Source organism: Ranitomeya variabilis, chromosome 4, assembly GCF_051348905.1.
Source record: "Ranitomeya variabilis isolate aRanVar5 chromosome 4, aRanVar5.hap1, whole genome shotgun sequence".
Taxonomy (NCBI): domain Eukaryota; kingdom Metazoa; phylum Chordata; class Amphibia; order Anura; family Dendrobatidae; genus Ranitomeya; species Ranitomeya variabilis.
The window spans coordinates 265670173-265792068 of NC_135235.1; the positions used below are offsets into that span (position 1 = coordinate 265670173).

Consider the following 121896-nt stretch of genomic DNA (forward strand, 5'->3'; position numbering starts at 1 on the left):
AACCTGGCTCTGGTCTTCAGTTCATGCCAGCTGTCAATGTTTCTGGTTTGGGATTCAGATTTCTCCTTGGATTTCTCTGATGGCCTGTCCATTTCAGCAAAAGATAAGTTTTTGCTAGTTCTTTGTTGTCCATTTGCTTTGGACTTTATTGCTCATGTTATGTTTCCTTTTGTCCAGCTTGTCATTATGATATATTCAGGCTAGCTGGAAGCTCTGGGGAAGCAGATTTGCCCTCCACACCGTGAGTCGGTGTGGAGATCATTTTTGTAAACTCTGCGTTGGATTTTTAGTTTTTAATACTGACCGCACAGTATCCTTTCCTATTATGTCTATTTAGATTAGTATTGGCCTCCTTTGCTAAAATCTGTTTTCATTTCTGTGTATGTTATTTCCCTCTCCATTCACAGTCAATATTTGTGGGGGGCTATGTTTCCTTTTGGGAATTTCTCTGAGGCAAGATAGCTTTCTGTTTCCATCTTTAGGGGTAGTTAGTTCTCAGGCTGTGACGAGGTGTCTAGGGAGAGACAGGAACACTCCACGGCTATTTCTAGTGTTGGTGTTAGGATTAGGAACTGCGGTCAGTAAAGATACCACCTCCTCAGAGCTTGTCCCATGTTGCTCTTTAACCACCAGGTCATATCAGTGTTGCTCCTTAACCACCAGGTCATAACAGTACAGCTGGCCCGCAATGTGTTGAATGCATCTCAAAAGAGGGAAAAAAAAGTTCTGAGCCATTTTTTTTTCTTTTCCTTTGCAGCCTGTTTTGTCTTTTTTTTTTCCCCTTAATCTCTGGGTGGTTCAGGATTCCGGTGCTGACATGGAGGTTCAGGGTCTGTCCTCGCGTGTGGATCACCTCGCTGCAAGGGTACAGAGTATCCAAGATTATGTTGTTCACACTCCGGTTTTAGAGCCTAGAATTCCTATTCCTGATTTGTTTTCTGGGGATAGATCTAAATTTTTGAACTTTAAAAATAACTGCAGATTGTTTTTTGCTCTGAGACCCCGTTCCTCTGGTGACCCCATTCAGCAGGTGAAGATTGTCATTTCTCTGCTGTGTGGAGACCCGCAGGACTGGGCATTCTCCCTTGAGCCAGGAAATCCTGCATTGCTCAATATAGACGCATTTTTTCAAGCGCTCGGATTGCTGTATGACGAACCTAATTCTGTGGATCAGGCAGAAAAAACCTTGCTGGCTCTGTGTCAGGGTCAGGAAGCGGCAGAAGTTTACTGCCAGAAATTTAGAAAGTGGTTTGTGCTCACAAAATGGAATGAGTATGCCCTGGCAGCAATTTTCAGAAAGGGTCTTTCTGAAGCCCTTAAAGATGTTATGGTGGGGTTCCCCACGCCTGCTGGTTGGAACGAATCAATGTCTTTGGCCATTCAGATTGATCGGCGCCTGCGCGAGCGCAAGGTGGTGGACCATATGGCGGTGTCCTCTGGGCAGAGTCCTGAGCCTATGCAATGTGATAGGATTTTGACTAGAGCGGAACGGCAGGAATTCAGACGTCAGAATGGGCTGTGTTTTTACTGTGGTGACTCTACTCATGCTATTTCTGATTGTCCTAAGCGTACTAAGAGGGTCGCTAGGTCTGTTACCATTAGTACTGTACAGCCTAAATTTCTCTTGTCTGTTACCCTGATTTGCTCATTGTCGTCCTTTTCTGTTATGGCATTTGTGGATTCAGGCGCTGCCCTGAACTTAATGGACTTGGAATTTGCCAAACGCTGTGGTTTTTCCTTGGAGCCTTTGCGGAGCCCTATTCCCTTGAGGGGGATTGATGCTACGCCATTGGCCAAGAATAAACCTCAGTACTGGACACAGTTGACCATGTACATGGCTCCAGCACATCAGGAAAATATTCGTTTTTTGGTGTTGCATAATTTGCACGATGTTGTTGTGCTGGGTTTTCCATGGTTACAGGTACATAATCCAGTGCTGGATTGGAAATCTATGTCTGTGACTAGTTGGGGTTGTCAAGGGATACATAGTGATGTTCCTTTGATGTCAATTTCCTCTTCCCCCTCTTCTGAAGTTCCTGAGTTTTTGTCAGATTTCCAGGATATATTTGATGAGCCCAAGTCCAGTTCCCTTCCTCCTCATAGGGACTGCGATTGTGCTATTAACTTGATTCCTGGCTGTAAGTTCCCTAAGGGTCGACTTTTCAATCTGTCTGTGCCAGAGCATGCCGCTATGCGGAGTTATGTAAAGGAGTCTTTGGAGAAGGGGCATATTCGCCCGTCTTCGTCACCGTTGGGAGCGGGGTTCTTTTTTGTTGCCAAGAAGGATGGCTCCTTGAGGCCCTGTATAGATTATCGCCTTCTCAATAAGATCACGGTCAAATTCCAGTACCCTTTACCTTTGCTTTCTGATTTGTTTGCTCGGATTAAGGGGGCTAGTTGGTTTACCAAGATTGACCTTCGAGGGGCGTATAATCTTGTTCGTATTAAACAGGGTGATGAATGGAAAACAGCATTTAATACGCCCGAAGGCCATTTTGAATACCTTGTGATGCCATTCGGGCTCTGTAATGCTCCATCTGTGTTTCAGTCCTTTATGCATGATATCTTCCGGAATTATCTGGATAAATTTATGATTGTATATTTGGATGATATTTTTTTTTTTTCCGATGATTGGGAGTCTCATGTGAAGCAGGTCAGGATGGTATTTCAGATCCTTCGTGCTAATGCGTTGTTTGTGAAGGGGTCTAAGTGCCTCTTTGGAGTTCAGAAGGTTTCGTTTTTGGGTTTCATTTTTTCTCCCTCGGCTATTGAGATGGACCCTGTTAAGGTCCAGGCCATTCATGATTGGACTCGACCCACATCTGTGAAGAGGCTTCAGAAATTTTTGGGCTTTGCTAATTTTTATCGCCGCTTCATTGCTAATTTTTCCAGTGTGGTTAAGCCTCTGACCGATTTGACGAAGAAAGGCGCTGATGTGATGAATTGGTCCTCTGCGGCTGATGAGGCCTTTCAGGAGCTTAACCCCTTCATGACCCAGCCTATTTTGGCCTTAATGACCTTGCCGTTTTTTGCAATTCTGACCAGTGTCCCTTTATGAGGTAATAACTCAGGAACGCTTTAACGGATCCTAGCGATTCTGAGATTGTTTTTTCGTGACATATTGGGCTTCATGTTAGTGGTAAATTTAGGTCGATAATTTCTGAGTTTATTTGTGAAAAAAACGGAAATTTGTGAAAAAAACGGAAATTTGGCAAAAATTTTGAAAATTTCGCAATTTTCACATTTTGAATTTTTATTCTGTTAAACCAGAGAGTTATGTGACACAAAATAGTTAATAAATAACATTTCCCACATGTCTACTTTACATCAGCACAATTTTGGAAACAAATTTTTTTTTTGCTAGGAAGTTATAAGGGTTAAAATTTGACCAGTGATTTCTCATTTTTACAACAAAATTTACAAAACCATTTTTTTTAGGGACCACCTCACATTTGAAGTCAGTTTGAGGGTTCTATATGGCTGAAAATACCCAAAAGTGACACCATTCTAAAAACTGCACCCCTCAAGGTGCTCAAAACCACATTCAAGAAGTTTATTAACCCTTCAGGTGTTTCACAGCAGCAGAAGCAACATGGAAGTAAAAAATGAACATTTAACTTTTTAGTCACAAAAATGATCTTTTAGCAACAATTTTTTATTTTCCCAAGGGTAAAAGGAGAAACTGGACCACGGACGTTGTTGTCCAATTTGTCCTGAGTACGCTGATACCTCATATGTGGGGGTAAACCACTGTTTGGGCGCACGGCAGGGCTCGGAAGGGAAGGAGCGCCATTTGACTTTTTCAATGAAAAATTGGCTCTACTCTTTAGCGGACACCATGTCACGTTTGGAGAGCCTCCGTGTGCCTAAACATTGGAGCTCCCCGACAAGTGACCCCATTTTGGAAACTAGACCCCCCAAGGAACTTATCTAGAACCATAGTGAGCACTTTAAACCCCCAGGTGCTTCACAAATTGATCCGTAAAAATGAAAAAGTACTTTTTTTTCACAAAAAAAATATTTTAGCCTCATTTTTTTCATTTTCACATGGGCAACAGGATAAAATGGATCCTAAATTTTGTTGGGCAATTTCTCCTGAGTACACCGATACCTCACATGTGGGGGTAAACCACTGTTTGGGCACATGGTAAGGCTCGGAAGGGAAGGAGCGCCATTTGACTTTTTGAATGAAAAATTATCTCCATCGTTAGCGGACACCATGTCGCGTTTGGAAAGCCCCTGTGTGCCTAAACATTGGAGCGCCTCCACAAGTGACCCCATTTTGGAAACTAGACCCCCCAAGGAACTTATCTAGAGGCATAGTGAGAACTTTAAACCCTCAGGTGCTTCACAAATTGATCCGCAAAAATGAAAAAGTACTTTTTTTCACACAAAATTTCTTTTAGCCTCAATTCTTTCATTTTCACATAGGCAACAGGATAAAATGGATCCTAAAATTTGTTGGGCAATTTCTCCTGAGTACGCCGATACCTCATATGTGGGGGTAAACCACTGTTTGGGTGCACGGCAAGGCTCGGAAGGGGAGGCGTGCCATTTGACTTTTTGAATGGAAAATTAGCTCCAATCGTTAGCGGACACCATGTCGCGTTTGGAGAGCTCCTGTGTGCCTAAACATTGGAGCTCCCCTACAAGTGACCCCATTTTGGAAACTAGACCCCCCAAGGAACTTATCTAGATGCATAGTGAGCACTTATAACCCCCAGGTGCTTCACAGAAGTTTATAACGCAGAGCCGTCAAAATAAAAAATAATTTTTCTTTCCTCAAAAATGATTTTTAGCCCAGAATTTTTTATTTTCCCAAGGGTAATAGGAGAAATTGGACCCCAAATGTTGTTGTCCAGTTTGTCCTGAGTACGATGATACCCCATATGTGGGGGTAAACCACTGTTTGGGCGCACCGCAGGGCTCGAAAGGGAAGGTACGCCAGTTGGCTTTTTGAATGGAAAATTAACTCCAATCATTAGCGGACACCATGTCGCGTTTGGAGAGCCCCTGTGTGCCTAAACATTTGAGCTCCCGCACAAGTGACCCCATTTTGGAAACTAGACCTCCCAAGGAACTAATCTAGATGTGTGGTGAGCACTTTGAACCCCCAAGTGCTTCACAGAAGTTTATAACGCAGAGCCATGAAAATAAAAAATAATTTTTCTTTTCTCAAAAATTATTTTTTAGCCCACAATTTTTTATTTTCCCAAGGGTAACAGGAGAAATTGGACCCCAAAAGTTGTTGTCCAGTTTCTCCTGAGTACGCTGATACCCCATATGTGGGGGTAAACCACTGTTTTGGCACACGTCGGGGTTTGGAAGGGAAGTAGTGACGTTTTGAAATGCAGACTTTGATGGAATGCTCTGCGGGCGTCAGGTTGCGTTTGCAGAGCCCCTGATGTGCCTAAACAGTAGGAACTCCCCACAAGTGACTCCATTTTGGAAACTAGACCCCCAAGGGAACTTATCTAGATGTGTGGTGAGCACTTTGAACCCCCAACTGCTTCACAGAAGTTTATAACGCAGAGCCGTGAAAATAATAAATGTGTTTCCTTTCCTCAAAAATATTTTTTTAGCCCAGAATTTTTTATTTTTGCAAGGGTAACAGGAGAAATTTGACCCAAAAAGTTGTTGTCCAGTTTCTCCTGAGTACGCTGATACCCCATATGTGGGGGTAAACCACTGTTTGGGCACATGCCGGGGCTCGGAAGGGAAGTAGTGACGTTTTGGAATGCAGACTTTGATGGAATGGTCTGCGGGCATCATGCTACGTTTGCAGAGCTCCTGATATGCCTAAACAGTAGAAACCCCCCAAAAGTGACCCCATTTTGGAAACTAGACCCCCCAAGGAACTTATCTAGATGTGTGGTGAGCACGTTCAACCCCCAAGAGCTTCACAGAAGTTTACAACGCAGAGCCGTGAAAATAAAAAATCATTTTTCTTTCCTCAAAAAAGATGTTTTAGCAAGCAATTTTTTATTTTCACAAGGGTAACAGGAGAAATTGGACCACAATATTTGTTGCCCAGTTTGTTGTGAGTACGCTGATACCCCATATGTGGGGGTAAACCACTGTTTGGGCACACGTCAGGGCTCGGAAGGGAAGTAGTGACATTTGAAATGCAGACTTTGATGGAATGGTCTGCGGGCGTCACATTGCATTTGCAGAGCCCCTGATGTGCCTAAACAGTAGAAACACCCCACAAGTGACCCCATTTTGGAAACTAGACCCCCCAAGGAACTTATCTAGATGTGTGATGAGCACGTTCAACCCCCAAGTGCTTCACAGAAGTTTACAACGCAGAGCCGTGAAAATAAAAAATCATTTTTCTTTCCTCAAAAAAGATGTTTTAGCAAGCAATTTTGTTATTTTCACAAGGGTAACAGGAGAAATTGGGCCCCAATATTTGTTGCCCAGTTTGTTGTGAGTACGCTGATACCCCATATGTGGGGGTAAACCACTGTTTGGGCGCACGTCAGGGCTCGGAAGGGAAGTAGTGACATTTGAAATGCAGACTTTGATGGAATGATCTGCGGGCATCACGTTGCATTTGCAGAGCCCCTGATGTGCCTAAATAGTAGAAACACCCCACAAGTGACCCCATTTTGGAAACTAGACCCCCGAAGGAACTTATCTAGATGTGTGGTGAGCACTTTCAACCCCCAAGTGCTTCACAGAAGTTAATAACGCAGAGCCGTGAAAATAAAAAATAATTGTTATTTCCTCAAAAATTATGTTTTAGTAAGTAATTTTTTATTTTTGCAAGGGTAACAGGAGAAATTGGACCCCAACAGTTGTTGCCCAGTTTGTCCTGAGTACGCTGGTACCTCAAATGTGGGGGTACACTACTGTTTGGGCGCACGTCGGGGCTTAGAAGGGAGGGAGCACCATTTGACTTTTTGAACGCAAGATTGGCTGGAATCAATGGTGGCGCCATGTTGCGTTTGGAGACCCCTGATGTGCCTAAACAGTGGAAATCCCTCAATTCTAACTTCAACACTAACCCCAACACACCCCTAATCCTAATCCCAACTGTAGCCATAACCCTAATCACAACCCTAACCCCAACACACCCCTAACCACAACCCTAACCCCAACACACCCGTAACCCTAATTCCAACCCTAACCCTAATCCTAACCCTAATCCCAACCCTAACCACAACTGTAACCCCAACACACCCCTAACCCTATCCGTAACCCTAACCACAAGCCTAATCTTAACCCTATTTCCAACCCTAGCCCTAATTCCAACCCTAACTCTAATTCCAACCCTAACCCTAAGGCTATGTGCCCACGTTGCGGATTCGTGTGAGATTTTTCCGCACGATTTTTGAAAAATCTGCAGGTAAAAGGCACTGCGTTTTACCTGCGGATTTACAGCGGATTTCCAGTGTTTTTTTGTGCGGATTTCACCTGCGGATACCTATTGAGGAACAGGTGTAAAACGCTGCGGAATCCGCACAAAGAATTGACATGCTGCGGAAAATACAACGCAGCGTTTCTGCACGGAATTTTCCGCACCATGGGCACAGCGGATTTGGTTTTCCATAGGTGTACATGGTACTGTAAACCTGATGGAAAACTGCTATGAATTCACAGCGGCCAATCCGCTGCGGATCCGCTGCGGATCCGCGGCCGATCCGCGGCCGATCCGCTGCGGATCCGCTGCGGATCCGCGGCCAAATCCGCACTGTGTGCACATGCCATAACCCTAACCCTACCCCTAGTTCTAGTTCTAACCCTAGTTCTAACCCTAACCCTAGTGGAAAAAAAATATATATATATTTTCTTTATTTTATTATTGTCCCTACCTATGGGGGTGATAAAGGGGGGGATTTATTTATTATTCTTTTATTTTGATCACTGTGATAGAACCTACCACAGCGATCAAAATGTACTTTGCCGGCCGGCAGATTCGGCGGGCGCACTGCGCATGCGCCCGCCATTTTGGAAGATGGCGGCGCCCAGGGAGAAGACGGACCGACTTCGGGAGGCTCGGTAAGTATGAGGGGGTGGTGGGGGGGTGGATCGGAGCACAGGGGGGGGGATCGGAGGACCGGGGGAGTGGACAGGAGCACGGGGGAGCGGACAGGAGCACGGGGGAGCGGACAGGGGGACGGAGGGGGGTACCGGACAGAACGGAGGACTGGAGAGGAGATCGGGGGCGGTGGGGGGGGGGCAGAACATGATTTCCAGCCATGGGAGATGCTATTGCAGCATCGGCCATGGCTGGATTGCAATATTTCACCATTTTCATAGGTGAAATATTGCAAATTGCTCTGATTGGCTGTTGCACTTTCAACAGCCAATCAGAGCGATCGTAGCCACGTGGGGGCAAAGCCACCCCCCCTGGGCTGAAGTACAACTCCCCCTCTCCCTGCAGATCAGGTAAAATAGGAGTTAACCCTTTCACCCGATCTGCAGGGATGCGATCATTCCATGACGCCACATAGGCGTCATGGGTCGGATTGGCACCGACTTTCATGACGCCTACGTGGCGTCAAAGGTCGGGAAGGGGTTAAACGTCGTTTTACCTCTGCCCCTGTGTTGCGTCAGCCAGATGTTTCTCTCCCTTTTCAGGTTGAGGTTGACGCTTCTGAGATTGGGGCAGGGGCCGTTTTGTCTCAGAGAAGTTCTGATGGCTCTTTGATGAAACCGTGTGCTTTCTTTTCCAGAAAGTTTTCGCCTGCTGAGCGTAATTATGATGTCGGCAATCGGGAGTTGTTAGCTATGAAGTGGGTATTTGAGGAGTGGCGACATTGGCTTGAGGGAGCCAAGCATCGCGTTGTGGTCTTGACCGATCATAAGAATCTGATTTACCTTGAGTCTGCCAAGCGGTTGAGTCCTAGACAGGCTCGATGGTCTCTGTTTTTCTCCCGTTTTGATTTTGTGGTCTCGTATCTTCCGGGATCTAAGAATGTGAAGGCTGATGCCCTTTCTAGGAGTTTTTTGCCTGATTCTCCGGGAGTCCTTGAGCCTACTGGTATTCTCAAGGAGGGGGTGATTCTTTCTGCCATCTCTCCTGATTTACGGCGGGTGCTTCGGGAGTTTCAGGCTGATAAACCTGACCGCTGTCCAGTGGGGAAACTGTTTGTTCCTGATAGATGGACTAGTAAGGTAATTTCTGAGGTTCATTGTTCAGTATTGGCTGGTCATCCTGGGATTTTTGGTACCAGAGATTTGGTTGCTAGGTCCTTTTGGTGTCCTTCCTTGTCGCGGGATGTGCGTTCTTTTGTGCAGTCCTGTGGGACTTGTGCCCGGGCCAAGCCTTGCTGTTCCCGTGCTAGTGGGTTGCTTTTGCCTTTGCCGGTCCCTGAGAGGCCCTGGACGCATATTTCCATGGATTTTATTTCTGATCTTCCTGTTTCCCAGAAGATGTCTGTCATCTGGGTGGTTTGTGACCGGTTTTCTAAGATGGTCCATTTTGTACCTTTGCCTAAGTTGCCTTCCTCCTCTGATTTGGTTCCATTATTTTTTCAGCATGTGGTTCGTTTGCATGGCATTCCGGAGAATATTGTGTCTGACAGAGGTTCCCAGTTTGTTTCTAGGTTTTGGCGGTCCTTTTGTGCTAGAATGGGCATTGATTTGTCTTTTTCTTCAGCATTTCATCCTCAGACAAATGGCCAAATGGAACGAACCAATCAGACCTTGGAAACCTATTTGAGATGCTTTGTGTCTGCTGATCAGGATGATTGGGTGACCTTCTTGCCTTTGGCCGAGTTTGCCCTTAATAATCGGGCTAGTTCGGCTACCTTGGTTTCGCCTTTCTTTTGTAACTTTGGTTTTCATCCCCGTTTTTCTTCAGGGCAGGTTGAGCCTTCTGACTGTCCTGGTGTGGATTCTGTGGTGGACAGGTTACAGCAGATTTGGACTCATGTGGTGGACAATTTAACGTTGTCTCAGGAAAAGGCTCAACGTTTTGCTAACCGTCGTCGGTGTGTTGGTCCCCGCCTTCGTGTTGGGGATTTGGTCTGGTTGTCTTCTCGTCATGTTCCTATGAAGGTTTCTTCCCCTAAGTTCAAGCCTCGCTTTATTGGTCCTTATAAGATTTCTGAAATTATCAATCCGGTGTCTTTTCGTTTGGCCCTTCCAGCTTCTTTTTCCATTCATAACGTTTTTCATAGATCTTTGTTGCGGAGATATGTGGTGCCCATGGTTCTCTCCGTTGATCCTCCTGCTCCGGTGTTGGTTGAGGGGGAGTTGGAATATGTGGTGGAAAAGATTTTGGATTCTCGTTTTTCGAGGCGGAAGCTTCAGTATCTGGTCAAGTGGAAGGGTTATGGCCAGGAGGATAATTCTTGGGTTGTTGCCTCCGATGTCCATGCTGCCGATTTGGTTCGTGCTTTTCACTTGGCTCGTCCTGATCGGCCTGGGGGCTCTGGTGAGGGTTCGGTGACCCCTCCTCAAGGGGGGGGTACTGTTGTGAATTTTGTCCTTGGGCTCCCTCCTGTGGTTGTGAATGGTACTTTTGTGAGTTCTGCCCTTGGGCTCCCTCTGGTGGTTTCGAGTGGAACTGCTGCTCCTTGAGTTTAGCTGTAGCAGCTGCTTTCACTGATCGTCTCTCCTGGCTTTGCTATTTAACCTGGCTCTGGTCTTCAGTTCATGCCAGCTGTCAATGTTTCTGGTTTGGGATTCAGATTTCTCCTTGGATTTCTCTGATGGCCTGTCCATTTCAGCAAAAGATAAGTTTTTGCTAGTTCTTTGTTGTCCATTTGCTTTGGACTTTATTGCTCATGTTATGTTTCCTTTTGTCCAGCTTGTCATTATGATATATTCAGGCTAGCTGGAAGCTCTGGGGAAGCAGATTTGCCCTCCACACCGTGAGTCGGTGTGGAGATCATTTTTGTAAACTCTGCGTGGATTTTTAGTTTTTAATACTGACCGCACAGTATCCTTTCCTATTCTGTCTATTTAGATTAGTATTGGCCTCCTTTGCTAAAATCTGTTTTCATTTCTGTGTATGTTATTTCCCTCTCCATTCACAGTCAATATTTGTGGGGGGCTATGTTTCCTTTTGGGAATTTCTCTGAGGCAAGATAGCTTTCTGTTTCCATCTTTAGGGGTAGTTAGTTCTCAGGCTGTGATGAGGTGTCTAGGGAGAGACAGGAACACTCCACGGCTATTTCTAGTGTTGGTGTTAGGATTAGGAACTGCGGTCAGTAAAGATACCACCTCCTCAGAGCTTGTCCCGTGTTGCTCTTTAACCACCAGGTCATATCATTGTTGCTCCTTAACCACCAGGTCATAACACTGACCTCACAAATGATCTTCTGGATGATGGAGAAAAAATTTCCACAGACACTTACAAAATCTTGTAGAAATCCTTTGCAGAAGAGTGGAAGCCATTACATCTGCAGATGGTCGACTCCATATTAATGTCTATGGATGTAGAATGGGAGGTTAGACCAAGCCTCAACAAAACCATCTCCAAAAGTGGACACTGTAAGCTCCTCTGAGAGCAAAACGGTCTCTAACCTTGGATTGGAACTGTTGTTAAAGCGAGATGTTATGATCACTTTTCACCGGAGACGTGGATCTTTTAATAACCTCTCTTTTAGAGCTAGGTTTCCGTGTGTGGACACAGTTGTTGACCAACTTCACTCTCTTCCCATCTGTTCCTCTCCAGCGGTTCCATCGCCAATATCTTTCTGCTTCCCATGGCCATTTGCTTCTAGGGGCCAAGATGACAGAAGTCTCTAGATGACGTCTGGCCAGGTCACCCATTGTAGAGGATCTCTGCCTGGTGTTTAAGATCCGGTCCCTTCCTGGCTCCTGTCCTGGTTGTCATTATTGACTTCTGGTCTTGATCCTGATCTTGGCCTGGTTTCTGACCACATATCTGTCTTGTTCGCTCCTGGTTTCTAATTTTGTCCATTACATTTAATCTTTCTTGATTTTGACCCATCCCAGCTTAGTCTTTGACCACACAATAGCACTTTCTGAGCTACCAATGTGAGATCATCCTGGTACCGTAACCCTGGTTCTTCTTGCTGCAAAGTCTATACCTCCATGTAGAAGTTAGGTGGTGAAAACCTTGGCATCCCGCCGCTGGGATCCCCACCGATCATGAGAATTGGGGTTGCGATCTCCCATTTTTCCTCGCACTGGTTGGGGTGGGATGGAAGGGCATGGTTGTGCATGACCGCTTCCTCTCCATTCAGGTGTCTGAGGACCATAACAGTGAACATGTCTATCAACACCTGCAGATACGTGTGGATTTTCCAGATTGACTTCTCAGAAGTGGTGGCAGGTGTATCAGACTAGGTTCAGACAGATGTATTTCATATTCCATATAGAGCCTTAAAGTGAGTTTCCTGACCCTCACAGGGTTTGCTCTGCTTTGTAAGTTTGCTTTCTGGGATACTTCTTGTGTGTGGGCAGCTCGTCTTCACTCTGCAGCATCTCCATCACCTCTACTGAAAAGATCTAATCAGAATATGGCACCTGCACGTGTTAAAATTAATTTTTTAGAAAAATCGACTGGGGATACTTAGGAAACCTTTGAAGGATGCAGGAGGACAACTATCAAAGAGTGGTGGAAATCTGGATGGGGGGACGGAAACCTTCTGCCAGGTTCCTTTTAACCCGGCATCATACTTCCAGGGCTTAATAAAGTAAAAGACTTTTAATTTAGAATAAAAATGTCTACATTTCACGTGTGGCTCGGAAGAATATTCAGCTTTCCGCACTGATACCGTCGGCACATACCTTCCATTTTACGCAATTAGGTGCAGTTTAAATGTACCATCCTTTATAGCATTTTGAGTGCTCTGTGTTAAATTGGACTGAAGATAATGCGCTTTTTCTGCTTAGATTCAGCTCCGCTGACGCCAGCAGCATATAATTACTACTGATTTCCTATCTCAACTGCCTATAAAAAAAACTCTGTGTGCAAAACTATTACCCACTGACGTATCTGTCTGCAGATAAATCAATGCCAGGTGTATCTGAAGAACACTCGGGAGGAAGAGAGCGGAAAGATGCCAAGCGGAGGTGACTGGGGGGCCGCAGAGTGCAGGAGGCATATATATATATATATATATATATATATATATATATATATATATATATATACAGTCATGACCAAAAGTGTTGGCACCCTTGAAATTGTTCCAGAGAATGAATTATTTATCCCCTAAAATTATTGCAATTCCACACGTTTTGTTATTCACACATTTATTTCCTTTGTGTGTATTGGAACAACACAAATAAGAGAGGAAAAAAGGCAAATTGGACATAATGTCACAAAAAAAAAAAATGGGCAGGACAAAATTGTTGGCACCCTCCACTTAATATTTGGTTGGACCCTTAGGAATAAATAACTGCAATCAATCGCTTCCTATAACCCTCCACAAGCTTCTTACACCTCTTGGCTGGAATTTTGGACCACTCTTCTTTTGTAAACTGCTCCAGGTCTCTCAAATTTCGCCTTCTCCCAACAGCAATTTTAAGATCTCTCCACGGGTGATCAATGGGATTTAGATCCGGTTTAATTGCTGCCACTTAAGAACTCTCCAGCGCTTTGTTGCTATCCATTTCAAGGGGCTTTATTAAGTATGTTTGGAGTCATTGTCCTGCTGGAAGACCTAGGATGCAAACCCAGCATTCTGATACTGGGCACTGCATTGTGACCCAAAATCCTTTGGCAATCTTCAGATTTCATAATGCGTTGCACACAGTCATGGCACCCAGTGCCAAAAACAGCAAAACAACCCCAAAATATCTGTGAACCTCCACCATATCTGACTGTAGGTACTGTGTTATTTTTTTTTGTAAGTTTTCAGTAAACAGTAGAATGATTTTCTTTACCAAAAATCTCTATCATGGTCTCACAAGACGCTTTCCCAGAAGGATTTTGGCTTACTCATGTAAAAATGTAGGAAGCTGCAGTCTAGCTTTTTTATGTCTCTGTGTCAGCAGTGGGGTCCTCCGGGGTCTTCTGCAATAGCGTTTGCACGGTGAGCCTGCAGAACAGCTTGAATTTCTTTGGAACTTGATTGGGACTGCTATTCTACCATTCAGACAATCCTGCGTTGCAACTTTTCATCAATTTTTCTCTGCTGTCCACATCCAGGGAGATTAGCTACAGTGCATTGGTTTTAAACTTCTTGATTATGTTGCGCACCGTGGACAAAGGAACATCAAGATCTCTGGAGATGGACTTGTAACCTTGATATTGTTGATATTTTTCAACAAGTTTAGATCTCAAGTCCTCAGACAGTTTTCTTCTCCTCTTTCTGTTCTCCATGCTTAGTGTGGCACACACAGACACACAATGCAAAGACTGAGTCAACTTCTCCCCTTTTTTTTAATCTGGTTTCAGGTGTGATTTTTATATTGTCCACACCTGTTACTTTCCACAGGTGAGCTTGAACGAGCATCACATGCTGGAAACAAAGCTGTTTAGCCACATTTTTGGAAAGGTGCCAACAATTTGGTTCCATTTTGGGGTTGTGTGTGAAATGATGTCCAAATTGCCTTTTTTTGTCTTTTTTTTTGTGTGTTGTTCCAGTACACACAAAGGAAATAAACATGCACATAACAAGATGTGTAATTGCAATAATTTTCTGGGAGAAATACTTTATTTTCTGGAACAATTTCAGGGGTGCCAAAACTTTCAGTCATGACTGTAATATATATGTATACACACACACACACACACACACACACACACACACACACACACACACACACACACACACACACACACACACACACACACACACACACGTGTCATGGCTTAAAGAAGCATGGAACTGAATAGGATCGAGTACATTCCATAGTGTGAAGGAAGTGCTGCTGAAGTGCTTGGCAGCAGACTGTTGTAAGCATGAGAAAAGTGTTGCCCATGTTAGCTTATTGCTGTATACCAGCTGTCTAATTTTTTCAGGTCTGTTACTTTATGAAGACACTTTTTGAAACCATAAAGCTCGCTACATCCTAGTAATTACAATCTCCATGAACTGTTGTTGGTCTCTATCTGCATGCATCTTGCTATCCCTGAGGGCTCCTTCAGACATCTGTGATCATCGGTCCAATCTTGGAACACAATGCACGGACTGACCCTGCGTGTTCCGACCCTGAGCGTGGCGGCTTCATACATTTCTATTAGGCGGTCACACTCTGTGACGAGAGACGTGTTGCAAGTCTGTGCATTGCGATCCGAGTTCAGGTCAGTGATCATGGACGTCTGAAGGAGCCCTAAGTGTGAAAACCACTCTGTCCAAAAAGGGCCAGTGTATCCATACTATTTAAAGGGACACAATACACCCCATGATCCTGCACACCCCTTACAAACAAACATTCGTCCTGCTCAAGACAAGACTGAAGTCTGTAGAAAAAAAAAGAGGGTGGAGAAACAGCGTGAGAGATTGTGCTGCTGCATTCTTATAAGTGTTGTATCTTACCTCAGTACTGGATTCACATCTACACTGCTCAGTACTGCTGTATAAAGTCCTCCATTCAGCTGGTGCTTCTGAACATGTGCTAGATAGAGAAAGGAGAGCAGGAATCCCTCATTTCTCTGTGTGTGCTGTGTATGGGAGATATCATAAAAGCTAGCCTACATCCACTAGCTCAGAGACAACTGAAAATCAGAGAGAGACCCTGCAAAGGGAAAACTGGTGAAAAATGCAAGACACAAGTCAAGTACTGACTAAAAATAGTTTTATTCCTCATGTACACATGACTGGTTATACTGAAAAGCCACCTAAATTTACAGGTACACTTTAAAGCAATGCGAACTACATGTCCCAGTAGGCAATCACAGCTGTCGGGGGGATGCTAGAAGCTGGAGACCACTGCTCTGACCAATATACTTCTGGAAATCCTGATAGAAATACACTGAAATCTGATCAGAAATCTCACGTACAAAGAAAACTGTAATAAAAAAAAAAAATACAGAAAGGTCCATTTGTAGTATTTATATTTCTTAGAAAATTGCCTGTAAATTCCCAGACGCTGGGAATCTACATAAACTGCACACAGCAATTTTCTGACTGTCTGTGGGTGTCCTAATGAATGGAGATAATCACAGAGACGTAGATGGTTTCCTCCATAAAATGATGCCGCGCTCATACAAAATTGCTAAAGATAAATCAATTAAAAAAAGAAAAAGGGAGATGGAAACTAGAGCTGTCCGTCACTCTGCCAGGAGAGGTTTCCTGGAAATGAGTCAGATATGTGCATTATATATATATATATATATATATATATATATATATATATATATATATATATTGTATCACATACAGTTTGTAAAATGAATTCAATTAGGCATGTTGTATAACAATAATAATTTGTATTTCTATATGTTGTATGTATTAATTAGTGGTAAATCTAATATGTCAATAACTATCATAAATCTCCGATGAAAAAAACTGAATTGTTCAAATACAATTATTACCCATAATGCAGTAGACCGGCATGACTTATTTGCATCGCGCCTGTAAAGCAACGTGTTCTTCCCTTTTCTCACAGATGATGTGAGGCACCATGTGGTAACTCAGGGTACTGCATGCATACATGATCACAGCATCAAGAAAGGAATTTTGACGGGTGCTGTATGCCCACCGATATTCTTCATATGTACGGACTACCATTCTGGAAATTCATATGAAGGAACCTTGTGCACTGCAGAAATTCTGTTGTAACTTGGCCAGATCTGTGCCTTGGCCACAATTCTGTCTCTGAGCTCCTTGACCAGTTCCTTTGACCTCATGATTCTCATTTGGTCTGACGTGCACTGTGAGCTGTGATGTCTTATATAGACAGGTGTGCGCCTTTCCAAATCAAGTCCTATCAGTTTATTTAAACACAGCTGGACTCCAATAAAGGAGTAGAACCATCTCAAGGAGGATCACAAGGAAGTGGACAGCACGTGACTTAAATATGAGTGTCTGAGCAAAGGGTCTGAATACTTATGACCATGGGATATTTCAGTTTTTCTTTTTTATTAAATTTGCAAAAATTGCTACATTTCTGTTTGGTTTTTTTCCAGTGACGATGGGGTGCAGAGTGTACATTAATGAGAAAAGAATGAACTGTTTTGAATTTACCAAATGGCTGCAATGAAACAAAGAGTGAAAAATTTAAAGGGGTCTGAATACTTTCTGTACCCACTGTATCTGGATTGGGGGCCATATATACCTAGATTGGGAGCCATATATACCAGGATCTGGATCATATATACCAGGATGGGGGCATATAGTACAGAATTAGGGGACACTACGCCTATAACAATGTCAGCAGCACATCCCCCCCCCAAACATTGCATCATGACCAAATTTTTTGCTTATTTTTTTTTTCTGTTTTCCTCCTCTTATGCCTAGGTGCGACAAAAAATCCGGCATCTATCTGTTCCAGGTGAATAGATAACGAGATGGCACCTCCTTTCACCGTTCTGATTCATGGTGGTGTACCAAGAGGACAGACGGAGTCCGCAGCGTTTCGCCCCCGTTCACACTCGGTGCTCTTACCGAGCGCGCTCGTCCATCGCTCCCAGCACCAGATGTCGTCCTGTCTCTGGATATATTTTCCTTACAAGTTCAGCAGTTTCTTTTTGCAGCTAATTGTTGTGTTGTTTCCTCCCTCGTCCGCTTCTCCATGGGAAACAATGTCGCTGGATAATTGTATAAGCGCAAGTGATCGTCCTCCTGACTGCAGAGCGATGTGTCCTAGTCGATCACGGGGGGTGCAGCGTCCTTGTCTCTTGGGGTCATGTAGAAGAATGTGGGCAAAGTTCAGACTTGTGGTGTCCACATCACAGTTGCACGGGTCTACAGGCCATTTGTGCAGAGTGGCGAAGTTCAGACTTGTGGTGTCCACATCACGGCCGCATGGGTCTACAGGCCATTTGTGCAGAGTGGCGAAGTTCAGACTTGTGGTGTCCACATCATCACAGCCGCACGGGTCTACAGGCCATTTGTGCAGAGTGGCGAAGTTCAGACTTGTGGTGTCCACATCACGGCTGCACGGGTCTACAGGCCATTTGTGCAGAGTGGCGAAGTTCAGACCTGTGGTGTCCACATCACGGCTGCACGGGTCTACAGGCCATTTGTGCAGAGTGGCGAAGTTCAGACTTGTGGTGTCCACATCACGGCCGCAAGGGTCTACAGGCCATTTGTGCAGAGTGGGGAAGTTCAGACTTGTGGTGTCCACATCACGGCCGCACGGGTCTACAGGCCATTTGTGCAGAGTGGCAAAGTTCAGACTTGTGGTGTCCACATCACAGCCGCACGGGTCTACAGGCCATTTGTGCAGAGTGGCGAAGTTCAGACTTGTGGTGTCCACATCACGGCTGCACGGGTCTACAGGCCATTTGTGCAGAGTGGCGAAGTTCAGACCTGTGGTGTCCACATCACGGCTGCACGGGTCTACAGGCCATTTGTGCAGAGTGGCGAAGTTCAGACTTGTGGTGTCCACATCACGGCCGCATGGGTCTACAGGCCATTTGTGCAGAGTGGCGAAGTTCAGACTTGTGGTGTCCACATCACGGCCGCATGGGTCTACAAGCCATTTGTGCTTTTGTGCAGAGAACCGAAGGACAAATCCCCACCCAGCGCCCAGGATAACCTCTCGCTCGGCAATCCACCAGACACACAGCCTGTTTGCAAACAGACTTCAGATGTGTGAGATTTTCCCCGGTCAGACGGCTAAGACAATTAGGCTTTCCTTCAGTATTAAATTGAACCCAATTCAGATTTGACAAAGCAACCAGTTCTTAGCAAAAGTGCAAAATGAGCAGAATGTGCAGCTGGTAATGGCTGACAATGACGGCCGGAATTAACTCTCCTCTCATCACAGTAGCTGGTGATTCATCCGCACATGTGGCTGCTCGGCTCCTTACTCTGCTGATAGCGAGATAATGTCTTCTTATCGGGAGATCCCAGAAATGAGCGGCCACATCTAACATCACCAGCACAACATCATGCCAAGGGAGAAGAGCCCGAACCAACAGGCTGCACTCCACACCCCAAGAATCTTCCTATAAGGAAAGCAACAAAACACTCGCTCATTGCCGCCCCCCTACAATGCAACGGCTATAACAACCACTCAGCCAACCAGAAACTTACTCTGCACTGATGAGGGGCAAGAACCCCCAAACAGCTGTCTATAGACAAAACATGCCAGAGCTGCACTCACTATTCTGCTGGTGCAGTCACTGTGCATAACACGTAATTGCAAGGGATAATGGGCACCAACTCTGTCTTTCGAGCTAGGGGAACCCTAGGCTACCCGTCCTCCGTGGTACCCCTGATGGTGGAGACGCCAGGATCTTATGTCTTGCTGTACTCCTATACAAACTCTTCTCTGTTCCCTCCCCCACCCAGGAGATAGAAATGTATATGATAACACAAACCAGACAGACAGGAGTTAACAGACAGGGATAAAAGAAAACTATAGTCATGCAAATACACTTACAAAGCAACCAAGTGGGAATCAGGGGACGAATAGGAGGGACAAACCAAATGGGAGAGGATAAGGATAGACATGCAAAGCAACTCCACACAGCAATCTCTTGAAAAAATCTCCAACTGCAACCCCAAACACTGAACTTTCTCCTTCAACTTCAAACCAGGAAAGTAAAACACTAAGGTGGAACAATATAAGGTCACCAACATAGTATTTAAACCCAGATAGGGTATATTCAGTACAGAAAAACTGGGACCAAGGGCAGGAACATATAGGACCACTGCCTAAATTAATCAACAACCAAAGGAAAAAGAAGCAGCATAAAGTCCAGATAAATATGTAAACAAACTTTATTAACAATTTATTACAGGTTTAAAATGAGCAGAGGGAAGTGGTCCCCGTGCTGTACTCAGCACGCACCTACAGAAACAGGGGGTATGTGCCTGTAGTATATATATGCCCACATTATAGCCAAGGCTAGTATAGCAGAAAATTAAAGTGACTGTGCATAGGATTCAAAGAAGCCTGCATTGGACACACAGGTCCATAAGATTAGCCGACAAGCATATTTCATACTAAGTATATAATACTATACATACCAGGTAATGTGGAAACAAGTCACGGCGTGGATTGGCACTTCACCCCTGTATCCCCCGACGCACGTTTCGGCTATCGCCTTGAGAAAGGCGATAGCCGAAACGTGCGTCGGGGGATACAGGGGTGAAGTGCCAATCCACGCCGTGACTTGTTTCCACATTACCTGGTATGTATAGTATTATATACTTAGTATGAAATATGCTTGTCGGCTAATCTTATGGACCTGTGTGTCCAATGCAGGCTTCTTTGAATCCTATGCACAGTCACTTTAATTTTCTGCTATACTAGCCTTGGCTATAATGTGGGCATATATATACTACAGGCACATACCCCCTGTTTCTGTAGGTGCGTGCTGAGTACAGCACGGGGACCACTTCCCTCTGCTCATTTTAACCCCTTCACCCCAAAGCCTGTTTTCACCTAAGTGACACGGCCAATTTTTACAATTCTGACCACTGTCACTTTATGAGGTCATAACTCTGAAACGCTTCAACGGATCCTGGTGATTCTGAGATTGTTTTCTCGTGACATATTGTACTTTATGATAGTGGTAAAACTTCTTCGATATGACTTGCATTTATTTGTGAAAAAAACAGAAATTTGTCGAAAATTATGAAAATTTAGCAATTTTCAAATTTTTCGTTTTTATGCCCTTAAATTAGAGAGTTATATCACATAATATAGTTAATAAACAACATTTCCCACATGTCTGCTTTACATCAGCACAATTTTGGAAACATAATTTTTTTTTGTTAGGGAGTTATAAGGGTTAAAAGTTGACCAGCGATTTCTCATTTTTGCAACAAAATTTGCAAAACCATTTTTTTTACGGACCACCTCACACTTGAAGTGACTTTGAGGGGTCTATATGACAGAAAATGTCCAAAAGTGACACCATTCTAAAAACTGCACCCCTCAAGGTACTCTAAACTACATTCAAAAAGTTTATTAACCCTTCAGGTGCTTCACAGGAATTTTTGGAATGTTTAAAAAAAAATTGAATATTTAACTTTTTTTTCACAAAATTTTTACTTCAGATCCAATTTGTTTTATTTTACCAAGGGTAACAGGAGAAATTGGACCAAAAAAGTCGTTGTACAATTTGTCCTGAGTACGCCGATACCCCACATGTTGGGGTAAACCATTGATTGGGCACATGGCAGAGCTCGGAAGGGAAGGAGCGCCATTTGACTTTTCAATGCAAGATTTGCTGGAATTGAGATCGGAGCCCATGTCGCGATTGGAGAGCCCCTGACGTGCCTAAACAGTGGAAACCCCCACAAGTGACACCATTTTGGAAAGTAGACCCTCTAAGGAACTAATCTAGATGTGTGGTGAGCACTTTGAACCTCCAAGTGCTTCACAGAAGTTTATAATGTAGAGCCGTAAAAAAAATTAATATTAATTTTCACAAAAAATGATCTTTTTGCCCCAAATTTTTTATTTTCCCAAGGGTAGCAGGATAAATTGGACCCCAAAAGTTGTTGTGCAATTTGTCCTGAGTACGCTGATACCCCATATGTGGGGGTAAACCACTGTTTGGGCGCATGGCAGAGCTCGGAAGGGAAGGAGCGCCATTTGACTTTTCAATGCAAAATTGGCTGGAATTGAGATCGGAACCCATGTCGTGTTTGGAGAGCCCCTGACGTGCCTAAACAGTGGAAACCCCCACAAGTGACACCATTTTGGAAAGAAGACCCCCTAAGGAACTTATCTAGATGTGTGGTGAGCACTTTGAACCTCCAAGTGCTTCACAGAAGTTTATAATGTAGAGCCGTAAAAAAAAATTAATATTAATTTTCACAAAAAATGATCTTTTTGCCCCAAATTTTTTATTTTCCCAAGGGTAGCAGGATAAATTGGATGCCAAAAGTTGTTGTGCAATTTGTCCTGAGTACGCTGATACTTCATATATGGGGATAAACCACTGTTTGGGCGCATGGCAGAGCTCGGAAGGGAAGGAGCGCCATTTGACTTTTCAATGCAAAATTGGCTGGAATTGAGATCGGAACCCATGTCGTGTTTGGAGAGCCCCTGACGTGCCTAAACAGTGGAAACCCCCACAAGTGACACCATTTTGGAAAGAAGACCCCCTAAGGAACTTATCTAGATGTGTGGTGAGCACTTTGAACCTCCAAGTGCTTCACAGAAGTTTATAATGTAGAGCCGTAAAAAAAAATTAATATTAATTTTCACAAAAAATGATCTTTTTGCCCCAAATTTTTTATTTTCCCAAGGGTAGCAGGATAAATTGGATGCCAAAAGTTGTTGTGCAATTTGTCCTGAGTACGCTGATACTTCATATATGGGGATAAACCACTGTTTGGGCGCATGGCAGAGCTCGGAAGGGAAGGAGCGCCATTTGACTTTTCAATGCAAAATTGGCTGGAATTGAGATCGGAACCCATGTCGTGTTTGGAGAGCCCCTGACGTGCCTAAACAGTGGAAACCCCCACAAGTGACACCATTTTGGAAAGAAGACCCCCTAAGGAACTTATTTAGATGTGTGGTGAGCACTTTTAACCCCCAGTTGTTTCACTAAAGTTTAGAATGTAGCGCTGTGAAAATCAAAAAATCATTTTTTCTTTCCACAAAATGATGTTTTAGCCCGCAATTTTTTTTCCCCCAAGGGTAACAGGAGAAATTGGACCACAAAAGTTATTGTCCAATTTGTCCTGAGTACGCTGATACCCCATACATTGGGGGGAACCACTGTTTGGGCGCACGGCAGAGCTCGGAAGGGAAGGAGCGCCGTTTGAAATGCAGACTTAGATGGATTGGTCTGCAGGTGTCATGTTGCATTTGCAGAGCCCCTGATGTACCTAAACAGTAGAAACCCCCCACAAGTGACCCCATATTGGAAACTAGACCCCCCACGGAACTTATCTAGATGTGTTGTGAGAACTTTGAACCAACAAGTGTTTCACTACAGTTTATCACGTAGAGCCATGAAAATAAAAAATTTTTTTTTTTCCACGAAAATTATATTTTAGCCCCCACATTTTTATTTTCCCAAGGGTAACAGGAGAAATTGGACAACAAAAGTTGTTGTCCAATTTGTCCTGAGTACGCTGATACTTCATATATGGGGATAAACCACTGTTTGGGCGCACGGCAGAGCTCGGAAGGGAAGGAGCGCCGTTTGAAATGCAGACTTAGATGGATTGGTCTGCAGGTGTCATGTTGCATTTGCAGAGCCCCTGATGTACCTAAACAGTAGAAACCCCCCACAAGTGACCCCATATTGGAAACTAGACCCCCCACGGAACTTATCTAGATGTGTTGTGAGAACTTTGAACCCCCAAGTGCTTCACTACAGTTTATAACGCAGAGCCGCGAAAATAAAAAATATATTTTTTTCCACGAAAATTATATTTTAGCCCCCATGTTTTTATTTTTCCAAGGATAAGGCTGGTTTCACACTTGCGTTTTTTTAAAAAACGCATGTGTGAAAAAACGCATGTAATCGCGGTAAAACGCATGCGTTTTTTTAGACGCATGCGTTTTTATAGAAAAACACAAGAAAACAAGAAAAAACCAAAAAACCCTAACCCTACCCCTAACCCTACCCCTAACCTGAAATACGTGGCACTGAAATACGTGGCACTGAAATACGTTTATATACGTATATAAGTGCCACGATATTTCAGTGGCCACGTATATAAGTGCCACGTATATAAGTGCCACGTATATAAGTGCCACGTATATAAGTGCCACGTATATAAGTGCCACGTATATAAGTGCCACGTATATAAGTGCCACGTATATAAGTGCCACGTATATAAGTGCCACGTATATAAGTGCCACGTATTTCATGTACATGCCACGATATTTAAGTGCCACGTATTTAAGTGCCACGTATTTAAGTGCCACGTATTTAAGTGCCACGTATTTAAGTGCCACGTATTTAAGTGCCACGTATTTAAGTGCCACGTATTTCACGTAAATGCCACGATATTTCAGTGCCACGTATTTCACTGAAATACCGTGGCACTTAAATACGTGGCACTGAAATATCGTGGCACTGAAATATCGTGGCACTGAAATATCGTGGCACTGAAATATCGTGGCACTGAAATATCGTGGCACTGAAATATCGTGGCACTGAAATACGTGGCACTGAAATACGTGGCACTGAAATACGTGGAACTGAAATACGTGGCACTATGACTGTCAGAAAATGTTCATTAAACGGTTAGGGATGAGTTTAGGGGTAGGGTTAGGGTTTGGATCCCTTTATCACCTTGATGGTGGTGGGTGACTTTTCAGTGTGTTCTGTTTTTTTTCTATAAAAACGCATGCGTTTTTAACGCAAACAAACGCGTTGAGATCGGACGCCATGTCGCGTTTGGAAAGCCCCTGATGTGCCTAAACAGTGAAAACTCCCCAATTCTAACTGAAACCCTAACCCCAACCCTAACCCTAGTCCTAACCCTAGCGCTACTTTCACACTAGCGTTTTTTTGCATACGTCGCAATGCGTCGTTTTGGCGAAAAAACGCATCCTGCAAAGTCATCTGCAGGATGCGTTTTTTCCCCATAGACTAACATTAGCGACGTATTGACACACGTCGCAAGCGTCGTGCGACGGTTGCGTCGTGTTGTGGCGGACAGCCGGCAGCAACAAACGTTACATGTAACTTTTTTTGTGCCGACGGTCCACCATTTCCGACCGCGCATGCGCGGCTGGAACTCCGCCCCCACCTCCCCGCACCTCACAATGGGGCAGCGGATGCGTGGAAAAACAGCATCCGCTGCCCCCGTTGTGCGGCGCTTGCACAGTATGCGTCGGTATGTCGGGCCGACGCAGCGCGACGGCCCCGTACCGACGCTAGTGTGAAAGTAGCCTAACGGGAAAATGGAAATAAATATATTTTTTAAAATTTTATTATTTTTCCTAACTAAGGGGGTGATGAAGGGGGATTTGATTTACTTATATAGCGTTTTTTGGGCGGATTTTTATGGTTGGCAGCCGTCACACACTAAAAGACGCTTTTTATTGCAAACAATAGTTTTTGCATCACCACATTTTGAGAGCTATAATTTTTCCATATTTTGGTCCACAGAGTCATGTGAGATCTTGTTTTTTGCGGGACGAGTTGACGTTTTTGCTGGTACCATTTTCGGGTACATGACATTTTTTGATCGCTTTTTATTCCGATTTTTGGGAGGCGGAATGAACAAAAACCAGCAATTCCTGAAATTCTTTTAGGGGGGGCGTTTATACCGTTCCGCGTTTGGTAAAAAGGATAAAGCAGTTTTATTCTTCGGGTCAGTACGATTACAGCGATACCTCATTTATATAATTTTTTTATGTTTTGGCGCTTTTACACAATAAAAACTATTTTATATAAAAAAATAATTGTTTTTGCATCGCTTTATTCTGAGAGCTATAACTTTTTTATTTTTCTGCTGATGATGCTGTATGGCGGCTTTTTTTTTGCGGGACAAGATGACGTTTTCAGCGGTACCATGGTTATTTATATCCGTCTTTTTGATCGCGTGTTATTCCACTTTTTGTTTGGCGGTATGAGAATAAAGCGTTGTTTTTTGCCTCGTTTTTTTTTTTTTTTTTTTTACGGTGTTCACTGAAGGGGTTAACTAGTGATATAGTTTTATAGGTGGGGTCGTTACGGACGCGGCGATACTAAATATGTGTACTTTTATTGTGTGGTGTTTTTTTTATTTAGATAAAGAAATGTATTTATGGGAATATATATATTTTTTTTTTCTTTATTTAGGAATTTTTTTTTTTTTTTTTTTTACACATGTGGAAAAGTTTTTTTTTTACTTTTTTACTTTGTCCCAGGAGGGGACATCACAGATCGGTGATCAGACCGTGTGCATAGCACTCGGTCTGATCACCGATGTGACAGGCACGTAACAGAGGCTTGCCGGCGCCTGCTATGAGGATTCTCAGCAGACGCCGGCAAGCAGGGTCATCTTATGACCCGGAAGGAGTCCCGCGGCCATCTTGGATCCGGGGACTCCTTCCAGGTCACCGGAGCAGCGCGATCTCATCGCGTTGCTCCGGTGAGAGAGCGCAGGGAGCCCCCGTCCCTGCGCGATCCCCCTCTATGCCGCTGTCACTATTGACAGCGGCATCAGAGGGGTTAAATGCCCGCGATCGGCGACAGCGCCGATCGTGGGCATTGCTGCGGGGTGTCAGCTGTCATATACAGCTGACACCCGCACCCGATCACCGCGGCGCTCAGCGTGAGACCGCGGTGATCGGGGCGCCGTACTAGTACTGCGGCTGGCACTAATGCAGTGCCGGCAGCGCCGTACTAGTACGGCGCATGTCACGAAGGGGTTAAACCTGTAATAAATTGTTAATAAAGTTTGTTTACATATTTATCTGGACTTTATGCTGCTTCTTTTTCCTTTGGTTGTTCAAACCAGGAAGTAGAACTATCACTGGCAATTGCTCAGTGCCATTGGCGAGAATATATCCCAAAGGGGAGCGGCCAACACAGAACAGCCGAGACAAGTAAGGATGGAGAGCTCCAGATCAACTGAAATAATTAACTCTTGCAGGGGATTGTGTAAACAGATGCCGCAAATCTTCTAGCTCCTCTCTTAGTATCCTCATGACAGTGCATATATATTACATTACTGATCTTGTGTTACATCCTGTATTATATTCCAGAGCTGCACTCACTATCCTGCTGGTGCAGTCGCTGTGTACATACATTACATTACTGATCCTGAGTTACATCCTGTATTATACTCCAGAGCTGCACTCACTATTCTGCTGGTGCAGTCGCTGTGTACATACATTACATTACTGATCCTGAGTTACATCCTGTATTATACCCCAGAGCTGCACTCACTATTCTGCTGGTGCAGTCACCGTGTACATACATTACATTACTGATACTGAGTTACATCCTGAATTATACCCCAGAGCTGCACTCACTATTCTGCTGGTGCAGTCACTGTGTACATACATTACATTACTGATCCTGAGTTACATTCTGTATTATACTTCAGAGCTGCGCTCACTATTCTGCTGGAGCAGTCACCGTGTACACACATTACTGATCCTGAGTTACATCCTGTATTATTCTCCAGAGCTGCACTCACTAGTCTGCTGGTGCAGTCACTGTGTAAATACATTACATTACTGATCCTGAGTTACATACTGTATTATACCCCAGAGCTGCACTCACTATTCTGCTGGTGCAGTCACTGTGTACATACGTTACATTACTGATCCTGAGTTACATCCTGTATTTTACCCCAGAGCTGCACTCACTATTCTGCTGGTGCAGTCACTGTGTACATACATGACATTACTGATCCTGAGTTACATCCTGTATTTTACCCCAGAGCTGCACTCACTATTCTGCTGGTGCAGTCACTGTGTACATACATTACATTACTGATCCTGAGTTACCTCCTGTATTATACTCCAGAGCTGCACCCACTATTCTGCTGGTGCAGTCACTGTGTACATACATTACATTACTGATCCTGAGTTACCTCCTGTATTATACTCCAGAGCTGCACCCACTATTCTGCTGGTGCAGTCACTGTGTACATACATTACATTACTGATCCTGAGTTACCTCCTGTGTTATACTCCAGAGCTGCACTCAATATTCTGCTGGTGCAGTCACTGTGTACATACATTACATTACTGATCCTGAGTTACCTCCTGTATTATACCCTAGAGCTGCACTCAGTATTCTGCTGGTGCAGTTGGATCGCCACCAAAGTAGGGCAATGGGGTACTCGGTACCAGGTCCTTCGGTTCGGGGGATGTCACGGTGGCCTGACCCGGTCCGTGGCCCTTTGAGGGGCGTCCAATTAAAGGTGAAGTTTGTATAGTGTTCATGACGCCACCTGTGGTACTCGGTCAGGGTGACCGACGCTGCTTAGGGGTCCGCTGGGGTGATGGAATGGCAGCTAGATGGTATACCTTCCCACAGGTGAAGTATGTCCCCAGGGCTTCCCAGGTGTGTAGGTGGTGATGGTGGACGATGTAAGGCGCAGTGAATAACAAGGACACAAAGGGTGCAGTCTCTTTACCTGTACTGAAGGCTTCAGCAGCCACAGTCCAGAGTACTGTTCACAGGGCAGGTAGATTCCGGCTGGTCTGAAGGCACATCCAGAGTTCCCTTATCTAGGTGGAAATCAGTAGCCTTCCTACTAGCGCCTGTGTGTTGTAGTACCTCCCTGCTGAGCACCACGGGATAGTCCTCACAACTCTTGTAATTGTTCTTGATGTTATTTCTTCCTCTCTGTCCCACAGATGGTATGGATAGAACAACCCGTATGACTGGGATAGCCTGGGGCTTGTTTGTAGGGACCCTAGAGACGCCCCGACCCCCACAATTTGCCTCCGTGTCTTCTTAGGTATTAAGGTCGGGCAGCCAACTTGGAATTGACTGTCCTGCCGGTCTCTGAAGTAAAGCGTAGAGTCTATTACTCCCTCGGTGTTCCGGCCACCGGCTACGCGCCTCAGAAGGAGGCTGCCGATCTCGGGGCAGAACTCCTTCCGGTGTTATCTCCTTGTGCTGTGACTTCGTTTCTCACTCTCCACAATACAATTCCTTTCTTGTCCTTTCTTAGGATGCTGCCGCTCGTGGGGCAGGCGCAGCTCCGTGTCTTTCTGTCTCGTGCTAGACCTCTGTCAGGATCCCACCCCTGACAGGGATCCTCTGTCTGCAGCTCAGATGTTCCTCCTTTTCCCCCTGTCTGCCTGACAGGAACTCTCTGGGTCAAGACCCCGGCAGCGTCTGACTAACTTTCTATCCAACCCACCAGTTTTACCTTAATGTGAGGAGTGCCCTAATATATAGGTGCAAGGCTCCCCCTGGTGGACTGGAGTGTGAAGTGTAGTGTGTGACTTGTGATACCTGGCAAGGTGAACTCCTTTAGTACCATCAGACATAATATCACTCCCCCTGGTGGAAGAGCGACATTACTGCAACGACCAGGACTCTGGGGCGCTGCACAGTCACTGTGTACATACATTACATTACTGATCCTGAGTTACCTCCTGTATTATACTCCAGAGCTGCACTCACTATTCTGCTGGTGCAGTCACTGTGTACATACATTACATTACTGATCCTGAGTTACATCCTGTATTATACTCCAGAGCTGCACTCACTATTCTGCTGGTGCAGTCACTGTGTACATACATTACTGATCCTGAGTTACATCCTGTATTATACCCCAGAGCTGCACTCACTATTCTGCTGGTGCAGTCACTGTGTAAATACATTACTGATCCTGAGTTACATCCTGTATTATACTCCAGAGCTGCACTCACTATTCTGCTGGTGCAGTCACTGTGTACATGCATATTTAGAATTGAGAGTCCTCAGTGGTTGATACCTTTTAATGGCTAACTGAAAAGATGGTAACAAATTGCAAGCTTTCGAGACTACTCAGGTCTCTGCATCAGGCAAAGACTAAAAGAAATTCTGAAGAATCACATATTTATGCACAACATAGCACAGAGAAAAAAAAAAAAACACATGGATAAGCCAGGTGACATGAAGCAGAATTACCATGAGTGATAAACAGTTATGTCCATAAATATTGGGCCAGTTCTTAGATAAGGAATGTTTTATTGTCCTCCGATTGGGGTTGGTTCTGTTGTGATGACCCCCCATGGTCTAAGGGGCAAGTTCCTTAGTTGATGTAAAGATGTTTAGAATTGAGAGTCCTCAGTAGTTGATACCTTTTAATGGCTAACTGAAAAGATGGTAACACATTGCAAGTTAGTTGATGTAAAAAGACATAAATCCATGCAGCACATTCATTCCTGCAGTGAGAGTGTCAAAGGTCGTCATCAGTTTATATTCCCAGACTCTTCTATCTCTCTTAGATTTGAAGCTACCTTTTAACACAAGCAATTTAATGTCCAATAAAATAAAACAATAAAATAGAGACATCCCTGTATCAGAAGCCAATCGACCATCCAACATACCTTAAATGGGACAGTTTCCATCCAAAACACATAAAAAACTCCATTGTCTACAGCCAAGCCATCGGATACAATCGTATATGTTCCAACCCAATGGACAGGGATGAACAACCTTGGTCGCCTCAGAAAGACCTTTTTGAATCAGGGCTACCATCCAAGAACAATTGAAAACCAGATTACAAGAGCCACCAGAATATCAAGGAATCACCTGCTACATTACAAAGCTAAAGAAGAAAATAACCGGGTACCTCTAGTAGTTACCTACAATCCAAATCTGGAGGTGCTAAGGGGAGCTGCACGGAAATTACAACCTTTACTACAAAAGATGCCCGATTACAATCCATTTTTCCAGACCCCCCACTACTGTGTTTTAAGCAGCCTCCAAATCTAAGAAGCATCATTGTCAAGAGCTCCCTGTCCTCTCCAACAGCTGCAGGAACCTTTCCTTGCAATCAGAAAAATGTAAAACCTGTCCATTTATAATGACCACGGACAAGATAAAGATCCCCAACTCACATCAGGACTACAAGATCCCAGGTACATTCAGCTGCGTCACTTCTAATGTGGTGTACTTAATAATATGTACTAAATGTCCCACTGGGGGTCTGTATATGGGGGAGAGACAGGGCAAAAACTGAGAACAAGAATGAATTCTCACCGCCATACAGTAAGAGAAAAAAGAATGGATCTACCTGTGGCAATACATTTTTGTCTCCCAAATCATAACATTATGGACATGAAATTACTTGTGTTAAAAGGTAACTTCAAAACTCAGAGAGACAGAAGAGTCTGGGAACATAAACTGATGACGACCTTTGACAGTCTTAGTGGTGGAATGAATGTGTCGCATGGATTTATGTCTTTTTACATCAACTAAGGAACTTGCCCTTTAGACCATGTGGGGTCATCACAACAGAACCAGACCCCAATCAGAGGACAATAAAACATTCCTTATCTAAGAACTGGTTCAGTATTTATGGACATAACTGTTTATCACTCATGGTAATTCTGCTTCATGCCACCTGTCTTATCCATGATTTTTTTATTTTTTCTCTGTGCTATGTTGTGCATAAATATGTGATTCTTCAGAATTTCTTTTAGTCTTTGCTTGATTAAGAGACCTGAGTAGTCTCGAAAGCTTGCAATTTGTTACCATCTTTTCAGTTAGCCATTAAAAGGTATCAACCACTGAGGACTCTCAATTCTAAATATTTTTCTATCTACTGGCTAACACGGTACCAAGATATATATCTTTCCTGTGTACATACATTACATTACTGATCCTGAGTTACATCCTGTATTATACTCCAGAGCTGCACTCACTACTCTGCTGGTGCAGTCACTGTGTACATACATTACATTACTGATCCTGAGTTACATCCTGTATTATACTCCAGAGCTGCACTCACTATTCTGCTGGTGCAGTCGCTGTGTACATACATTACATTACTGATCCTGAGTTACATCCTGTATTATACCCCAGAGCTGCACTCACTATTCTGCTGGTGCAGTCACCGTGTACATACATTACATTACTGATACTGAGTTACATCCTGAATTATACCCCAGAGCTGCACTCACTATTCTGCTGGTGCAGTCACCGTGTACATACATTACATTACTGATCTGGAGTTACATCCTGTATTATACGCCAGAGCTGCACTCACTATTCTGCTGGTGCAGTCACTGTGTACATACATTACATTACTGATCCTGAGTTACATCCTGTATTATACTCCAGAGCTGCACTCACTATTCTGCTGGTGCAGTCGCTGTGTACATACATTACTGATCCTGAGTCACCTCCTGTATTATACCCCAGAGCTGCACTCACTATTCTGCTGATGCAGTCACTGTGTACATACGTTACATTACTGATCCTGAGTTACCTCCTGTATTATACTCCAGAGCTGCACTCGCTATTCTGCTGGTGCAGTCACTGTGTACATACATTACATTACTGATCCTGAGTTACATCCTGTATTATACCCCAGAGCTGCACTCACTATTCTGCTGGTGCAGTCACCGTGTACATACATTACATTACTGATACTGAGTTACATCCTGTATTATACCCCAGAGCTGCACTCACTATTCTGCTGGTGCAGTCACTGTGTACATACATTACTTATTAATGAAAACTTTATTAAACATTTACATTGAGTTTTGACCATTTGGCTAATTAGATAACGTCATTAACCAGCAGCATGTATAAATCGTGCCGTGTGGACCCCGCAGATTGGCCGTCAGCCGTCCCCCAGCAGTGATTGGTGTGTTTCTGGGGTGAGTGCAGAATGAAGACACAGCTGTGGCTAATGACAGCGACAGCTGCGCCACCAGTAGCAGCTCCGCAGGGCGATGCACCAGCACTGAAGCCTTCATCCACCATCAGAAGCCTCGTGCGATTCTGGAGGCGGCTCAGATCCCAGGAAACGCTGATTATTAATTACCACGAGCTGCATGGAGGAAGTGATTCAGATTTGGTGCTGCTCATTATTGTCTGCACTAAGCTTTCTGCCAGTACTACATGTACTGCACTGCTCTCTGGCCGAATACTACCTGTATCATCATGTTCTGTACATGTGCTGCTCACCTGTACAATACGTACTGTCCTGCTGTCTCATGTATTATGTGTACTGTACTGACCTCTGTGTGTCCAATATGTCATGTACGATTCCTGTACTGTTCTCTACAGTATTCCATGTACAATATTATTCTCTTCCTGAACTATATGTAGTGTACTACTCTATCGGCACTACATGTACTGTGCTGTTCACACATTCACTATGTGCTCTGTACTGACCTGTACTAAATGTAGTGCACTACACTTCTGCAGTTTTGTACTGTACTGTATGTACAGTACTACTCACTTCCTGAACTAGGTCATGTACTACTATCAGCACTATATGTACTATCCTGTTCCTATACTACATGCATTGTACAGATCACTACTGTACTACAAGTACAGTACGATCTACCCGCACCACATGTAGTCCTGTTTTTTTTTTACCTGTACCATATCTAATGTTCTACTATTATATTTACTGTACTGGTCTCTACATGTATTATATGTAATGTGACTCTACCAGCACTAAATGCACTGTCCTGTTCTTTATACTTCAGTTACTGTACTGTACTGTTGTCTACTATACTGTCCTATATTGTATCTGTGCTATATTTATTGTCCACTTTTCTACCTGTACTATATGCACTGAACCACTCTACCTGTACTATACTGCTCTCTATCTGTACTATATGTACTGTACCACTCTACCTGCACAATATGTACTATACTACTCTCTATCTGTACTATACTGTACCACTCTACCTGCACTATATGCACTGTACCGCTCTCTACCTGCACTATATGTACTATACTGCTCTCTACCTGTACTATATGTACCGTACCACTCTATACCTGTACTAAATGTACTATATGTACTGTACCACTCTATACCTGTACTAAATGTACTATATGTACTGTACCACTCTTTACCTGTACTATATGTACTGTACCACTTTCTACCTGTACTATATTGCTCTCTACCTTTACTAAATGTACTGCACGTTTCTACCTCTACTAAATGTACTATACTGCTCTCTACCTGTACTATATGTACTGTACCACTCTCTACCTGTAGTTTATGTACTGTACTACTTTCTACCTGCACTATATGTACTATACTGCTCTCCACCTGGACTATATGTACCGTACCACTCTCTACTTGTACTAAATGTACTATACTGCTCTCTACCTGTACTATATGTACTGTACCGCTGTCTACCTGTACTATACTGCTCTCTACCTGTACTATATGTACTGTACCACTCTCTACCTGTACTAAATGTACTATACTGCTCTCTACCTGCAGTATGTACTGTACCACTCTCTACCTGTACTATATGTACTGTACCGCTGTCTACCTGTACTATACTGCTCTCTACCTGTACTATATGTACTGTACCACTCTCTACCTGTACTATATGTACTGTACCACTCTCTACCTGCACTATGTACTATACTGCTGTCTACCTGTACTATATGTACTGTACCACTCTCTACCTGTACTATATTGCTCTCTACCTTTATTAAATGTACTAAATGTACTATACTGCTCTCTACCTGTACTATATGTACTGTACCACTTTCTACCTGCACTATATGTACTATACTGCCCTCTACCTGGACTCTATGTACTGTACAACTCTCTACCTGTACTATATGTACTGTACCACTCTCTACCTGCACTATATGTACTACAGGTCCTTCTCAAAAAATTAGCATATAGTGTAAAATTTCATTATTTACCATAATGTAATGATTACAATTAAACTTTCATATATTATAGATTCATTATCCACCAACTGAAATTTGTCAGGTCTTTTATTGTTTTAATACTGATGATTTTGGCATACAACTCCTGATAACCCAAAAAACCTGTCTCAATAAATTAGCATATTTCACCCGTCCAATCAAATAAAAGTGTTTTTTTAATAACAAACAAAAAAACCATCAAATAATAATGTTCAGTTATGCACTCAATACTTGGTCGGGAATCCTTTGGCAGAAATGACTGCTTCAATGCGGCGTGGCATGAAGGCAATCAGCCTGTGACACTGCTGAGATGTTATGGAGGCCCAGGATGCTTCAATAGCGGCCTTAAGCTCATCCAGAGTGTTGGGTCTTGCGTCTCTCAACTTTCTCTTCACAATATCCCACAGATTCTCTATGGGGTTCAGGTCAGGAGAGTTGGCAGGCCAATTGAGCACAGTAATACCATGGTCAGTAAACCATTTACCAGTGGTTTTGGCACTGTGAGCAGGTGCCAGGTCGTGCTGAAAAATGAAATCTTCATCTCCATAAAGCATTTCAGCATTTCCCCAGGTCAAGCCACTTTTGAACCATAAACAGCGGCAGAAGCGCCTGACCTGGGCTACAGAGAAGCAGCACTGGACTGTTGCTAAGTGGTCCCAAGTACTTTTTTCTGATGAAAGCAAATTTTGCATGTCATTCGGAAATCAAGGTGCCAGAGTCTGGAGGAAGACTGGGGAGAAGGAAATGCCAAAATGCCTGAAGTCCAGTGTCAAGTACCCACAGTCAGTGATGGTGTGGGGTGTCATGTCAGCTGCTGGTGTTGGTCCACTGTGTTTCATCAAGGGCAGGGTCAATGCAGCTAGCTATCAGGAGATTTTGGAGCACTTCATGCTTCCATCGGCTGAAATGCTTTATGGAGATGAAGATTTCATTTTTCAGCACGACCTGGCACCTGCTCACAGTGCCAAAACCACTGGTAAATGGTTTACTGACCATGGTATTACTGTGCTCAATTGGCCTGCCAACTCTCCTGACCTGAACCCCATAGAGAATCTGTGGGATATTGTGAAGAGAAAGTTGAGAGACGCAAGACCCAACACTCTGGATGAGCTTAAGGCCGCTATTGAAGCATCCTGGGCCTCCATAACATCTCAGCAGTGTCACAGGCTGATTGCCTCCATGCCACGCCGCATTGAAGCAGTCATTTCTGCCAAAGGATTCCCGACCAAGTATTGAGGGCATAACTGAACATTATTATTTGATGTTTTTTTTGTTTGTTATTAAAAAACACTTTTATTTGATTGGACGGGTGAAATATGCTAATTTATTGAGACAGGTTTTTTGGGTTATCAGGAGTTGTATGCCAAAATCATCAGTATTAAAACAATAAAAGACCTGACAAATTTCAGTTGGTGGATAATGAATCTATAATATATGAAAGTTTAATTGTAATCATTACATTATGGTAAATAATGAAATTTTACACTATATGCTAATTTTTTGAGAAGGACCTGTATACTGCTCTCTACCAGACAATGCATCTTGATTTTTTGCACTCTAAGAGAGCAACGTACATAAGCGCCATCATCTGTACATACTCCAGCTTGCAATAATCCGTCACATGCATCGCAAACTGTTTTCAGCAGTGTCCGCTTTATATTAACCCAGATACAAAGCTGTCATTGTCGCCGGCTGCGATTCCAGGCCCAGAGTGTTGGCGCAGATGTCCTTGTCCAACCTTTTTTTTTCTCCAGCAAAGCCTGTGTAACCCTATTGTTGGAAGCGTATAATTTTGTTTCGCTGTCATTGTGCTCTAATTATTGAGCTGATGGCAGTCATTAGAGTCCAAACGAGGGAACAAACCGACAATGCGAGCGCCGAAATAAGATGGCGACGACAGGGGTGAGAGGAGTGCCGAGGTGTGAATCTAATTATTACACACGGTTTACACGGTTTCCCTGGATGACTGCACAACGGAGGCTTCCTACAACGCAGGGGTCGGAGACGACGCAGATAATTAACCGCATCAATCCTGGACGTGCTGGAAAGACACCATGCACATTCATACAAAGCGTCACTAGGCTGATTATCTTTTTGGGCTGTGCAAAATCAGACATGGCGGATCCTTCTCTTCCCCGACGTACGAGAGTGTTGGGAAACTTCCACACACATTAGACTGTCGGTGAAATTAGCGGGTACAGCCGACATTTATCTCATGGCTATTGGGGCCTTCAGTTTGCACCGTCTCATCAATTTCTCATATATTTAGACATTTTTGTTTGTTCTTCTATTACTCTCTTCTCCTCCTGCCCAATAGTACCAGTAAAGGAGCTGTTGGTCGGTCGTCACCTTCAAGACATTTTCTTCTAGAAGTCTAATGGAAAGCAGAGCGCAGGCACCGGGAATAATACTGTAGAGCAGGGGTGGGCAATGAATTTTCCCGAGGGGCCACCTGAGAGACCGTGACTGTTATTGGTTCGTCCTCTACAAGCTGAAAGTAATTCTGCTCAATATTAATAATTATTTTATTAATTGTAAGACTTAATATTTAGAATTCAGTATGCTGACAGCCCCCTATATACCGTATGAGCCCACACCCAGCACCATATATACTGAAAGAGCCCCCACGTAGCCTCCTATATACAGTGTGAGCCCCACATAGCCTCTAATGTACAGCATGTGCTCAACATAGCCTCATATACAGCAAGTACCCCACGTAGCTTTCAATGTACAGCACGTGCCCCACCTAGCCCCCTATATACAGTACGAGACACACATAGCCTCCTATATACAGTATGATCCCCACATAGCCTCCAATGTACAGCATGTGCTCAACATAGCCTCATATACAGCATGTACCCCACATAGCCACCAATGTACAGCATGTGCCCCACCTAGCCCCATATATACAGTATAAGCCCCCAGTCTCCAATGTACAGCATGTGCTTCACCTAGCCCCTATATACATTGAGCCCCACATAGCCTCCTATATACAGTATGAGCCCCCACATAGCCTCCAATGTACAGCATGTGCTCAACATAGCCTCTTATATACAGCATGTACCCAACGTAGCCACCAATGTACAGCATGTGTTCCACCTAGCCCCATATATACAGTATGAGCCCCCAGTCTCCAATGTACAGCATATGCTCAACGTAGCCTCCTATATACAGCATGAGATCCCTCTATATAGTATGAGTCTCACATCGCCTCCTATATACAGTATGAGCCCCCATATAGCCTCATACAGCATAAGCCCCCTATATACAGTATAGTATGGGCCCCACATAGCACCATACAGTATAATCCCACACATAACCTCTTACATACAGTATGATCCCCCACATAGCCTCCTATTGTAACGCTCGCGCCAAGACTGGTTGGCGCGGGTGCCTGGGGGTGTGGCCCCACTGGACCACAGACCGAACTTCCCTGGAAGGGGCGTAACCAAGTAGCTTCCTAGGTGTTCACTGGAGCCTCTGATGGTGAGGACTTGTGCAATAGGAAGCTACCAGGTACCACTCCAGGGTGGAGTCGGACTGTGGTTGCTGATCCCACCGGGGACAAGACACAGGCAGGCAGGCACGGTTGTGGCACTGGCTGACAGACGGGTTTGGCAGAGGCCCAGACGGGCGGACTGGCTTGACGGAGATACAGGCAGGCAGACGGGCGCGGCTGGCACTCAGGCAGACAGGCGGGCACGGCTGCCACTGGCAGACAGGAGATACTCTGGTAGGAACTGGTATTCAGATGGTTGTATGGAAACAGGTAAGAACCTGTTCAGACTGGAGAACATAAAGAAACAGGTAGAGACCCGTACGGCAAGTTGCAAAAGATAGAGCAAGAGTGGAAGCAAAGCAGAATCACAGGAGGCGGAGTAAGAGCAGGAGGTGGAGCTAAGAGTAGAGAAGGAGAAGGCAGAGCTATGAGCAGAGAAGGAGAAGGCAGAGCAAAAAGTAGAGAAGGCAGAGCAGAGAGTAGAGAAGGCAGAGTCAAGGACAGAGCCGCAGGAGGCGGAGCCAAGAGCGGAGACGCTGGAGGCGGAGCCAAGAGCGGAGACGCTGGAGGCGAAGCCACGAGCAGAGACGCTGGAGGCGGAGCCAAGAGCGGAGATGCTGAAGGCGGAGCCAAGAGCGGAGACGCTGGAGGCGGAACCAAGAGCGGAGATGCTGGAGGCGGAACCAAAAGCCAGAACCGCAGGAGGTAACACCAAGAGCAAAAGAGTGCAGAACCACAGGTTGTGGCGAGGAAAGCTGAGAAGCACAGAACCACAGGTTGTGGCAGAACAGAGCAGAGAGATGCAGAACCACTGATAGTGGCAAGCAGAGCAGAGAGATAAGGCGGAGGTACGCACAGCAGAGTGGGAAATGACTAATGACAAAGAAGGAACAGGAACGGACATAGACCAGAGTTCAGACAGGAACGGACACACAAACAGAACACAGATGAAGGCCTGCAGTATTGCAGCCCTGAGACAGGAAACAGACACGACCTGGCAGCTCAGTAGCAAATGCTAACTGAGGGGAATAGTTTGCTCAGGCATCCTCCAATGGGTGAGGATGCCTTAAGTATCAGAGGTCTCAAGGCTATTGGCCAGGAACACCCAAGGGAGGTGCACACAGTCTCAATAAGAATCCGGAGTGGCTGGTGCCGCCCCCCTATGGACACAGCCAGGAAGTGTACACAGAGCAAGCCGCCATGAAGCACATGGCATGGAGCCGGCAGCAGACAGATCTCACAGCATGGCACTGGGTGAGTGAGTTGATGTAACAGGCAGATGGGGAATGGAAGGCCATGCAGTGATGCCGGCAGGGTTGTTACACCTATATACAGTATGATCCCCCATATAGCCTCCTATATACAGTATGAGCCCCACACAGCCCCCTATATACATACAAATATCCCATACACATGAAAAAGACCCAACACATACTCCCGTTCCCGGCGCTGCCTCTGCGCTGACTCTCCGCAGTTCACAGCTGACGCAATGACATGACGTCATCGTGACTCTTGTCTCACAGGCTGATTGGTGGACGATGTGTCCAGAGGATGTGGACAGCAGGCGGTTCGCGGGTCAGGTACGATGCTGCCTGGGGGCCTCTGTTTTCACCACTTTGGCAGTTGAGGGCCAAACTGGAACAATCAGAGGGCTGGATGTGACCCGTAGGCTGCACTTTGCCCAGGTCTGCTGTAGAGAACTCCAGCATTTCCAGTCTTCCTGCATAGCAATCTGTCTATTGTAGTGCGAATGACAATCCAGTGAATAAGTAATTGTGAGACTAAAGGTACCTTCACACTAAACGATATCGCTAGCGATCCGTGACGATGCAGCGTCCTGGCTAGCTATATCGTTTAGTTTGACACGCAGCAGCGATCTGGATCCTGCTGTGATATCGCTGGTCGTTGAACAAAGTTCAGAACTTTATTTGGTCGTCAGACCGGCGTGTATCGTCGTGTTTGACACCAAAAGCAACGATACCAGCGATGTTTTACACTGGTAACCAGGGTAAACATCGGGTTACTAAGCGCAGGGCCGCACTTAGTAACCCGATGTTTACCCTGGTTACCAGTGTAAAATGTAAAAAAACAAACACTACATACTCACCTTCGCTGTCTGTGTGACAGCTCTCCAGCGATCAAACAGCGACGCTGCAGCGATCGGCATCGTTGTCGCTATCGCTGCAGCGTCGCTTAATGTGAAGGTACCTTAAGCTGCAATCCTCAGTAGTGGCTCCTAATAGTCATTGTGATGGAGAAAATGAAAGCTTGTTTGATTACAATTAGCAGTTTTGTCCGTGTTGACATTATTTATCAAGTCACTGTTTAAAATTAAAACCAGCAACAGACAAAACAATGCAAAATCTACGGGCCCGGCAGACAAACCTAGGCGGCATCTGGATTTTTAAGGAGACAGAGAAATGACCTCATGAAGCCTTCCAAAAAAAAAAACCTACTGAATCTTCAGAAGTCAAACAAACTGTTCAGTGCATCTGTAACTTGGCTCTTAGGAATCTGTGATCTGCACTTACCGTACTTTCTATTTAGACTTATTCTTGCAAATAAGCTGTGTCCTGGAAGGAGAGAAAACCTATAACGGGCACCGGCGAGATGGTAGCCACCTGGTAAGTCAATGTTCAAGCCTTAAAGAAGTCAATACATTGACTTACAGGAGAACCACCTACAAAGGTGGCACCAGTGAGATGGTAGCCACCTGCTAAGTCAATGTTCAAGCCTTTAAGAAGTCAATACACTAACTTACATGAGAACCACCTACAAAGGTGGCACCAGTGAGAAGGTAGCCACCTGCTAAGTCAATGTTCAAGCCTTTAAGAAGTCAATACGCTAACTTATAGGAGAACCACCTACAAAGGTGGCACCAGCGAGATGGTAGCCACCTGGTAAGTCAATGTTCAAGCCTTTAAGTCAATATGTTGACTTACAGAACCACCCACAAATGTGGCACCAACATGACATGCAACTGCAAAGTCAAGACTAGTCTGGTTGATTTTGACGTACCGCTACTAAATAAGTCAAGAGTATTTTTGGCAAAAAAAAAATCAGATCACACAGAATCGAAGTGCAACTTTATTAAAAAAAATACAGGAAAAGAGACAGACATGAGAAGAACGATTGACTGAACACCTTGATAATGTTTCTGGTCCTTCCGCCCAGTAGATAAGATGGTCATGAATGGGAAGAAACCTCAATGATCACGGTTGATAGTTGTGTTTTCCAAGCACCTTTGCACTTCAAGCAAATTTGCCCACTCACATTTTAAAGTTGATGAAAATGGACGATTTAGGAGGAATTTAAGAAAGACATAATTTTCGGTCTTAAAAAAATGTAATTGATACCCAACTGATTGTTCATACTGTAAAAAAAAATTCTACGAGTGAACGGTCGTTCGTTGCTCTTTCATTGCCATCTAATATGTATGGCTGCTTGGTGGATCAGGACTTAACAATATCAAGTAAAATGCGCAAGGCTTTGATGGAACAATCAACAGGCGTGTATAAAGTGTGTGGCCACCAGAAGAAGGCTGATTACCTGGTGAACGTTTGTTTCGCCAACGCAGCCACACATTTTATTCTATGTCCAACCAGACCATAAGTATTCGATGAAACCAGGAGAAAGATGAAGGTCCACCAAGGAACAAAGATCGTTCGTGGACCAAAGATCGTTCATAAGAATGGAAGAACTTTAATTCGATGAAAACATTCCAAATATCCGGATGGTGACGATCATCTAGAAAGATTGTTGTTACATTTCTTCCAAAATCATCCATTTTCATCAACTTTTGTCATGGCTGAATGGGTGACTCAAGTTTCCGAGATAAGATCAGGTTAGTAACTTGCCTTTTCTTCATCAGACCAGAATCTGGTTGTGTATGGCCGACGTACAGTATATTATACAGTATTAACAGAAATACAAGTCAAGAACACAAAGTCAGAATTCCAGTTCATTACACAGTGCAAACCAGTTGGGACTTAAAGGGTTTGTTCAGCGAAGACAAGTCAACACCTATGAACAGGATAGTTGATGATAACTTCTTGATCGTGAGGGTCCGATCACTGGGACCTGCACCGATCGGCAGAATGGGGAACTTTCACCCATGCTAGTGCGCATGCTCAACCGCTGCCCCACTCATTCCCTGCCGAGATACGCACTCGGTTTTTTGTTTTAGGAGGCTCAAAAGAGAATGTATGGAGATGAAGTTGGGCACCAGAAAGATTCGATTTGTAATTCAGCATGTCTGATCTTTCTGTCCTCCGACATCATCTATCGAGGAGTCGGAAGGTCCCCATACACGTACCCATTAGATGGTCAACTGCTTCCGCTGAAATCGACAGGTCTTTTATGATGAGTGCGAGAGTCTTGTTAGTGAGCCTACAGTGTATTGCATGAAAATCACTCCATTTTTGAGACCCAACCACATAAAATAATGTTATACTCATTTCTCACATCAATACATTTGCCATCATACTAAAAACAAAATGTAATAGATGGGTGATCAGTTTAGGTCTGATCTGTAGGAGTTGGGATGCTGATGGGCAACACTCACCGTCTGCATGAATAACAACCAATGTCTTCAGTCTTCATAAATCCCCATTTATTTTATTATTTTGGGATACTATAAGTCCAATCACCATTACACATCCTGGGAACAGTTCATGGAGTAGATCCTGGATCCGTGCAGATGCCGACCATCGATAAATATAGAGCAAAAGACGTTCATTCACAAAAATGTAAAAAAAAAAAAATCTGTAATTCAAATATGAGTGTTATTTTAACCCAACGTTTACATTTTTTTTGTTTTTTGTTTTTTTCAGCTCTCAAATTCTGATGCTCACAAAATAAATAATTGGGACTATTGCTACTACAGCCAAGAAATAATAAGAAATAATGAGTGGTTTCAATGGAGTAGTCCATTAATTGTGCACAACACAATAATGTGACAGAACAACTGTCGATTTTCACGTGGAAAAGGCTATTTTTTTACATATTAAATGTTGGAAAAAAAGTTGCACTAAGTTCCAGTCTGTAATCTTCCTTCCATTACTCAATTTCAGATCTCTTCATTAGCATTTGTCAATCTGCTCCTAGTTTCTGACTTTTTTTAATTTGCATTTGTGCCTGTCTGTAATACATCATGAATATAAGATTTGTGTGTTCACTAGCTCTCATGCACTAGCTCAGCACAGCTTCATTCCTCAAGATGATTTTCCACTGCTACATCTCAAAAAGCATCCAGAATTGTCCTCCCTATACACAGCCTGAATGATCACGTGTTAAGGTATGAAGTCGTCTTCACTAGCTCGCAGCACAACTTCATTCCTCAAGTGATTTTCCCTTCTACATCTTAAGAAGCAGCACACCGTCCTCCCTGACTACAGCCTGAGTGATCAGGTATGTTGCAGTCGTCACTAACTCTCAGCACAGCTTCATTCCTCAAGTGATTTCCCCCCTTCTACATCTCGAGAAGCATAATGCACTGTCCCCCCTAGCTACAGCCTGAGTGATTAGGTATGTTGGAGTCGTCACTAGCTCTCATGCACTAGCTCTCTGCACAGCTTCATTCCTCAAGTGATTTCCCCTTCTACATCTTAAGAAGCATAGCACATTGCCCCCCCCTAGCTACAGCCTGAGTGATTGGGTATGTTGCAGTCGGCACTAGCTCTCATGCACTAGCTTCCTGCACAGCTTCATTCCTCAAATGATTTCCCCTTCTACATCTCGAGAAGCAGCGCATTGTCCTCCCTAGTTGCAGAATGAGTGATTAGCTATGCTACAGTCGTCACTAGCTCTCATGCACTAGCTCTCAGCACAGCTTCATTCCTCATGATTTACCCTTCTACATCTCGAGAAGCATAGCGCATTGTCCTCCCTATCTGCAGCCTGAGTGATCTCCCACGCTAATAACTTGAATGCTTTGCCCCTTCCTGCTCTGCCATGTCCAACCTTCACCTTCCTGCTGCCATCTCTAAGGATGCAATCAGACTAACATTTTCAGTTAACGTATAAAAGAAGGGATGGGGGAGCAGAGGGAGCAGCCAGGACCAGGTACGGTGCAGAGATTTGGTTCGCAATTTTCAGAGGAGCTAGCTAGGTGAACAACGTGCACTCTACATAAGTGGAAATTGGCGATGCATCGGGTGGAATGTGCAAAAAATCTGCATCTTTTTCAATATTTCCCTTGCATGTACAAATTTTCTGCAACAGATCCACAGCGAGTCCACACTAAAATCAGCAGAAAATCCACAGACGTCAATTTCCACAAAGTTGGGATGAGATATGGTAAAACCAAATCCAGTTTAAGGACTAATCCACTTTTAGACGTTAAACACTGACGATACATTCTTCATAGAACTTGCACAGACCAAAAATACATAACGGTCTCCCATGGAAATGACCATGGTAAATGAGGATACCCCTAGGATGAGATGATCTAGAGTTTTCAGAGGCAGTGGGTGAGGATCTTCCAGACAAGGAGCAATCCCAACCCGAGAAGAGCTGTCCAAGCTCCACAGAAGATTGCAAGAACTCTTCAGATACACCACAAAAAAAAAAAGAATCCATGTCCAGGTAGATCTGAGAGCTTTCTTCCCACCCCCATGGACAGATGTCAGGCTTATATACACATGAGATGATGGACACAACATGAAATCTGTCCTTTATCATATGTACATATCTATCGAAGTCAGGAATGGTGACGGCCTTCACAAGTCTCGGTGAAGGTACCAAAATTCACACCTTTGTATAACTTTTTCGTACAGAACAGATTGTATAACCATTCTATACAATCAGGAACCACACGGCTCGAACATATTGACCAAACAGATCCACCATGAAAGGTCCCATGGCTGGAACAAGAGAACGTTAGGAGATCTCACAGTGCCACTGAGAATTTCCTTATCCCAAGTTCTTCTTCTTAATCTGCTTGGGCCGACGGGCCTTCAGAATGGTATAGTTGGAGTATGTCGTGTGCCAACTGGATACAAATGGCATGAAAAAGGCTCGAAGCAGCTTGGAAGACCTGAAAAAGGACGAGGAGAAGGTTAACGCAAACAGAACAAGAATACTCCAGGAGGCAAGCGGTGATGAAAAACGAAATATCAGCAAACAGTGGGGTTGAGAAAAAAAAGAACGGCTGTTCGCTGGATGCAGAAGTGAAGACCACCCTGGTGCAGCTGCCAAGGAGGAACGAACCAGAGCAGTCTTCACTTCTACATCCAGCGTTGAGCATGCCTGTTGTACCCCACTAGGCCCCTTGACATCATAGGGTCACATGAAAACCAGTCACTAGCCCTCGTAAGTGCAAGAGACACCCTGGAGGCCGGCCGCAAAAGTCCACCTTAATCCATCTGCCACGGTGGACCAGACAGAGCACCAGAACAGGGCAGCCTAAATCACAAAAAAAAAAAGCTTTAAGGCCAAATTATTCAAATTTTTACATGGCAGGTCAATGGCACACAACAAGGTACAGGTTGTGCTGAAATTCTATGTAATGGCCCCCTACAGAGCGGTGTCTGAAAGGGGGTTGGCTGAGCGCTCATTTTAATAACTAATTCAGACCCTTTTTCTTGTCACAGTTGTTATATAAGCAGAGAAGGGGACTGGCTGACAAAGTATAATGGATCGTGTGTGTGAAGGGGCCTGGCCGACTCATTTCAGTAGATGTAATCCAGCCCTCATCTGTCTTTTTTTTTTTTTTTATTATTTATGTATCATATTCCGTAACGCTTTTCAACTGTTGTCATCTCTGTCCCCATTGAGGCTCACAGTCTACATTCCCTATCAGTATGTATTTGGATTGTGGGAGGAAACCGGAGAACCGGGAGGAAACCCACGCAAACACCGGGAGAACATACAAACTCCTTGTAGACGTTGTCCTTGGAGGGATTTTAATTCAGGACCTCAATGCAACAATGCTAATCACTGAGCCACCGTGCTGCCCCACTTTAGATAGTAAAATGAAACAGCTAGCCATCCTGCCTTCATACACAGTGTGGAGACACAGCATTGCATCTTATTCAGACGACTATTTTTAGCAAGCCAGAAAGAAGAGACTGTCATCTATATGTTGACTTTTGAATTTAAGTGTTTCTTTCTGGTTGGTCAAGAAATCAGACTTATGCTTGTTTAAGCCTGTAATATTGACTTGTCAGTTGACATTTGATTTAACATTGTACTGTTATCTGTGATGACTAGTGATGTTTACTGATATGCTAATTATGCATTGTCTAGGCCAGATAGTTTGTTGACTTTTTAGAGGAGGAAAAACTATGCAAATAGATTTCCATTCTTCCCCTTTTATTTATGAATACTGGATGAAGGACAGTTTTTTTAATTGAAAAAGGAGGTTACATGCCTCTGGAGAGAGACAGAGCCAGAGATTTAGCCAAGACATCCAAACATCCAGGGACTCTATATAACTGCAGCCAAGACATCATGGCTCCACCACGAGGGACACAGATTTGACATTCTACAGAATGCCAGCTTAGGGAACTTCAGCCCTGGCTGGAAGAATACAGATCTGCTCCACTGACCATCGCTGAACCATGGATATAGTTGGAGAAAGCCAGGATTGGGACCTGCCTGCCTCCTGGCTCCATGGAAATGTTCAGAGAAGCCAGGTTGTGACCCTCCGGTCAACTGGCCCTCGTACCTGAATGGACTGTCATCTTCCTACGCTTGTTGTACGCTTGTCTCCTATCTGTATGCGTGACACAGGTGGGGTAGCCGACCTTGGGAGCTCTGACGTAATAGCTGCCATTATCCCAGTGAGTCAGCGGAAGGGTGAGACTTATGTGCACCATCTTGGGGTATTTTGCTGGGACTGTTATACGTGTTATGTGCCTGTTTTGTGGTTCAATAGAGCATTGCCACACTGTTTTACCCTTACCCTATGTTGTCTGAGTAGCGTTACGCCCATGTTAAAAGGGAAAGGGGGCGTTCGGTATGACGATCCCTGGTTCATGTGGTTTCCGCTAGCGGACCAGGGAGCCCGCCGACTCCCCGTGTCTCCACACACAGCTCTTGGCTTTTCATGGCACAGGAACCACTGCACTGTGCCGGCCAGCCCCCTGCTTTATGTATCAACAGTGACAGAAGAGGACTAACTTAGCTTTTGCAAACAGCAGTCGGCCAGCTCGCTTAATACACGGCTCCAATTATGTACCGATTCACAGTGTCAAACACAAACCAGTAGAGGACCTACCGTGCCTAGACATCTGTGCTTATCTGTTATGGCTTCCTCAAAAGGGTTGGCCAATAACCGGAAGAGGACCTGCCGGGCCTGGACATTGGAGGTCATCTGTTATGGCCTCCTCAAAGGGGTTTGCCACAAACCGGAAGAGGACCTGCCGGGCCTGGACATTGGAGGTCATTATCTGTTATGGTCTCTTCAAGGGGGTTGGCCACAAACCGGAAAATAGCTAGCCGTGCCCAGAGCTCAAGATCGACACAATCTTATAAATTAGAGAGTTGCATAATGTAAAGCTAAGTTTTACAGATGAGCCACCACGATGTTTCTTCATGCCAGAGACCTTGGACATTGTAGGGTAGATCATGATCACAAGCCAATTTTGCCGCATTTTTTTGTGCCTATGAGTAGCAGTAAAAAGTCATAAATCTTATATTATCCCGGTAATGCTCCATGAAACGCCTCCTACCATCCCCGCGATAAGGCGAAGAAAGACAGATATATCTCCGGTAATGTCTACAGCTCTGCCAAGGAGCCGGGATGGTTGGAGTAGTTGCGTCTCATGAGACCAATTACGCAAGAGAAGAGTGTGTCATAGCCGGGAGCAGAACCGTCCCCTCCATGATCTGCTGAAATCTGAGCTCTCGCCTTATCTGTAATGAAATGGTTCCTGACAATGAAGTGTCTGCTCGCTGTAATTAGGTGGCTGCTCTCTAATTCAATTACCATCTCCGAGTATCAGGAGCTCATCTCCAACCGTACAGGACCTGACGTCAATGGAGCGCTATGAAAACCCCCCCAGAGGATCAAGTCGGGCCGCTGTGCCTGCAGAATCGCCTCAGTCATTAACCTTTTCTACACTGCACAGCTTTGAGTCAACAGATGACATTTAAAGTCTCTTACCCCGGCTCTAATTGCATGAGAAAAGCAAAAAAAATGAATAAAAAAATAAGTGAATATGTAATAAACACAAAAAATGCAATAAAACGGGACCTTAAAGCTATATTTTGAAGACACTTTATATAAGGAGACTGCATAAATAGCAGTTCCCTAATGTGCAAACGAGAGGTATTTACACAACTGATTATGACAGAATACAGACATCGTTTATGGCAGTCTGTATTCTGTTGTGCTACAGATCGTTGGGGGTCTGACCACTGGGAACCCCAATGATCCTGAAAACAGATGCGGTGGAGGTCAAGCATACACAACACAGCTCCATTCATTCTCCATGGGGCTAGCAGAGAAAGTGACATATCTTAGGTCCTTTCTGCAGCCTCACTAAATTTCTGCAGTTGCAGTTTGTTCTCCATGGGTCAATTGGAGATACCAGGATTCCAATCTAAAATCTCATACACAAATGCTGAAACTGTGGTTTGTGAGCTTGATCTCCATGATGCTATCGGAGGTACCATAGTTCCCTTCTGCTGTCTCATACAATTTCTGGAGCTGTGGCCTGTGAGCTCGATCTCCAGGCTCAATTGGAAATACCTGGGGTCCCTACTGCAGTCACAAAAACAACTGCTGGAGCTGTGGTTTGTGAGCTCGATCTTCATGGGGCTATAGGAAATACATAGAGTCCCCTTCTGCAATCTCATACAATTTCTGGAGCTGCTGTTCATGAGCTCAATCTCCATGGGACTATTGGAGTTACGGTAACTCAGGTCACTTCTGCAGTCTCATACAATTTCTGGAGCTGTGGCCTGTGAGCTCGATCTCCATGGGTCAACTGGAGATACCTCGGGTCCCTACGGCAGTCTCATACACAACTGTTGGAGCTGTGGTTTGTGAACTCGATCTTCATGTGGCTATAGGAGATACATAGAGTCCCCTTCTGCAATCTCATACAATTTCTGGAGCTGCTGTTCATGAGCTCGATCTCCATGGGACTAATGGAGTTACGGTAACTCAGGTCACTTCTGTAGTCTTATACAAATTCTGAAGCTGTGGCCTGTGAGCTCGATCTTTAAGGGGCTATAAGAGATACATAGAGTCCCCTTCTGCAATCTCATACAGAAATGCTGGAACTGTGGTTTGTGAGCTCGATCTCCACGACTATCGGAGGCACGATAGGTCCCTTCTGCTGTCTCATACAATTTCTGGAGCTGCAGTTCGCGAGCTCAATCCCCATGGAGCTATCGGAGGTACCTCAGCTCACATCTGCAGTCTCAGATAATTCCTGGAGCTGTGGCCTGTGAGCTCGATCTCCAAGAGTCAACTGGAGATACCTGGGGTCCCTTCTGCAGTCTCACACACACAACTGTTGGAACTGTGGTTTGTGAGCTCTATCTCCATTGGGCTACAGGAGTTACCTCAGGTCACTTCTGCAGTCTCATGTAATTTCTGGAGCTGCAGTTTGTGAGCTCGATCTCCACTTCAATCATAACTTACAAACTTGGTATTGACCCTTTAATGAATGCTCCGCAGCTATATTTAAGGGTATATGCCACAAGACTGATCAGATTTACTGCCTCGGAATGGAGTGCGGAGACTGCGTAGTATCAGAGTCCCAGGATGGGATTTTTCCAGAATCTCATCCAAAACCAAAAACGGACCCGGATTTTAAATCTGCAGTAACTGATGGCTTTTTGTTGCCTTTTGACAATGCCGGAGAGGAGGATGAAATAGGCAACATTTCTTAGCCACCCAAAAATTAATGTACAATTTGGTAAGAATTTTGCTGCTGTGTAAAATTTGCAGTGCATCAGTCCCTAAAGTGGCGTAAAGTAATGCTTGGAAGAGGAGGTAACTTTTGGAAATTAATGCAAAATTCCAGCAACAGAGCAAAACTAGAGGTTAAATCTGTCAGATGTCAGGATGGCTTTTTTTTCTGCTGAGAGCAGCCTAGAGTAAGAGTTGTCTCCTCTATGGAACTAGTGTACGTAAGCAAGTGCGTCAGAAGGGATTAGGGAGCACAGCTGCCTGCAGAGGCCAGAGAACACAGCGGCATCGTGTGGTGCTGCAGCACAAAGCCTGGGAGGGAGCCCGACTGTGACAAGTGATTAATGAAGCATGGGCCGTCTGCAGACGTGTGTCTTATGGTTTAATGCTGAAGGGGCGATGAGTAACACACACCATATATATTAGTATACCGCTGACTGATGTCAATGTACAAAACCTCCAATGCCTGCGCGCTCTACTCGCCGATCAGAGAAAACCTTACTGACGGCATCAGAGCCGAACTGCATTATTAGGGCTTCCAAAGACGTCACCATACCGTATGGTAGGCGTGCGGTTTGGATGCCATATTATGGGTGCATTTTTTTATTTTTATTTTACATTGTACCGTCCCTCTATTGAGCCTCTTGGTAAATCAGGATTTTAAATAATCACAATTGGAGGTCACCATTACTTTTGTCAAAAAGGAATGAAGACAAAACACCAAAAGGACCCAAGACCCTCATATAGCAGTGGGCCGAGTGTTCTCTCTCCGGACTCCCAACCCCCCCCCCCCCCGATCATACACGTTCAAGCCTGAACACGTGTCCCAATGGGGAGAGCAGAGAGAACCGTGGTTAGACACTTCCAACTTCCCCAAAACTTCACTTTCCCAACCCCATCTGTTGGGAAGATGGTTGGCCCGTACAGGTAAGAAATGGGAGGATTCGGCCACCATTACTGTGCACTGCGGCCTTCATGTCCAATACATTACCTGGCGGTACAACAGAGGAACGATACTGTCATGATCCAGGCCGGGGTTTGTTTCTTGCTATTCTCTCTCCGGTATGGTCATGCGGGGTTAACCTTCTTTGCCTCGTTTTGGGATCTGTTTGGCTATTTCAGTCCACGGGTGCTTGCAGGTAGTGTCAGCTATAGTTCCTCTCCCAGCTCGAGCGACTGACCCCTTTACACCCTGTTTTGTCCTCTGCTCTTTAACTCCGTTCCCCTGCCGTCCCATTCCTGCTTCCCCACTCGTCTTGGTGTGTGTGCTCCCCGTGCTGTGACCTTGGTATCTGACCCAGGTTGTCTTCTGACCTGTTTTACTGTCTCACGACTCTGGCACCTCTGCTCCCGACTGGCTCCGACTTCTTTAGCTTGTATCTGACCACGTGTATTGCTGTTTCCTCCGGTACTGCGTTTCCTGTCCCTTCCTGACCCGGCTTGTCTGACCACTCTCTTGCCACCTAGTGGCACCTGCGCTGCCGCACAGTGGTGTTACGCTGTGAGTGCAAACTTCTTCCCTCGCCAGCACCCCCTGGTGAAGGTGGCACGATACTGCACTGAGGCAGCATTACAGATACAAGGCAGAGTTCTTAGAACATTTCATATTATGGGAATTGCAAGTGGCTGCAAACGCAGACTTGTCAGAGGAGCGGACAGATCCCTTTTAGAGGGCTGAAATGAGAAAGACAGGTCCTTTTTTTTCAGGGGGCTGTGTACGTGGCAGATGAGCTTCAGAGATGAGAATGCGACTAAGGTCCCAACACACAGACATGAAGGACTCCTGGTCTTCAGTTTCCAGGTATCACATGGTCAGAAGTAGCAGCATGGAGGAGATTATACAGCAGTACTGAGCACCGTGGCTGTTAATCCAGCATTGGCGTGAGAGAAAACACTGACTAGAAAGCAGCAGCACAGACTGTCTTTTTCTGTCCCTACTCTCATGTTGCCTCTGTCTCCAGTCTAATCCAACAATGCTCTAGCAGTTAATTTGTAGCAGGATGGATTAAAACTCTTACTATGAAATAACAGCACCATCTGCATTGTGTCACTCTGCCTTAATGCTTCTCCCCACAGACTTCAATGGACAGCTGTAATCTGACCTCTCAGTGATCTGGCAGACCGTCCTGTCAACACTGAAGATGGCCAAATCTAGTAACCCGGCCGGCTACAGACCAGCGCTTAAAAGTTCTAAAATAAAGAGCTTGTAATCACGGTGCTCCTTGACTAGGAGACCGGCCGCTGCTGACAGACTGCAGTGGTGACCAGTAACCAAGGTAATGAGTTGGACAATACAGAATTCTAAAATCATACGTTGCCTGTTTCTACAAGCACTTTTCAATTTTACTCATTTAACAATAAGATCTAATAAAGGGAATGTGTCATCAGAAAATAACATTCACGTGTTTAACACAATTTTTTTTCCATATCACAATATTTTGTAAATATTAGATATTATCAGCAATGAAGAAACACCCTATATTTTATGCGCATGTGCAAAGGTCAATGTACAGGAGGAGGAGGTGAGCTGTGACATCACCTATTGTGAATGGTGGATCCTGTGTTATCTACTGTATATAGAGGTTATCAGTCATTGTACAGGAGGAGGAGGTGAGCTGTGACATCACCTATTGTGAATGGTGGATCCTGTGTTATCTACTGTATATAGAGGTGTAATCAGTCATTGTACAGGAGGAGGAGGTGATCTGTGACATCACCTATTGTGGATGGTGGATCCTGTGTTATCTACTGTATATAGAGGTGTTATCCGTCATTATACAGGAGGAGGAGGTGAGCTGTGACATCACCTATTGTAAATGGTGGATCCTGTGTTATCTACTGTATATAGAGGTGTACAAGTATAATCCTGCCTCTGATAAGAAAACTGCTCAAAACTATTCCTGAGTGAAAAGGAAATGGGGAGTATAAAAGAGCCATATTGACTGGCAATCCAGATTATTAGAGGCCAGTACTGTATATATATAGGAGAGAGGAGCGGCCAACACTGAACAGCTGAGATCATCCAAGCAGGAAAGCTACAGAGACTCTAAACTGAACATATTAACCCCTGCATTGCCAACAGAAACCTGCACTGTTTAATATGAAGGTGAAGTGCTTCTAATCAGTGAAGGAGTAGGGGAATCAGACACTGTGGTCTTCTTCCCCCTCTATGACAACAAAACCCATGACAGAATGATGGAATAACGGTCCAGATCAGGACGGGTTATTATTTCTATACATTTCTGGGATTTGCATCCAAAATAAGCAGAAAAAAAACCCAAATAAAGGAATTATTGAACTTTTCTGGGTAGAAGCCGTTAAGTAGACTTGTGGCTACGAAAAATGTGAAGCAAAGTTGTCCTGGATTAATCTACGTTGGAGGGGTCTCCAGGGAGCGGCGTTGGTTCAATATCCAAGTGTTAAACTTTTGAGTTTATTGACAGTAATCCCTCAGCATCGAGCAGACACGATATAAGTCATCATCAAAGCGGAGCTAAAGTGCTCTTAATGACTCGGCCGCACCGCCGTGGGACGCACTTCAGACACTTTTTACGGCTCGATTTTCCCTGATAGCGGCTCTCGATGGCTGACTGAACTTGCCGGCCACGGGCAGACGTGTCTACTTGTTGGGGGGGGGGGGGGGGGGCGATGGCCTAAAGTTATCAGTGTGAGCAACAAAAGGCAATTGTAGGACGATTGGAGGTTTAATATAAAACATCGCCGTCACTGCACGCAGGATCTGTACTTGCAGCGCTAGGGGTCCTGGGTTGCAATCTGGGTGGGTTTCATCTATGGACTCCATGCAAACCAGATCCAGGAGGAAAGAATACTCACTCACTAGTGCCACCTAGAGGACACAGCGATGCAAGCCAAGTCACACACCCATCCAAGCGCCGCTGTTTTGGGGTACTTGCCCTTCACCACTGCACAGTGGGGTAAGACCAGCCAAATCCTAATATCCCCAGCCATGTTGCAGGCTCATTAAATAGTTACTGGTGACGAGATTTCACAATACAAACTGCATTCATTATATATCTCTCTCTTCTAAATCTGTTGGACCAGATAAGGCTGGTGTATTTACTTTGCAAATCCATATTAAAATGGCTTTGTGAAACATTCAAACCATCTCCGCCCACTGAACCTGAGTGACAGGTCCTCAGTGTCCCTCCTCCCTGCAATCTCGCACTGCTCGGAACAAGCTGCAGCTGTTTGGTAGGGTGGGCAAAGACTCAATACACATGGACTCTCGACCTCTCTCATCAGTCTTTAGTTGGGAGTCATAAAATGATTACCTTAATATCAGGCTGACACAGTCAACCCGATGTGGATTTTCAAGGTAAGTACATCAGCCTCATCAAGTTTAAACTAAATTTTCATGTGGTTTTACAGTTCCTTGGGGATTGCACATCGGATTACATGAAGTGAGGTATCATTTTTATTGTTGTGCTACTGATTTCTGTAGTAAAAGGGTCCCGATAGGTTCCTTTTAATACTAAAAAAACCAGCAGAAGTATCGTAGAAGTCACTTAATACAGCACCAGCTGGCACAGCTGTGCTCATTAACCGCAATCAATGTGAGCTAATCCCATTTTCACATATTAATATCTGCTGGTTTGTGTTTTGACCGGCCCGGCGCAGTCTACAGCACAATCCTATTAGCAGCGGTGTGTGCCCTGACAGTGCCAGCTGGGGAGGTGAGCACCAGGCTCGCTAATCACCTGCTACCTGGGGAAGCTTGCCAACTTCTCGTTACTGCTCGGCTCGCTGTTGACGATTAAGTTTCGGCTGAGCGTGCATGTACTGCAAGCTGCTGTCAATCAATGTGCCGCGCTCACTGTATAGTGAGGAGACTCACAGCTACCTGCGCTGCCTAATGACTGGAAGCGATTATTTTACATTATCAATTCACAGGTGAAATGTGTCTTCACTGAATATAGATTTTTCCCATTACTGAGATAGGAGATGACAGTTGGTGCTCATGAAGTTCTATGGAGAAGTGTAACTGTTATTCCTACCTCTAGCTCCTTCCCCTCCATTGAATTCTGAAAGAACCAACTATCATTTCCGATCTCATTAATGAAAAAAAAAAAGTATCTACACTGACTACAGATTTTACCTATGACATGAAAGATCAGTTCAGGAGGAAAAAAGGAAGTGGATTTCTCTGATAAGATCTATCACAATATTTCTTATTTTCATGAGTACTATTGATTTATATATATATAAAAAAAAAAAAAGAATTAGAACAACTAATAATCTTTAAAGCATACCTGTCATTTTGTAGCCTACATTTTTCCCTCTATAGGGTCTTTCGCCAAATTTCAGTTGTCTCTGAGCTAGTGGGTGGAGAATAGCTGCAATGATGTCTCATACATGGCACACACAGACCTGAGGGATTCCTGCTCTTGACTCTATGTAGCATGCTTTCAAAAGCAGCAGCATGGAGGACACTATACAGCAGTACTAAACAGTGTAGATGTGAATCAAACACTGGGATAATAAACACTAGAAAACAGCATCATGGATGACTATATACAGCAGTAAAAAGCAGTGTAGATGTGAATCAAACACTGGGATAAGAAACACTTACTAGAAAGCAGCAGCATGGGGGATATTATAAAGCAGTACTGAGTAGTGTAGATGTCAATCCAACACTGGGATAAGAAACATTTACTAGAAAGCAGAAGCATGGAGGACATTATACAGCAGTACTGAACAGTGTAGATGCGAAACCATCATTGAGATAAGAAACACTTACTAGAAAGCAGCAGCATGGATGACATTACACAACAGTACTAAACAGTGTAGATGTGAATCAAACACTGGGATAAGAAACACTAGAAAGCAGCAGCATGGAGGACATTATAAAGCAGTACTGAGCAGTGTAGATGTCAAGCCAACACTGGGATAAGAAACATTTACTAGAAAGCAGAAGCAGGGAGGACATTATACAGCAGTACGGAGCAGTGTAGATGTAAATCCAACACTTACTAAAAAGCAGCAGCATAGAGGACATTATATAGCAGTACTCAGGAGTGCATCATTATTATTATTATGCTTTGCTTATATAGCGCTATCTTATACCGCAGTGCTTTACAGACACTATCACTGTCCCCAATGGGGGCTCACAATCTAAATTCCCTGTCAGTATGTCTTTGGAGGTGAGATTTGAACTCAGGATCCCAGCGCTGCAAGGCTGCAGTGCTAACCACTGAGCCACCGTGCTGCACAATAGATGTGAATCCAACACTGAGATAAACACTTATTAGAAAGCGGCAGCATGGAGGATATTATAGAGCAGTACTGAGCAGTGTAGATGTGAATCCAACACTGAGATAAGAAAACACTTACTAGAAAGCGGCAACATGGAGGATATTATAGAGCAGTACTGAGCAGTGTAAATGTGAATCCAGCTCAGGGATAAGAAAATACTTACTAGAAAGCGGCAGCATGGAGGACATTATAGAGCAGTACTGATCAGTGTAGATGTGAATCCAACACTGGAAGAAAACACTTACTAGAAAGCGGCAGCATGGAGGATATTATAGAGCAGTATTGAGCAGTGTAGCTAATCCCTAGGTGTGTGCGTATATATATATATATATATATATATATATATATATATATATATATATATATATATATATATATATATATATAATCGTTGGCTCCTGCTGCATGTGATGCGATTTCATTACAGAGGGCTACACAAAGCTTCAAAATCATTAAATCCAGATACAAATGTACAAGTCATGGCTGCGCACAGTGGGGGCATCAAAATACATGGTTCAAATTGTTCTGGTCATAAACCTTTTTTTCCCCCTCTATTGTAGTAATGAAAGCCCTGGGCTGCAGCAAGGCAGAGAAGATGAATGAATCCGGCTAGTTAGCGCTGCACGCGGCCGTATGGATGGAGGCAGGGGGACTGATGGAATCCTCGCAGCCGCCCGCAGCCCAGCCTAAGAGGAGACGTTGGCTTTGACGTCAATGCTGTACGACTTAACCTGACAAATGGCAGCAGAACAATGCCCGTATGGCTGAGCCAAGATTTTTTTTCCATGAGCCCTTGGGACTAGAAAGCAAAAACCACAACCAACCCCAGCGTCTGATATCCGGAGGGAAACGCGGAGCCGACTAAGTGTTGGGACGCATGTCTGTAATGATAATGTCCTAACCTTGGGACTGTGACTCCCATCCTCCGCACCTGAGGGGCTGCTAATGACGCAAGTGAAGACAGAAAAAAAAAAAAGTGTATGATGGAGGGAGGAGGGGACGGGTTTGCTTTTAATGATGTCCTTAAGGGGGATAGATAGGGCTCGGGTGACAGTAAGGCATGATAACTCTCCTCGCCAGATAAGGTAAGGTGCCCTTAAAGGAGAGAACAGATTTGGGGACCACAGAAGCGTTCAGCCCTATAAATATCTTGTGTGATGCCACGATAAAACCCACACCGGGAGAAAGTCACTACTTGTCATTTTTCTGTAGCCGTATGAAGGATCGTTTTTCTTGCAGGATTAGTTGGAGACTTCATTGGCAGCATTGCAATAAAGGGATTAATACCATTATTAAAAGTTATCGCCAGATTGGAGACGTGCGCCACCGCGCCATTCATTCTCTATAGGACTGGCGGAGATGGCACTCGGCTTTGTGGTGCGTCGCTGGCAGGGTCTGACGTAGGCATACTAAGCTAACCCTCACACCCACTTTTTAGATAAGGGCCACATTGTAGTACGTGTGTTACGTGGTGGCCCTTTGCTAACCCTCACACCCACTTTTTAGATAAGCGCCACATTGTAGTACATGTGTTACGTGGTGGCCCTTTGCGAACCCTCACACCCACTTTTTAGATCAGCGCCACATTGTAGTACGTGTGTTGCACGGTGCCCCTTTGCTAACCCTCACACCCACTTTTTAGATCAGCGCCACATTGTAGTACATGTGTTGTGTGGTGCCCCATTGCTAACCCTCACACCCACTTTTTAGATAAGCGCCACATTGTAGTACGTGTGTTACGTGGTGGCCCTTTTGCTTTTTAGAATAGTGTCAGTGCTGGGGATAAAAAGAAAAAGTTGCAATCCTTTGAGCAGGTGCCACATGCGACAAATTTTGCAAATTTTTGACCATAAGAGCTAAAGTAAAGGGCCACGACTATTCTAGTGTTTGCTGCCTCTGGCATGGTGGCTGATCCCTGTCATTCTTACCTTGAAGCATCCAGGAAAGGCTTGTAAGCTATAACCGTCCATTCCTCCTTTGCGGAGTACCTTGGCTCCCGTGCCGTCTTAGTTGCCGTATCTAAATCAACCAAATAGTGACACTTGGCAATGTCCACCTACAAGAAAGCAAAGGGCGACATACATTACACCACAGTGAAAAATGACCAAATACTGAACAAGTGAACTTGGCCTGAAAGTGAGGTTTTAATTGGAGTAATCACTCAGGATCTGCAAAAAAAAAAATGCACCATGCACCCCAAGCGGCCATCGTCTGTACCCCAGAAGTACTTACTTTTCGCATTAAATTTTAGCAATGTTTTTAGTTTTTGATGACTTTGAAGGTGGATATTTATTACTTTGATGACAATTTATAAAAACATTAATAAGTAATATCGATTTAGACAAGGATGTTGTCCGGGCGTCATCCTAAATCCTCGGGAGCGGAGTAATCAGGTCTCGAGGGAATGTGACAAACAATCATCAGTTCCTGGGATTAATCAGACCGTCTCCTATAAACGAGGAGGATGATGTCTTTAAACGTGAAGACGAAGCAACAAATTATCTTCTAAACGAAGTGTGACGGATGTGATCGCTCTCACTCACCTTCTCTGTCTTCAAATAGGCAAAAAAAAACAAAAAACGCAAACACGGATCATTCTCAGTCAGCGACAGGGAGAACGTCAGCTCTTCTTAGATAACAGATCATTTGTTGATATAGCCGAGAATATAAAGATTCCTGATAAAGACAAGTCTGTAATCTGCGAGACGTACGAGCGCCGACTGCCAGGACTTCAGTGCACCAAGTACATCGAATGCCAGGGGGCAGAGACGTAGGCACCTTCATGGAGACGATGGGGGCGCTCTACTAGGCTACAAGCACCACATTTATTATGTGTCTTAGATACTTTTTAAATAGACAGTTTTGAAAGATGTCTACAAAATGAATCACAACTTGAATAAATAAAATAATAAGTACACCGGCGCTCCAAATGTTGTTAGATATAGGAGTGGGGGAAGCTGCTGGTGCCTAGACGGCTACTGCGCCCAGCCTGTCGTATATGCAGAAAAGAGTAAAATTAGAAATTAGGTCACCGCGCTACCTACCTCCTAGGTGATATATGTATCTGTAAAAGACTGCAAAGTACCCACAGAGGGGTTAAAATGAAGCACTTACCAGATGGTTAAAGTGCCAAAGGACTTGGGCTGCGGGCGTTGGGTGGAGCGTTGAAGAAGTGGAGGCAGTTGCTCCTCCGTATATCCCAGGTGAGGGGGTCCGGACGGTAGCGCTTGCCACCTCACGCTACCGTCCGGACCCCCTCACCTGGGATATACGGAGGAGCAACTGCCTCCACTTCTTCAACGCTCCACCCAACGCCCGCAGCCCAAGTCCTTTGGCACTTTAACCATCTGGTAAGTGCTTCATTTTAACCCCTCTGTGGGTACTTTGCAGTCTTTTACAGATACATATATCACCTAGGAGGTAGGTAGCGCGGTGACCTAATTTCTAGTTTTACTCTTTTCTACATGAATCACAACTTGTTATAAATATGTATTTATTTATTTATTTATTTTTAATTTGGTGTAAATGCTGCTGCTCTCCTGAATCCGGCGATGTTTTTCTTTTCTTCCTGTGCCTTTCCGTTCCCGAGATATGGCCCTATCTTCCCAGCATATTAATATAGTTGCCCAGCATAGTAATAACGGTTGAGGCCCGTGCCCACGGCAAACGGTTGAGGCCCGTGCCCACGGCAAACGGTTGAGGCCCGTGCCCACGGCAAACGGTTGAGGCCCGTGCCCACGGCAAACGGTTGAGGCCCGTGCCCACGGCAAACGGTTGAGGCCCGTGCCCACGGCAAACGGTTGAGGCCCGTGCCCACGGCAAACGGTTGAGGCCCGTGCCCACGGCAAACGGTTGAGGCCCGTGCCCACGGCAAACGGTTGAGGCCCGTGCCCACGGCAAACGGTTGAGGCCCGTGCCCACGGCAAACGGTTGAGGCCCGTGCCCACGGCAAACGGTTGAGGCCCGTGCCCACGGCAAACGGTTGAGGCCCGTGCCCACGGCAAACGGTTGAGGCCCGTGCCCACGGCAAACGGTTGAGGCCCGTGCCCACGGCAAACGGTTGAGGCCCGTGCCCACGGCAAACGGTTGAGGCCCGTGCCCACGGCAAACGGTTGAGGCCCGTGCCCACGGCAAACGGTTGAGGCCCGTGCCCACGGCAAACGGTTGAGGCCCGTGCCCACGGCAAACGGTTGAGGCCCACTCCCATGAAGAACAGTTGAGGCCCACTCCCATGAAGAACAGTTGAGGACCACGCCCGCTTAGCAAAAAAGACTAGATTTCTATATAGGGAATAAAGAATCCATACTTCCGGAATGGAGGCACAGGATCAAAATAAAATCAGTGTTGAATTCAGGAGAACAGCGTCATTTACACCAGAGGAAAAAGCAAAAAAAACCACAACAAACTACGGCAAGTGACAGGTTGTCTTTAAAAGGAGTCAAACTGCAACAAAGCAGGAAATATTGATTGAAAGCAGGCCAAACAACAAGGAATAAGGAAACATGTCTAGAAAATATATCCCACAACTGTGTTCAGTGTGGCGACAGTAAGCGCACATGCCCAAACGCCACACCACGCTGGAAAAAGCCAAGCCCAGCGCTCAGCAGCCACAAGGGTAGTAAATCGAGTGGTGGTCGGGCATTAGGGAATAAAAGTGCTCCACTCTGCTGATTGGTCAGATCGCCAGCAATCTGTAAGTAATTACCAGTCCTTAGAATAATGGATGCCATCACCTCTAAATAGTTAATAACTTGTGTAAGCCACTACAATGTGTAGCATGTGTGAGACAATCCCTCTATACCAGCTCATTAGGTTTCTTGCCAAGCTACAAAACAAATTCGCTGCCGCATTCAGGGCATCGTCACCGGCAGAGGCCACGACGGCTCCAGTAATGTCACGCTGGAAAGCGGTGTGCCCTGTTCTGTAGACAGAGGAAGCGTGCTGCAAGTAATGCGAGCGGCTACTAAATAGTTAAGTCATAACCTACAAGGACGCTTCCGGGGAAAGGCACAGCGCCAGTTATAATGGGCACAAAACAACAACATAATTGGCTTGCTGGTAGACGGAAGACAAAGAAGAACTCGCGGGAAGTTAAGAGCCACCGAGATGGAAGAAATGATCATCTTCCAGAAGCCGTGAGGGTCCAGAGTAAGGAGTTCTGCTAGAAACAATAAATTCCCAATTATCTCCTTACAATCTCCTCGGGTGAAACCCCGGCACGATCTGCTATGATGTGATGGTGTATGTGACATGTAATCTGCTCCCTCCGTACCCAGAGGTATTATGATCTAGCGTTCATTGGGGCTCGTACAGGTGGCAAAACCCGAAATATTGGGATTTCATACAAGGATCTGGAACCTACAGTAGCCCTGGAGTAAATTTATTACAGAAGCAAACTCAATAATTTGGGCTCAGAAAACTTTTCAATTCCTGGCCGACATAGGTTCCAGCTACAACGTACCCCAGTAATTTTCTTGATGACGGCTCTCTGTCCATTTTACAAACTTATAGTTATTAGGTTGTCAATGGAGCCATGAACAAAAGCACAATATAATTTTACCAAAAGTTTTTTTTTTTTTAAGTTGAAAAATTGCCTAATATTTCTGACTGCCAAGTGTCTCCCATCGGAGCTGCTGCCTGTTGTAAAGATTCATCCGTCTACAGTTACAAACAAGCAGGACAGATTACAGGAATTGGGGGGCTGTCCTCATAAGCCTCATGCTGTTCCCCGGGGGGCTTCTACCAAGACACAGGACGTCAGCACAGAGTAGGAACTTGGCTGAACTTTTAGGGTATGTGCACAAGTCAGGATTTCTTGTAGAAATTTCCTGAACAAAACCGGACATTTTCTGCAAGAAATCCGCATGCGTTTTTTTTTTGCAGATTTTTCGAGAGGTTCCAAATGCTAATATAGTGGAAAAAACGCAAAAAATCCACAAAATAATGAACATGCTGCGTTTTTTACAGCTATGCGTATTTTTCGCGGAAAAAAAACGCAACATATGCACAAGAATTGCGGAATGCATTCTAAATGATGGGATGCATATGTATGCGTTTTTTTATGCGTTTTTATAGCGAAAAAACGCAAAAAAAACGCAACGTGTGCACACAGCCTTACCCTGTCTGGGCTTGTCTCTTACCACTTACGGTATATCAGTCATTCACTTGTTATGCTCAGTGCTACATACTGAGGACAGCTCATCCAACACAGGATGCACCCCCTGCTCTGTGGAGAACTAGAAAATAAAAGTCTTTCCAGGGGGTCAGGCAGCTGGAGGAAGCAAAAAGTCATTGTCTGAACCCTTAACGAAGGATATTTAGCCAAGCCAAAATCTTTTCCAAAAGTAAAGAATGCCCACCTGAAAGCAGCTGTTTTGAGGCTCATGCTCCTTATCAGGGCAGAGCAAGAAACTGGTCGACTGGGTGAAAGGCCTCTGGAGAAGGTCAAGGGGACACTCTTGCTTCAGACAGTATCTTCTAGATCTCAACCGGCCAAAATTACCCTACAATTTACGGATGAGATAAGTGGACCTCTCTGTTTTTCGGTGAAGAATACGGTTTGGTTAAATATGCAGTGGTCGGTGCTTGTATAAGGGCTGGACATAATGGTACTAGAGGTCCAACTATCTTCGGATCGCTACAGACCTATTATCTGATAACTCGGAGAACTCTTGGGGTTGAGAGCATGCATTGATATCACCATATGTAGAAGGGAAAAGGTTCACTATTGCCAATCCTTTTTTGACCCAAAAATAGACGTTGGACTGCCCCTTATGCACGCTCCATTTTTGCACCCATGTCCGAGTGTCCAGGGCATTAGTAGGAGGAAGGACATTGCCGTCGTACATTTTGGCAGCAGATGCAATACTAATTTTCCAAGCAGAAACACAATTTGCCGTTTTGCTAGAGATGTCTCATCCTCTTGATTTTGCCGTGTCACTGACTACACGGTGGCAGGTTAGGCACAAAGCGAGGCAGTGTGTGCCCACGGGACGCTTCTCCGAGGGACAACAAAACAAACTGAGGATTGACGTCACGGAGGAGGCCACTTCCAGCCGGTGATACTATCTTCCCTATAAATATGTCTCACGCAGAGCTCAGAAGAAATAAATCACATGCCTGAATTACTCGGCTGTACCAAGCCGAGATCAGCACAAAGGAGGACCTGCGTGATGTGAAGAAGCAATTACATTCAATTTGGAGACTTAGTCTTCGTCCCATTTTGCTGCTTTCCAAGCTTTCTGGCTTCTGGTGACTTCCTTTAATAGCTTCGGCAATTTTAAACAGTCGGGAGCGAGAGAAAACAAGAAATAATCCAGTCGGGCGAATTGCAGAACATTCTTAGATGGACTCCGAAAGCGTAAGAAAATGTGCAGGTGGCCCCATAGTCCATTCTGGAGGTGCACGGTCATTTCCGAGTTTTAGGATCTGTCACATGATTAACACCAACAGACCCCATTTACTGTGAATCGGCTCTGTCGGGGTCCGTCATGTACTGAATGCATGGGAATACGGGATGGGAACCGGGCCATATCTTCCTATTTGTTAGGATCTATAAGAGACCGTGAAGGTTGTTCAGACATGTCTTCTGCTCCTTACTCTCCTGAGGGCGGCTGTAAGACAACTCGCTGCAGCAGAAGCCTCTCCCTCTGTCTGCAGACAGCCAAGACCCACCCTTTTGGTTAAGTGAGTTGAGCCTTGTCCATCTACTACATAATTTGTATGATTAACCCTGTCCAATGCGGGATTTTAGAGATCCAGTATGGTGTCATTGGGAAAAATGTTGATCAAATAAGTCCAATTTCGGATTGCTGGTTGCTTTCTCTTATGGATAAGCTGCGGCTTTCTCATAGATAACACTGAAAGCGTGCTCGTGAATGGGACAGCTGACGTCATGCGGCCAACAGTCAACTAATATAAATGAGGTCTTAAAAATTATATTTGTTTCATTTCATCACTCATTTCTAGGTTTTCCTCTCTCATCTTCTTCACCTGTCTGTGGGTGAAAGAAAGTTGGCTGCAGCAGAAGCCTCTCCCCACTCTGCAGATAATAGGTATATAAGCTCCATCCCCTTGATTCAGAGGGTGTCAACCAGCCAAGAATATAACAGATGAGCAGGAGATGAACCCTTGAGTTCTCTGCGGAATTTCTACATGAAAATGATGCAGACTAACAAACTGAAGACAACTATTCTTTTTATATCATTTTAATCGATCATTTCTAAGTTTTTCCTCTTCTTCATCCTGTGTGTGGCTGTAAGACAACTAGCTGCAGCAGGAGCCTCTCCCCACTCTGCAGATAATAGACATGTAAGCTCCATCCCCTTGATTCAGAGGGTGTCAACCAGCCAAAAAAGAGGAGATGAACCTTTGAGTTCTCGGCAGGATTTCTACACAAAAATGATGCAGACTAAAACTAGGAGGACAACTATTTTTTTTATATAATTTTAACTGATCATTTCTAAGTTTTCCTCTTCTCCATCGTATGTGGCTGTAAGACAACTAGCTGCAGCAGGAGGCTCCCTCCTCCCTGCTCTGTCTACAGACACTCGGCAAACCCATGCCCCTTGGATTAGAAAAGGCTTTTATCCATCTGCAAGCCCAGGAAGTTTCGGCGCGGACGACTGTATTTCTTGTTTAATTTCATCATTTGTTCTGTGTTCTGCATATACTTAAAAAAAGAAATGCCGGGCCACAAGGACGAGCCCCAGACTAAGTCGAGGAATCACTACAAACAGTTAAAATTGTTTCGGAAATGTTCAACCTGCTGGAAATTTTTTTGTTCTGCAGCGTTCAATCGGCAGACTTCACGCCAAAAAGCGCACGTTGTTATTACTCCCTTCCCCGTTGATCCAATCTGTACCATTCCTCTAATAGCCGCTGACAATAGAGCTGACGAGCTTTTCAGAGCCGCAGCCCGTGCTGATTTCGCCTGAATGTGCTGCTGATGGCAGCGTGCAGTGCTCCGTACTAAACTCGCGAGTCGGGTCCTGAATAGGATGGTAACAAGCTCGGCTTCTCCCCGCGAGCAGCCCACCCTTTGGGAAATAGGGTTGTTGGAAGATAGGACAAGAGCTGCGTTATTACCCATCACAATGGAAGAGCGGGTGGAAGAAAGACAAAGCCCCATTTATGAGCGGGGACCGCCGGCCAAAAAAATATCACACTCGTACTTTTTGGCTTCTTTTGTCCCCACCAGCGAGCTTATTAAAGACTCATTAGCCGCACTTCTTGTTACAACATATCACAATTAACTAAGTGAGAGGTTGGCAAAAGAAAATCGTAAGGATCTAAGATCTATATATAACACCTCAAGATTAACTAGTTCTGTTCCGGATCAGTTCACTTGTGACTATAGTGCTACAAATCAGGAAAAAGAAAAAAAAACAAAAACATTTGCCAATTAGTCTTTTGCCCCAGAGAATGTTACACTATGTGATAGAAGCAGGAAAAATGAGCAACGGTAAAGACCTGAGAAAGTCTGACAAAAGTGGGTAGACTGGTAACAATCGCCAAAATAGCAGGTGATTCCGGATTTGACAGCGGGTCTTGCGGGGGCGTTCCTGGTAGAAGGCGGGCACAGCAGGGGTGTTCCCCGTAGGCAGCGGGCCTTGCTCAATATGCAGCATATCTTTTGGGGCGTTCTCAGTAGGAGGAGGATCTTGCTGGAAGTTCCCAGTAGACGGCAGGCCTTACTTAAGCTTTCCTACATCCAAGATCTTTTTGTTACTACCAAACTTTCCTTCCTCGCCATCACCGAAACCTGGCTCACCCCTTCTGACACAGCCTCCCCTGCTGCACTCTCTTACGGTGGCTTCCACCTTTCTCACACACCCCGCCCCAGCAGCAAACATGGCAGAGGAGTTGGTTTTCTCCTGTCAGATAACTGCTCCTTCACCCCAATCCCACTGCCACCCTCTGTCACCCTCCCTTCCTTTAAGGTGCACTCCGTGCGCATCTACTCCCCCTCCAACTGGCTGTCATTTACCGCCCCCCAGGGCCAGCCACCACCTTCTTTGACTACTTCACCACCTGGCTACTTCATTTCCTTTCCGTGGACATCCCCACTATCATCATGGGCGACTTCAACATCCCCATTGACACTTCCCTCTCAGCTGCCACTAAACTTCTCTCTCACTTCCTCCTTCGGCCTCACTCAATGGTCTTCTACAGCCACCCACAAAGATGGTCACACACTGGACCTCATCTTCACCTGCCTCTGCTCCCTATCTAACCTCTCTAACTCACCTCTTCCTCTCTCTGACCACAACCTTCTCACATTCTCTCCCTTCTCCACTCCATGTCTACAATCCCCACCCCACAAACTTTCACACCCTCGCAGAAATCTTAAACATCTTGGCCTACATTCATTCTCTGAATCCCTCCTCCCTCTCACAGATATAAGTTCCTTACACAATGCGGATGACGCTGCCGCTCTATATAACACCACAATAGCTGCAGCTTTGGAATCTGCTGCCCCACTTACACATACCAAAGCTCGCAAAATCAACAGACAGCCCTGGTACACCAGCCTGACCAAAGAACTGAGGCGAGCTTCCATTGCTGCTGAGCGCAGATGGAAAAGATCCCACTCCAACGAACACTTCATCGCATTCAAATAGTCCCTCACTACTTTCAAGACCACACTCGCCACAGCTAAACAAACCTACTTCTCATCTCTCATATCCTCCCTGTCTCACAACCCTAAACAGTTATTCAACACCTTCAATTTTCTCCTCCGTCCCCCAGCACCTCCTCCCTCCCCACTTATCTCAGCTGAAGACTTTGCCTCATTTTTCAAGCAGAAGATTGATAACATCAGAGAAAGTTTTGGCCAACAACCCCCAGAGCCCTTCCTCCCGACTTCCCAGCCCTCCACCTCCAAAACCAACTTCTCCACCATTACAGAAGATCAACTCTCCACTCTACTCTCAAGATCGCATCTCACCACCTGTGCACTTGACCAGCTCCCATCCCACTTCATCCCAAACCTCACCACAGTCTTCATCCCAACCCTAACCCATCTCTTCAACCTATCACTAACAACTGGTGTTTTCCCCTCAAGCTTTAAACATGCCTGCATCACACCTATCCTCAAAAAGCCTTCTCTTGACCCATCCTCTGTATCTAGCTATCGCCCTATATCACTTCTCCCCTATGCCTACAAACTACTGGAACAACAAGTCTACCTTGAACTGTCCTCCCATCTCTCTTCTTGCTCCCTCTTTGACTGCTTACAATCTGGCTTCCGGTCACACCATTCCACTGAAACTGCCCTAACTAAGGTCACCAATAACCTCTTAACCACCAAGAGCAAGCGACACTACTCTGTCCTCCTCGACCTGTCGGCTGCCTTTGACACAGTGGACCATTCCCTATTATTACAGACCCTCTCATCCCTTGGCATCACAGGCTTGGCCCTATCCTGGATCTCATCATATCTAACAGACCGGACATTCAGCGTCTCCCACTCGCACACCACCTCCTCACCTCGCCCTCTATCTGTCGGAGTCCCACAAGATTCAGTCCTAGAGCCCCTGCTCTTCTCCATTTACACCTTTGGCCTGGGACAGCTCATAGAAACTCATGGCTTTCAGTATCACCTCTATGCTGATGACACACAGATCTACATCTCTGGACCAGATATCACCACCCTACTAACCAGAATCCCTCAATGTCTATCTGCTATTTCATCCTTCTCTGCTAGATTTATGAAACTTAATATGGACAAAACAGAATTCATCATCTTTCCCCCATCTCACGCGACCCCCCCCAACAAACCTATCAATTACAGTAAATGGCTGCCCACTCTCCCCAGTCCCACAAGCTCGCTGCCTCGGGGCAATCCTTGACGCTGATCTCTCCTTCAAACCACATATCCAAGCCCATTCCACTTCCTGCCGACTTCAACTCAAAAATATTTCACGAATCCGTACATTCCTCAACCAAGAATCTGCAAAAACCCTAGTCCATGCCCTCATCATCTCTCGCCTTGACTACTGCAACCTCCTGCTCTGTGGCCTCCCCTCTAACACTCTCGCACCCCTCCAATCTATTCTAAACTCTGCTGCCCGACTAATCCACCTGTCCCCCCGCTATTCCCCGGCCTCTCCCCTCTGTCAATCCCTTCACTGGCTCCCCATTGCCCAGAGACTCCAGTACAAAACCCTAACCGTGACATACAAAGCCTTCCACAACCTGTCTCCTCCTTACATCTGTGACCTCGTCTCCCGGTACTTTCCTGCACGCAACCTCCGATCCTCACAAGATCTCCTTCTCTACTCCCCTCTTATCTCCTCTTCCCACAATCGTATACAAGATTTCTCTCACGTATCACCCCTACTCTGGAACCCTCTACCACAACACATCAGACTCTCGCCTACCATCGAAACCTTCAAAAAGAGCCTGAAGACCCACCTCTTCTGGCAAGCCTACAACCTGCAGTAACCACCGATCGACCAAACCACTGCACGACCAGCTCTATCCTCACCTACTGTATTCTCACCCATCCCTTGTAGATTGTGAGCCTTCGCAGGCAGGGTCCTCTCTCCTCCTGTACCAGTTATGACTTGTATTGTTTAAGACTATTGTACTTGTTTTTATTATGTATACCCCTCCTTACATGTAAAGCGCCATGGAATAAATGGCGCTATAACAATAAATAATAATATGCAGCAAATCTTGCGCGGCATTCCCAGCAGGTGGCGGGCCTTGAGGGAGCTTTGCCAATTTGCGGCAAATCTTGTGGGAGTGTTCCAGGTAGGCGGCGGGCCTTGCAGCAAATCTTGTGGGGTATTCCTGATAGGCCTTGCAGGGCATTCCCGGTAGGTGGTGGGCCTTGCGGGGTGTGCTAGGTAGGCGGCTGCCCTTGCTCAATATGCAGCAAATCTTGGGGGGTGTTTCAGGCAGGTGGAGGGACTTGCAGGGGCTTTTTCAATATGCGGCAAATCTTGTGGGGTGTTCCTGGTAGGCCTTGCAGGGCATTCCCGGTAGGTGGCGGGCCTTGCGAGTTGTGCTAGGTAGGCGGCTGCCCTTGCTCAATATGCAGCAAATCTTGAGGGGTGTTTCAGGCAGGTGGCGGGACTTGCAGGGGCGTTTTCAATATGAAACAAATCTTGTGGAGCGTCCTGGGTATGTGGCAGGTGTTCTGGGGCGCTCTCCGTAGGCAGCGGGTATTATGGGGCATTTCCGGTAGACAGAGGGTTTAATGGGGCATTCCCGGTAGGCGGTGGGTCCTGTTGGGCGTTCCAGGTAGGCGGCGGGCTTTGTGGGGTGTTCCACATAGGCGGCGGGCCTTGCGGGGCATTCTCAATATGCAGCAAATCTTGTGGCGTGTTCTGGGTATGTGGCGGGTCTTGTGGGGGTGTTTCTGATAGGCGGCGGGTCTTGTGGTGTGTTCCCGGTAGGTGATGGGTCTTGTGGGGTGTTCCTGGTAGGTGGTGAGTAATGTGGGGGGTTCCTGGTATGCGGAGGGTCTTGCAGGGCGATCCAAATAAATGGCAGGTCATATAATGTGTTCTCGGCAATGGCTAGTACACAGAGTTGGTACAACTTGAGTGCCGAAGACTGTTCTACATGGGTAATAAAAAACTTACATCAAGACACTTTCAGAAGTCTTGTCTCCATACCTCAATAAGTTAGAGCCAGTAGGGAAAAAAAAAAGTTACCGAACCTAGAATTTATATCTCCTCCAAGTTGCGATGTTGAAGCCAAGTCTTAACTGCTACCGTTATGAGGCATCTAGTGTTACTGGCCACCTCCCTCTCTGGGCAATTAGGAGAGTCCTGCAATTCTTTAAAATATTTGTTTGACAGAAAAGCAGGAGCAGAGTTACAAAGCCTCGTCCCCACATGCCGTAAAGCAACAGAGACCCACCCTTACTTCCCATAAGACCTGCCCCCACTTCCTCAAGCGAAAAAGACCTGTCCCCACTTTCATACAGAGACACGCCTCCATTTCCCGTAGAGAAACAAAGACCCGCCCCACTTCCCACAGAAAGACAAAGACCCGCCTGCACTTCCCGCAGAGAGACAAAGACCCGCCCGCACTTCCCGCAGAGACAAAGACCCGCCCGCACTTCCCACAGAGAGACAAAGACACGCCCGCACTTCCCGTAGAGAGACAAAGACCCGCCTGCACTTCCCGCAGAGAGACAAAGACACGCCCGCACTTCCCATAGAGAGACAAAGACACGCCTGCACTTCCCGTAGAGAGACAAAGACCCGCCCGCACTTCCCACAAAGAGACAAAGACACGCCAGCACTTCCCGTAGAGAGACAAAGACCTGCCTGCACTTCTCACAAAGAGACAAAGACATGCCAGCACTTCCCGTAGAGAGACAAAGACCAGCCCCCACTTCCCGTAGAGACAAAGACCTGCCCGCACTTCCCACAAAGAGACAAAGACACGCCCGCACTTCCCGTAGAGAGACAAAGACACGCCAGCACTTCCCGTAGAGACAAAGACCCGCCCACACTTCCCGTAGAGACAAAGACCCGCCCGCACTTCCCACAAAGAGACAGACATGCCCGCCAGAGAGAAAAAAACGCCTGCAACCCCATGACCTGTAGAGACAAAGACCCGCCCCCACTTCCTGTAGAGAGACAAAAACCCGCCTGCACTTCCCGTAGAGAGACAAAAACCCGCCTGCACTTCCCGTAGAGAGACAAAGACCCGCCCCATTTCCTGTAGCGAGACAAAGACCCGCCTGCACTTCCCGTAAAGAGACAAAGACCCGCCTGCACTTCCCGTAAAGAGACAAAGACCCACCCGCACGTCCGGTAGAGAGAAAGTTATATGGAAGACAGACACTTGGTGGCTGACTCAGAGTGATTTTTGGAAGCAATTTTTAAATTGTCTACATTTTCACATTATCTATTAAATGAGATGAAGAACAGTGAGCTATTTAGTAATTCCACGTGGCTCTATATTTCTCCAGGTCTATATATAAATATCTAAAATTTGAAATTCCTGCTTTCCCCCAGGTAGAAATAGCCAAAGTGTGAGCGCTGCCGCCTCCTGGTGCAATGACATCAGCCGATGCAGTCAGAAATAGAAGTGGCTTCTGAGTCAGGTCTGCAAATAGAAGGGGCCGACTGATTGATTACGAAGAAACCGTGCGCAGCGTGCGTATCACAGCAACACTTCATCTAGAGAAAAATTACTGACGTCACCGCAAATTATCCAGAACCGCAGGTCTGTACGAAGAAAGCCAGAACCTCAGCATGATGCCCCCTAAAATCAGCACCACGCTGCATGATAAGCTGCTAAAAAGGGGGAAAATATATAAAATGTATAGAACATGAGACGAAACTGGACGAATAACCATTAATAATGCAGAAATTACCAGGAATGGTCAGGATCATTATCAAGTCCGTTATACCAGGTACAATGACTGACGCTCACAGACCAGGGGCGACGATCAGAGGTACATCAAGTCCAACAAATCAGGGCCCGCTTTTCGGGATTAGGACATTAAATCAGATCCGACGGTTTTCCTAACATATCATATTTAGTAAGTGCTTAGCCATGGAGTACAACGTTGTTGTGCCGTACCTCTGTTACACCTCCGGGAAAGGTCTAACAGGACACTGAGAACTAGATGTTACCATGTTCCTTGTGACTACTGTGCTTATTTCCTCTTGTGGCAATGCCAGTTTTTCTTACCTTGCCTCGTGCACATTTGACCACAATGTCTATACACTATGGCTATTGCGTGAATACAATGCTTGTCATTTGTTGCACTGTGTTTCCAATAAATGTTCAGTACGCTGAAGTCATAAAATGTGACCACTGCTATATCCACCGCCTTTTTAGTGCCTCTTTTTGGCTGTTTTTTGCCTTTTGTGTACGCATCCCCTACCTTACCTGTAACTATTTGTAATGTTATCATCTTTTTGATATTAAATAAAATTTGTATATTTTACTTAGACTCGGTGACCGTCTTTTCTCCTCTTTTTGGTTTATTTCACATGACGATTGGTCTTCTATATGGCCATAATTTGGCAGAACTATAATAGTTTATATTACGTTTGCATTATCTGCAAACTATGCCCAATACTTCTATCAGCTGTTGTTATCACTTCTATGGGGGCAGTAATGCATGTGTGACCTCTGCTCACTTCTACGGGGGCAGTACTGCATGTGTGACCTCTCCTCACTTCTACGGGGGCAGTAATGCATGTGTGACCTCTGCTCACCTCTACGGGGGCAGTAATGCATGTGTGACCTCTGCTCACCTCTACGGGGGCAGTAATGCATGTGTGACCTCTGCTCACCTCTATAGGGGCAGTAATGCATGTGTGACCTCTGCTCACCTCTATGGGGGCAGTAATGCATGTGTGACCTCCGCTCACCTCTATGGGGGCAGTAATGCATGTGTGACTTCTGCTCACTTCTATGGGGGCAGTAATGCATGTGTGACCTCAGCTCACTTCTATGGGGGCAGTAATGCATGTGTGACCTCTGCTCACTTCTATGGGGACAGTAATGCATGTGTGACCTCTGCTCACTTCTACGGGGACAGAATGCATGTGTGACCTCTGCTTACTTCTATAGGGGCAGTAGTACGTGTGACCTCTGCTCACTTCTATGGGGGCAGTAGTGCATGTGTGACCTCTGCTCACTTCTATGGGGGCAGTAATGCATGTGTGACCTCTGCTAACTTCTATGGGGACAGTAGTGCATGTGTGACCTCTGCTCACTTCTATAGGGGCAGTAGTATGTGTGACCTCAGCTCTGCTCACTTCTATGGGGGAAGTAATGCATGTGTGACCTTTGCTCACCTCTATGGGGGCAGTAATGCATGTGTGACCTCTGCTCACCTCTATGGGGGCAGTAATGCATGTGTGACCTCTGCTCACCTCTATGGGGGCAGTAATGCATGTGTGACCTCCGCTCACCTCTATGGGGGCAGTAATGCATGTGTGATCTCCGCTCACCTCTATGGGGGCAGTAATGCATGTGTGAACTCTGCTCACTTCTATGGGGGCAGTAATGCATGTGTGACCTCAGCTCACTTCTATTGGGACAGTAATGCATGTGTGACCTCTGCTCACTTCTATGGGGACAGTAATGCATGTGTGACCTCTGCTCACTTCTACGGAGACAGAATGCATGCGTGACCTCTGCTTACTTCTATAGGGGCAGCAGTACGTGTGACCTCTGCTCATTTCTATGGGGGCAGTAATGCATGTGTGACCTCTGCTCACTTCTATGGGGGCAGTAATGCATGTGTGACCTCTGCTCACTTCTATAGGGGCAGTAGTATGTGTGACCTCTGCTCTGCTCACTTCTATGGGGGAAGTAATGCATGTGTGACATCTGCTCACTTCTACAGGGGCAGTAGTACGTGTGACCTCTGCTCTGCTCACTTCTATGGGGGCAGTAATGCATGTGTGACCTCTGCTCACTTCTATGGGGGCAGTAATGCATGTGTGACCTCTGCTCACTTCTATGGGGGCAGTAATGCATGTGTGACCTCTGCTCACTTCTACGGGGGCAGTACTGCATGTGTGACCTCTCCTCACTTCTACGGGGGCAGTAATGCATGTGTGACCTCTGCTCACCTCTACGGGGGCAGTAATGCATGTGTGACCTCTGCTCACCTCTACGGGGGCAGTAATGCATGTGTGACCTCTGCTCACCTCTATGGGGGCAGTAATGCATGTGTGACCTCTGCTCACCTCTATGGGGGCAGTAATGCATGTGTGACCTCTGCTCACCTCTATGGGGGCAGTAATGCATGTGTGACCTCTGCTCACCTCTATGGGGGCAGTAATGCATGTGTGACCTCTGCTCACCTCTATGGGGGCAGTAATGCATGTGTGACCTCCGCTCACCTCTATGGGGGCAGTAATGCATGTGTGACCTCTGCTCACTTCTATGGGGGCAGTAATGCATGTGTGACCTCAGCTCACTTCTATGGGGGCAGTAATGCATGTGTGACCTCTGCTCACTTCTATGGGGACAGTAATGCATGTGTGACCTCTGCTCACTTCTACGGGGACAGAATGCATGTGTGACCTCTGCTTACTTCTATAGGGGCAGTAGTACGTGTGACCTCTGCTCACTTCTATGGGGGCAGTAGTGCATGTGTGACCTCTGCTCACTTCTATGGGGGCAGTAATGCATGTGTGACCTCTGCTAACTTCTATGGGGACAGTAGTGCATGTGTGACCTCTGCTCACTTCTATAGGGGCAGTAGTATGTGTGACCTCAGCTCTGCTCACTTCTATGGGGGAAGTAATGCATGTGTGACCTTTGCTCACCTCTATGGGGGCAGTAATGCATGTGTGACCTCTGCTCACCTCTATGGGGGCAGTAATGCATGTGTGACCTCTGCTCACCTCTATGGGGGCAGTAATGCATGTGTGACCTCCGCTCACCTCTATGGGGGCAGTAATGCATGTGTGATCTCCGCTCACCTCTATGGGGGCAGTAATGCATGTGTGAACTCTGCTCACTTCTATGGGGGCAGTAATGCATGTGTGACCTCAGCTCACTTCTATTGGGACAGTAATGCATGTGTGACCTCTGCTCACTTCTATGGGGACAGTAATGCATGTGTGACCTCTGCTCATTTCTATGGGGACAGTAATGCATGTGTGACCTCTGCTCACTTCTATGGGGGCAGTAATGCATGTGTGACCTCTGCTCATTTCTATGGGGGCAGTAATGCATGTGTGACCTCTGCTCACTTCTATGGGGACAGTAATGCATGTGTGACCTCTGCTCACTTCTACGGAGACAGAATGCATGCGTGACCTCTGCTTACTTCTATAGGGGCAGCAGTACGTGTGACCTCTGCTCATTTCTATGGGGGCAGTAATGCATGTGTGACCTCTGCTCACTTCTATGGGGGCAGTAATGCATGTGTGACCTCTGCTCACTTCTATAGGGGCAGTAGTATGTGTGACCTCTGCTCTGCTCACTTCTATGGGGGAAGTAATGCATGTGTGACATCTGCTCACTTCTACAGGGGCAGTAGTACGTGTGACCTCTGCTCTGCTCACTTCTATGGGGGCAGTAATGCATGTGTGACCTCTGCTCACTTCTATGGGGGCAGTAATGCATGTGTGACCTCTGCTCACTTCTATGGGGGCAGTAATGCATGTGTGACCTCTGCTCATTTGTATGGGGGCAGTAATGCATGTGTGACCTCTGCTCACTTCTATGGGGGCAGTAGTGCATGTGTGACCTCTGCTCACTTCTATGGGGGCAGTAGTGCATGTGTGACCTCTGCTCACTTCTATAGGGGCAGTAGTATGTGAGACCTCTGCTCTGCTCACTTCTATGGGGGAAGTAATGCATGTGTGACATCTGCTCACTTCTACGGGGGCAGTAGTACGTGTGACCTCTGCTCTGCTCACTTCTATGGGGGCAGTAATGCATGTGTGACCTCTGCTCACTTCTATGGGGGCAGTAATGCATGTGTGACCTCTGCTCATTTCTATGGGGGCAGTAATGCATGTGTGACCTCTGCTCATTTCTATGGGGGCAGTAATGCATGTGTGACCTCTGCTCACTTCTATGGGGGCAGTAATGCATGTGTGACCTCTGCTCACTTCTATGGGGGTAGTAATGCATGTGTGACCTCTGCTCACTTCTACGGGGCAGTAGTACGTGTGACCTCTGCTCTGCTCACTTCTATAGGGGCAGTAATACGTGTGACCTCCGCTCTGCTCACTTCTATGGGGGCAGCTTATTACCTGATAGACCACCACTTCCTTCCTGAACTCACATATCTAGACGTCTCTTCCAGATTCTGATCATTCATGTCCTTTGGGTGGGTCCTCGTCGCTCGCCGCCCCTTGCCGTACGGTTTCGGGAGTTGTCCTCTGAACTCTGATTCAATGAACTGAAGTTGCCAACTAAAGATAAGGATCAAAACAAAAGAAAAGTTAGAGGAGCGCGCAGGACCCCGGCAGCTGTGACCCTCTCCGTACAGCCCAAGTGAGGAAACAAACTACTTAAAGGGGCGCAACTCTTCATTTTCTATGACCTCCCATAATACATGCATGCTCAGCGGAGCGAACACTACTTCCGTAGGCTCCTCTGTTGGCAGCTCTCTTATTTTTAACACAGGATTGGGCATGCTGAAAACCAACATGCCCGATCTGACTTTTTAATGCAATCTTCCTATATATACAACAGATGCAAAACCGGCCCCAATTAAAAGTGTGATCTTGGAAGACATTTAACTAATAAATATAAGAAATATCTACATTTTTGAGAACGATCCCAAGGACAGGGTTGGGTTCTAAAATATATTGTTGGAATGGAACGCTGCCAGTGTTGCGCATGTGCGTCCATTCTGATGGGACATTTTACTATGAGACCCCCACTGATCAGGAAGGTATCCCTCGTCCACAATGTTGAGAATACCCCTTTAACCACCCCCATGTTCAGCACAAGGTGAAGCAATGATCAGGATCGGACTCACTTTTCGGGCAGAAGAAAATTGCTTGGAAACCGATACCACTCTTTCCCCACGCACACGTTCACAGTCTTGCTCTCTGGCACAGTGTGAATCGCTGGGTCCTTGGCTATTCTGTAAAATTCTGGGTACAAATCTAACGGTGCATGGTAGCCTGAAAAACAGAAAAGTTGTCAAAGGGGGGAGCAGAATCAGAAAATTGTATATGACGTTATTATAAACTTTTTCATTTTTAAAACTGGCCGCTAGAGCGGATATAATAGGCTTTTTCTGCAGCTTGGATTTACTCTATAGACTAGGATAGCATGAGCAGAGTCATCTCGCTATTATTACAGGCTGCCGGTAAATTATCTGTCGGCATGCTGACAGGTAAATATACTTATTGTTTTCCTATAAAGGGCTGCAGAACAGGGCTATTAAGAAGGGATTGTACAATGAGGGAGCCAACCCCTTTAAAAGGGCACCCGCTAACCTCACAACCACAGATATCACACTGCTTGAAGAACATCGCCGATCATAGAAAGAACTGAAACTGGGAGTCTGGACTCACCTCTAAACAAGGCGATGGAGCGAGAAAAGGACAAGAGAGCGAAAAGCAGGACAGTACCGATGGCCAACCAGTTGGAAGAAACGGTGTAATGTTCTAGTCGGTACCGTTGGAATAAAAAATGGTAACATTTCTAAAACGAGAACAAAAAAACACAAGTACAAATCATCAACATAAAAGAATTATCGACATCAGAAACGGCAATTAACTGTACACGCACCGAGACAAAGGATTATTAACGGTACAAGCACCGAGAGCAAGGATTATTAACGGTACAAGCACCGAGAATATGAATTCATTACTGTAAGAGCAGTAAGACAAGAATTATCTTTCTGTACAAGCAGTGACACTATAGATTATTTATTGCTCGAGCACTACACTACAATGGCTACACAAAGTATGTAGTGAAGATTGGTCTTACTGCCTCCACTTCCTGCAAAGGGACAAAAAACCCTCCTCCACTTCCTGTAGGGAGACAAAGACCCACCCCCACTTCCTGTAGGGAGACAAAGACCCGCCTCCATTTCCTGTAAAAAGAAAACACTCGCCCCCACTTCCTGTGATAAGATAAAGACCCGCCACCTACTAGAATGCAGCAAAAACGACCCACCCCCACGTCTTGTAGTGACAAAGACCCACCCCCACTTCTTGTAGAGTGACAAAGACCCACCCTCACTTCCTGTAGAGTGACAAAGACCCACCCTCACTTCCTGTAGAGTGACAAAGACCCACCCCCACTTCTTGTAGAGTGACAAAGACCCGCCCTCACTTCCTGTAGAGTGACAAAGACCCACCCCCACTTCCTGTAGAGAAACAAAGACCCAACCCCACTTCCTGTAGTGTGACAAAGACCCAACCCCACTTCCTGTAGTGTGACAAAGACACGCCCTCACTTTCTGTATGGGGACAAAAACTCACACCCATTTCCTGTGAAAAGATAAAGACCCACCCCATCTTAGTGTAGAGCCACAAACACCCGACCCCACTTCCTGTAGTCAGCTTCTGCTGCCAAAGTGGGATTATACTTGAAAACAAGCAGTTGACAGCAAGTTACACAGAAAGGAGACACTTAATGAAGCACAGTAATGGCAGAGAGCGAGTTCCCCATCTGACCAGATTAGTGCAAACACCAAAAATGCACCAAAGTAAAGAAGAGCTGCTCCCTTGTCAGACCCATATCCGATTTCATGTTTTTACCCCTTTATTTAGATCTGCTTCTCAAATCATTCATTCACACCTGCAGCTCTATAAAGTAGTTTACACAGGCAGGTTAATGCCCAAAAATGAGCGCTTGCTGATGTCATACAAGTCCATTCACATGGGAAAACTAGAGTGTATGGGGCAGAACTATCGCTAATAAAATCGTTCTGTCCATATACAGCACCATGTGCTCGGCGGCACATCTCCTGTGCTCGGCGGCACATCTCCTGCGCATGAATGATTCAGTCAGCTGAAGAAAGAGTTTTTCTTATGTATCGGCTTGTGGGTCGGTACTGGTAAATGAGCGATGGGAAAAGAATATTAGTGCAACCTCCAAGTGATATACTACCTGCAGAGAAGAGAGCGCTACGGCCCCACACAAGCAGATGAGCGGGTAGATGGGAAACAGAAACCTCTCCTCTTTATGTGGCCGTGTGAAGAAAATCAATATCCAGATGTACATTGGCGCCAGTGTAAGCCAATACGGTCTGCCGAGATTCTGAACTGCTGGAGCAAGCAATAATGGGGTCAGCATGAGGCATCATGGGGTGCGGAAAAGTATTCTGAATGTCTTTCAGTACTAACAGAGAGCGAGGGACCCGTCTCCCTGTGTGAGTGGGACAGAAGGGCTCTTGTGTGATCACCACTTCTTCCACCACCGCTGGTCACATGTGCGCACTACTGCCCCCATAGACCCCAGTGATGGGTGAGTTCTAACGCTTCATGCCCGAGAACCTGTTTTCATGATCGGTGGAGGTCCCAGTGGTTGTACCTAGTGGATCACGAGAACAGGAGTCCCCAAGTCCATGTGAGCACTTATGCGTCACCACCTCTACACTCAGGTCTAAGGAAGCACTTGCGCACACGTGTGACCGAGCCTTCGGTGAGATGGCATCACTCTCAAACGATCCTGGACTAGTCCAGGAAGGCCGGCCCGGCCTCAGTAGCTGCAGTCATGACCTACATCTAAGATATCGAGAAGACGCGGGCCAAGCAGGAACTGGCTGCAATATGGAAGTGGTTGCCCAAATTGAGCAAATCCACCGGCTATGGAGGAGGATTGATGACAAAATGCAAGTACGGTACTTGTACGTTCTAGAAAGATATTTGGAGAACCCTTACTGTTAATTTTCTGCAGCAGATGCTCCATCAGCCACGTCAATGGCAAAGACAACAGAGCCATGATGAAGACTACGTTGAAGTTCAGGAAGCCATTGATGAAGTAGAAAGGCCAAGGTTCTGTGCCTGAATGGGAAAAGAAGATTTTTGATCACTTCACAAAGGTAAAAGATATCCCACCACCGAGGAGCTGGGCGGATGGCTTCGGGGACGTCCACACATGGAGGTTTATACTGACCAGCTTGATTTTTGCCAGGAGAATCGCTGTTTCACCAGCAAAACCGAGCACCCGACTGCTATGGTGCGGCACGGTTTTGCATATGAAACAGATGCTCCCCTGCAAAATCGAGTGATTATTTGACAAGCGACTAACGGCCGTGGTTGTCAGCCACTTGGTGCATCGCTATTAAAGACCAAGACTGATCCAAGAACACGTCAACTGGAAGAACTATGGAGTCAGCGGCGATGTCCTGCAAGATGGAAGCCGAGTGCTAAAGATACCATGATTGCAACTGTAGGAAGCAAAGCTGGTGATCAAACATGAGATTCTCTGAGCCCAACGTCCCTGGCCCCCGCTGCAGTAGTTTTCCCCCTGCAGCCTTTTGTGTCTGAGCCGTTCTCTTTTACTATCTGCACAAGTGGTTTTATCTCACTATAGGGTCAGTCTCCTATCACCGGCCCCCGTTACTCTGGGCCTAAACAACCAAGCCCAATAAGTTCTTACACTGTGAAATGGAGTTTGTTACGTTTGAATCTCTTTGAACCGTTTCTTGGCCACCTGTCTGGCGCCTGCCCAGACCTTCACCGCTACCTAACTTGACCCTCTACCCATCCACCGTTAGGAAAGGAACCCCCCCGCCCGAAGCTTCAGGCACTCTGACGACGCTTTTGCATTATGCATTGGGGTCTTTTATACTAATGACGATTACTCTGGGGTGGGTCAGCCACCTGGTAACTGCAGGGAAGTCCACATCTCCAAACAGTGGTTCAAGGGAAGGAACGCTTAGTCTCCATCTTCTTGATTTATCCCAAAGCAACCCAGTGACTCCACATCATCCTCGAAACGGCTCATGCCACATAACTACAATGTTAGGAAACTTTCGCTGTGCACCCACGAGAAGTCCAAGTGCCGTTACTTGTGATTCCACCGTAGGCCTCCAGACCCACAAATAAGAAATGCCGGCAGCTTGTTTGACATGTGCCCAATATGTCACAGCATACATGGGATTTTTTCTCAGCTCCGGGTTCTGCAAAGCAAATTGCCAGAGAGGAAACGAAGGGGATGTAATTATCCTCCACCCCGAGATAATGAAGCTTACAGGATCTGAAGTGAGGGGCCGCCAGGTCTGTGCCGGAGACATTCCTCTGCCCGGATGGCTCTTCGGTTTGATTCCAATCACGGCGAGAGCCTCCACGGTGTCCGCACACTCCGGGTGATTAAACACTCCATCTGTGATGGAACATGTCAAGTGTCCTCACCGGAGGAGGACAGAACGCCGCCGATCCGTGTTTCATACCATTTATTCGCCTGCAGGTTTTCATTATCTTCAAATGCCGCTGTTTAGCGCCTGAGGGCTCTCGACGATCACTCCAGCTCCTCCGCAACGAGCGGCGATGGGAGAAAAGCGACCTGATCATTGCACTCACAACAGATTTGGAACGGAAATTTAAGTTTGGGCTTCAGTGAAGGCAAGTGAGGCGGGTGCAGGAAAGATGGATGCAAAGTGTACACTCAGGACACTAACAGGTTGTCCTGCTAGAAAAAAATGCTTTAGATACATGTATAACAAGCGTAGACCTGGATCCAACTCAGGAGATAGCTTCCCGTGTCCAGAGTGGAGTATGAAGGGGGATGGCTGACCGTCATTGCAATAGCCAAGCCAGCCCCCATCTGTGTTACAGTAACGGTAACATGCCAACAACAGTAACAATCCAGAGCCCAAAATACAGCCCAGAATGGGGCATGTAGTGGGTAATTAAAGTGTATGAGCAAGTTGCTTTTCTTTTAATCACGCCCAAAGATATTTTTCTTCTAGCTTGATGACTCCTTTTAAATGATATAGACATCTTTGGGAAACGATTTTATTTTAAGGGAATGTATTTTTGGATAACAAACACTTTTGCAATAGGATTGTATTATAAAATGTGGAGCGTTTGTCTTCTACATCCTCTATGAATCATGGTACATAGAATGAGCTTAATCCATCAGTTGGGAACATTTTTCTCTCTTCTTCAGAATGGTCTTCTAAGCTGATCTACGACCACATCAAAGTTTCGTTTAGTAATAAATTAGCTTACAAGAGGTTTTCGGTGAAGATAGAAAAGTGTTACTGACTAATGGATTTATAGCTAGCTCAGTCTATGTACCATGATACATAGAGGATGTAGAAGACACAAAGTTCAAAAATGTATTATAAAATGCAATAGAAAAAAAAGGAGGATTCACTGCTAACTCATTCTGCAGCCTGCTGTGTGCTGTAATACATAGAGGCTGTGCAGGATAACCTTATTAATGAAGCCGGGTTTTAGCAAAACTACATGTATTTAAAGGGGTATTCTCATGTACAAGATCCTATCCCAATATGTAGTAAGTGTAATAATAATAATATTCATAAATATCTTTAATTAGAAATGTCATATAGTTCTTCTGATTTGCCATGTTACTTACCCCATGCGAAGGGCATTGAGGTAGCTTAGGTATCCATGGTTACGACCACAAGCAACTAGCTAATTGTTACTGTACGAATGGTCTCAATTGGATACCTTAGCTACTGCAATGCCCTGTACATGGGGTAAGCGACATTGCAAATCAGAAGAACTATATTACATTGGGATAGGATAGGACCCGCAAGAAAAAAAAGAAGCCGATGAATGACCTCTTTAAATGTCAACAGCTGGGATCATGTCCATGATTGATTTATGGGAAATATTGATTAGGAGGCTACAACAAGTAAATGACCTGAATGCACAAGTAAGAACGCCTTGGAGTGAAGGATAAAGGACGGATCGCCGTCTCATCAGCCTCCGGAGGAAGGCGAGCTCTCGTCAGCGAGCGGAGAGTGACAACATGCGTCAGACAGACACAAGCCACTTAACATTCCTGTAGAAAACAAACACTTTTTGATCGCTGATGATAAGCCTGTCATTTCTCCGCCGCGGTGAATAATGGCTGCAGGTGAATGACAGAGCTCCTCGCCGAATGGGACGAGTAACAGCTTCACACTCCAAAAGAAGGGAAATTATGTGTATCAGGTTTAAGGAAGAAAAAGTCAATGATTAAACAGAACGGTGGCGACAGCCGTCAGTCTAAGACACAGTTGACATAGGGTTTACCTGTCCGCTAAGATGCCAAAAACATGAAACTTTCCCACCTTTTATTTAGTTTTGTTTTAAAAATCAGCTTTGTTTTGTACTTAAATGCATTTCTTTTGGGCAAAAAAATAGTTTTCGCTATTGGGTTTCATTAACCCCTTAAGCCCCGAGGGTGGTTTGCACGTTAATGACCAGGCCAATTTTTACAATTCTGACCACTGTCCCTTTATGAGGTTATAACTCTGGAACGCTTCAACGGATCTTGGCGATTCTGACATTGTTTTCTCGTGACATATTGTACTTCATGTTAGTGGTAAAATTTGTTCGATATAACTTGCGTTTATTTGTGAAAAAAACGAATATTTGGCGAAAATTTGGAAAATTTCGCAATTTTCCAACTTTGAATTTTTATGCCCTTAAATCACAGACATATGTCACACAAAATACTTAATAAATAACATTTTCCACATGTCTACTTTACATCAGCACAATTTTGGAACCAAAATTTTTTTTTGTGACGGAGTTATAAGGGTTAAAAGTTGACCAGCAATTTCTCATTTTTACAACACCATTTTTTTTTAGGGACCACATCTCATTTGAAGTCATTTTGACGGGTCTATATGATAGAAAATACCCAAGTGTGACACCATTCTAAAAACTGCACCCCTCAAGGTACTCAAAACCACTTTCAAGAAGTTTATTAACCCTTCAGGTGTTTCACAGGAATTTTTGGAATGTTTAAATAAAAATGAACATTTAACTTTTTTTCACACAAAATTTATTTCAGCTCCAATTTGTTTTATTTTACCAAGGGTAACAGGAGAAAATAGACCCCAAAAGTTGTTGTACAATTTGTCCTGAGTACGCTGATACCCCATATGTGGGGGTAAACCACAGTTTGGGCGCATGGCAGAGCTTGGAAGCAAAGGAGCGCCATTTGACTTTTCAATGCAAAATTGACTGGAATTGAGATGGGACGCCATGTTGCATTTGGAGAGCCCCTGATGTGCCTAAACATTGAAACCCCTAACAAGTGACACCATTTTGGAAAGTAGACCCCCTAAGGAACTTATCTAGATGTGTGGTGAGCACTTTGACCCAACAAGTGCTTTACAGAAGTTTATAATGCAAAGCCGTAAAAATAAAAAATCATATTTTTTCACAAAAATGATCTTTTCACCCCCAATTTTTTATTTTCCCAAGGGTGAGAGAAGAAATTGGACCCCAAAAATTGTTGTGCAATTTGTCCTGAGTACGCTGATACCCCATATGTGGGTGTAAACCATTGTTTGGGCGCAGGGCAGAGCTCGGAAGGGAAGGAGCGCCATTTGACTTTTCAATGCAAAATTGACTGGAATTGAGATGGGACGCCATGTTGCATTTAGAGAGCCCTTGATGTGCCTAAACATTGAAACCCCTAACAAGTGACACCATTTTGGAAAGTAGACCCCCTAAGGAACTTATCTAGATGTGTGGTGAGCATTTTGACCCAACAAGTGCTTTACAGAAGTTTATAATGCAGAGCCGTAAAAATAAAAAATCATATTTTTTCACAAAAATGATCTTTTCACCCCCAATTTTTTATTTTCCCAAGGGTAAGAGAAGAAATTGGACCCCAAAAATTGTTGTGCAATTTGTCCTGAGTACACTGATACCCCATATGTGGGTGTAAACCATTGTTTGGGCGCAGGGCAGAGCTCAGAAGGGAAGGAGCGCCATTTGACTTTTCAATGCAAAATTGACTGGAATTGAGATGGGACGCCATGTTGCGTTTGGAGAGCCCCTAATGTGCCTAAACATTGAAACCCCCCACGAGTGACACCATTTTGGAAAGTAGACCCCTAAGGAACTTATCTAGATGTGTGTTGAGCACTTTGACCCAACAAGTGCTTCACAGAAGTTTATAATGCAGAGCCGTAAAAATAAAAAATCATATTTTTTCACAAAAATGATCTTTTCACCCCCATTTTTTTATTTCCCCAAGGGTAAGAGAAGAAATTAGACCACAAAAGTTGTTGTGCAATTTGTCCTGAGTACGACGATACCCCATATGTGGGTGTAAACCATTGTTTGGGTGCATAGCAGAGCTCAGAAGGGAAGAAGCGCTATTTTACTTTTCAATGCAAAATTGACTGGAATTAAGATGGGATGCCATGTTGCGTTTGGAGAGCCCCTGATGTGCCTAAACATTAAACCCCCCCACAAGTGACACCATTTTGGAAAGTAGACCCCCTAAGGAACTTATCTAGATGTGTTTTGAGAGCTTTGAACCCCCAAGTGTTTCACTACAGTTTATAACGCAGAGCCGTGAAAATAAAAATATTTTTTTTTTTCACAAAAATGATTTTTTAGCCCCCAAGTTTTGTATTTTCACAAGGGTATCAGGATAAATTGGACCATAAAAGTTGTTGTCCAATTTGTCCTGAGTACGCTGATACCCCCTATGTGGGGGGGAACCACTGTTTGGGCGCATGACAGAGCTCGGAAGTGAAGGAGCGCCATTTGGAATGCAGACTTAAATGGATTGGTCTGCAGGCGTCACGTTGCATTTGCAGAGCCCCTGATGTACCCAAACAGTACAAACCCCCCACAAGTGACCCCATATTGGAAACTAGACCCCCCAAGGAACTTATCTAGATGTGTTGTGAGAACTTTGAACCCCCAAGTGTTTCACTACAGTTTATAACGCAGAGCCGTGAAAATATTATTTTTTTTTTTTTTTCACAAAAATGAAATTTAGCCCCCAGTTTTGTATTTTCACAAGGGTATCAGGATAAATTGGACCCTAAAAGTTGTTGTCCAATTTGTCCTGAGTACGCTGATACCCCCTATGTGGGGGGGAACCACTGTTTGGGCGCATGACAGAGCTCGGAAGGGAAGGAGCGCCATTTGGAATGCAGACTTAAATGGATTGGTCTGCAGGCGTCACGTTGCATTTGCAGAGCCCCTGATGTACCCAAACAGTACAAACCCCCCACAAGTGACCCCATATTGGAAACTAGACCTCCCAAGGAACTTATCTAGATGTGTTGTGAGAACTTTGAACCCCCAAGTGTTTCACTACAGTTTACAACGCAGAGCCGTGAAAATAAAACATATTTTTTTTCCCACAAAAATGATTTTTAGCCCCCCAAATTTTTATTTTCCCAAGGATAACAAGAGAACTTGGACCCCAGAAGTTGTTGTTCAATTTGTCCCTAGTACGCTGATACCCCATATGTTGGGGTAAACCCCTTTTTGGACGCACGGGAGAGCTCGGAAGGGAAGGAGCACTGTTTTACTTTTTCAACGCAGAATTGGCTGGAATTGAGATTGGACGCCATGTCGCGTTTGGAGAGCCCCTGATGTGCCTGAACAGTGGAAGCTCCCCAATTCTACCTGAAACCCTACCCCTAACCTCACCCCTAACCGTTTACTGAACATTTTCTGACAGTCATAAGTGCCACGTATATAAGTGCCACGTATTTAAGAGCCACGTATTTAAGTGCCACGTATTTCAGTGCCACGTATTTCAGTGCCACGTATTTCAGTGCCACGATATTTCAGTGCCACGATATTTCAGTGCCACGTATTTCAGTGCCACGTATTTCAGGCACTGAAAAATACGTGGCACGTAAATACTTCAGTGCCACGATATTTCAGTGCCACGATATTTCAGTGCCACGAATTTCAGTGCCACGAATTTCAGTGCCACGAATTTCAGTGCCACGTATTTCAGTGCCACGTATTTCAGGCACTGAAAAATACGTGGCACTGAAATACGTGGCACTGAAATACGTGGCACTGAAATACGTGGCACTGAAATACGTGGCACTGAAATACGTGGCACTGAAATACGTGGCACTGAAATACGTGGCACTGAAATACGTGGCACTGAAATACGTGGCACTGAAATACGTGGCACTGAAATACGTGGCACTGAAATACGTGGCACTGAAATACGTGGCACTGAAATACGTGGCACTGAAATACGTGGCACTGAAATACGTGGCACTGAAATACGTGGCACTGAAATACGTGGCACTTAAATACGTGGCACTTAAATATCGTGGCACTTATATACGTATATACGTATATAAACGTATATTTCAGTGCCACGTATTTCAGTGCCACGTATTTCAGGTTAGGGGTAGGGTTAGGGGTAGGGTTAGGGTTTTTTGTTTTTTTCTTGTTTTCTTGTGTTTTTCTATAAAAACGCATGCGTTTTACCGCGTTTACATGCATTTTTTCACACATGCGGTTTTTTTAAAAAACGCATGCAGATAAAAACGCAAGTGTGAAACCAGACTAAAAGACGCTTTTTATAGCAAAAAAGTTTTTGCGTCTCCACATTTTGAGACCTATAATTTTTCCACATTTTGGTCCACAGAGTCATGTGAGGTCTTGTTTTTTGCGGGACGAGTTGACGTTTTTATTGGTAACATTTTCGGACACGTGACAGTTTTTGATCGCTTTTTATTCCGATTTTTGTGAGGCAGAAAGACCAAAAACCAGCTATTCATGAATTTCTTTTGGGGGAGGCGTTTATACCGTTCCGCGTTTGGTAAAATTGATAAAGCAGTTTTATTCGTCGGGTCAGTACGATTACAGCGATACCTCATTTATATCATTTTTTTATGTTTTGACGCTTTTATACGATAAAAACTATTTTATAGAAAAAATAATTATTTTGGCATCGCTTTATTCTGAGGACTATAACTTTTTAATTTTTTTGCTGATGATGCTGTATGGCGGCTCGTTTTTTGCGGGACAATATGACGTTTTCAGTGGTACCATGGTTATTTATATCCGTCTTTTTGATCGCGTGTTATTCCACTTTTTGTTCGGCGGTATGGTAATAAAGCGTTGTTTTTTGCCTCGTTTTTTTTTTTTTTTTTCTTACGGTGTTTACTGAAGGGGTTAACTAGTGGGCCAGTTTTATAGGTTGGGTCGTTACGGACGCGGCGATACTAAATATGTGTACTTTTATTGTTTTTGTTTGTTTTTTTTAGATAAAGAAATGTATTTATGGGAATAATATTTTTTTTTTTATTATTATTTATTTAGGAATTTTTTTTTTTTTTTTTTTTTTTACACATGTGGAAATTTTTTTTTTTACTTTTTTACTTTGTCCCAGGGGGGGACATCACAGATCGCAGATCTGATAGTGTGCACAGCACTCTATCAGATCCGCGATCATACTTTCATCGGAGCAGGCTGCAGCTTTCATCTGCAGCCTGCTCCGACCCGGAAGTGCTCCCTGCAGGACCCGGATACAGCCCCTCGGCCATTTTGGATCCGGGGCCTGCAGGGAGAAGACGTTCGGTACGAGGTGAGTACATCACCTTGTACCGATCGTCTCAGGGAAGCCCGCAGGGAGCCCCCTCCCTGCGCGATGCTTCCCTGTACCGCCGGTACACCGCGATCATGTTTGATCGCGGTGTGCCGGGGGTTAATGTGCCGGGGGCGGTCCGTGACCGCTCCTGGCACATAGTGCCGGATGTCAGCTGCGATATGCAGCCGACACCCGGCCGCGATCGGCCGCGCTCCCCCCGTGAGCGCGGCCGATCGCGTATGACGTACTATCCCGTCACCGGGAATTAAGGCCCACCCCACCTCGACGGGATAGTACGTCATACGGGCTTAAGGGGTTAAAAAAAAATTGGATAGTTTGGCTTCTACAGCCTCTATGTATCACAGTACATAGCAGACTGCAGAATGAGTTATCAGTGAATCAGACAGTGAGTAATCCGCAGCTCTATTCTCCTGAATTATCTTCTAATTTATTAAAGTTGATATTTGATTTGGTTATAAAAAAAAAGATGGTTTAGGAGAAGCGAGATAAGGGTTATAGATAAAGATGCGCTAAAAGGGTGAAACCAAATCTGGTTCTGTGTCCAGTTCGTACCTCTTTTGTAGCAGCCGGACCAGATCAATGGTTCATTTCTGAGCTGTAAATTCTCTACCCAAAATCCTAAGCGCCTCTCTTGGGAAAGTGGCAGAGGCGGCCAGGATTGGTAGCGGGTACAGTGAACACTGCCCTGGACGAAAATGGATGTAGCTTGTTTTTATTTTTTGCTTAACTAATAACAGAACTTATCAGAAAGACCTTGCTGACATATTCACCGTTAACTCATTCTATGTACTATGATACACAGAGGATGTAGAAGACAAAACTGTACAACATTTTTGATGAAACCCTATTGCAAAAATTATTTTTAGACAAAAGTACATCCACGTGATTGATGATTTCAGGCCGTACCCTCTGACTTTTTTATTTTTTACAGGGCGTTATTTATGCGCAGGCCATTGGATGCACGTGCATAGGAATCCAAGTCGAGGATGGCGGGACGCAGTCCGGTGCCCACTTGACAAAACATTACATTACAAGCGCTGGCATCAACAGAGTTAAGACGACAAACATCAGCGCCATGCCGATGCCGGCAGCGGGAGTTCACCTTCCTTCGTGCATCCGCTCCCCCTGTTCCCCTTCTATCTGATCGATGCAATCAGCCGGGAAATCACAAGCGCTGCTCTTAATCACCGCACTGTTGTGACAGCTGCTACCAGCTACGGCAATTTGCTGCAATCAATGCCACTTAAAAAGGGTACAGCACAGAGAAGTGGTGGGGGAGGCGAGAACAGAGGGAAACGAGAAGAGGGGAGAGACACCAGACGTAAAGGGGGAGGTGGCGGATAGCGAATAATGTAAACGCGCTCATCTACCAGCGCCAAAAAGACAAAGTCAATGCAATAAACAAAAATAAAAAAAGTACCTTCACTAGGCGACCACATATTACTGACGCCTTCCTACAAAACCCAGACGCAACGGCTGACATCTTATTCTACTCAACCAGCAGCTGCGTTAATGTGGGGGACTAAAGAAAAAAAACCTTGTATATAATAACAAGAAATTGCAAAAAAAAAACAAACAACAAAAACTGCTCAACTCTACTTAGTGATGGGGCAGATGAGTAATCACTCTGCCTGATCTCTGCTGTGTGTTTCCAGAGCACATTACTTCAGCTTGAGGAGGGGAGTAATCCTGCAGACCCACAAGGAATAAGGGGGGAGGACTGAGGGTTGGGTCCTCGGCTCTACCATGGCCTGCTTTTTTAAGTTTTGTGCTAGCGCCGCCCTTCCCAGGGGCGGCGCCTGCGCATGTTCATGTTGCAGCGGTCTCCAGCAAAATGATGCCAGAGGCGGCGCAAGCTCAGATTAACCTCCGGCGGTGTTTAGCAAAATAGAGCCGAAGGCAGCACATGCTCAGATTAATCTCCGGAGGTGGCCAGCAAAATAGAGCCGAAGGCAGCACATGCTCAGATTAACCTCCGGCGGTGTCCAGCAAAATAGAGCCGGAGGCGGCACATGCTCAGATTAACCTCCTGCAGTCTCCAGCAAAATAGAGCCGGAGGCAGCACATGCTCAGATTAACCTCCGTTGGTGTCCAGCAAAATAGAGCTGGAGGCAGCACATGCTCAGATTAACCTCCGGTGGTGTCCAGCAATATAGAGCCGGAGGCGGCACATGCTCAGATTAACCTCCGGTGGTGTCCAGCAATATAGAGCCGGAGGCGGCACATGCTCAGATTAACCTCCGTTGGTGTCCAGCAAAATAGAGCTGGAGGCAGCACATGCTCAGATTAACCTCCGGTGGTGTCCAGCAATATAGAGCCGGAGGCGGCACATGCTCAGATTAACCTCCGGTGGTGTCCAGCAATATAGAGCCGGAGGCGGCACATGCTCAGATTAACCTCCGGTGGTGTCCAGCAATATAGAGCCGGAGGTGGCACATGCTCAGATTAACCTCCTGCAGTCTCCAGCAAAATAGAGCCGGAGGCAGCACATGCTCAGATTAACCTCCGGCGGTCTTAGCATTACCATTTGTTACCTTCGGCGCCATTTTGCTCGACACCACCGGGCCATGAATGTGACCGGGGTGCGCTAAAGTGAAATTTAAAAAAAGAGGCTCATACAAATACAGAGGCAAAGCTGAAGATCCTACCCACAGTCCGCCCCAATGCAAGAAGAGAATATTGCACCAAAACTTCTCCAGTTAATTACACACGAACCAGGTATCCATTAAATCCATGTACCTGGGCCATTATGGCCACATCTTTAACAGGTTAATTCGTGATGACCGGTTCTCTTTAAAACTACAAAGGTGCAATACAAATTATATTAAAAATAGTAAAAAAAAAATCTAAAAAATAAAATAGCGTATCTAAGACAAAAAAAAAAGTAAAAAATATAACATATATAGAAAAAAATATACATTAAAATAAAGCAAAAAGTAAAATAACCCATCTAAAAAAAAACAACATAGTAAAAAGTATAAGAATTAAAAAATATATATAAAATATAGCAAAATGTCTAACATCTAAAAAATATCTAGAAAATATTTTTTTTAAAGATGTAAAAATAAAATATAACAATATATATAAAATAATTAAAAAAATATAATCTCTCCACTTGGCGTCCTTCTTTTCAGACTTAACCTACAAATATTAACCTTGACGCTGCAGAGCGTTTATACCCGTGGATGTGAGCCTGGCTGACAAGCGCTTCTCTTTTTGTTCTTTGCGCCGTACGGAGGACAGATTTTTGCTTTTCCGCGGCCGCACGCTCCACAGCTGCTCGGTAAGAAAAAGCAGAAGCAGCCGTTTGGGGCGGTAATCAGCAGCGATGCCCTACGTGTGTCACGGCTGCAGTGGACGGACACAGTGCGTCACTGGAGACCAGACCTGTCGGCTGATGACGCAAGGTGTCTGCGGAGGGGAGGCAGGAAAAAAGAAAAAAAGTACAGGAATGTTCACGGTGAGTCATGATTAAAGGCACGCGGCCCTGCTATTCACGTGTCATTGATGCCGACGAGGCCTAAATTACATATAGTGCTCTGGGTGTCCGCGGTACGTGTATGGACTAATGTACACATGCTTTAATGTATAGGCTGTAATGGCCCCCCGAGTTCTCCCTTTCCGCTGCGGTGGAGATGGTTCTTCTCAGTTACTGCACCCTGCTGGGTGACATCTGATGCAACCATTGCAGAGACCCGTCTGACTCCTGGGACCTTCCACAAAAGGTGATCGGACTCAGATCCCATCTCCAACATTTATGCTGCAAAGCAGAATCTGCTCCTTTGGAGCTTGAGAGTCCAGTGGGTGGTGCCAAGCAATGACTGACCGCCTCCCACTGGACTCTTAAGCCCCAAATGAGCAGAGATTTCTCCCAAATTTATGTTTCAACTTCCTCGGCTCTTCCACCATACGGCCCGTATGAACGTAACAAGCTCTGTTAACCCCTTCAAGTCGCGGCCCTTTTTCGTTTTTGCGTTTTCGTTTTTCACTCCCCTCCTTCCCAGAGCCATAACTTTTTTATTTTTCCGTCAATATGGCCATGTGAGGGCTTATTTTTTTGCAGGAAGAGTTGTACTTTTGAACGACACCATTGGTTTTACCATGTCTTTTACTAGAAAACGGGAAAATAATTCCAAGTGCGGTGAAATTGCAAAAAAAGTGCAATCCCACACTTGTTTTTTGTTTGGCTTTTTTCCTAGGTTCACTAAATGCTAAAACTGACCTGCCATTGTGATTCTCCAGGTCATTACGAGTTCATAGACACCTAATAGGTATGTTCATCCAGCTCCCCTACATGAAGTGCACATAATACATCACCCAGCTTTGCACACAGACTTCCCTCTGCTCTTTGCTTTCATATGGTATGTTCATCCAGCTCCCCTACATGAAGTGCACATAATACATCACCCAGCTTTGCACACAGACTTCCCTCTGCTCTTTGCTTTCATATGGTATGTTCATCCAGCTCCCCTACATGAAGTGCACATAATACATCACCCAGCTTTGCACACAGACTTCCTTCTGCTCTTTGCTTTCATATGGTATGTTCATCCAGCTCCCCTACATGAAGTGCACATAATACATCACCCAGCTTTGCACACAGACTTCCCTCTGCTCTTTGCTTTCATATGGTATGTTCATCCAGCTCCCCTACATGAAGTGCACATAATACATCACCCAGCTTTGCACACAGACTTCCCTCTGCTCTTTGCTTTCATATGGTATGTTCATCCAGCTCCCCTACATGAAGTGCACATAATACATCACCCAGCTTTGCACACAGACTTCCCTCTGCTCTTTGCTTTCATATGGTATGTTCATCCAGCTCCCCTACATGAAGTGCACATAATACATCACCCAGCTTTGCACACAGACTTCCCTCTGCTCTTTGCTTTCATATGGTATGTTCATCCAGCTCCCCTACATGAAGTGCACATAATACATCACCCAGCTTTGCACACAGACTTCCCTCTGCTCTTTGCTTTCATATGGTATGCCTTTCAGCTAACCCCCGCTTGCCCTGTGTTATTTATGACATTGTTTACTTAGGCCTGATTGTATGCATCTGGTCCACCCTTAATTCTCTGACCAAGATGAGCAGAGACCACTCCTCTCTGCTCCACACCTGAACGCACTTAGTTTTCCATATATTGCATAGCACAAGTCTGTAGGACTTCAGTCTGCAGTGTGATTTCTAGCAGTGTGTTCTAAAAGTGTGGATTACATTAGAATTAAAACCTGAATTGGAACTGAAGGTAACTGGCCAGTCACTGCAAACAATGTTTCAGTTTGTTTTCACTTTTACCCCTATAATCTTTCACTTTCTGCTACCTCCCCAATCCCCACACCAAGTAAGGAACTGTTCATCTCCTCTTCACTCCTCCCCATCCATCTCACCTCCTCCTCAGAACTGTTCCTTAACATACAATCCTCTGTCTCAAAGCACAGGCAGCCCCCTCATGCCCTCTCCTGCTCCCACCTGCTAACACTATCCCTGCTCCTTCTCACTGCTGGTGATATCTCTCCAAATCCTGGTCCTCCTCACCACATTCCCACAGTCATTTCTACCTCCCATCCACGCTCCATCACAAACTTCCGTAACCTCTCTAACCTTATACCCATTCGCCCAGCCCCCGCTTCCCCAGTCCCACTAACAGGAGCTCGGTGGAACGCTCGCTCTGTCTGTAACAAGCTTTCCTACATCCATGATCTCTTTGTTACTACCAAACTTTCCTTCCTCGCCATCACCGAAACCTGGCTCACCCCTTCTGACACAGCCTCTCCTGCTGCACTCTCTTACGGTGGCTTCCACCTTTCTCACACACCCCGCCCCAGCAGCAAGCATGGCGGAGGAGTTGGTTTTCTCCTGTCAGATAACTGCTCCTTCACCCCAATCCCACTGCCACCCTCTGTTACCCTCCCTTCCTTTGAGGTGCACTCTGTGCGCATCTACTCCCCCTCCAACCTCCAACTGGCTGTCATTTACCGCCCCCCAGGGCCAGCCACCATCTTCTTTGACCACTTCACCACCTGGCTACTTCATTTCCTTTCTGCAGACATCCCCACTATCATCATGGGCGATTTTAACATCTCCATTGACACTTCCCTCTCAGCTGCCACTAAACTTCTATCTCTCTCTTCCTCCTTCGGCCTCACTCAATGGTCTTCTGCAGCCACTCACAAAGATGGTCACACACTGGACCTCATCTTCACCCGCCTCTGCTCCCTATCTAACCTCTCTAACTCACCTCTTCCTCTCTCTGACCACAACCTTCTCACATTCTCATCTCTCTCCACTCCATGTCTAGAGTCCCCACCCCACAAACTTTCACACCCTCGCAGAAATCTTAAACATCTTGACCTACATTCATTCTCTGAATCCCTCCTACCTCTCACTGACATAAGTTCCATACACAATGCGGATGACGCTGCCGCTCTATATAACACCACAATAGCTGTAGCTTTGGAATCTGCTGCCCCACTTACACATACCAAAGCTCGCAAAATCAACAGACAGCCCTGGCACACCAGCCTGACCAAGGAACTGAGGCGAGCTTCCAGGGCTGCTGAGCGCAGATGGAAAAGATCCCACTCCAACGACCACTTAATCGCATTCAAACAGTCCCTCACTACTTTCAAGACCGCACTCGCCACAGCTAAACAAACCTACTTCTCATCTCTCATATCCTCCCTGTCTCACAACCCTAAACAGTTATTCAACACCTTCAATTCTCTCCTCCGTCCCCCAGCACCTCCTCTCTCCCCACTTATCTCTGCTGAAGACTTTGCCTCATTCTTCAAGCAGAAGATTGATAACATCAGAGACAGTTTTGGTCAACAAGCCCCAGAGCCCTTCCTCCCAACTTCCCTACCCTCCACCTCCAAAACCAACTACTCCACCATTACAGAAGATCAACTCGCCACTCTACTCTCAAGATCGCATCTCACCACCTGTGCACTTGACCCGCTCCCATCCTACCTCATCCCAAACCTCACCACAATCTTCATCCCAACCCTAACCCATCTCTTCAACCTATCACTAACAACTGGTGTTTTCCCCTCAAGCTTTAAACATGCCTCCATCACACCTATCCTCAAAAAGCCCTCTCTTGACCCATCCTCTGTATCTAGCTATCGCCCTATATCACTTCTCCCCTATGCCTCAAAACTACTGGAACAACACGTCTACCTTGAACTGTCCTCCCATCTCTCTTCTTGCTCCCTCTTTGACCGCTTACAATCTGGCTTCCGGTCACACCATTCCACTGAAACTGCCCTAACTAAGGTCACCAATGACCTCTTAACTGCCAAGAGCAAGCGACACTACTCTGTCCTCCTCCTCCTCGACCTGTCGGCTGCCTTTGACACAGTGGACCATTCCCTATTATTACAGACCCGCTCATCCCTTGGCATCACAGACTTGGCCCTATCCTGGATCTCATCATACCTAACAGACCGGACATTCAGCGTCTCCCACTCACACACCACCTCCTCACCTCGCCCCCTATCTGTCGGAGTCCCACAAGGTTCAGTCCTTGGGCCCCTGCTCTTCTCCATTTACACCTTTGGCCTGGGACAGCTCATAGAAACTCATGGCTTTCAGTATCACCTCTATGCTGATGACACACAGATCTACATCTCTGGACCAGATATCACCTCCCTACTAACCAGAATCCCTCAATGTCTGTCCACTATTTCATCCTTCTTCTCCGCTAGATTTCTGAAACTTAACATGGACAAAACAGAATTCATCATCTTTCCCCCATCTCACGTGACCCCCCCAACGAACCTATCCATTACAGTAAATGGTTGCCCACTCTCCCCAGTCCCACAAGCTCGCTGCCTCGGGGTAATCCTTGACGCTGATCTCTCCTTCAAACCACATATCCAAGCCCTTTCCACTTCCTGCCGACTTCAACTCAAAAATATTGCACGAATCCGTTCATTCCTCAACCAAAAATCTGCAAAAACCCTAGTCCATGCCCTCATCATCTCTCGCCTTGACTACTGCAACCTTCTGCTCTGTGGCCTCCCCTCAAACACTCTCGCACCCCTCCAATCTATTCTAAACTCTGCTGCCCGACTAATCCACCTGTCCCCCCGCTATTCTCCGGCCTCTCCCCTCTGTCAATCCCTTCACTGGCTCCCCATTGCCCAGAGACTCCAGTACAAAACCCTAACCATGACGTACAAAGCCATCCACAACCTGTCTCCTCCTTACATCTGCGACCTCATCTCCCGGTACTTTCCTACACGCAACCTCCGATCCTCACAAGATCTCCTTCTCTACTCCCCTCTTATCTCCTCTTCCCACAATCGTATACAAGATTTCTCTCGCGTATCACCCCTACTCTGGAACCCTCTACCACAACACATCAGACTCTCGCCCACCATCGAAACCTTCAAAAAGAATCTGAAGACCCACCTCTTCCGACAAGCCTACAACCTGCAGTAACCACCGATCGACCAAACCGCTGCATGACCAGCTCTACCCTCACCTACTGTATTCTCACCCATCCCTTGTAGATTGTGAGCCTTCGCGGGCAGGGTCCTCTCTCCTACTGTACCAGTTATGACTTGTATTGTTCAAGATTATTGTACTTGTTATTATGTATACCCCTCCTCACTTGTAAAGCGCCATGGAATAAATGGCGCTATAACAATAAATAATAATAATAATAATAATAATATGTCTAGGTTATTTTTTATCCAAGTGGTGAAAAAAAATTCAAAACTTTGCGTAAAAAAAAAAAAGCGCCATTTTCTGATACCCGTAGCGTCTCCATTTTTCGTGATCTGGGGTCGGGTGAAGGCTTATTTTTTTCGTGCCGAGCTGACGTTTTTAATAATATGACTTTTGTGCAGATACGTTCTTTTGATCGCCCGTTATTGCATTTTAATGCAATGTCGCGGCGACCAAATAAACATAATTCTGGCGTTTTGAATTTTTTTCTCGCTACGCTGTTTAGCGATCAGGTTAATGATTTTTTTTTATTGATAGATTGGGCGATTCTGAATGCGGTGATACCAAATACGTGTAGGTTTGATTTTTTTTATTGTTTTATTTAGGATGGGGCGAAAGGGGGGTGGATTTAAACTTTAATGTTTTTTACATTTTTTCATATTTTAAAAATTTTTTTTTTTTTTTTTACCTGTGCCATGCTTCAATAGCCTCCATGGGAGGCTAGAAGCTGGCACAACTCGATCGGCTCTGCTACATAGCAGCGATCATCAGATCGCTGCTATGTAGCTGAAATGCAGGTGTGCTGTGAGCGCCGACCACAGGGGGCGCTCACAGCAGGCCGGCATCAGTAACCATAGAGGTCTCAAGGACCTCTATGGTTACTGTCCTGACACATCGCCGACCCCCGATCATGTGACAGGGGTCGGCGATGACATCATTTCCGGCCGCAAGCTTTAGTTAAATGCCGCTGTCTGCGTTTGACAGCGGCATTTAACAGGTTAATAGCGATTATTGCGCGCACATGTCAGCTGTACAAAACAGCTGACATGTCGCGACTTTGATGTGGGCTCAGCGCCGGAGCCCACATCAAAGGGGGATTCACGGCATGCGCAGTACATGTACGGCGCATGTCGTGAAAGGGTTATAGCTGGATAAATACACCAGTGTCTAGCTGATCCCTTAAAGGGGTTGTCCACTACTCAATTACAATATTCCTCTAGGTGGAATACAAACACCTTATACTCACCTTCGGTCCGTTCCAGCAATGTCGGCTGTGCCATGAGGTCACGTGCGTCCCGCAGCCGCTCCGGAGGAGGTGAGAGACTACAGCGTCCATACTCACTTGTGTCAGATGTCAGTTTCATCCAAAGAAAAATCGGCTGCAGGGCTCACGTGACATAACGTCACGCCAGCCCCGGTGTCGCCATTGCTGGCGCTGACACAGGAGGAGCGCACCGTAAATGCATTTATTCTTCACCTTTTATAAAGAACGACCTGTCCAGAAATGCAATCGTAACGATGGCTTTCATCCCACCGAAAGCGTTACCATGCCCCCTTTCATGCACATTTGGCTTTAGTATCTACGAGAATGAAACATCACAATCGGCACAACTATTTTTGGAGGAAACGCACTGATAGACGTCCCCTCCATTATAACATCCACCAGCAAGGATGAAATCCAGCCGTGCTTCGTAATGCATGTGGTATAAGAGCGCCCCCAGCTGGCAGTATGCAGCAGGTGCATCCAAAAAAAAAAAAAGAACCCAGGTGTGCACATACTTTTTTTTTTTTCTGGTTTTATGTTCGGGCGTTTGAGCTTCCCCCCCCCCCCAACTTCAAGTTTTTAAAAGCACATGGTGGAGAAAATGTCACTACCATGTAGAGTCTCCTGGTGGAATCCGCTCCAAAACGAAGCACCGTCCACTCAGAGGATGCGGGGAAAAAAAACCCTTATGAAAAAAATGCAAAAACACTTGAAAAACTCATCAAAATCGATGCAGGAAAAGAAAAGCTTCTTCAAAAACGCCCCAGAGCAGCAGTGAAAAAAAAAAAAAAAAAAAAAACTCACTTGTGATCGCCTTGAAAATCTCAGGTGTGCACAGCGTCTTGCAAGAAAATGGGTATTTGCACATTAAGGCCCAAAAACGAGGCTTTCTAGCGTAACCCCTTCAGGAAACTCTCCTCTTATGGGAAAGTTTTTCATTTCCTGAAGAGTTTTAGAAGAACTTTTTTTTTCCCCAGATGAGTCTTTGTTTTTGTAGCCTCTGATGGAGACTCTATAAAGTAGTGAGATTGGTGAAGGTCAGACCACCCAGACTCTCACCAAGTAGAGGATGAAGGAGCCACAGACCTCGCCTTGTCAGGAATGGCGGTGGCCCCTTCTCTTGGCACACGCCGAGCATATGGGAGTCTATGGATACATTCATCATTTGCACCGCAAACTTTAGTCGGCAAGCGTTCGGTACATACCGTACAAGTCAGGTCCGTGAGGAGTGAAGACGTTATACAGGACGATGTTAAGAGGCGCGATCACCAGCTTCCCATAATAATAGCTATCGATGGCCACCAATGGCACCTGGGGCACAGAAAGAAGAGAAAGGGTCGTCAAATACAGAGCGCGAAGGACGGCGGCGCAGGGGACATGCAATACTGTACAGACTATAATCATGACGTAATGCAACAGACAAGACAAGGGCCACACGGGCTGCAACCGATCACCAATATCGGTAATGTAAAAGCTCAGTACAGTGACCGCTCCACATCGGCCCTGAAGCATTTGTTGCAGGAGAAAAAAAAAAAAAAAAGCGTTGCATGGAGCAAAGAAATTCCTGCAAAAACTATGGACCAACAGATCCCAAATCCAGGGCGGACGTCAGGAGCAGGCAAACTAGGCATTTTCCTAGAGCCCCTACTACAGATGGGCCCCCAGCCAGTGGCGTGCTGCTAATACATTACAACCCTGTGGGGGTGGGCGCATTACACCCCTGTTGTGGACTGGGGGCTGCATTACACTATGGGGAATGCATTATACTATATGGAGGACTATGAGGAGTGCATTATACTATATGGAGGACTATGGGGAGTGCATTATACTATATTGATGACTATGGGGAGTGCATTATACTATAGTAATGACTATGGGGAGTGCATTATACTATACGGAGGACTATGGGGTGCGTTATACTATACGGAGGACTATGGGGTGCATTATACTATACGGAGGACTATGGGGTGCATTATACTATATGGAGCACTGTGGGGTGCATTATACTATATGGAGGACTATGGGGAGTGCATTATACTGTATTGAGCACTATGGAGAGTGTATTATACTATATGGAGCACTATGGGGTGCATTATACTATATGGAGGACTATGGGGTGCATTATACTATATGGAGGACCATGGGTGGCATTATACTATATGTAGGACTATGGGGGTGCACTATATGAAACAAGCAAAATGCTGCCTATTCATCGAGTGATTAGATGATTTCTGTTCCGGCATAAACAATTGTTCTCGGCAGTACATCACCCGGTGTGAGCTGCAGATGTGCTACTGATAACATGATATACGGGGACAGATTGAACTAATAGTGACCATTCTGTGCCCGTCATTGTTCCTCAGCCGGTGTAAAGCGGCCGGACACAAGTGAACGACTACAATATTGTTGCTCGCACATGTAAATACAACCAAAATGTTTGTGTGATGTGGAATAAGTGAGCATTTGGGGCCCCACATTAAACTTTTGCACAGGGCCCCATATTGTAAAAATTCAGCCCTGCCCAAATCTATAGGGTGTGTCATGCGCTGATGGTGTCCGTAAGGCCAAAGTGAAGCTCGAGTTGAGCAAAAAGGGAAGTAAGGCCCTGTTGGCAGTCCGTGCCCACCAAACGCGAGCCCTGGTACCTCTACTGATTGATGGGCCTGACATGGTCTCACCGGACCTATGTGAAAAAACCCTGCGATGCCAGCAGAAAGGAAGCAGTTCCCAGGGCTCACGGACTACCAACATGACCGCTGGACCTGGGTCCTACACATCCGATGATCACTTTGTGCAAGATGTATGGAGGTGAACAATCCTTACTGCAGAAGTCCAACGGGCTTCCTCCTGACTGCACCTATTTACCCCACGGGATCAGCAGCGGAACAATAAACGTGTTTAGCTCTTTAGTTCTAGACTTCTGTACATACTCACCAAGCGACTGTACTCACCAGTAATAATAATATCGCCACTAGACACCAGTTAATAAAACTCTTCAATTTGTGTTTCAGAAATAGAAAATCAAAGGCGATGGGCACACTGAAACAACCGGAGAAAAACGTTTCAATTCTGCAATCTTCATTCCTTTATTCATTTTCTGCCCTCCCTTATGATTTGGATACTTTCCTACCTCTCCACTCTCTGATCTATCATATCCTGCTTCCTCCTTCCTGATGGTATCTCTTACGGCGCAGTCAGACGGCAGTACATCACAGACAACAATTGTATCATAAAGTTCGGACTGGCCGACGGCTCTCCTGACCAGAGTGTGACAGCATGTATTTCAATGCAGCTATGACGCTCGGTTCAGGAGAGCAGCTGGCCAGTCTGAGCACTGCGATGTGGTCATCTGTGTCTGACTACGCCCTAACACTGATAGAAAGGTGGGGGGAGAGCGGATATGGCTGACAACCATGAGCGGTGTTAGTAACAGCAGGACAGCCAGCTATGCACAGAAGCTGCATAGTCTCTACAGCAGAAAACTATGGGAAAATGTTAATGAAAACTACGTAAAGATGGACACTAATGGTTAAATGGGCTCTCCGGGATAGAACACAAAAATAGTCACAAACCTCAATATGTTCTGATGGTTGTTGACTTATTAATGAGGGTCTGACTGCAGGGAAACCCAATTGATCACAAGAATAGGGGTCCAGTGCCCTTATGTTAATTAATCGGTACAGCCCATAAGTGACAAACACTTGTCCTCTTCTTTTGGTCTAAGTGTGGGTGACACACGTGCACGACCACACATTGAATGAAGAAGTGCTCATGTATGCGCACAATTGCTCCATTCACACTAGGGACATAAGACCGCCATTCCCAGAATCAGTGGTGGTCCCAGTGGTCAGCCTTGCACCGATGTCACCTACATAATCTATCCGGTGGTGGTGGGTGATCAGTGGTGGTCCCGTGGTCAGTCTTGCACCGATGTCACCTACATCATCTATCCGGTGGTGTTGGGTGATCAGTGGTGATCCCAGTGGTCAGTCTTGCACCAATGTCACCTACATCATCTATCCGGTGGTGGTGGGTGATCGGTGGTGGTCCGCCTTGCACCAATGTCACCTACATAATCTATCAGGTGGTGTTGGGTGATCGGTGGTGGTCCCAGTGGTCAGTCTTGCACCGATGTCACCTACATCATCTATCCGGTGGTGGTGGGTGATCGGTGGTGGTCCCAGTGGTCAGCCTTGCACCGATGTCACCTACATAATCTATCCGGTGGTGGTGGGTGATCAGTGGTGGTACCGTGGTCAGTCTTGCACCTAATCACCTACATCATCTATCCGGTGGTGTTGGGTGATCAGTGGTGATCCCAGTGGTCAGTCTTGCACCAATGTCACCTACTTCATCTACCCAGTGGTGTTGGGTGATCAGTGGTGATCCCAGTGGTCAGCCTTGCACCGATGTCACCTACATAATCTATCCGGTGGTGGTGGGTGATCAGTGGTGGTCCCGTGGTCAGTCTTGCACCGATGTCACCTACATCATCTATCCGGTGGTGTTGGGTGATCAGTGGTGATCCCAGTGGTCAGTCTTGCACCAATGTCACCTACATCATCTATCCGGTGGTGGTGGGTGATCGGTGGTGGTCCGCCTTGCACCAATGTCACCTACATAATCTATCAGGTGGTGTTGGGTGATCGGTGGTGGTCCCAGTGGTCAGTCTTGCACCGATGTCACCTACATCATCTATCCGGTGGTGGTGGGTGATCGGTGGTGGTCCCAGTGGTCAGCCTTGCACCGATGTCACCTACATAATCTATCCGGTGGTGGTGGGTGATCAGTGGTGGTACCGTGGTCAGTCTTGCACCTAATCACCTACATCATCTATCCGGTGGTGTTGGGTGATCAGTGGTGATCCCAGTGGTCAGTCTTGCACCAATGTCACCTACTTCATCTACCCAGTGGTGTTGGGTGATCAGTGGTGATCCCAGTGGTCAGCCTTGCACAGATGTCACCTACATCATCTATCTGGTGGTGTTGGGTGATCAGTGGTGGTCCCAGTGGTCAGTCTTGCACCGATGTCACCTACATCATCTATCCGGTGGTGGTGGGTGATCAGTGGTGGTGTCAGTGGTCAGCTTTGCACTGATGTCACCTACATCATCTATCCAGTGGTGTTGGGTGATCAGTGGTGGTCTCAGTGGTCAGTCTTGCACCTATGTCACCTACATCATCTATGGTGGTGGTGTGTTAACCCCTTTAATGGATTTCTAGCTTCCCAATTTAATTGAGCTGCACAAGCCATAAATGCACCGCCGGGCTGAGATCTGTACGTCCATTGTGTGTTTGAAGTAGACGTCAATGTGAGCTTACACAGCAGATCCACGGAAAGGAACATATGGACTTGTGGGGGATTATAGCAGAGCATACGCTACAGCGTGTGTGGAAACAATGAAGTCTGCTGTACATAAACCAGAGAGCCGTGTTTGTACAAGTATATTATAGATGTAACAGTGCTTCTTACCCCAGTACTACACTAAAAGGCCAGCCCCAAAATGCCCCGGCCGCCACACCCAACACGGCCACCGAGACCTTCTCCATGTACCAGCCCGTCATGGCGATCAGCGTGGTGTACATGCAGAAACTGCTGGGGAGGTACGCTGCAGGAGGAAAGGAGGAATCATTAAGGAAAGCAGCACATAAAACATTCACTGGATTTTACTTCTAACTGGTGGACTGGTCATAAATGCACAAGATGGGAATAACCATTCAATCACTTCCCGACTAGTGATCTCTGGAGCTTGTGTTTTACAGCAGGCGCCTGCATCTAACAGCAGCAACCGGAGCGAGCTCTGATCGCTGCTGTTAACCACTTTTTATGCCACCGACAGGCTCTGACGCTACGATCGCATGATCCACACCGGATGTGCAACGTGTGAACTTCCAAGAGGGATTATTTCTGCAGATGGAAGAATCGATTTGCAGAACTCTGTTCCAGCGACCATGTCACTAGTCCGTGGTGGACAAGTGGGAGACCTGCAAGCTTCCTCCTTCCTGCCAAAGCCCCGACACCTCTTCTGATTATTAGACTCGGCGTTACGTAATACATGGCGGCCCTACTAATCAGAGAAGGAGCCGGGAATTCCGGCAGGGAGAAGGAGGTTTGCAGGGCTCTAGACTACTAATGTGGCCACTGTACCAGGATCCTGCAAATCGACCCGCTAAGCATCGCACCAAGAGAGGGTATATCCAAAATGTAATCATCACCTACCGGCAGCTGAGCAAAACATTCCCGTGCTGAGGACAAGGAAGGCCAACATCAGACGCCCAACATGGAGGCCAAATCTTTTGCACACAGCCCTAGAGAGACAGAGAAAGTATAAGACGTGCGGTAAAACTGTGCTGTCGTCTGTGCCCACACATAGCACAGGGTGTAACGGCAAGAAATAGGTCTGATCGGTCAATAAAGGATTTAGATTGCGAGTTCCAATGGCGACAGGAAGAGATATAAGTGATGTGATGGCAATCTCTGTACAGCGCTGCGGTGTATGTTGGTGCTACATAGATATATTAATACAAACATTCAAAGTATATTTTCTCTGAAAAGCAGGAGCAAATTAGGGAATAGTATATGGGGTTGCAATCATGCTGTCAGGATTCGATGCTGCCCGCAGTTTTGTCAGCAGTACTCAATACGAGGTTTTCTTTTCTAGGAGTGTCTCTACCTGTAAGACAGGTTGAATATGAGCTGTGTGAGTCCAGGGTGCTGCAGTCTTCATTTCCTCAACACAGCTTCTATCCTGCACTCACTACTTCTTAATGTGCCTTCCTCCTTTGTAGCCCTTTTTATCTGCTCTCCCTGAGACTGTAGATACTTTGTCCCCTCTCCATAACCCTTTGCTTTAACACCTGCTAGTTTTCTTTTAGTGACATATCACATTACAACGCCTCAGTGATAGAGACGCACATAACAATCGCACATTTTTGCGCTCAAATGCAACCAGTCTTACAATATTTGCACATACTATACCCCCTGATGCTGCAGAACCTCTTTTTGGAAAGGATAACGGCAATGCATAACAATGAACATAAGCTCCACGAGTCCTAGCGGACGGCCCACAGCCGCGCGTAACATGAGAGGCGCTGGATAACTCATTTATAGGAATTATTAGATACTTACTTGTAGAAATAAAGCTCACATACGCAGCTGCAGAAAGCCAAAAAGCACCGGATGAAGTAAAAGACCAGAACCTGACAAAGGAAAGCAAAAAAAACATATATTATGAGCAAAAAGACACAGGAGACTAAATGGGAAATACATAAGAAATCAAAAACAAAAGAAGAAGAAAAAGCAACTAATCTCATCCCGCTACCTTGTTCGTCTGGAGAACATTGGCATGGAACCACGCGGGTAAAGCGTGCAGCCACAGGTAGGCGTAGGAGCGGACAGCGTAGGCTGGAGAATATTCCCACGTCTGGAAGCCTTTTCCGTATACGAGATAGTGAGTCTATAAAAGAAAACGGTATGAGGGAAAAAGTATTAATGGAAGGTATAATTTGTACATTTTCTTTTATTCTGAAGAATTTTCAATGGAGTAATACTTTAGGCAAAAGATAAAAAAAAGTCTATCCAGATCCCCTGATGCGCTGTTTGAAGCCTGATCGAAAATTCTGATTTTTCTCCTATGGGAGTGTCTCTCCCAGTAATGTAGGCTGGATGTGAGCTCTGTGTGTCTCTCCCAGTAATATAGGATGGATGTGAGCTCTGTGTGTCTCTCCCAGTAATATAGGATGGATGTGAGCTCCGTGTGTCTCTCCCAGTAATGTAGGCTGGATGTGAGCTCTGTGTCTCTCCCAGTAATATAGGCTGGATGTGAAGTCTGTGTGTCTCTCCTAGTAATATAGGCTGGATGTGAAGTCTGTGTGTCTCTCCCAGTAATGTAGGCTGGTTGTGAGCTCTGTGTGTCTCTCCCAGTAATGTAGGCTGGTTGTGAGCTCTGTGTGTCTCTCCCAGTAATATAGGCTGGATATGAGGTCTGTGTGGCTCTCCCAGTAATATAGGCTGGATGTGAGGTCTGTGTGTCTCTCCCAGTAATATAGGCTGGATGTGAGCTCTGTGTGTCTCTCCCAGTAATATCGTCTGGATGTGAGGTCTGTGTGTCTCTCCTAGTAATATAGGCTGGATGTGAGCTCTGTGTGTCTCTCCCAGTAGTATAGTCTGGATGTGAGCTGTGTGTGTCTCTCCCAGTAATATAGGCTGGATGTAAAGTCTGTGTGTCTCTCCTACTAATATAGGCTGGATGTGAAGTCTGTGTGTCTCTCCCAGTAATATAGGATGGATATTAGGTCTTTGTGTCTCTCCCAGTAATATAGGCTGGATGTGAGGTCTGTGAGTCTCTCCCAGTAATATAGGCTGGATGTGAGGTCTGTGTGTCTCTCCCAGTAATGTAGGCTGGATGTGAGGTCTGTGTGGCTCTCCCAGTAATATAGGCTGGATGTGAGGTCTGTGTGGCTCTCCCAGTAATATAGGCTGGATGTGAGGTCTGTGTGTCTTTTCCAAGTAATTAGTTTGGATATGAGTTCTGTGTGTATCCAGGGTGTTGCAGTCTTCAATTACTCATATAGCAACCCAGCTTCTATCCTGCACTCACTACTTAATGTGCTTTCTTCCTTCTTTTTAGCCATTTTTCTCTGCTCTCCATGAGACTGTAGGTACTTTGCCCCCCTCTCCATAACCCTTTGCTTTAAAGCCAGGTAATACATTTTCCACTACAGATTTTGCAAATAATCCACAGCGAAATCAGAACGTATTACATATTGATTTTGTGGCAAATCTACAATAGATTTTTTTTTTAAATTGGGACCATGTGATACGACATCTTCCCTGCAGTGGTGGATGGTCATATGGTGGACGGATTCCACAGCGTCTATCCAGACTGTGCCCGCTGCCACACAGGCGCCACGTGAGCGTGTACACCTGGGCATTAGCCGATAACCCTGTGTGCACTGGACCTAGTTCTCTTCCATCTGTTACTTACAGGTTCCCAGTAGTTGAAGGTTTCATCGCAGTCGGAGATGTTGCTCAGTAAAGCAGCACAGAAGCGGGCAGAGATCAGGCATTTAAACGCAGTGGCTCCTTCAGGCGCCCACACTTGTCCAGCCTTAGTACACGCAGATCTGGGGAGCGAGCACAAGGCGTCACTATTAATAAAGAACCCGGCAGGGATCCCGCACAGGGCGACACTGCACAGAACTCCGTGTGTGGCCAAGAGTTGTATTTGGGCAGTAAATAAAGGTGTTGTGGAATGTACCAAATTTCATCCACACATTGCAGCAAACACGCCCCGGGCCTGGACTGTGGATCCGCTGCATGTGGATTACTGCTGCGGATTTTACCATTGTAATGAGCAAATAAAATCCAGGAAACCAACCGTGGAAAATGTGCCCTGGGGCGAAGTCTGCGGAGCAGCAAGTCTACAGATTGCAAATAACTGACCTGTATGTATGGGAGCACAGATATATGGGGTCCGATATATATATCCTGCACATGTGGTGTTCAGCCGTCTATGGGGAAGAGATGTATACGAGGTCCCATCTACGGGGAAGAGATGTATACGGGGTCCCATCTATGGTGAAGAGATATATACGGGGTCCCATCTACAGAGAAGAGATATATACGGGGTCCCATCTACGGGGAAGAGATATATACGGGGTCCCATCTACAGGGAAGAGATATATACGGGGTCCCATCTACGGGGAAGAGATGTATACAGGGTCCCATCTACGGAGAAGAGATGTATACGGGATCCCATCTACGGAGAAGAGATATATACGGGGTCCCATCTACGGGGAAGAGATGTATACAGGGTCCCATTAACGGGGAAGAGATGTATACAGGGTCCCATCTACGGAGAAGAGATATATAAGGGGTCCCATCTACGGGGAAGAGATATATACGGGGTCCCATCTACGGAGAAGAGATATATACAGGGTCCCATCTACGGAGAAGAGATGTATACGGGATCCCATCTACGGGAAAGAGATATATACGGGGTCCCATCTACGGGGAAGAGATATATACGGGGTCCCATCTACGGGGAAGAGATATATACGGGGTCCCATCTACGGGGAAGAGATATATACAGGGTCCCATCTACGGGGAAGAGATATATACGGGGTCCCATCTACAGAGAAGAGATATATACGGGGTCCCATCTACGGGGAAGAGATATATACGGGGTCCCATCTACAGGGAAGAGATATATACGGGGTCCCATCTACGGGGAAGAGATATATACGGGGTCTCATCTACAGAGAAGAGATATATACGAGATCCCATCTATGGGTAAGAGATATATACGGGGTCCCATCTACGGGGAAGAGATGTATACGGGGTCCCATCTGTGGGGGACAGATATACAGGGTCCCATCTATGGAGGACAGATATACGGGGTCCCATCTATGGGGGACAGATATACGGGGTCTTATCTGTGACATGCAGCCCCTCACTACACGTCACCCTTCCATTACACACCCCTACACACAGACCACCACCCTTATTTCCGGCGCTGTCCTCACTCTGCTCTTTGTTCCGGTCCCCGGTTCTCTTCCTTGTGTTTTCCGCTGTTTTCCTCCCTTTCTCCGCCGGTTCCTTTCCATCGGTGTCGAGCTCCCTTGGACGCCATTGCCACTGTGGGCAGGAGGAAATTACTTCCGCGTACGGGTAAAGCGTGAGGACGCGGCAGACGCCATGTTTACTACTGGCGCCTTGTTGTCCTAGTGCGCATGCGCGGTGCTTGGAATGACGTGTGACCACTCAGGTAAGCTGTGGAGGGAGGCAGAGCTGTCATGGAGGTGCTGTGTGGATCACCTTATCGTGTGCTGTGCCTGTGCACCTATTATCACATACTTCTTCCATTCATTTACTTCTCTCCATACTTACTCACTTTTAACACCTAGTGCAGTTAACCCTTTAACAGCATGTGACAAAAATGGAGATCACAGGTACACGTTCGTCCAATTGACCTCAGGGGGCGCTATAATAGCAGCACTGATACTACTGTAAATGCTCGCTGCTTAACCCCTCAAGTGCTACGGTCAGTAGCCGCAGCGTCTAGGCCGTCACACCATTTATCTGTTTATTAGCAGCACTTAATTTTTCTAAAACAACACCATGGGGGAGCCTGTTTACATAGAAGGGTTCCCCTTTAAACCTTCCAGGTGCCCCTACACCTTGGGTAGCTGAGGCCGGTCGCTCGCCCGCTATCACTCCTGACTTCGCCATACACGATATTCATTGTGTCCGATCCGTTATGTGTCACCTGGTGACGTGGATCCTCGATGGCGTCGGCCCAGATGAGCAGTCGGCACGGACCGGTGTCGCTGGCGCAGCAGAGCTGTTTGGAACAAAGGAGGCCCATGTAGCAGACAGACCTGGAACAACGGAAACCGATGAAGCAGAGTGGAAGCAATGGCAACCGTTGTAGCAGTTGTGTTTGCAGTGGGGGTTCTGAGCCAGGACTGGCAGTGCGATGCAGCAGAGCTATCAAAGTGAGGAGGAATCCGAGTAGCAGAGCTGAGCTATATGGTCGGTTTAATGCCGCAGAGCAGGCATGGCAATGAATATAAAGAATCAAAGCAGCATGACTGAACTGCACAGGAGGTGTCTATACGGCAGAGCTGGCACAGCGATACAGCGAGTTCATTCATCAATGCAGCAGAGCTGACTTTGCAACAGAGCCGATTCATGAGAGAAAATCCCCAGTAATGGCCTAACTGCCAAGTACCTGAATACTCAGGAGGCCTCCATCTACCTGTACCAGAGTGACGTGACCGAACCATGAGGAGCAGAGGAACCCTGCGGCAGCAGCCAACCCCGGATCCAGCAGGGCTGAGGAACACCATCCTTATCTTCCACGACATCATGGCCTGCTGAAATCTTTGGACTCGGCCAACTTTAAAAGGGTGGTCAAGGATGTGGACAATGTGTGACAAAAATACGGCTCGGTATATCCATATTACAAACAACCATGAAGCATTCATATGTTATATGTTTCTGTTGACTCTGTCCCAGGCTACACGGCAAAGCTTGAAAAAAAAAAAAATCTGCAGGAAACAGAACATTGTATTCTGTTGTTTTCTCCGGCAATGGAAAAACTGGAATATTGCAGAATATTTCCTCTTTATATGGACACAAAAAGGACACCAGAATAATGTAAAAATATTTATAACCAAAAAATGTCAATATTTTGTAACACTTTCATTAAAATGACAATACTGAAGTGCCTGTTCTCCTGTTATTCCTCCTGGAAATGTCCAAAAATGGGTCATAAATAACCAGTGACACGCGGTCCTTGATATTGCATTCGTGTATGTTTGCCACACCATCCAGTCCAGAAAGACAAACCGCTGTAATCCAGAAACTACTGGCAGATATAGGAAAACAAATGGTTAGATTTTTATTTAAAGCCACAGTTTATTTTGGCAGGTTTTTTTTTTGTCAGAGTGTCGTATAAATAAAAAAAATATATATTTATACAAAAAATATTTTTTTATTTACCACATTTCTTACCTATATAATATACATATATACAATTTATTTTTGCTGTGTTTGTAAAAATAACATACCGTATTTTACTTAAAAAAAAAAATATATGTGTGTGTGTGTGTGTATGAGTAAAAAAATATATATACGGTATATAAAGCACACACACAGGTACTGTATCAGAGATCAAGATCTTTCAAGTTCCATAGTGGGACTAATATAAAAAGAAAAAAGTTATAAATATGAAAGAAAAATTTAAAATGTTTATTTTTAAATGGCCTTTCCCCCCCTTTATTGGTTCCTTTAATATGTAACTAATAATCTACTATATAATTGTCTAAGGGTCACTTCCGTCTGTCTGTCCTTCTGTCACGGATATTCATTGGTTGCGGCCTCTGTCTGTCATGGAATCCCGCGTCGTTGATTGGTCTCGCCAGCTGCCTGTCATGGCTGCCGCGACCAATCAGCGACGGCCACAGTCCGATTAGTCCCTCCCTACTCCCCTGCAGTCAGTGCCCGGGGCCCGCTCCATACTACCCGCAGTCACCGCTCACACAGGGTTAATGCCAGCGGTAACGGACCGCGTTATGCCGCGGGTAACTCACTCAGTTACCGCCGCTATTAACCCTGTGTGACCAAGTTTTTACTATTGATGCTGCCTATGCAGCGTCAATAATAAAAACATCTAATGTTAAAAATATTTTTAAAAAAATAAAAAATCATTATATACTCACCTTTCCCGCTCCTCGCGACGCTCCGGTGGCAAGGATGGTCTGCGAGAAGGACCTGCCATGACGTCACGGTCATGTGACCACGACGTCATCACAGGTCCTGCGCGCCTGTGTGAGAAGGAGGCGACAGAACTACAAGGGGCCCTCAGAAGGTGAGTATATGGTTATATTTATTTTTTAACCTGTGACATACATGGCTGGGTAATATACTACGTGACTGGCCAATATACTACGTGGCTGGGCAATATACTACGTCGCTGGGCAATATACTACGTGGACATGCATATTCTAGAATACCCGATATGTTAGAATCGGGCCACCATCTAGTAATAATAATAAAACTCACATAATTGAAGTCGCCACATTAGTAACAACTCTGTATAAACCCTTTAGATAACTCAGATGATAAAACAATTAAAAATGGCAGAATTGCTGTTTTTTTCTTTGCCTTTTCCCTAAAACTGAAACAATAATAATAATAAAAAAAATAATAATAAAAAAAAAAAAAATCGCATGCACCAATGAGCATTTTAACTCATGATTAGTTATGAGCGATCATGCCCGGGTAAAGTGTTATCTGAGCATGCTCGTGTCCTAACCGAGTGACTTCGGCTTGCTCGAAAAAATGTTCAAGTCCCGGCAGCTGCATGTCTCACGGGTGTTCGACAGCTGTAACACATGCATGGATTGCTTAACAAACAGCTAATCCCTGCATGCATTGCAGCTGTTGAATACCCGCGAGACATGCAGCCGCCGGGGACTTGAGAATTTTTTCGAGCACGCCAAAAATACTCAATTAGAACCCGAGCATGCTCAGATAACACCTTAACCCAGCACGCTCACTCATCACTTCTCATCATGTAAAAAATAAGCTATGGATGGAAAAATAAAAAAAAATAATGGCTCCCAGAATATGGCGAAAGAAAAATAATAATTATTTTCATTAATTTCAAATGGATTTAATTGCCAAGTGGGTGAAAAGCTGACCCATCCAGTCCCTGCACGGACTCCTATGGACATGTTCAGTGCATATGTGCCAAACCAGCAGATACAAGCTTAGTTATACACAGGATGAATAGAAATGGTTTCCAGACAACCCTACGAGCTGCTATCGGAGTACGACGTGTAAACGCCTCGGCAGCTCATCCCGAAGCTGCAGCTGCATCGCCAGCGCCGATCTGTAACTCAGAGCTCGGTCACAGGACTGATACTTCAGCCGGTAACACAGACCAGTTCTCCCAGTTTCAGCATTTTTATACTGGTCCAGAAGCTGAATATCCATGATGTTTCCCTTTGACATATGCAGCGCTACGGTGTGAAACTCCACGTCATCGAATACGGCGCCCTCCTCCACCCAAAAACTAACATCGTGGATATAATAGGGGGGATAGAGGGAGAAGGGCTGGTAAGGCTTTAGGTCACGATGATGGAACTGGGCTCTGAATCTGTCATCCTCTGTCCAAAGCAGTCGCCAGTCCTCAATCCCGAGCAGACACATGGCGAGTAAATCTAAATTCAGGGACACTATGAACGTTTTGGGTTGAACTCCGGCGGGGGCTTCTTTGATCGTCCCTATCACCCGGTCGGGATCAGCAGGTGACACGGTGACAATATAATCTTCTTTTTCGCCGAGTCTTATTTTCTCACTGTTCACAGTTTCCGTCGATATGATGGTCGCCACCGCTGTGTTCATGGTGTCCGTCACCAGTTGGAGCTGTTCTCGGCAATCCAACAACATGAGCATCTCATGATAAACCGGCATGGACTGCGGAGAGATCAGACACTTCCTAAAGACAAGGCCGCTCGCGACGGTCAGAGGAACTGGTCTGCGGATGGATTTATGAGAAATGGTGCTGATAAAACACGTCAGCGACGGTCTCAGATGATGGCGCCCTGCTATCCGATTATTATCCGCCTCAACGGTACATAAATGCATCCTGTGGAAATCACCCGAACTCTCCGATCCTTCCTCCTCTGTACCAGGAGTCACAAAGTAAAGTCTGGAGTGCGCCGCTGAATACGGGGGACGAGAAAAACAAGAGTCGTGGCGACAAATTAAAGGAAATGTGTCTTCCAAGACGTTCACCTGAAGCTTCTGACGAAAACACTTCACCAGCTCTTTATAGATTACACCAATGGGGTGACGAGATGTTTTACCTAAGAAACCCCTGAAAGAATTAAAAAATAAATTAAATTAATATGATATAAATAAAAATATTCAGACTTTCTCGCAGTCTAGAGTAATGGAGAGGAATCTGTCAGCACAAAATGACTGTTCAAACCAAGCACAAGCGCACGGGTGCCCAGTTGATGAGGGCAAGAAATTATTTCCCACCTACTTTTATTCCATCTATTTCTGCCCCCTCTTCTTTAATTGGCAGCTCTGAGTTTACATGAGCTAGAAGAAGGTAGAGAAAGATGGAAAAGGGCATTAAAGTGTTTGGCCACTCCAAGGGTGCACCGAGCTCCACAGATCAGTCACATCAAGACAAAGCAGGGAGGACTATACAACTGGGCGCTCTGCCCAACCAGCAAGGCATAAAACGTGCGTCAGAGAGGGGCCGGAGAAGTAGTTTGTCCGATGACCTGGGACTGAATGGGATTGCGCAGCCTGCACTGTTCTGTATTACCGGCAAGCTCTACAAGCTGAATATTTGCAACCGCAAATCTCTTTTGCAATGCAATAATAAAACGGTGCGCACGTCCTATAGCAAGAAACACCGGTGAAAAATAGATTCTCCCCAGTGTTCTTCAGTAACGAAAAACAACAGAAGAAAAACAGCCATGGAGATCCTATATAAATAATTTTATTAGACACCATTAAAAATACCAAACATGAACAGGCAAGAAAGTGTAGGGGAGGGGGGCACCCCTAAACCATGAATGGGCCAAGAACACAGGACCAGGTGTCCACCCACAACCCAGGTCTGCAGCAAAGGTGCAGTATCGCACCAAGTTGTTTAATGCAAGAGCCCATATAAAATAGCAGACAATGCTTTATAAGTAAGTATTTATATCATCATGGGCAATACTGAAAACAAACATCATATCAAAGGTACATACCAAGGCTGCAAGACCGGTGTGCGAACGGAACAGCTGGGCCAAACCCCAACGCGCGTTTCGGAGCTATCCGAACGCTCCTTCCTCAGTTAGCACAGGAGTCGGAAGCTGCAACCTGCTGCACTCCAGCTGTTGTGAAACTACAACTCCGAGCATGCCCTAATGGCCAAAGTCTGTCAGTTAAGAGTTGCAGTTTCACAGTTGCTAGAGTGCTGCTGGTCGCTGACTCCTGCAGCATAGTAAAGGGGCCAGATCTACAAACTTCTATACAGAGTTGTCAGGGTCGCTCTGTACAGAACAGAAGAATAATCAATACCACCGGCACTTACAGGAGACAAGGACTGGAGTATGTCTTTAAGCTTTCTTACTTTCTTTACTCTTGTAGAGGAGTTAAGGAAAATTGGGGGTCTGAGACTAATGTAAGGTAACCAAAAAAAGTTTTATTCCGTGTAATCACCCATCAACTTCATCATCAATGCACTGCGGTTCCTGGACAGAAGTGAACTTCTCGATTATTTGCAAAGCTGATAATTTCTCCATCGGTAAACTTCTGGTAAAAACGTGGTTCAACGCTCCGATAACACGGAATGATTTCTCCTGGCTCCTATGAAAGACATTGAAAGAAAGCGAGAAATATTAATTTTAATTATTACGATATAATGTGAAAATAATGTAATAATATACGAGGAGTTCTAGTTTCAGCAAATAAAGGTTATTCGTTATGCAATAAAAAAAAGTTACAGTTACTGTCTCAAACTTTGCAACTTGCAAGATCACTGCTTGCTGTCATGGAGTGGGAACCCTCATAGTTTACTTGGAGGAGATATAAAATCCGTGCGATGATCACGCAGATGGTCGGCTCATTACAAGGAAAGTACGATCATAGCATCTCTCGGAAAGGTTTGTTCCTCATACTAATGAACTGCATGCAGAAATCAATAATGACAGTATAGAGAAAAATGTTAGAAAAGAGCAAAAATATTCACACTCCACTCCGGTCCTCTGTTCACTTCTGTGATCCGCCATCCTCAATGCCTCTGAAGCTACCTAGGTGCCACAACATCATGGCATCGAACTACAGTGGACGCCGGATGGTGCAAATATTTTTGTTCATCTCTTTAAAAAAACAAAACAAAAAAAAAACCTACTTCTTATAATACTCCTGTAAGATGATATTTTTATCATACCTGTACCCGGTGCTCTGGTAGCCGTAATGATTATCAGGCTCAAACGGGACCACTGATGTCAGGATGAACCCGGCCGTGGCAGCCATGGCCACCACTTGCCAGCTGTTATGCCATTCCCTCTTTGACTGATCAGCAGGAGTGCCACCTTGCCCCTGGCATAAGGCTACATGGATTTCACCTTTCGCTGCAAGAACACCTGTACAGCTGGAATATAGAAAAAAACTGATTTATTAACTGTTACTATAAGAACAGTGACAAACGGCCTGCAGCAATTTTTACATTTTATTATATTTGTAGAATAAAAATATTTTTGGGTGATCCAGTAATAATAACATGAGACTATTGCATCTATGGTCACAGACAACATAATCCAAAATGTGCAAACTATCCCAATATTTGGAGCCATTAAGGGGGCATAATTTGCATTGGCCGATCTAACATGGAGGGGAATGGTGTACGATCAGGTTGCCATCTTCCCTCTCCTCATTCAATGCTGGTAGAGGATATTAGGTGAAATGTAAAATGACTAGTGATGAGCGAGTGTACTCGTTGCTCTTGTTTTCCTGAGCATGCTCGGGTGGTCTCCGAGTATTTATGACAGCTCGGAGATTTAGTTTTTGATGACACAGCTGCATGATTTACGGCTGCTAGCCAGCCTGAGTACATGTGGGGATTGCCTGGTTGCTAGGGAATCCCTACATGTAATCAAGCTGTCCAGCAGCCGCAAATCATCCAGCTGTGGCGAGGAAAACTAAATCTCCGAGCACTAACAAATACTCGGAGATCACCCCGAGCATGCTCAGGAAAACCCGAGCAACGAGTATACTCACTCATCACTAAAACTGACCCTTCTAACTTACCCATGAAAAAAATTGGACAGCAAATCCCTGTTCTTCTTGACTCCTGCCTTCCTGCCGCAATGTGGAAAGTTGAAGATAATTCTGTCGTAAAGATGATTAGTGATAAAACCATATTCATCTAGTTTTGTGGCGTCCACACCAAAGTGAACCTCGGCTCCTATAATATATTGCAGGAGAAACATGGCACAGGCAAAGGTTAGAAAAGGGAAGATAATTTCATGGCATTAACATGCTTATTCTCATCACCAAATTACCATGAAGAAATTATGGTGGAACATTGAGGTCAGCGAGATGTTTTGTGATGATTGTACTGACTCAACCCTGATGGCAGATGCCCGAGGAAACAAACAAAAAAAAAAAGTATATTGGTGAGGCTGGATTTGTTTTCAAGGGAGATACATCAGAGGAGTCTGGAGTGGGGAAACAGAGGGGACGCGGGGTAGGGACACAGAGGGGATGCTGGGTGGGGAGGACGAGTGGGGACGAGGGGTGGGGACACAAAACAGGGAAAAGTGCAAAGGGGACCATGAATGGGCAGGTGGCAGGAAAGCTGGGTGGGGGTGAGAGAGAAGGGGCCACAGAAGGGTTGTTCTGGGATGTAAAGCCCCCTATAATGGGGGGTGCCAGCGATTTCACAGCGGTCAGTGGCAGCCATCATCAGCAGACAGTGAACCTGGCACTTACTGACCTTTACTTCTAAGGTGCTGGACGTTCCTCCAAGAGAGGTGCTGCTGACGGACCGTACCCTCTGCCTCATAGCAGGTGGCGGTGATGTGATCTGCGTCTTCTCTGGCGTCACAGAGAGAAGCTGAAAATGAAAAGTTTCCTTCTCCAACCAACAGAATGGAAACCATCGTCTCTGGATCTGAATGAAAAAAAGAACATTTATTAAAGGGAACCTGTGTGCTCTAAACCGCCACCATGTTATATGGACCGATGCAATATCGAAATCTCCCTCACAAGAGGAAAAACAATGCAGGCAAATGAGAGATCACTAATAAAAACCACTGCAACAGTCATGTGGGCGGAGTCTAAACTAGGAAGAGTCAGAACCGCAGCCCCGCCCCCTCCCAGAGCGACTGATGTGTGTCAGGTGGAGCTTGTGTCCACAAATGTCATCAATCAGGTGAATGGCGGAGCACGGACCGGCCACGGCCTCCTAGCGCTCCATGTAGGTAGCACCGGCTAAAAAAAAAGCAAAACTGGCAATGCAGGTGATAGAAAAAAGCGTGTAGCCGCAATCCACCTCTCGTGTCTCCCCTTTTCCTCCTAGTTTGTAAGCTTGCGAGCAGGGCCCTCATTCCTCCTGGTATCTGTTTTGAACTGTGATTTCTGTTATGCTGTAATGTCTATTGTCTGTACAAGTCCCCTCTATAATTTGTAAAGCGCTGCGGAATATGTTGGCGCTATATAAATAAAATTATTATTATTATTATGTGTGAATTTAGTGCAAGGTTTGTACTTCACTTCCAGGTATCAGTGACCTCCATTCCCACAAAAGGAACATTGTGCAGACTCTGCAGTGGGAACTAAGCGCCTCTTTTATGCCATGTCCGTGCTGTCTGCAGGGATCTGTTCACACAGCAGCGTCACTCACCCGCCTGTCACAGTGCACACGGCCGCAGGCACCGGCGGACGGCGGCAGCCACGTGACTCAGTCCCACCTACAGCTGCTTCCGGGTTCTGCGGCGCACGCTGATGACGTCACGGTCTGTTACTAAGCAACGCAGCAACATAACCGGAGTTGTACTCTCCAACCGACACTCGGGTACGTGCAGATGAGTCCCCGGGGCTGGTGGTTATGGGGGAGGATCCTGAGTGGGTGTAGTGTACAGTACTGGGAGGAGTGCAGAGGATGGACATGGTGGAGGCTGAGGGCAGAGTGTGAGGAGGGGAAATGTACCGTCCTGGTGGTGTATATACTGTGCTGGGGATGGATATACCGTCCTGGGGTTGAATATACCGTCCTGGTGATGAATATACCGTCCTGGGGATGGATATACCGTCCTGGGGATGGATATACCGTCCTGGTGATGAATATACCGTCCTGGTGATGAATATACCGTCCTGGTGATGAATATACCGTGCTGGGGATGGATATACCGTGCTGGGGATGGATATACCGTGCTGGGGATGGATATACCGTCCTGGTGATGGATATACCGTCCTGGGGATGTATATACCGTGCTGGGGATGGATATACCGTCCTGGTGATGGATATACCGTCCTGGGGATGTATATACCGTGCTGGGGATGGATATACCGTGCTGGGGATGAATATACCGTCCTGGTGATGGATATACCGTCCTGGTGATGGATATACCGTCCTGGTGATGGATATACCGTCCTGGGGATGAATATACCGTCCTGGTGATGAATATACCGTGCTGGGGATGGATATACCGTCCTGGGGATGGATATACCGTCCTGGGGATGGATATACCGTCCTGGGGATGGATATACCGTCCTGGGGATGGATATACCGTCCTGGTGATGGATATACCGTCCTGGGGATGGATATACCGTCCTGGTGATGTATATACCGTGCTGGGGATGGATATACCGTGCTGGGGATGGATATACCGTGCTGGGGATGGATATACCGTCCTGGGGATGGATATACCGTCCTGGGGATGTATATACCGTGCTGGGGATGTATATACCGTGCTGGGGATGGATATACCGTCCTGGGGATGGATATACCGTCCTGGGGATGTATATACCGTCCTGGTGATGGATATACCGTCCTGGTGATGGATATACCGTCCTGGGGATGTATATACCGTGCTGGGGATGTATATACCGTGCTGGGGATGGATATACCGTCCTGGGGATGGATATACCGTCCTGGGGATGGATATACCGTCCTGGGGATGTATATACCGTGCTGGGGATGGATATACCGTGCTGGGGATGGATATACCGTGCTGGGGATGGATATACCGTGCTGGGGATGGATATACCGTCCTGGTGATGTATATACCGTGCTGGGGATGTATATACCGTGCTGGGGATGGATATACCGTCCTGGGGATGGATATACCGTCCTGGGGATGTATATACCGTCCTGGTGATGGATATACCGTCCTGGTGATGGATATACCGTCCTGGGGATGTATATACCGTCCTGGTGATGGATATACCGTCCTTCTTTTACTTCTTCTGCAGAATGTCGCATTTTGTTTCCAATCTTAAAGCAAACGGCCATGGTGAGGTTTGGGTGGACATCAGACCCGAGACCAAATTCAGGCAGTACGGATGGAGGTGCACAACCCAGGAGGACGCGTACTGCCACAAGACGCTCATCGGGAACTGGAACCAGGAGCGTTATGACCTGTGTAAACTAGAGCAGCGGAGGCCGCTGCCATCCCAGGTACCGATGACGGGAGGCCGAGACCCATGGGGAACGTATTTCACTACTTCTCTTAAATGGTCACTGTTGTTTTTCAAAAACTTAATGTAAATCAATAATACAAGCAAATCTAAGAAACTGTCATGTAGTGTACCATAATAATCTGCTTCTTTACCTGTCCTTGTCTCCTGAATGTCTCATTCACTCAGAAAAACTGCTAAAATATGTATTATTCTAGACAGCATGGATTGCCCGCTCAGTGAGGAATCAGATTGCAGCTGCCTATTGAAGTCTATGGAGAAGGGGTGGAGCAGAGAGAGCGACCATGCTATTCCTTTAACATTTTTTTTATCTGACCCTGAGCTGGATTCACAGCTACATTGTTCAGTACTTCAGGATATTGTCCTCCATACTAGTGCTGCTGCTTCTGAATATGGGCATCACAGAGATAGGGGAGCAGAAATCGCTCATGTCTGAGTGTCCTGTGTATGGCAGACACCATATCAGCTAATCTCTACCCATTAGCTCAGAGAGTGATCATGCTACTTCTTTTTTTAAGAAGTTTTTATATTTGACCCTGAGCTGGATGCACATCTACACTGCTCAGTGCTGCTTTATATTGTCTTCCATGCTGCTGCTGAACATGTGCTACACAGAGACAGGGGAACAGGAATCCCTCATGTCTGTGTGTGCGGTGTACGGCAGACACCATAGTAGCTAGTCTTTGCCCACTAGCTCAGAGACGGCTGAAAATGGGAGGCAGATCCTGCAGATGCTGAAAAAATGCAGAAATAGTTATTCCTCAAGTTTACACAGGACACATTCTGAAAAGTTATCAGACATGAGAGGCACACTTGGAAAAGAAAAATAAAAGTAACCAGAAGCTAAACTTCCGATATCAGCACAGTGTCCTCCTTTTGGATGTTGGTCCATCAATGAGTCCTGTATGTGGCCCCATGGGTTAAATGAATAGGACTACACATGGCGTCAGGGAAATAACGAGGCTTCAGATGTAATCACAAGGTAGATCACTAATCAAACTTCTTTCTTTTTTTTTCAGTACGCTCACTACTATGAGACCTCGTATAACGTGGACTGTCTCAGGAATGGTGGTCCTGCAGAGAGACAAGGTAGAGGACTGCACGTGGGGTCCAATCTCTCCCACCAGGTCATATCTTCGCATACTCGTATGAAGGATTTTCACTTTTTCCTGGAGATATGGAGCCTTTCTCAGGTTCCTAAAACAAATGCCAATGAGAACATTGAGACAGCGATCCCAAAGTAACTGTAGGGATCATAGACTCACCTGGTTCTGGGCCGCTGACCCTTACACCTAAGGGCCAGCATGGCTGACAAGCAATCCAACGCAATATATGTGTCTGGTCAAGGGACATCTAAACTGGAGAACACTGGTATAGTCCCAATTCCAAAAGTTGTGGTGGAAAGATGTCTAGACTTATGGAAAAGAAATAATGCAGCCCCCAGATATAGGGTTATCTTCTCAACAATACGAGGTAGCGGGCAGCCACCGACTTACCCTCTTCCTGGGCCACTTGTCACCCTCATGGGCAAATCGTCCTGCCATCCATGTTGGAGACAAGCGACCAACTTATAGATTGGGGTGAGGGCTCCCGTCTTTCCAATGGTTTGTGATTATAAGTTGGTACTTGGAAGGGTAAAATAATAGACCATACGGGTAACAAGCAATCCAGGCAGGGGTGAGTGGATGCCTGTCTGCTGCCCACTGTAGTGGAGTAAGTCACCCCTTGAATTGACTTTCTACCCATCTCCCACCATACCCTAGTTTTATAGCAGTGGGTTATAAGGCTGCGTTAGTATATAGGGTAATGACGCAATGTCAGCGCTGATGCCTCATCGTGAGGCATCTCCAGGCCGAGCCATAGTTAGCGGCCATAGTTTCCTGGAATATACAGTACATATACAGCACATACTGATTGATGTCTGCATGGGCGCTAACGCCAGTATTCCTTTATTTTCAGTTTTCAGGAGAGAGCCTCATGTTTTCCCAGGACATCAACACGAACTAAACCCACCACAATACCGACCTCCACAAAAATCCTGCTATATGATCGACTATGGCAGCTCTTATAAACTATAAACTCGTTGGTATTCTGGAGCTAATTCTTGGCTATATGTAACTGTAATTGTGAACATGGATCGGTCACCAGATTTCACTGTATGAACTGTATACGCTATTAAATAGATCTCTTAGACCTGATAGCACTGGTATACTTACTTTAATAATTCATGTCAGAATGAGAATATAATTGTTTTTGAAAGATTAAAGTCAGTCTCTTCAGCTCCTCAGTGTCTCCCCTCTCTGCTGCTGAATCTCCGCTTACCTATCAGCTTCTCTTCCCCTGCTGCTGAACCTCTGCCCACTTAACCTGATTGTTATTTCCTCTGTGTCCCTCCTCTCCATGAGGTATCTCTTCCAGCTTTATCTCCACCCACCTACCCTGATTGACATCTCAGTGTCCTTCCTGCTGCTGAAATCTTCTGCTGCTCGGTACAAGCTGCAGCTCCCTCAATTGATACCTTGACCCATAAAGTGCTCATTTTAATAGCAGCATTACACGGATATTCTATCTTGAATTTTCAGT

General features: G+C 45.6%; 3 protein-coding genes across 9 annotated transcripts; 1 reads left to right on the top strand and 2 right to left on the bottom strand.

The window, feature by feature from the left end:
* Positions 1 to 40841: 40841 nt before the first annotated feature.
* On the bottom strand, positions 40842 to 108422 carry ALG9 (ALG9 alpha-1,2-mannosyltransferase). 2 transcript variants are annotated; one of them, XM_077249765.1, is made up of 15 exons: positions 108117 to 108422; positions 106577 to 106715; positions 104912 to 105046; positions 104719 to 104789; positions 103810 to 103898; positions 103063 to 103198; positions 100541 to 100628; positions 98795 to 98900; positions 79218 to 79340; positions 78445 to 78599; positions 76899 to 77028; positions 76355 to 76502; positions 75653 to 75782; positions 57840 to 57967; positions 40842 to 44808 (listed from the first exon to the last, which is right to left on the bottom strand). In XM_077249765.1, the coding sequence occupies exons 1-15, from the start codon at positions 108221 to 108223 to the stop codon at positions 44685 to 44687; spliced, it is 1809 nt and encodes a 602-aa protein (XP_077105880.1). In that variant the 5' UTR covers positions 108224 to 108422; the 3' UTR covers positions 40842 to 44684. The 2 variants fall into 2 exon arrangements, with proteins under 2 accessions (XP_077105880.1, XP_077105879.1); XM_077249764.1 differs by having other exon boundaries at positions 78445 to 78602; positions 108117 to 108421.
* A 1555-nt stretch (positions 108423 to 109977) lies between these two features.
* Positions 109978 to 117646, bottom strand: FDXACB1 (ferredoxin-fold anticodon binding domain containing 1). Of its 2 annotated transcripts, none has more exons than XM_077249767.1 (6): positions 117518 to 117646; positions 116609 to 116785; positions 115921 to 116077; positions 115061 to 115264; positions 114331 to 114477; positions 109978 to 112981 (listed from the first exon to the last, which is right to left on the bottom strand). In XM_077249767.1, the coding sequence occupies exons 2-6, from the start codon at positions 116772 to 116774 to the stop codon at positions 111922 to 111924; spliced, it is 1734 nt and encodes a 577-aa protein (XP_077105882.1). In that variant the 5' UTR covers positions 116775 to 116785; positions 117518 to 117646; the 3' UTR covers positions 109978 to 111921. The 2 variants fall into 2 exon arrangements, with proteins under 2 accessions (XP_077105882.1, XP_077105883.1); XM_077249768.1 differs by lacking the exon at positions 117518 to 117646 and adding an exon at positions 117383 to 117432.
* Positions 117552 to 121592, top strand: CFAP68 (cilia and flagella associated protein 68). Of its 5 annotated transcripts, none has more exons than XM_077249809.1 (4): positions 117552 to 117688; positions 119118 to 119293; positions 120333 to 120402; positions 121273 to 121592. In XM_077249809.1, the coding sequence occupies exons 1-4, from the start codon at positions 117619 to 117621 to the stop codon at positions 121389 to 121391; spliced, it is 435 nt and encodes a 144-aa protein (XP_077105924.1). In that variant the 5' UTR covers positions 117552 to 117618; the 3' UTR covers positions 121392 to 121592. The 5 variants fall into 5 exon arrangements, with proteins under 5 accessions (XP_077105924.1, XP_077105927.1, XP_077105923.1 ...); XM_077249812.1 differs by having other exon boundaries at positions 117559 to 117688; positions 119089 to 119293; XM_077249808.1 differs by lacking the exon at positions 117552 to 117688 and adding an exon at positions 117689 to 117804.
* The last annotated feature ends 304 nt before the right edge of the window (positions 121593 to 121896 follow it).

Excerpts from the sequence above, each read along its gene's own strand:
- CFAP68 (XM_077249808.1), top strand. The coding sequence starts at position 117,699 with ATGAGTCCCCGGGGCTGGTGGTTATGGGGGAGGATCCTGAGTGGGTGT. Across the intron at positions 117,805-119,117 it reads GTGGAGGCTGAGGGCAGAGT|CAAACGGCCATGGTGAGGTT; the intron begins GTGAGGAGGGGA and ends CCAATCTTAAAG. Across the intron at positions 120,403-121,272 it reads TGGTCCTGCAGAGAGACAAG|TTTTCAGGAGAGAGCCTCAT; the intron begins GTAGAGGACTGC and ends CTTTATTTTCAG.
- ALG9 (XM_077249764.1), bottom strand. The coding sequence starts at position 108,223 with ATGGCGTCCAAGGGAGCTCGACACCGATGGAAAGGAACCGGCGGAGAA. Across the intron at positions 98,901-100,540 it reads TGGCGATATTATTATTACTG|GTGCCATTGGTGGCCATCGA; the intron begins GTGAGTACAGTC and ends TCTGTGCCCCAG. Across the intron at positions 79,341-98,794 it reads TCACGGACCTGACTTGTACG|GCACAGAACCTTGGCCTTTC; the intron begins GTATGTACCGAA and ends TTTCCCATTCAG.
- FDXACB1 (XM_077249767.1), bottom strand. The coding sequence starts at position 116,774 with ATGGTTTCCATTCTGTTGGTTGGAGAAGGAAACTTTTCATTTTCAGCT. Across the intron at positions 116,078-116,608 it reads CCAGCACCTTAGAAGTAAAG|GAGCCGAGGTTCACTTTGGT; the intron begins GTCAGTAAGTGC and ends AATATATTATAG. Across the intron at positions 115,265-115,920 it reads CTGTCCAATTTTTTTCATGG|CTGTACAGGTGTTCTTGCAG; the intron begins GTAAGTTAGAAG and ends TCTATATTCCAG.